At 46.8% G+C, this 144,179-nt stretch overlaps 1 pseudogene; it reads right to left on the minus strand.

Moving 5' to 3' along the window:
• Window positions 1-7,271: 7,271 nt before the first annotated feature.
• On the minus strand, window positions 7,272-99,308 carry LOC138276123 (zinc finger protein 84-like; annotated as a pseudogene).
• Between the last annotated feature and the right edge of the window lie 44,871 nt (window positions 99,309-144,179).

A 144,179-nucleotide genomic window follows, 5' to 3' on the forward strand; every position in this document is an offset into this window, starting at 1 on the left:
GGCCTATCTCCACCATAGGATAACATGGGGATTGCCTTACAAGTGTAATTTCACATTGAAAGCAGATAGAGATATGACGTTTGGAGTCTCTGAACTCACAATTTAAAAATACTTTTAATAAAGGTGTTTTTTGGATTGTAAGTTTGAAAATACCACTTTTAGAAAGTGGGCATTTTCCTGCTTCACCATTCTGTGCCTCCGCTTGGCTGCTGAATCCACATCTGGGTTAGAGTGACAGTTGGGTTGCTTATAAATCCACTCTATATAATCACACAAAGGGAGCCGAGGTGTTTCCTGCATATCCTGGTGAGTCTTCTGGGGCTAGAGTGATGGGAGGAGCTGACACCTGTGCTTGAATAGGGATGTACCTGTCCTCACACAAAGCAGTCTCCAACACCCTAGAGTGTGTCGGGGTTAGGACAGGGAGAGGCAGGGTCTTGTGGCCTGAGGACATTCTGCCGGGGAGAACAGCTGGATGCTGAAGAAGGACCTGCCACTCTGCCTCTTTGCTTTGCTATGCTATGCTGGCCTGCTGCTGCTGCTGCTGCTGCTGCTGCTTCTGCCCTGGGAGTCAAAGGCCTGGACTTTGCTTTCTGCATCCTGCTTTCCAAGGTTCTTCAAGGGTCTGAACTGAGCTTGCCTCCTGAAGACTCGGGTATATCAAAGACTTCATCTGCCAGTACCTGGTCTCTTTTGCTGAGAGTCCTGACTTGCCAAGTGGTGCCAAATCCAGACCCTGGGCACTTGGAAGTGGAAGCTGGTCACCTGAAGTAAAATGTACACACCGAGCCTGCTGTGGCAGAAGAATCGAGGCAGCGCCTGTTCTGCGGCTAAAAAAATTAAAGCAGCGCCTGTCTCGCAGCTGCAAAATCGATGCATCGCCCGCTTCAGCGCAGATTCATCGTTGTTGTGCTTCTAGATTTTCCACTCATCATCCCTGGGTGTCATTTTCTGCATCAACGCTGCACCGCCATAAGGAATTGACACATCGCCAGCCCAGCGGGAGAAGAATCCATGCATCGCCAGCCGGGTGGGAAAAGAACCAGCACATTGCCAACCAGGTGGGTAAAGAATCCACACGTTGCTTGCTTTTCCGACACATCACCTTCTTTGTGGCCGGCATCATCTTTGTTTTTGACGCATTCAAGGTACTGTGTGTTATAAGGATACAACCACTGATTCTTCAGGATTGAGACTCTTTTATATCTTTATAAAGTGCTATCTCTACTTTTAGATTTTTGTTGTTTTTGTCTTGTTTTACTCATATAAATATTGGCTATTTTTCTAAACTGGTGTTGAGAATTTTTGTGATGTTTTCACTGTGTTACTGTGTTGTGTACAAATACTTACACATGGCCTATGAGACAAGCCTGACTGCTTGAACCAAGCTACAAAGTGGGTGAGCAGGGTTTTTCTTAGGTATGTGACTCCCTTGTTTTGACTACAGTGAGGCTTCCTACTTGGACAGGTTGCAAACTAGTTGCCAACTACAGACCCCATTTCTAACATCGGTGATCAGCGGTGTGGATAGGACTTCTATTTGTACTTTGTATACAGTGATTGGTGTACACTACTGTCTTGTTGCAGACTATAATGCAACCACATACAGTTTTTTTCTCGCCATCAGAAGTTGCTGCAAATGTGGTGTTTGAGGTGGAGAAGTTGGAGACATACCCAGTGTCTCTGCTCAGGAAATGTGGTAAAGAGCTCCAGTGTCTATTAAAAGGCCTCACCAAAAAGGAGGAGCTGCAGAAGGCGCTGAGGGCCTGGTTGGCAGCAAGGGAGGCTGGTGGGCCCGCAGAGGAGGTTTTCTGTAGATAAATTGAGACAGTCCTACTGCATCAACCACATACTACAAGACTGCAAGAGTTGACGCTACAACTACTGCTCCAAGGATTCATTCAACCACTCTACCTGGGCATCGCCTGGCAAATGCCAACTAGTGAATAAAGGCACTGGCTGTACCAGCACAGTGCAGAAAGCCTTTGAAGAATCTCGAAGTACATTGGCCTCTTCTATCCTTTGTAACTGACAATGGTAATCCATGTCATCTTTGAACAAGGTCGTTCATTTTGCCACTAGAATCATATTCAGCCTTCCCAGTAACACACCATCAAGTCAGTGTCGCATGAAGCTGGGTGGCTGGGAGGACCTCTATAAATTGCTGACATTTGCTCACACAATCCGGACAGCCGTGTCAACACACTGACACACTACACACCCGCCAGGCATTACTAATCCATCTACTAGAACTTGCTGTTCTATTCCAGACTCCAATCTTTCAAACCATCTACCAGCATCCACAATCAAATCTTTCATCCTTCGATGTTCCCATCATTAGAACTCCTGGTCCTTGGGATTGGTGGATGCTCCACACTCAGTGAGCTCAGAGTTATCATGTAACGCCATCTCATGAGACAGGAAGACAAGAACAGTGACACACTGCACAAAACTATATATATATATTGCCAGGTTAACATAGTACGTATCGTTGCCTTACTGCTGTTATTTCAACTGATGTTTTCTTGTGTTTTCATCGTAAAAGCTTCTTCATTCAAAGTCTTACTGCGTTTTCCATCATAGCTACTTACTTTTCTGACCTTAATTAAGACACCTCTGGTAGAAATGTCATGCTGCCTGTCACTACATTTCAGAACCCCTTTCAGAGGGCCACAGAGTAAGCAGAGGTTTCTGGGACCAAATGTGGTGACTGAGAACTTTTGCTCCTGATGTCTCAGAGCTTGCCCTACTTCTGCTTGCTCTGGAAGAGCGCACCTGCTGCATGGTTGGTGCATCCCTTCCTTCTCTCAGGAGGCAGGTCTGGGACATCAGGACAGGGAGACAGCAATTCCTTCCAGGTCAGTATCCAGCTAATGTGCCCTCTGCTCTGGGAAACTGGCTGTTCAGTACCCACCAGCTGTGGTTGCACAATGGTCCTCTGATTACTTTGCAGAATACTCTCTTCCAGCGAGTGGATCAGTAGCTCCCATTCTCACACATTTAAAGCAAGCAAGGAATGTGGAATCTCTGTCTGCACTCTCAGGAACAGTTTGGGTTGGTTCTTCTCTCGTGTCCTTTCCAGGCTGTGTGCTGGACACCGCTTTGTGTACAGTGATTCTCCTCACAGCAGGACTCTCTCCTGTTTGGACTACCTACAAGAGGGGCACAAAGAGATGTGTTTTCTGCATCTAGCTAACAGTAGCCACACAGAACAGTGATCAGGAAACAAAGGATGGCCTTACCTGAAGGATCTGGAGCGGGGAATTCTATAAACTATATTTTGGACTATCTATAAGTTAATCCATTTGCAAATGTATGACTAGATTGTAGGAAAGTACCATCTTGCCTGGCATGTTACCCCCAATTTTACTGTTTGTATGTTTGTTTTTTGCCTATGTGTCACTGGGATCCTGCTAACCAGGACCCCAGTGCTCATAAAGTATGCCCTGTATGTGTTCCCTATGTGGTGCCTAACTGTATCACTGAGGCTCTGACTGCTCCAGGATGCCTGCATAACCGCAACAAAGTAGCAAGAAGCCTACCAGCAACATTGTAGCGCCTCATCCTGACGGCTTTCTCGACTGTTTCCTGGTGGTGCATGCTCTGAGGGCTGTCTGCCTTCACCCTGCACTGGAAGCCAAGAAGAAATCTCCCGTGGGTTGACTGAATATTTCCGCTGCTAACGCAGGCACCAAGCTTCTGCATCACTGGTCCTCTGGGTCCCCTCTCATCCTGACGAGCTGGGTCCAAGTGTCTTCAACAGTCCAGTGGCCCTTCTGTCCAAATTTGGTGGAGGTAAGTCCTTGCCTCCCCACGCCAGACAGTAATCCTGTGTACTGCGTGAACTGCAGCTGCTCGGGCTGCTGTGCACTTATGCAAGACTTCCTTTGTGCACAGCCTAGCCCAGGTCCCAAGCACTCCGTCCTACATTGCCCAATTCGCTGAGTTGGACTGCGACGTCGTGGGACACTCCTTTGTTGCTCTGAGTCGACCGTCATCCTCAGATCTTCTAAGTGCCTGTTCAGGTGCTTCTGCGGGTGCTGCCTGCTTCTGCCTGGGCTCTTCATGTTGCTGAGTGCCCCCTCTGTCTCCTCCTCCAAGGGGTGACCTCCTGGTCCTTCCTGGGCCCTGGCAGCATCCAAAATCCTCAACCGCGACTCTTGCAGTAAGCAAGGCTTGTTTGCGGTCTTTCTGTTTGGAAACAACTCTGCATCCTCCAGCACGCCGTGGGACATCTTCTGACCAAAGGAGAAGTTCCTGGCACCTTCCATTGTTGCAGAATCTTCGGCTTCTTCCACCCAGAGGCAGCCCTTTTGCACCTTCATCTGGGGTTTAGTGGGCTCCTGCCCCCCGGACACTTGCGTGACTCTTGGACTGGGTCCCCTTCCTTTACAGTCCTCAGGTCCCGGAATCCGTCTTCAGTGTTTTGCAGTCAGTTGTTGTCCTTGCAGAATCCCCTATCTCGACTTTACTGTCTTTCTGGGGTAGTAGGGTAACTTTACTCCTATTTTTCAGGGTCTTGGGGTGGGGAATCTTGGACACCCTTAGTGTTTTCTTACACTCCCAGCGACCCTCTACACACTACACTAGGCCTGGGGACCATTTGTGGTTCGCATTCCACTTTTGGAGTATATGGTTTGTGTTGCCCCTAGGCCTATTTCTCCCTATTGCATTCTATTGTGTCGTACAGTGTTTGCACTACTTTTCTAACTGTTACTTACCTGATTTTTGGTTTGTGTGTATATATTTTGTGTATATTACTTACCTTCTAAGGGAATATATCCTCTGAGATACATTTTGCTTATTGTCACCAAAATAAAGTACCTTTAGTTTTTAGTAACTCTGAGTATTGTGTTTCTTATGATATAGTGCTAAGTGATATAAGTGGTATATTAGGAGCTTTGCATGTCTCCTAGTTCAGTCTAAGCTGTTCTGCTATAGCTACCTCTATCAGCCTACTAATAAGGGATAACTGGACCTGGCACAAGGTGTAAGTACCACAAGGTACCCACTATAAGCCAGGCCAGCCTCCTACATAGATACGTATAAAGAAGCTGCAATTTGTGAACTAATGACTATCCTCGGTTATACAATGTATTCACGTTTAACCAAATATATTTTGTTAAGTTAGCCTCAGTAAAAGAAGGCCTCAAATGCTTTTCCATGATTAAGTGTTGTTTGTATTTGCTTACACGTTTTCCTTCTTGTTTCCGGAGTGATAACATGCTAGTAACAGGAGTGGGTCATTGTTTGCTTTTAGAGAACCTTGGAGGAGATTAGAGTTAATTGGCAGTTACTTGCGATTTGCAGCATGTGTGGGGATGAGAAGACCACTCCTGCACCATGCTGTCCGGACCAGTGATACACTCAACGTTGTGCAGCTGGTGCACCTCTGTTCAACAATGGGAAACAAGGGAGTCTGACTGCCCCAGAAAGATTTTGTATTTGGTTTGTCTCCATCTCTGGGGTGTTGGTGGGAAGACATTGTGGGTGAAATGAAATGTAATAACTGTGTGTTCTTAGAATATGCTGATCTGATCCCTCCCTGACTCTCCTGAAAGAAGACCCATCCCTGGGTCTGCTGTAGATCTCTCCTACCTGGGAGTTTATGTTTCTTGACCTTGAGTTAACTTTTGAATGAATATGCCTTCCCTGCTCTGAACCTTCATTGGGTTCAACTTTAGAATTACACAGACTGACGCCTATTACTTAGAATCTCCCCATTCCAGACACTTCTAGCTGAGTTTTAGGAAACTGGCTCAAATGCTGCATGCTTGCCGATGTTCATTTATACTCTGTTGAATTTATTTCTTTGTTGAACTCTGAAGACTGACTGAAAAACTGATTGAAAATATTAAGGGGCAGATTTAAGAGAAGTGCAGATGCAGCGCCACTTGCCTTGCACAGGTACGGTTGTTATAGATGCCACGCGCCCTGGTACCCAGCAGATAGAGCAGCACCATATGAACCTTACAAAACATAAAATCATTTTTGAATTTAAGCCTCTTGTGGCAGAATCATTTCATGTGTGAGTAGTAAAGAGTAGGATCAGCACTCGAATGTCGCCCTCGTTGGTACTTGTGACTCGCTCTCTGACATCCACAGCGGGTGGTATTTATAAGGATTATGAACAAGAGACGTGCCAGGACATGTGTGAGTTGTAAAGTGTAGGATAAAGAGTCGAATGTCGCCCTCGTTGGTACTTGTGACTCGCTCTCTGCCCCCTGCAGCAGGTGGTATTTATAAGGATTATGAACAAGGGGCGTGCCAGGACACAAATAGGCATTTCTGAGCTTTCCGACATAAATCAGGTTTTGATCGGATAAAAATGAATGAATGAATGAAATTCACTCATAGGAGTGAAACTCAGATCCAAGGATTACTTTTTGCAAGTTCTAGGGTATGTGATCTAAGCCCGGAACTTTACCTACTCACAGGCGTTAGTGCACAAAGTCACCGTGGTTTGCTAACTAACACCCACCTTGATTATTATACGTTTATTCAAAGTGGCTGTGCTGCTTCGTAGCACTTCTCCCTCCATCATCCTAGAAAGAGAGTGAATACCATCTGGAGCAAAAAACCTGTTTTCATTCCTAGAAACATCTAAAGAGGGGTCCTTCTCAGAGCAGTCAAGCTATGCACACTGCGCACCTCTAATGTAACCTATAACTGACTGCCTGCTGCTGGAATTCAAGCTATCGAGAATTAAACCCCCTCAACGCCTCCTGTTCTAGGCTTCTCCTGAGGGGGATTGAGCTACACAGACTCAACCCTTCTGCTTCACCACTTTCAAACACCAGAAACAAGTACCCACAACTAGCTCCAGCTAAGCGCTGTCACTCCATTGAGACTGGACAGTGCCTCTCCCTGGTGAGAACAGTAACATTATCGAGACTGCACCCCTTTCTAACGCCGCCTACGCCAGGCCGCAGCCCCGTCAAAATACTGACTTCAGGTGTACAGAAACAAACATTCATGACACTTCTGAACTCACCTGTTTCAGAATTACAGAGAACAGTCGTGCTATTGCGGCTGGAACCCTTCTAATGCCACCTGGACCACGCTCGCAAGTGAGAACGGTCACGCTGATGGCACTGGACCCTCTAATGCCATCAATTCCAGGGTTTCTGCAGAGAGCGGCCACATCATCAAGACTGGAGCCCTCCGGTGCCAGGATGCCAGATTCCTACTGACAGCACAAATTATCCTGATAGTTTAGGGGGGCAATTTCATTTAACATCACTTTCTATGTATACACCAGCCAAATACCATCAATTCAAATCCGTTTTTATTGTATTACATTTCTTATTAACATGTACATTCTAATAATTATTTTGTACATTTTCTATCATGATTGGTTCTAACTGTATCATATTTTAGAAATTATCAATCTCTTTTTCCTCATTTCTTATGTTGAACAAGCATTTCAAAATTGGACTGTGTGAGCCATCTGCCCTCTATAATCCAGGATTTGTAAAGTGCAGCTAATCACCTGTGAGGGTCTCACGGCGCTGAATTGTGGGCACGGGGAGATTAAGTGATATGCCCAGAGTCACAGGCTGTTGACCCGCTGAGGTTCGAACCTGGTACCCTCATCTCTGAAGTCAGCAGATTTAGTTTGCTTTGTGCTTGGCCTGGCTATCACTCAGTGTGTGGGTCAGTGACCTCTATTAATGATCCCTCACTCTTCTGGAGAGAAGCCTTGTCCTAGGCCTGGTTATCACACAGTGTGTTGGTCATAATGATCCCTCACTCTACTGAACAGTAGCCTTGTCCTAAGCCTGATTATCATAGTGTGGGTCACTGTCTTCCATTAATGATCCCTCACTCTTCTGGAGAGAAGCCTTGTCCTATCACTGATTATCACACAGTGTGTGGGTCAATGACTTCCATTAATGATCACTCACTCTTCTGAAGAGAAGCCTTGTCCCAGGGCTGGTTATCACACAGTGTGTGGGTTAGTGACTTCCATTACTGATCCCTCACTCACATTTGCGGTACCACCAATGGTCACGCAAATCACATGTCCACAGATATGAAATGTGCTGTTAAGAACTGGTTTGTGTTTGTTTAAAAGTCAAAGGAATTTAGGGCCAGATGTAGCAAAGGGTTTGCGCCTCGCAAACAGCGAAAATCGCCGTTTGCGAGGCGCAAAAGCCTCTTTGCTATTCAGAAATGCATATGCGAGTCGGTACCGACTCGCAATATGCATTTCAGAATCGCAAATAGGAAGGGGTGTTCCCTTCCTATTTGCGAGTCTGAGTGGTATGCAATACCATTTGCGACCGCGTACGCGGTCGCAAATGGTATCGCAGTTACCATCCACTTCAAGTGGATGGTAACCCACTCGCAAATTGGAAGGGGTCCCCAGGGGACCCCTTCCACTTTGTGAATGGACCCAAAATTATTTTTTCAGGGCAGGGAGTGGTCCCAGGGACCACTCCCTGCCCTGAAAAAATACCGAAACTAAAGGTTTCGTTTTTTTTTTTAAGTGCAGCTCGTATTCCTTTAAGGAAAACGGGCTACACTTAAAAAAAAAAAAACTGCTTTATTGAAAGCAGTCACGAACATGGAGGTCTGCTGACGACAGCAGGCCTCCATGTTTGCGAGTGCCTATACTCGCTATGGGGCCGTAATTTGCAACCCACCTCATGAATATTCATGAGGTGGGTCATTGCGACCCCATAGCGAGTTGCAGTCGGTGTCTGAGACACCGTACTGCATACCAATTTGCGAGGTGCAAATTGCGAGTCGCATGGATTTTAAAGTTGCTACATCTGGCCCTTAATTCTCCCAAAGTTTTGTGTGTTGTTTTATGTATAAGGATGTGTGTGTGGAAGACCAGTCTGTTTGCTGGTTCTCACCGGCTGGGTGGTGGTGGTTAATGGTAGGGAGAACTTGCAGGACTCAGCACTTGAATAAAATTAACCCATGGAATGGATTGCACTGTTTCGTACCAAAGTCACAAGGTGACACTTCCAGCGGGATGAATCTGGTCCTTTATCCGGCCCATGTTCCATCGTGGTCAGCCTGAACGTGTGACTTTGTTGTGATGTGCTGCAATAAGATACCCACAACTGATGCTTCGCACCTTTTGCTGCTATTTTAGACAAGAACTGTAAAAACATATAACATCAATTCTACTGATTTGATTTTTGTTGTTACGATACCAGTTTAGTTATTAAAATATCTTCTCTTTTTCTAAATTGGTTTAGGATTCTTATTTTTCTTGTGTTGTGTTTTCACCTTATTACTCTTAGATTGCTACATGAGTACTTTACACATTGCCCATAAATTAAGCCCGACTGCTTACCAGGGGGTTAAGCTCAGATTTATTTAGTGACTTTTGTGGTTCACCTTGACAAGGACTGTGATTATTATTAGACATGGTACTCACTCCGTACCAACGATAATCCAATTTTGTACAGGCACTTTTAAAATCCTACAAATATGTCTTATTTTCTTCATTACGAATAGACAGTTTTTCCATCATCTGGTATTTAACATCTGGTATTTGAATGTTCCACATATTTGTAATTTTATCATTTTCTGTAATTCCTTAATCTTAGAATAACTGCACATTTTAACTCCTGAGTATATCCACATATGGGTCAATATTATTGTTAATGTACTTAAATTCTTGCCAAGTTTGCTGCATCTCCATAAATTATTTCTATGTCTGTTCAGTGATATTGTGAGTTCGCTGATGTTTTTGTAGGATTGATAATTGACTAATGCTGTTCAGACATTAACTGCAATGGTAGGTTTATTACTCTGTGTTTTAGCTGATTCCTTAATGCTGAAGAGTCAACAAAACTCTCCCACACTCACTGCAATGGTAGGTTTATTACTCTGTGTGTTCACTGATTCCTTAATGCTGAAGAGTCAATAAAACTCTCCCACATTCACTGCAATTCTATGTTTTTTCCTCTGTGTGTTCGCTTATGTTTTCGGAGAGATGATACAAAACTGAAGCTTTTCACACATTCGCTACATTTGAATGGTTTTTCTCCTGTGTGTATTATTTGATGTGACCTCAATGTTGCGGAACAATTAAAACTACTCTTGCATTCACTGCAATGGTACGGTTTTCCCCCGTGTGTGTTCGCTGATGTTGTTTTAGGCTTGATAATAAACTAAAGCTCTTCTCACATTCGCTACATTTGAATGGCTTTTCCCCTGTGTGTGTTCGCTGATGATTCCTTAATGCTGAAGATTCACTAAAGCTACTTTCACATTCACTGCAATGGTGTGGTTTTTCCCCTGTGTGTTTTCGTTGATGGCTTTGTAAGTGTGATAACTGACTAAAGCTCTTCACACATTCACTGCACTTGAATGGCTTTTCCCCTGTGTGCGTTCGCTGATGAATCTTTAATGCTGAAATGTGATTAAAACTACTTTCACATTCACTGCATTTGAATGGCTTTTCCCCTGTGTGGGTTCGTTGATGGGTTTGTAAGTTTGATAACCGACTAAAGCTCTTCCCACACTCACTGCACTTGAACGGCTTTTCCCCTGTGTGCGTTCGCTGATGAATCTTTAATGCTGAAAGGTGACTAAAACTACTTTCACATTCACTGCACTTGAATGGCTTTTCCCCTGTGTGTGTTTGCTGATGGCTTCGTAGGCCTGGTAACTGACTAAAGCTCTTCAGACATTCACTGCACTTGAATGGCTTTAGCCCTCTGTGTGTTTGCTGATGCTTTTTTAGGAGTGATAATCGACTAAAGCTCTTCACGCATTCAGTGCAATAGTATGGTTTTTCCCCTGTGTGTGTTTGCTGATGTCTTTGGAGATCTAAGAACCTAATAAAGCTCTTCACACATTCACTGCACCTAAATGGTTTTTCCCCTGTGTGTATTTGCAGATGACTTTGTAGGTTTGACAAATGCCTAAAGCTCTTCACACATTCACTGCACTTGAATGGCTTTTCCGCTGTGTGTGTTCGATGATGCTGTTTCAGGTGTGTTGAGTAACTAAAGCTACTTCCACATTCACTGCACTTGAATGGCTTTTCCCCTGTGTGTGTTCGCTGATGGCCCTTTAGGTGTGTTGAGTGTCTAAAGCTACTTTCACATTCACTGCACTTGAATGGCCTTTCCCCTGTGTGTGTTCGCTGATGCTGTTTTAGGTATTTTGAGTGACTAAAGCTACTTCCACATTCTCTGCACTTGAATGGCTTTTCCCCTGTGTGTGTTCGCAGATGGTTTCGTAGGTTTTCTAATCGACTAAAGCTCTTCAAACATTCATTGCACCTGAATGGCTTTTCCCCTGTGTGTGTTCGCTGATGGCGTTTTAGCTGTGTTGAGTAACTAAAGCTACTTCCACATTCACTGCACTTGAATGGCTTTTCCCCTGTGTGGGTTTTTGATGTTTTTTTTGGAATGATAATTCCCTAAAGCTTTTCACACATTCACCGCAATGGTATGTTTTTTCCCCAGTGTGGGTTTGTTTATGATCTTTTAGGAGTGCTGAATGACTGACGCTATTAACACATTCAGTGTAGTTTAATTTTTTTTCACATGTGTGCGTTTGCTGAGGGTGCTTTAGTTCTGATGACAAACAAAAGCTCTCGCTGCATGTGAATGTTTTTTCTTTCTTGGTTAGTGTCTCAGGATCTGTTATATATTTATATACATTCCATGTCTGTGTTTCCTGATGGGCCGACATGGCTGATAAAGCCCTCGTGTAATTCTCACATTGTCTGTATGTGTGTAGTATTTTGGACATTTGATTTCCTATTTAAATAAAGTAGAATAATTATTAAATTCTTATCATACGCAAAATTTGTGTGAGGCTTCTTTGGGGGTGATTTTGACTTTAGTTTGGATAATGGTTTAGCACACTTGCGGGAAACATTCACCCCCCTTTTGGTCAGTGTAAATTGGGACAGCACTCTGTATTTTAGACAGCACAATTTTTCTTTCCTTTGCCCTTCAGTTGTCTGGCTCCATTGTGCCTTTCTCTGGTTGCTGTGGTTTTGACAGAAAGAGTTTACAATACACGTAGAGGACTGAATAGTGGTGTATTGTCATTTTAGGAAACAGGGCACTGCTGTGAACACATCATACTGATCTCAAGATCAAACCTAGTATTGCACACGTGTTTAGACATGAGGAAGTCTGTCAGAGTAGTTGCCTTAATTTTCTAGAGGTAATTTCCTAGTCTTGTGGCATGGAGGTGCACAGCTCAGACTCACATTCACTGAAAGGCTCTTGACTGCTTCTTCCAGGATCCCTCAGTATTGTTCAGGTTCCTCTCTCGCCGACAGCACTGATGTTTTCCTGACATTATTTATGACACTTTTTTCAGATTTACAATATTATCTTCATTATTCATTATCATTTTCTGCAATCAAGGCTTGTTTCCTGTTGATGTAAAGAGATTGAAAATCGCTAAATGGAAACGTAATGGAATGTGAATACACAGTGTTTATCTGGTTGTAAAAGTAATCTCTTCTTCATTATTTCTGAGACTTATCAAGGGACGTTTCACCGTACACAAATATTTAACTAAAAGTTCTGTTGGACACGTCACATCTTTAGTTAAAAAAAGTGGACATTCACCGGTGTTCACAGAGTAACGTAGTAAAGAAAGGGCACTCACGACCACCCACATGCTTTGGGAAAATCTTTAGGAATATCACGTGGACAAGATTTCATTTAAACAAGAACAGATTGTGGAAACAGAGATGGATCAGGACAGGATGCTGTTTAGTTTGAGGAAGCGTAGAAGAAAGGTAACTCTTGAGGTAGTATAAAATAAAGGAAACTCTTGAGGAAGTATTTAATAAGGGTATCTCTTCAGTGAGTATATAACAAAGGTAACTCTTCAGGATATATATAACAAAGGAAACTCTACAGAAATGATATAATAAAGATAATTCTTCTGAAAGTATATGACAAAGGGAACTCTTCAGGATGTATATAATGAAGGGCTCTCCAGGAAGTATATAACAAAGGAAACTCTTCAGGATGTATATAATAAAGGGCTCTTCAGGAAGTATATAACAAAGGTAACTCTTTAGGACATATATAATAAAGGGCTCTTCAGGACGTATATAACAAAGGTAACTCTTTCACACTCTTCTTTACAATCCTTTCCTGTTCACATTGGATCAGCTGAAGTGCCAACTCCTGTCTTTAAACTGTTGTTTGTTATCTTTGCTACTTTCCCAGTCACCCTAGGGTGGGTCATGCATTTCTGCTTTCTGCAAACCTGAAAGACTGGTGCATTTTTGTGAGTTAAGGTGGATTATCTATCGCAATAATATCCGTCCATCTGGCCCTGACACTAGGCAGCTTACACAGCCTAGCTCTGGCCCTGACACTTTACACAAACAAGAGATTCTTTAGTTCTTCCTAAAGCAGATAGAGTTTGGATCCTGTTGCACCTTAAGCTTTAGCACCTTTCAGAATGAGGGGTTCATTAAAATACCTACCTTTACATAATGCATGCAGACAAGGCACACACACAACAGCAATATCAGTCATTTAGCTCTTCATAGAGGGAATTAATCACAATCAATAATTGACCTGACATATCCCCGCAGCCAACAGTGGTGGTCATACTGAGGGCCTGATTTTGAGTTTGGAAGGCAGGTTACTCTGTCACAAATGCGACAGATATCCTGTCCGCCATAATACAATTCCCGTGGGGTATAGTGGGATATCTGTCATGTTTGTAACGGAGTAACCCCATCCACGAAACTCTTAGTCAGGCTCATAATGTTGTCAGTTTAGTGCTGAGGAGGCTGCTCTGTGGCTAGAAGGGCATTTGGTAGAGCAGGAGGAAGGGTCCATTGTCCAAAGGTGATTGCAGCATTTCTACCCTTAGGCATTTCTTATAGCCAGGTTTACCTAATTTCCTTTATATCCCCTCACTCTCCCCACACACACACACACACACTCTCCCATATCTGCATACTTACTCTACAGGGCTCACTGTTAGCCAAAGCAGAGGAACAACTCGATGCCTGCACAGAGCAAAAACCAGGTAATAGTCTGAAAGTCAAATGGCCATGGTTGGCAGTACGGTGATCACAAGCTTCTTTTTTAGAAGCTCGCCTGGAAGGTACGAATAGAAAAGGTGTACAGGTAGGTGCTTATGAGATATAAACATAGGAGTTGCAAAGGGCGGTGCTTATGGGGTACAAACAGAGGAGGTGCACAGGTAAGTGCTTATAAGATACAATCAGAGGTGCAAAGGTAGGTGCCTATGAGGTATCACCGGGAACAGTGCACAGGTAGGTGCATGTGAGGTACAAACAGACGGGGTGCACAGGTAGATGCGTATGAGGTACCAATAGAAGAAGTGCACAAGTAGTGTGCCATGACAGCACAACCGGTTTAGTCTTCTGTAGTGATAAATTCCAATGGGTTCTAGGACTTGCAATCTTTTATTACTATATTTAACTTGGGTGCTGTACAGACAAACCATGGAAAGTAACACATAATGCTCACTTGTGTCTTTAATCAAATTGAGAAATAGCAACACTGAAAACTTGAGAAAATCTGAATTCTGAGCATTCACGCAATGTGTGTCATGGGAAGTTCATCCTGGGTCGAGAACATAATCAGACTGCAGAAAAGAAAGTGAGAAGAGAAAAGGGGGGAAGGGAGTCAAAGGAGAAAAGAAGCCCATCAAATACAGAAGTTAGTCAAGAGGCGTTGTTTGAACTCTGATTTTAACACTTTCAGGAGAAACTGGGTCGGAAATGAACCGTTAGTGGGTCCCAAATACTCGGAGCAGTATCAGCGCGGGATCTTTTGATGTTGCGGGGACACTTAACATATTAAAAACAGGACTCCTCTTGGCAAGGCACAAGCAGGTTTACTGTTGCAGCAGGAAGAGTAGCTATCCCCACACAGGTAGACAGCTGATCTCAAACGGCTGCTCGCAGGCAGCCGCTTATATAGTTACATGAACAACGGCTGCTCGCAGGTAGCCGCTTATATAGCTACATGAACAACGGCTGCTCGAAGGCAGCCACTTATATAGTTACATGAACAACGGCTGCTCGCAGGCAGCCACTTATATAGTTACATGAACAATGCGTCCTACAGAAGGTTAATAATAGATTACTGAAGAGTCACATATTTGTTACAAAAACATCACATCACCTGTGTCCTCAAAGTCCTAGCCTTTTCTCTACACATTCTTCATTGTAATTCTAACAATGCTTAACAAACCATTTATTTGCTTCTTTCATGTGCACGCGTGTTTGTGTTTTATTGTTCTGCTACCAAGACTTCTTATCAGATTCAGTGTACTCTTGGCTTACTCTATCTCCTGCTCTTTTTCCTTCAGTCACGTTTCCAATTGACCAAAAACAAAGAATACATGCCTGTATGCTGTGACCATAAATTCCTCAAAGCTTGCAAACAGGTTTCCTTTAACTAAGACCTTGCTGATCATCCACTCTGTTTTCCAGTGAACTCTTCACCTGTCTTGCATCATTGTGGAACTTAGGCCTGCACTGTTCTTTCACCACGTATAGCTCTGTAACGCTCTCTACTAATGTCTGTGATGGCGCACCTTCTTCACACACATTTTGTTTCCTCTCTAACACTGGGTACATGTCTGTCAAATAAGGGAACGTGAAAAAGAGATTTACAACTTGAGTTCTAATCTTGTTGGACAGCTCAGGCCTTCATGAAGAGATGGCGGTGAGTTTATTTACAGAGACAGTGAGGGAGACAATATGCTGATCACCCACGTTGCACAAGGCATCCATGACCTGGGAGAGGACTGTGGTTGGAGAATGTTACCTGTTAGATTCAAAGCAACAAATTCAAAGAGAGCAGCCGAATGCCAAAAATTCAACCCCGGAAAGCATTTTCACGAGTCGGGCACAAAAGTGGGTATGTTTACATTTTGGCTCTATGCTTTTCCCAACTGATTCCAGGATACTGCATTTCCTATACATCTAGTTGTGCACGTTATGAAGTGCAACTACTAGGAGGGAGGTTATGTTAAGAGTAGAAAATATAAAACGAGCAAGTAGGGAAAGTGAGAAATCCCCAGAAATGAATAAAATACAGAAGTGAGTAGGACATAGGAAGTCAGAGCACGTGATCAAGAAACAGAAATCAAAAGGAAAAATATAAGAGAACAGGAAATTAATTTGGACGATATTCGTAAGACTCTTGGAACAGGAAGATTTTCCGTTCTTTTTTTAATGTTACTGGACAGAATGTGGTCACTGAGCTGATAAAAGGGAGTTTCAGAATCTTGTGTTGCCAAGAAATTCTGAGTCATTGACTGCTTTTTCGCTGTGATACATTTTCAACTACTGTGTATGATAAATGGGCGCAGCTTTGTGCAGTTTTGTGGATGTTCTAAGCTGTCACTAATTTGGCTCCAGCTTCATTAAATTCCTCTTTACAACCATACAGTCGTACCCCATGGCAAGGATAAGGATCAAGGAGATTTGTTTGCACCCGTTAAGATTTGACTGTATGGGGGGCGTGGCCAAGCAAAATGGCTAGCGGGATACGCTTCTAGGAAGCTCTGCGCCACCCCGGACTAATCCTGCGGAATCCAGCCATGTCTGCCTTGCAAAGGCCCAAACTGGGGTGGCATGGTGGGCAAAAAAAACGATGGATTAAACCTAGAACTTTGTGACTGGGGGTGAATGCTTGCATTGTTCAGCATTCCGTCCATCATCAGTTTTTTTATTTTTTTGCTTTTCTCACCCTAAGTGGGAAGGGTATACCCACACGTGGGTCCCATGCTCACTGCGCCACTGTATTCAAGCCAGCCTAGCTGATGAAGGGTCATACCCTGAAACTGGTCCCAGGATGCTTGTTTCTGGGCCAGGGAAGACCTGGCCTGGCAGTTCGGACTGGACTGTTCCCATGGGGAACAGGATCAAGACTAATTTGCATATAGCTGGATCCAAATTTGGTTGGCATGGTGGGCAAACAAATGATGGATTAAACACAGATCGTTGTGACTGGGGGTGAATGTTTGCATTGTTCAGCATTCCGTCCACCATCTGTTTTTTTTTTTTGCTTCTGCCTTGCGAGGGGTACTTCTTGCGTGTGCCCTCATACACGGCCTTTCCATCTGGGTCATTGTCGGCCCCTGAGTGGTGCCCTGCGGTCCAGCGACATAGCTGGGTCTGCAGCGGTCGCCAGGTGGTCCCCGACATGGAGGGTGGTCACCCCGGGCACTGTTGGGGGCAGTGCAGTGCCTACCAGATGGGTGGAGTCTAGACGAGGTGGCCTGTGAGCTCAGAGGCCCGATATTGTAGATTGTGCCCCTCCTCACCTATTAAGATGCCGGTGCTGCGTTGGGCCCGTCTTGGTGGGTAGGCGGGCCCTGCGGGAGGCGAGTGAGGGTGTTGCTGTGGCTGATGCATGCTACGAGCAGGAGCGAGTGGAGGTGCTGAGGGGCGGGTGTCGTGGCAGTGGTCCATCCACCTTGGAGTGGTGCTCTGCTGGGTTGGAGCTGCCAGAGGGGTGGCCTGGACTGCTTGTGCCCTGCTGGAGAGAGACTGTGGGCCTATGGAGGCACCCAGTGAGTGGTAGAACAGAGGACTGGGGGCCGCTTGGTTTGAACTGAGACATCTCAGAGGGGTCCACCCCCCCCCCCTTATGCATATGGGACGAAGCGAGGAGCATTGGCCCAACTTGGCAAGGCAGCAAATTAATGGACACTGGTGAGTGACTGATGGGTGCCTGTGCCCCAGGGGATGCTACTGAATAAATACTACAGTGATCTCAATAATTAGCTTTGTGGGTGACGTGTGGTTTGCGGTGAGGCCCAGGGACTGTGGGGCCACTCTGCAGGAACCACTGGAGGAGACTTACTTGTGGCTGAGTGGGGGGTGGCTCCTGGCCATCCTGCTCCCCCACCCAATTGGTACTGATGGGCCAAAACAAGCAGGTGGCCCCTTTACATGGGAACACCATGGAACATTATACCACCTCTGCCCCTCTATCAGAGCGGTAAACAGGAAATGCTGGGCAGAGGGAGGAAGATGATGCAGGGTGCCTGTGAAGGAGCCATCCCAGGCTGAACTCCTTGCCACCATACAGGGCTCCAGGGTGGCTCTGAAGGGGAAAATATCTGTGCCCTTGGAGGTGAATCACCTTCGGGAAGACCTTAGAAAGGTGGAGAAGGGCTCAAATTGTGGAGCTGCAGACAGAGGTGGCCATGTTGTGCAAGCAACTGGCGCAGGTTACATCGAGATCCGGAAAGCTGGAGGCCAGGGTTGAGGATGCTGAAGGCAGATTGAGACGGAATAATGTATGCCTTCTCGGGTTACCTTAGAGATAGGATGGTGGTTCTGCGCAGGCCTTTGTGGAGCGATGGATCAGGGATGTGCTGCGACCTGTGGGGTTATACTCTGTGTTCATCATAGAACATACCCACATGGCACTGGTTGTCCCTATAAAAGCCTGGGGTGCCTCCCCGGGCAGTCATTTTTCAGATCCTAAACTCCCGAGATTGAGACTGTGTCATAAGGGCAGCCTGTGAAACCAATAATGCTGTTTTTGAAAATCACAAGCTTTCTATCTGGACTACACTAATTAAGCACAAAACTCGAGGAAGAGCTTCTTGGGAGGTGAAAGCCAAGCTTATATCCACGGGCTTGAGGTATATGTTGCTGTACCCTGCATGCCTGTGGGTCTTTTCTGGGGGCAAGTCCCACTTTTTTGACCATCCAGAAGAGGTCTGGAGGTGGCTTGAACTGTGGGATAAGGCGCCACCTAGGGTTCCGGGTCGGGCCTCCTTGGGATCCGAGCGGGTGTACAACACCAACAAGATGGGAACTTCGCTGACCTCGGCCGGGGAGGACCATCTCAGGATTGAGGTACAAAAGGATGGAACAATGGCTGTGGTCTGTCTGAATCCTGCTCTGGAACTGGTGAGAGTGGTACGGGAGCCAGAATCGGGGACGCCCATGGGTGAAGATGCTGGATGAGGCCTGCATTGCGGACAATTTTTCTACTGTTATTGACGCTGGGCAGGGGTTGACGCAGACTGGGCACTTGTTGCCTAGCCCTATTACCTCAATGAGTGTACTCATTGTGTTCCTAGTTTCGGGAATTACTACAATGCAGACACTGTGTAATCCGCATCCGGGGTCGGGGATGCTACCTCCATGGTTGTGGTAGGTTTAGTTTATGGGGGTTGGGGATATAGGCTGTTAGTCCTGGCAGCATATCTACACATGGATCTACAGTATGTATTGTTCTTTTTGTTATACTGTCTATCCGGGATGAGCAGGGGTGTTGGGGTTGTTTATAACTGTGCATGCTTACTTTTATTGCAGTTCAAAGGACATTGGAAAACCTTGGTCATGGGAGAATTACTCCTACCACCTAAACAGGAGAGGCTTACAGGGGGGATACACAATGGTCCTATGCCTAGGCTGGTAAATATAGTGTTGTGGAATGTCAGGGGGTTAAATAATTATTTCAGGCACTACAGGGTGCACTCCTTTATTCAATGTCATAAGACACAGATAGCATGCTTACAGGAAACACATATACTGGATGACAAAGCTCAGAAACTAGCTAAGAAGTGGCAGGGACAGTTGTACACCACATCATATTCCTCCTATGCACGGGGAGTGGCAGTGTGGGTGGCACTGGGGGTCCCATTCCACACATCTTATAGTGAGGCTGATGTGGAGTGTAGGTATTTGTTACTTCAGAGGACACTGGATGTGGAGCCTATCACACAATTAAACACCTATGCTCCCAACAGTGATGATTGTTCGTTTTTTGACAATATTTTGGAGATGTTTGGAGCTAGTTTAAGCTCTCCTGTTATTTGAGTGGGTGATTTTAACTGCATCATAGATGGGGCGAAGGACCGACATCCTCCACACTGGGGCGCTAAGTCAATGATGGTACGTTCACTTACTTCTGTTTTGAACAATTTTGGCTTATGGGATGGCTGGAGGTGGTTGCATCCAGAGGGTAAGGAATATACATACCACCCAAAGACGCACAAAACATATGGACCAATGTTTACTGGGAGACCTGAACTATTCTCGGTTGGTGGGGGTGACACACTTGGGGAGATTTCTGTCTAATCACGCCCCGGTGCACTTGGGTTTGTGCTGGGGAGCAGGTGTCAGGGGGGGTGAGGATTTGGTGTATGCCTTCAGAGCTCCTGACTGATAGTGCTTCATGTGAGGAACTTGCCACTTTGATAACGAAGTACCTGGAAATTAATTGGGGCACCATGGACACCATGGCCATTGAATGGGAGGCAATGAAGGATGTGGCAAGGGGAACTTGTATAAGTACCCCCTGTGGAATTCGTAGACAACTGGAGCGGGACCTTAAGATCCTGGAGGGATGTCTGGCAGATGTGCAGCATGGAGACTCATTCACCCCTGAGATGTAAAGGGCGCATCTTCGCCTTAGACGAGAGGTGGGTAAAAGCTGGGGCACACTGGAAAAGCTAACACTAAGGACATATTGTCAGAGGTTGCATCGGGAACGGGATAAGTCAGGCAGGCTGTTAGCGTGGATACTGAAATGAGAGGTGGTGTTCCCCCCATACAACATATTAGGAACTCAGCTGAAGTCTAGGTTACAAGCCGCAGGGACATTATAGCAGTGCTGGCTGAGTACTTCAAAAAGGTCACTTATGTGGGCCCATAGGTGTCCGATGAGACAATGCAGGGATTCCGGTGACAGTTCAATCTTCCCTGGTTGGCACCAGACAGTTGGAGGGAGCTGGATGAAGATGTAATGTTGGAGGAGGTGCGGCTGGCTATAACCGCATTACAGACGTCCAGAGCCCCGCAGGGGTGGTTATCCCGTAGAGTCCTACCAGGTTTACTCAGCCCTGTTACGGAAAAAGCTGCTAGGAGTGTATAAAGAGGCACGCCAGAGGGGCATTTTGCTGGAATTGATGCTGAATAGTAACGTCAAAATCCTTTGTAAAATGTTAGACACTAGACTGCATGGAGTAATTTGGAATTCAAACAAGATCCTAAACTATGACACACAACTAACTAACGAGCTTTCTCCAACTGACCATCAAATCCTCAATAGAGGTCTCTCTTTTTGCCCTACTAACTATTGGAACATTACCCAAACTAAGATTGACTTCTTCAAATTTATACGCCATCTCAAACTGAAATCGTTCTTTTCCAATATTTCGCCCCGGTCTTCTTCCCATCCAACACCTCCTTCACAAAACACAAGTGATCTCTCAGTTCAAGACCTTGAAGATATCGGCCTGTTAAGAAATCTATCCAACACTGACAAACCTGACTTACCCCTCTCCTTGATAGCACAAGATCTAGATTTATACATTAACAAATACCATCCTTCTGACCTGCGACCTAAATCTACCTTTACCCCTATTCTTCTGGCAGGCAATTCTATTGACCTCTTTTCGACAGCTGTCTTGAGGGACCTGGACCGAGAGTATAAACACTGTAGTGACAAACGAAAATATTCCCGTCCCAATATTACCAAAAACCAAGCACAAGCCCTCAAATTACTGAGTAAAAATAATCAAATCATCATTAAAGAGGCTGACAAGAGCGGAAATATAGTAGTCCTCAACACCTATGACTACTTGCAGGAAGCCTATCGGCATCTTCAGGATAAGAAATGCTACAAACCTCTTTCACACAACCCAACAGCTGAAATCCAACATAGGCTATTTGATCTTTTGGATCACTGGCATTCTCTCCATATTCTTTCTAGTAGAGAAAAAAGTGCCTTATACTTACAATTTCCAACTATCCCTACCCTATATCTTCTACCAAAAATACACAAAAAAGGTCACCCACCCAAAGGTCGACCAATAATATCAGGCATCAACTCTATCTGTTCACAACTGGGCACCCTAATCCATAAGGAACTGCAGCCTTTTATGACAAATTTACCCTCCTTTGTTAGAGATTCCAAAGATATTTTACAAAAGCTACAAAACATCGATTGGCAATCTGACTACTTTCTGGTTACCATTGACGTTGTCAGCCTCTATACTTCTATAAAACATAGTGGCGGCCTAGAAGCTGTTAGAAGATGCCTTTCCACAAAATCAGTGAAGTATCTGGAACGTAATTTGATGATTACGGAAATGTTGCAATTTTGTTTAGAAAATAACTATTTTCTATTTGACGGCAAGTTCTACTTACAACTCCAAGGGACTGCGATGGGGCAAAATGTGCCCCACCATACGCCTGCATTCTGATGGTGCAGTAGAAAACCACTGGCTACGGGATGATCTAACTGAACATCTTTCTCAACATATCATCTTTTGGGGTTGTTACATTGACGACATCTTGTTCATTTGGCAAGGTCCAAAGGGTCTCCTTAATCAATTCTTACAGTCATTAGTGCCCAACAAATGGGGCATCGACATCACTTATCACATCTCTAACTCATCAGTAGAATACCTGGACCTTCTGATCTTTATAAAAGATGACAAGTTACAGACAAAATTCTTTCGGAAAACAACAGCAGCAAATTCAATTCTTCATGCTGTCACCCCTCAAGTACCATCCGGAATATTACTCAGGGTGAATATAAAAGAGCCAGATTGAATTGCACTACCAAAACAGATTACAACAACATCTCCACCCAAATGACTGAGAGACTAACTGCCAGGGGGTACAATCACCAATCACTTAACGCTACTAAGGATAAACTACGTGACATGGACCGCATCAAGCTACTAAACAAATCCCATACAGTCAATACAAAGCCTGCTATCCAGTTTATTACTGAATTTCACAATGGCCATCATTTGATTCGGAAACTCCTTCGCAAACATTGGTACCTTCTACAAAATAACCCCTCCATTAATCAACACATAACAAATTTTCCACAAATAGGCTTCGACGGGCTCCCAATCTAAGAGACACACTCTGCTCTTCATTTTTTCAAAATCAGTCTCCAACATCTTTGTTACCTCCAAAACCAAAGGGCTTTTACACATGCAGCAAATGTTCAATCTGTAAGTGGGGTCTCTCACAAACCACAACAATTACTATCAATGACCAATGTTTCCATATCAATGACTTCATAAATTGTGAAAGCTCGAATGTTGTCTATATAATATGGTGCCCATGCCACCAAGCCTATATAGGCAGTACCATCCGCCCTCTCAAAATAAGAATCCAAGAACACTACCGCAATATTCCAAAACTGGACATGAAAGCACCACTTTTTGAACATTTCACAGAATTTCATTCCCATGAACGCAATTTCACAATCTGTGGTCTTCGACGAATCAGATTAACCCCTCGAGGTGGCATTACTCCATTACGCCTGCGCAAGGAGGAAAGCAGACTTATAATCCGATACGATACAGTTAATCATGGACTTAACAAAGACTATGAGTGGCACTATTGGCTATTGTAAAACTGAGACACCCAGTAACATTGTCATCTGGAGTGCTTTGTAATAATGTACCAAGTTTGTTTTAAAATCTATGTAATGTTCTTTCTTTCTTTCTGTCGACGTACCATTGATTTCTCACATGGTTACTATATTTATTCTGTTCTTATCTCTCATGTCTCACCTTCCTTAGGTTGTTAGGGCAATACCATAATTCACAGTATCAACATTCATTTTCTTTTACTTGTATTCATTTTTCTTCTTTTTCTTCTTCTCTTTATTTCTTAATCTTTTTAGTCACCAAACCAGATCAATAATTATAAAATAGACCTTTGATTTATTAGGTCTTAGTAACTCATTCAACATTCCCTGTCCTTTTCTTTGGACGTAATACACATTTATTGTTTGTGCAAAGATGGCGCCGTCCTTGGTTACTACCAAGATGGCGCCACCGACGTCGCATGTGCCGGAAGAATTGAAGTCCCTTCTCTTTGTCCATACCCGATAGTCTATATCGAGGTAGGACAACCCAATACATCATACCGGTCGCGTATAAAGACGCGAGCTGAAATCGGCGCGCTGCCGTTTTTCGAGATATTTTTCAGGCGACGGACGTAAATATGTGGTATTGAATAGAAACATAAAAAATAAACGGGTGAGTCTTTACCGCAAGGGTCTTTCTTTATGAGAAAACGTTTGCCATTTTTTCACTTAACGATCCAATAGATGTTTACCTTTCCGACGTAAACAGCATTCTTTAGTTCTGAAATCTATTGCGGATATAAAATGGGAGGCTGTTCATTATTCTGGTCTCCTCCGGGCAAAACTATTGGTACTTATCTTTATCTATTTCTCTTTGACAACTTTTTAAACTCTGATTCTTTTGCCTTTTTCTTTCTTTTTTTTCTCCTTTTTTCCTTTTCTCTTGAGCCTAGATTGCAATCTTTATTGTGCTGTACTCCCTATTTAAACAGATATCATTACTTTTTATATATATCTTTAATATTAGACATAACTCAGCCAAAAAGGTTTTTTCTTTGATTGTTTACTTATGCTTAACCTAATTATATCAGTCACATGATGTTACATGCATATACTTATATTTCAGGCTAAACTGCTGCATTATTACTCATATTATCAACTGTTTTTTGGCTATCTGAACACTAGATTACTTAGAATGGTATGTTTTTTCTCCTTCTTTTTCTTTTCTTTTGTGTACAGTAACATTTTCTGTTCTCAATCACAATTCTTCCTTGGGTGCAAATTAGCCAATTCAGGTAATTTAAAAACTGACCCTTGATCATCTCTATTTTTCCTAAAGGATATTCGAATTGGTCGCCACTAATTTATACTCAATCTTTTGGTTACCCCTATTCTATCCCTAGTTCTTCTATCACCCGGCACAGGCCTCCTCTTTTTGGCCTTTTTTGACTTTGAGAAGCATGATTTTGGACAGCATGACCTCTTTTCACGGGTTCATCAGGGCCTTTATTCTTAAGAATCTTTCGGGATTTCTCTGGCACAGTCCTTTGGCTTCCTTTCACCGTTTTCAATATAACTACACTTGTTTTCACTACTGTCTTTAGTCTTATGACATTTTTTTCTTTCCCCCAGCCTTGAGAAAGCCCTGGCCTACGAACCTGTGGGGCAAAACACGTGTTGGCTGGCCTAATTCATATATTCTCTTGGACCTTTGAGTGTCTGCGTTTCTACCGCGAGTTGAATGTCTTCCTAAAATAAAATTGAAATTGGAGCAACATTGGTATTGACTATAGCCTTGTTGATGAATGCTACACGTCCCTAGACATTTTGATTCTGAGAAATAATAACTGTATCCACACAGTGGGACCTCACCACCTTTTTGAATTGTGCTTTCCCATGGAGGACTAGGGTCCAATGTCCTCTGGTGAAGTTCCTACGCTTTACAATACTAATCGGCATTTGTATACAGGGAGTTTTGTGGTTTTTTGGACCCCCCTTCCCTCTATTGGAATAAATGGAGTAATCTGGGGGCTGGTCCATGAAGACCAATGTGGTTTCATACCGGGCTGCAGTACGTCCTTTAACTTACAACGATTAACTCATGTTTTGCATGAAACCATGGACGAGGCGCAAGATCTGGCGTTAGTGTCATTAGACCTTGAAAAGGCTTTCGATATTGTGGAGTGGAAATTTCTGATGGCTGTATTACAAGGAATGGGGTTTGGCCCCAAGTTTTGCCCCTAGGTGCGTTTGCTTTACACCGAGCCCATTGTGCATGTTTGAGTGGGGATTGAACTTTTGGATTCCCGGGTGGTGGGTAGGGGCACCCAACAGAGGTGTCCCCGATTGCCCCTTCTTTTTGCCTTGGCAGTGGAGTCATCACCCTGCTGCTTTGTAGGGAGACGGATGCCTGGGGGATTTGGGTGAGCTGCTCTACCCAAATAATTTCGCTCTACACGGATGATGCACTGGTATACCTCAGGTCACTGGATAAATATGTGCCCTGTTACTGCAAATGTTGACACAGTTTGGGGTCACCTCGGGCCTTCGGGTGAATACACAGAAATCACTTTTGTTTCCCCCAGGTTAACTTAGCAGTAAATCACTGGACAGCCAGCCAGAGGTGGGACTTCGTTGTGAGGTTGAGAGCTTCTGGTATTTAGGAATCGGGGTCACTGACACTGAGGCGGCACATGTGATTCAGAACATAGAGAGGGTTGTGCCTGGTCTGGCTCGCTTGATGTCATTTTGGAGCAACTTGCTATTGTCGGTACTGTCGGCAGTTGCTAAGATGGAGTCTCTCCCACATTGTCTCTACTTGGTTCAGAATTTGTTGTTTCCTTTGGCCCCTCAACTGTTTGCTCGACTAGAGAATCTGTTATTTTCCCTAGTGTGGGCTGGGCGCCGCAATAGGGTGGCCTTGTCTACACTTTGCCGGGACCTAGAGGAGGGGGTAATGGCTATCCCAGATATCAGGCTGTATTATTATGCAGCAGAGTTTCAGCATGCTTTGAGGTGGCTGGTGGACTCGGACACATGGGAGAAATACCTTTTTGAGGGGATGCTTGGCACTGACCCACTAGCCAGGTTAAGAGGGTACTTTGTCGAGCCCCACTTGACAGGCAGTTGAAGCAATAGAAGATCATATGTCCATGGAACAATGGAGAGCGGGGGGTTGCTTGGTGGTAGGGGATTTATATCCCAATGAGTCTTTCTTTTAATTTCAGGAAGCGTGGGAGGCATTTGCACTGGGCCAGTGTCATGTTTTACATTATGCAACACTTGAGAGTGTTGTGAGGGAGGTGTGGCGGAATTACCCGGCAGCTCCACAGACATCCAGAGCATTAAGTGGGCTGGGGTGAGGGGGGGCATTCAATTACTTTATTCTATAGGGCTTTCCAGGAGGATGCAAGAAGGAAGCCCTGTGTTGCACGTCAAGCATGTGAGTGGGAACTTGGGAGGATGCTGACTGGACTACAGCATTGTCATTGATATGCACTGTATCCTGCAATAACAGAAACAACTCCCGCATTGTCACTTTGTGCATCGGACATATGTAACACCATATCGCCTGATTAAGATTGATTCCACCAGGGGAGCTAGCTGCACCCGCTGTGGTACACAGGATGCTTCCTTTCTTCATTTGGCATGGTTCTGTGAGGGGGTGCAGCGTTTCTGAAGAGGGGTGGTCCATAAGATTGTGGAGACTACGGGCATAGAGATTGCACTGACACCACTGGCTTGCATACTTGGAGTAGTGGGTACACCTAAAGGGTGGAAGATTCTGCATACATCGGCACAGCTGGCTCTTTTGTTAGTGAAACGTAGGGTGGCCATAGGCTGGATGAGCCCCAGGATACCTCTGGTCGATCAATGGTTATGGGATCTCCTGGAGTGGGGAGTAGCGGAGGAACAACATATGCGGTCAGCACATGCAGACAGTAGGGCCAAAATGGACTTGGAGGCCTGCTGTCAATTACTTGATCAATTTACGCAGGGTGAAGCTTTGAGTTCTACAGCCAACACTGACATAGAGGATTGATGGTGGTGGGTAGGCTGCTAACTGTTATGAATAAGACAACCAACTGTGTTTAGCATGAATTCTGTAGGAAGCTGGCGTAGTGTTAGTGTGTGGTGGATACCAGGTCCAGGTATCCCCTATTAGTGAAGTGTAGGCAGTGTCAAGAAAACAGGCTCTCTAGAGGTAGCTGTGGATGAGTAGCCAAGGATTATCCAGGAGACATGCAAAGCTCATGCAAAACCACTGTAGTCACACAGCACTTACACACAAGAAAGAAAACACTCAGTTGTAAAAAAATAAAGGTACTTTACTTTTGGAACACAATACTACACATTACTAGAATGGCAACCCTCCAATAGGAGTTAAGTAATACACTAAATATATGCACTAGTACTAACAATCAGAAATTGGCATAGAAAAGGTAAGAAAACTGTACAAATAGCAGTAACCAATAGTGACCCTAGGGAGAGCACAAACCATATACTAAAAAATGTAATGCGAACACAGGACTCTTACCTAGGTCAGTGGAATATGTAGAGGGGAGCAGGGAGTATTAGAAAACCACAGAGGTAAGTAACACAGTACCCCCCAGCAACCAGGAACGCACGAGTAAATCACTGGAACTCCAACAAACCACCCAAAAGAAGGAAAAGAAGACACCCAGACAAGACTGCAAGAAAACCAGCAGTGGATTCCTGAAGAGAGAAGACCTGTGGAGAGAGGGGACCAAGTCCAAGATTCACAGTGGAGTCCAGGAGGAGTAGGAGATACTACCCACCCAGCTGTACTTGCTGGAGTTAGTCGACGGTGATGAAGAACAGGTGAGCACTGCAGTCCTGTCCTGGAGCCGGAGAAGAGTTCCTGATGGATGCAGATGATGTCCCACACTGGAGTGAAGATTGCAGACGGGTGTCGGTGCAAGAATTCCACCAACAAGACTTAGGAAAGGCAAACTCACGGTTAATGGCAAAGCGGGGCTCCTGGGGACCAGCAAGGTCCAGAGGACTCAACCCAGGAGGGGGAGTCACATGGGACCCTCAGCGTTGCAGAGAGTTCACGGGAGCAGAGGCAGCACCCACAGGAGTCCCACAGGACGGGGACACAGGAGTCACAGAAGGAGCCCACGTAGCATTACAAAGGAGGACCCCACACAGCCAGAGAAGCACGCAGGAGTCTATGCTTTGCAGTAAGGGGTGCTGGGGGCTGGAGCTACACGTCGCCTGAAGATCCCCTGGAGGAGATGCAAACCAGCCTTGGCAGCTGCAAGAGATGCAGTGCACTGGGGTACTGTCCAGCGTGGGAAGGCAAAAGCTTACCTCCACCAAAGTGAGATAGCTGGCAGGGAGGACCAAGAGGACTGCTCCGGACCACCACCCGTGATGCAGGATCCACGCAGCTTAAGAGGAGGGGAGATCCACGCAGCCGGCCGTCGTTTGCTAGAGGTGCCTGCGGTTGCAGGGGAGTGATTCCTACACTCCAAGGGAGATTTCTTCTTCTTCTTTTGCAGGCTGAAGAGTTGCTGTCTTCTGAGGATGCATGGCCGGAAAAATGTTGCAAAGCTGGCAGGAGACGTGGAAACGAAATTGCAGAACAGTCGTCTTCGTTGTTTGCAGCGTTGTCAGTTCCCAGAGGGTTCAGTAGCAATTCCAGTGGCCAGAAGTCGGAGTGGAGGTTGTAGAGGAATCCTGCTGGAGTCTTGCAAGACGAATCTGAGGACCCACCCAAAGGAGAGACCCTAAATAGCCCTGAAAGGGGGATTGGTCACCTAACCAGGTAAACACCAGTCAGGAGGGAGCTCTGACGTCACCTGTCTGGACTGGCCACTCAGATGCTCCCAGAGTTCCCTGCCAACCTTGGAAACAAGATGGCAATGGCAAAACGCAGGGACCCTCTGTAGGAGCTCAGAGCACTAACTTTTCAGTTACTATTGTGACACTGGCACCTGTGTCCCTGTAGGCCTCAGCCTCAACACCATTTACCAGGGTGTGCTGCTTGTACCTACCCATATTAAGGGGACAATCAGCTAGGGTGGCAAGGCCAGTACCACCCTGGGAGACAGAAACTGTCTTAGGGGTCTCTACAGCTATCCCAGATTCCACTATGGTCCCAAATGTGAACCCAACTACACTTTTGGGCTGACTACTGCCAGTAGTCCCACCACTACTACTACTAGGGGCACTAGGAGTGGAAGTGGAGGTAGTAGTGGTGGAAGGCTCAGGGCTTTTACCAGGACAGGAGCTGTCACTGGCCTACGGCCTTCATTTCTGCACACATAACACCAGGGATTTTTAATATGTGCAGAGGGGGAAGAGGTTTTAGTCACACCCCCAGAGGAGGTTTGTGGGCCTGATAGGGAGTCCTTAATTTGTATCTTTGTCCCAACCCTTGTGCTGAGACTTACCTGCTTCCTTTTTCTTGTCTTTGTCACCCCCTGTGTGAGTTTTTCTGCTCCCCCTTGTTCTGACCCATTTGTCAGCCGGCTTTTCCAATTCTTGGGGAGAAGTCAGATCTGAGTCTACCAAGTACTGGTGCACCAAATCAGACACACAATTGTTAAGTAATGCTCTCTCAGTATGAGATTGTATAGGCCCTCATATTCAGTGACCTTGCTACCATGTAACCAGCCTTCCAAAGCCTCCACAGAGCAGTTCACAAAATCAACCCAATCTTGAGAGGACTCTTTTCTGCTCTACCTGAAATGTATTCTGTACTGTTCAGTGGTCAAATCAAACCCATCCAAGAGAGCAGACATTCAAACTGTGTAATTATCAGCATCTTCCTTCCTGACAGTAAGGAGTCAATCTTTCCCTCTGTCAGAGAAGGAGAGCTGAGGCCTCCCTATCTAGGGTTAGCTGTTGCTGTTGCACCCTCAGCTTGGCCTCCTCCAGCCTCAGTTTCCTGAGCTCCTTGTTTAAGGAGTCCTCTTCTGGAGTTGAGCAGCCGGTCCCCTCAGATACTGAGCTGACATGAGAGTGGGCAGAGGAGGATCTGTCCCTAGTCCTACTTACCCTCTGGTAAGTGCTCCCAGCTACGTTACACTAGCGGGTTTACTAGAGACCCTGTGATTCTCTGAGGGACTCTCCTGACCCTCCTCAGTGTCCAGATCCTCTCTTTCTAACACTGGGGGGCTAGAGTCTGCATCTCCCCCCCCTCTACTCCTGGCTATCAGCTTGGACCTGGTCATCCTGGAGGAGCGGGCCTAGGAGCAGACTCTTGTTAGGGTTCCTCCCTGTCTTCAGTTTCCTACCCTTCCTCTGTAGCCCACGAACACCCTGCAAACATGTCCAGCATGCCAGACATCCCTCAGAGACTGTAGCCAACACCAAACCCACCACCAGGAAGTGATCCTCTCCAGAACTGTCTCCCTTGTGTGCCACTGACACACCTTGTTGACTTTCTACTGTCATTGCTCCATTTTCCAATGGCCCCATGGACTCTGAACTTGTGCGACCAACAGCTGTGAACACCAAACTGACAATTTCGTCCACCGTCCATCATCTGTCCACTCCCTTGCATCTCCCCATCCCTTATGTTGATTCACTTAATAAATACTGTACAATCACACCCAATGTATTTGTGCTTTATTCACTATGCATGCATGTGATGAACAACTTTATCAATGTGATATTTTGAAACAGGAGGCTGGATTGGCTTGTAGTGAGTACCAAGGGGTACTTACACCTTGCACCAGGCCCAGGTATCCCTTATTAGTGTATAGGGTGTCTAGCAGCTTAGGCTGATAGATAATGGTAGTTTAGCAGAACAGCTTAGGCTGAACTAGGAGACGAGTGAAGCTCCTACCGTACCACTAGTGTCACTTGCACAATATCATAAGAAAACACAATACACAGATATACTAAAAATAAAGGTACTTTATTTTTATGACAATATGCCAAAGTATCTCAGTGAGTACCCTCAGTATGAGGATAGCAAATATACACAAGATATATGTACACAATACCAAAAATATGCAGTATAGTCTTAGAAAACAGTGCAAACAATGTATAGTTACAATAGGATGCAATGGGAGCACGTAGGGATAGGGGCAACACAAACCATATACTCCAAAAGTGGAATGCAAACCACGAATGGACCCCAAACCCATGCGACCTTGTAGAGGGTCGCTGGGACTGTAAGAAAACAGTGAGGGTTAGAAAAATAGCCCACCCCAAAACCCTGAAAAGTGAGTGCAAAGTGCACTAAAGTTCCTCAAAGAGCACAGAAGTCGTGATAGGGGAATTCTGCAGGAAAGACCAACACCAGCAATGCAACAACGATGGATTTCCAGACGAGAGGACCTGTGGAACAAGGGGACCAAGTCCAAAAGTCACGAGCAAGTCGAGAGTAGGCAGATGCCCAGGAAATGCCAGCTGTGGGTGCAAAGGAGCTGCTACTAGGCAGTAGAAGCTGAGGATTCTGCAAGAACGACAAGGGCTAGAAACTTCCCCTTTGGAGGATGGATGTCCCACGTCGTGAAGAGTCGTGCAGAAGTGTTTTCCTGAAGAAAGACCGCAAACAAGCCTTGCTAGCTGCAAATCGTGCGGTTAGGGTTTTTGGATGCTGCTGTGGCCCAGGAGGGACCAGGATGTCGCCAATTGCGTGAGGGGACAGAGGGAGCGTCCAGCAAGACAAGGAGTCCTCTCAGAAGCAAGCAGCACCCGGAGAAGTGCCGGAACAGGCACTATGAAGAGGAGTGAAACAGTGCTCACCCGAAGTTGCACAAGAGAGTCCCACGCCGCCGGAGGACAACTCAGGAGGTTGTGCAATGCAGGTTAGAGTGCAGTGGACCCAGGCTCGGCTGTGCACAAAGGAAATCCTGGAAAAGTGCACAGGACCCGGAGCACCTGCAAAAGACGCGGTTCCCAGCAATGCAGTCTGGCGTGGGGAGACAAGGACTTACCTCCACCAAACTTGGACTGAAGAGTCACTGGACTGCGGGAGTCACTTGGACAGAGTTGCTGGATTCAAGGGACCTCGCTCGTCGTGCTGAGAGGAGACCCAGGGTACCGGTGATGCAGTTCTTTGGTGCCTGCGGTTGCAGGGGGAAGATTCCGTCGACCCACAGGAGATTTCTTCGGAGCTTCTAGTGCAGAGAGGAGGCAGACTACCCCCACAGCATGCACCACCAGGAAAACAGTCGAGAAGGCGGCAGGATCAGCGTTACAGTGTTGCAGTAGTCGTCTTTGCTACTTTGTTGCAGTTTTGCAAGCTTCCAGTGCTGTCAGCAGTCGATTCCTTGGCAGAAGGTGAAGAGAGAGATGCAGAGGAACTCTGATGAGCTCTTGCATTCGTTATCTAAGGAATTCCCCAAAGCAGAGACCCTAAATAGCCAGAAAAGAGGGTTTGGCTACCTAGGAGAGAGGATAGGCTAGCAACACCTGAAGGAGCCTATCAGAAGGAGTCTCTGACGTCACCTGCTGGCCCTGGCCACTCAGAGCAGTCCAGTGTGCCAGCAGCACCTCTGTTTCCAAGATGGCAGAGGTCTGGAGCACACTGGAGGAGCTCTGGGCACCTCCCAGGGGAGGTGCAGGTCAGGGGAGTGGTCACTCCCCTTTCCTTTGTCCAGTTTCGCGCCAGAGCAGGGCTAAGGGGTCCCTGAACCGGTGTAGACTGGCTTATGCAGAAATGGGCACAAATGTGCCCATGAAAGCATTTCCAGAGGCTGGGAGAGGCTACTCCTCCCCTGCCTTCACACCATTTTCCAAAGGGAGAGGGTGTAACACCCTCTCTCAGAGGAAGTCCTTTGTTCTGCCATCCTGGGACAAGCCTGGCTTGACCCCAGGAGGGCAGAAACATGTCTGAGGGGTTGGCAGCAGCAGCAGCTGCAGTGAAACCCCAGAAAAGGCAGTTTGGCAGTACCCGGGTCTGAGCTACAGACCCGTGGGATCATGGGATTGTACCAACAATGCCAGGATGGCATAGAGGGGGCAATTCCATGATCTTAGACATGTTACATGGCCATATTCGGAGTTACCATTGTGAAGCTACACATAGGTAGTGACCTATGTGTAGTGCACGCGTGTAATGGTGTCCCCGCACTCACAAAGTCCGGGGAATTGGCCCTGGACCATGTGGGGGCACCTTGGCTAGTGCCAGGGTGCCCTCACACTAAGTAACTTAGCACCTAACCTTTACCAGGTAAAGGTTAGACATATAGGTGACTTATAAGTTACATAAGTGTAGTGAAAATGGCTGTGAAATAATGTGTGCATTATTTCACTCAGGCTGCAGTGGCAGGCCTGTGTAAGAATTGTCAGAGCTCCCTATGGGTGGCAAAAGAAATGCTGCAGCCCATAGGGATCTCCTGGAACCCCAATACCCTGGGTACCTCAGTACCATATACTAGGGAATTATAAGGGCGTTCCAGTAAGCCAATGTAAATTGGTAAAATTGGTCACTAGCCTGTTAGTGACAATTTGGAATGAAATGAGAGAGCATAACCACTGAGGTTCTGGATAGCAGAGCCTCAGTGAGACAGTTAATCACTACACAGGTAACACAGTCAGGCACACTTATGAGCACTGGGGCCCTGGCTGGCAGGGTCCCAGTGACACATACAACTAAAACAACATATATACAGTGAAAAAATGGGGGTAACATGCCAGGCAAGATGGTACTTTCCTACACAACCCCCCCCCCCAAACGAAGGACAATAAGACTAATCATTACCAGATGGGTCTTCATTGTCTAAGTGGAAATATCTGGAGAGTCCATCTGCATTGGAGTGGGTACTCCCAGGTCTATGTTCCACTGTATAGTCCATTCCCTGTAGGGATATGGACCACCTCAACAATTTAGGATTTTCACCTTTCATTTGTTTTAGCCAAAGTAGAGGTTTGTGGTCTGTCTGAACAATGAAGTGAGTGCCGAACAGGTATGGCCTCAACTTCTTCAGTGCCCAGACCACAGCAAAGGCCTCCCTCTCAATGACAGACCAACGCTTTTCTCTAGGGGTCAACCTCCTACTAATAAAAGCAACAGGTTGATCCTGGCCCTCAGAATTAAGTTGTGATAGGACTGCCCCTACTCCTAATTCAGATGCATCAGTTTGGACATAGAATTTTTTAGAGTAACAAGGGCTTTTCAGGACAGGTGCAGAGCACATGGCCTGCTTCAGCTCCTCAAAAGCTTTCTGACAGTTTGCTGTCCATAATACCTTTTTAGGCATTATCTTGGATGTGAGGTCATTAAGAGGGGTTGCAAAGGAGCCATAGTTCTTAATGAACCTCCTGTAATATCCAGTGAGGCCTAGGAAGGCTCTCATCTGAGTCTGAGTAGTAGGGGGAACCCAATCAATGATTGTTTGGATTTTCCCCTGCAGTGGTGCAATCTGTTCCCCACCAACAAGGTGTCCCAGATAAACCACCTTCCCCAGCCCTATCTGGCACTTTGAAGCCTTGATAGTGAGGCCTGCCTTTTGCAGGGCCTCCAAAACTTTCCATAGGTGGACCAGGTGATCATCCCAACTGGAGCTAAAGACAGCTATATCGTCCAAATATGCTGCACTAAAAGCTTCCAGCCCTTGCAGGACTGTGTTCACCAACCTTTGAAAAGTGGCAGGTGCATTTCTCAATCCAAAAGGCATTACTGTAAATTGGTAATGTCCTCCAATGGTTGAAAATGCAGTTTTAGCTTTAGCATCTTCTGATAATTTGATCTGCCAATACCCTGCAGTCAAATCAAAAGTGCTTAGATACTTGGCAGATGCCAGTGTATCTATGAGCTCATCTGCCCTGGGTATAGGGTGAGCGTCAGTTTTGGTTACCTGGTTGAGACCTCTGTAATCTACACAAAACCGCATTTCCTTCTTTCCATCTTTGGAATGAGGTTTTGGTACAAGTACCACAGGAGAAGCCCATGGACTTTCAGAGTGCTCAACCACTCCCAGTTCTAACATTTTCTGCACCTCTTGCTTTATACAGTCTCTGACATGGTCAGGCTGCCTATAGATCTTACTTTTGACAGGCAAGCTGTCTCCAGTATCTATAGTGTGCTCACACCAAGAAGTGGTACCTGGCACAGTAGAGAAGAGTTCAGAGAACTGACCTAGGAGATTTATGCAGTGGTCTTTCTGCTCAGCAGTAAGACAATCTGCAAGTACAACACCTTCCACTAGAGAATCTTGTTCTGTGGAAGAGAAGAGATCAGGTAGAGGATCACTGTCTTCTTCCTGTCCCTCATCAGTTGCCATGAGCAGGGTGAGATCAGCCCTGTCATAGTAGGGTTTGAGGCGATTGACATGGAGCACCCTAAGGGGACTCCTGGCAGTGCCTAAGTCAACTAAGTAGGTGACTTCACCATTTTTCTCAACAATTGTGTGGGGTCCACTCCATTTATCTTGGAGTGCTCTTGGGGCCACAGGCTCCAAGACCCACACTTTCTGTCCTGGTTGGTACTGAACCAAAACAGCCTTCTGGTCATGCCATTGCTTCTGGAGCTCTTGGCTGGCCTGAAGTATTTTACTGGCCTTTTTCATGTACTCAGCCATCCTTGATCTGAGGCCAAGTACATAATCCACAATATCTTGTTTTGGAGCTTTTAAAGGTTGTTCCCAACCCTCCTTGACAAGTGTGAGTGGACCCCTAACAGGGTGTCCAAAAAGAAGTTCAAAGGGGCTGAAGCCCACTCCTTTTTGGGGTACCTCCCTGTAGGCAAAAAGGAGGCATGGTAACAGGATATTCCATCTCCTGCGGAGTTTTTCAGGGAGACCCATAATCATGCCTTTGAGAGTTTTATTAAATCTCTCTACCAGTCCATTTGTTTGTGGATGATAGGGTGTAGTGAACTTGTACGTTACACCACACTCCTTCCACATGGCCTTCAAGTAAGCACACATGAAATTGCTTCCTCTGTCTGATACCACCTCTTTTGGGAAGCCCACCCTGGAAAAGATTCCCAGGAGGGCCTTTGCCACTGCAGGAGCTGTAGTGGTCCTAAGAGGAATTGCTTCAGGGTATCTTGTGGCATGGTCCACTACCACCAAGATAAACCTATTGCCTGAAGCAGTAGGAGGGTCAAGGGGGCCAACTATGTCAACCCCTACCCTTTCAAAGGGAACCCCAACCACAGGCAATGGAATAAGGGGTGACTTTGGAGTGCCACCTGTCTTGCCACTGGCTTGACAGGTTTCACAGGACTTACAAAAATCTTTTGTGTCCTCAGACATTCTAGGCCAATGAAACAAGGGAACAAGCCTGTCCCATGTTTTCATTTGTCCTAGATGCCCAGCTAGGGGAATGTCGTGAGCCAGTGTTAGGAGGAACTTTCTGTACTCCTGAGGAATCACTAATCTCCTGGCAGCTCCAGGTTTAGGATCCCTTGCCTCAGTGTACAAGAGGTTGTTCTCCCAGTAAACTCTGTGAGAGTCACTGACATCCCCATTAGCCTGTTTGACAGCTTGCTGTCTTAGACCCTCTAATGTGGGACAGGTCTGCTGTACCACACTCAGCTCCTCTCTGGCAGGCCCCCCTTCACCCAAAAGCTCAGCAGTGTCTGCTTCCAGCTCCTCTGGTGTAGGTTCTGCACAGGGAGGGAATTCTTCTTCCTCAGAAGTAGAATCCACTGCAGAGGGAGGGATAGTAGGAAGTGCTTTACTTCTACTAGCCCTAGCTTTAGGGAGCACTTGGTCCATTGTTCCAAGATCCAAGCTTCCCTGTCCTTTTTGCTTTTTGGCCTGAGCCCTGGTTAAAGCAAACATATGCCCTGGGATGCCCAGCATTGCTGCATGGGCCTCCAACTCCACATCTGACCAAGCTGATGTCTCCAAATCATTTCCTAGTAGACAGTCTACAGGTAAATCTGTGGCTACCACAACTTTCTTTGGACCAGTAACCCCCCCCCAGTTGAGATTTACAACAGCCATGGGGTGGCTAAGTGTGTTGTTGTGAGCATCGGTTACTTGGTACTGGTGACCAAGTAGGTGTTGTTCAGGGTGGACCAGTTTCTCAATTACCATAGTAATACTGGCACCAGTGTCCCCGTAGGCCTGAACCTCAACACCATTTATTAGGGGTAGTTGCTTGTACTTATCCATGTTAAGGGGACAAGCAACCAAGGTGGCTAAATCAATAGCACCCTCAGAGACTAACACAGCCTCTGTGGTCTCCCTAATCAGACCAACCCCAACTAAGTTACCAATAGTGAGCCCAGCTACTCCCTTGGATTGGCTATTAGTAGGTTTGCTCCCACCACCACTGCTATTAGTAGGGACACTAGGTGCAGCAGTAGGGGTTGTAGTGGTAGGAGGCTTGGTGCTTTTCTTTGGACAACTGGGATCTGTTGTCCAATGGCCTTTTATTTTACATAAATAGCACCATGGTTTCTTTTCTTTGTTTTGATTTGAAGAGGATTTGGGCCCACCACCCCCACCAGAGTGTTTTTGTGGGCCTGATGAAGACTCATTTTTAGATTTGTCCCCACCCTTGTCAGAAGACTTACCATCCTTCTTCTTATTGCCATCTTTGTCACCCCCTGTATGAACTTTTCTGTTCACCCTTGTTCTGACCCATTTGTCTGCCTTCTTTCCCAATTCTTGGGGAGAGGTCAGATCAGAGTCCACCAAGTACTGGTGCAACAAATCAGACACACAATTATTAAGAATATGCTCTCTCAGGATCAAGTTATACAGGCTGTCATAATCAGTAACTTTACTGCCATGTAACCACCCCTCCAAGGCCTTCACTGAATGGTCAACAAAATCAACCCAGTCTTGTGAAGACTCCTTTTTGGTCTCTCTGAACTTTATCCTGTATTGTTCAGTGGTTAAGCCATAACCATCCAGGAGTGCATTCTTAAGAACTGTAAAATTATTGGCATCACTTTCTTTCACAGTAAGGAGCCTATCCCTACCTTTTCCACTAAATGATAGCCATAGGATAGCAGCCCACTGCCTTTGAGGGACATCCTGTATAACACAGGCCCTCTCAAGTGCAGCAAACCACTTGTTAATGTCATCCCCCTCCTTATAAGGGGGAACTATCTTGTGCAGATTCCTGGAATCATGCTCTCTTGCAGGATGACTATGGGGAATACTGCTGCTGCCACCATGGGTTTCTAAACCCAATCTCTGTCTCTCCTTCTCTACTTCTAAGGTCTGTCTATCCAAATCCAGCTGTTGCTTCTTGAGCTTCAGTCTGGTTTGTTCCACTCTCAATCTATTGAGCTCCCTTTCTAACAATCTGTCATCAGGGTGGGTGGGAGGGACATTCCTAGACACAGAAGTATGGTGAGAATGGACAGAAGGAGACCTGTCCCTTACAGAAGGCACCCTAACAGCATGGCTAACAGTGTAATGTTAGAGCACACCATCTGTATGGTGTGACTCTACATCAGTACCAACTATGCTAGACTGTCTAGTAATGGGCAGGCTAGGAAGTTTCTTTCCTGAATCTTTTCCTGGGGGAGTCCCTGGATCAGATTGGGAACCATTTGCTACTTTTTCAACAGATGTGGCCCCTATGGCCTTATCTTGTTCTCTAAGCATGTTAAGCAACAATTCCAAAGAAGGATTCTTCCCTACACTCAAACCTCTTTCTACACAGATACTCCTTGCTCCTTTCCAGCTAAGGTGGTCATATGCAAGTTTGGACAGATCAACATTTTGGCCTGTGCCAGACATTTTAGAAAGAGTTTAAGTGACAGAAAAAGTGAAGAAAAAGTTTTTCAGAACTTTTAGAAAGAGAAAAAAAACTTTAAAAACTTTTTAAGAACTTTTTAGAAAGTTTAGAAGTACTTTTCAGCACTTAGAAAAGAGTGAAAAGAGGAAATGCAAAACTTTTTAGCAATGTTTACACACACTGAACTTGTTTTGTATATTTTTCTCTTATGAAAAGTACAATGACAAGAGTGGTAAGTAGTCTCAAAGCACTTATCCCACCGCTGCACAACCAATGTAGGAGGCTGGACTGGCTTGTAGTGAGTACCAAGGGGTACTTGCACCTTGCACCAGGCCCAGTTATCCCTTATTAGTGTATAGGGTGTCTAGCAGCATAGGCTGATAGATAATGGTAGCTTAGCAGAGCAGCTTAGGCTGAACTAGGAGACGAGTGAAGCTCCTACAGTACCACTAGTGTCACTTGCACAATATCATAAGAAAACACAATACACAGATATACTAAAAATAAAGGTACTTTATTTTTATGACAATATGCCAAAGTATCTCAGTGAGTACCCTCAGTATGAGGATAGCAATTATACACAAGTTATATGTACACAATACCAAAAATATGCAGTATAGTCTTAGAAAACAGTGCAAACAATGTATAGTTACAATAGGATGCAATGGGGACACATAGGGATAGGGGCAACACTAACCATATACTCCAAAAGTGGAATGCGAACCACGAATGGACCCCAAACCTATGTGACCTTGTAGAGGGTCGCTGGGACTATTAGAAAATAGTAAGGGTTAGAAAAATAGCCCTCCCCAAGACCCTGAAAAGTGAGTGCAAAGTGCACTAAAGTTCCCCAAAGGACAAAGAAGTTGTGATAGGGGAATTCTGCAGGAAAGACACAAACCAGCAATGCAACAACGATGGATTTCCAAACGAGGGTACCTGTGGAACAAGGGGACCAAGTCCAAAAGTCACAAGCAAGTCGGAGATGGGCAGATGCCCAAGAAATGCCAACGGTGGGTGCAAAGAAGCTGCTACTGGACAGTAGAAGCTTAGGATTCTGCAGGAACGACAAGGGCTAGAAACTTCCCCTTTGGAGGATGGATCCCCCACGCCGTGGAGAGTCGTGCAGAAGTGTTTTCCTGTGGAAATACAGCCAACAAGCCTTGCTAGCTGCAAATCGTGCGAAAAGGGTTTTTGGACGCTGCTGTGGCCCAGGAGGGACCAGGATGTCGCCAATTGCGTCTGGGGACAGAGGGGACGTCGTGCAAGACAAGGAGCCCTCTCAGCAGCAGGTAGCACCCGCAGAAGTGCCAGAAACAGGCACTACGAGGATGCGTGAAACAGTGCTCACCCAAAGTTGCACAAAGGAGTCCCACGTCGCCGGAGACCAACTTAGAAAGTCGTGCAATGCAGGTTAGAGTGCCGTGGACCCATGCTTGGCTGTGCACAAAGGATTTCCGCCGGAAGTGCACGGAAGCCGGAGTAGCTGCAAAAGTCGCGGTTCCCAGCAATGCAGTCTGGCGTGGGGAGGCAAGGACTTACCTCCACCAAACTTGGACTGAAGAGTCACTGGACTGTGGGAGTCACTTGGACAGAGTTGCTGGATTCAAGGGACCTCGCTCTTCGTGCTGAGAGGAGACCCAGGAGACCGGTAATGCAGTTCTTTGGTGCCTGCGGTTGCAGGGGGAAGATTCAGTCGACCCACTGGAGATTTCTTCGGAGCTTCTAGTGCAGAGAGGAGGTAGACTACCCCCACAGCATGCACCACCAGGAAAACAGTCGAGAAGGCGGCAGGATCAGCGTTACAGAGTTGCAGTAGTCGTCTTTGCTACTTTGTTGCAGTTTTGCAGGCTTCCAGCGCGGTCAGCAGTCGATTCCTTGGCAGAAGGTGAAGAGAGAGATGCAGATGAACTCTGATGAGCTCTTGCATTCGTTATCTAAGGAATCCCAAGAGACAGAGACCCTAAATAGCCAGAAAAGAGGGTTTGGCTACCTAGGAGACAGTATAGGCTAGCAACACCTGAAGGAGCCTATCAGAAGGAGTCTCTGACGTCACCTGGTGGCACTGGCCACTCAGAGCAGTCCAGTGTGCCAGCAGCACCTCTGTTTCCAAGATGGCAGAGGTCTGGAGCACACTGGAGGAGCTCTGGACACCTCCCAGGGGAGGTGCAGGTCAGGGGAGTGGTCACTCCCCTTTCCTTTGTCCAGTTTCGCGCCAGAGCAGGGCTAAGGGGTCCCTGAACCGGTGTAGACTGGCTTATGCAGAAATGGGCACAAGTGTGCCCATGAAAGCATTTCCAGAGGCTGGGGGAGGCTACTCCTCCCCTGCCTTCACACCATTTTCCAAAGGGAGAGGGTGTAACACCCTCTCTCAGAGGAAGTCCTTTGTTCTGCCATCCTGGGACAAGCCTGGCTTGACCCCAGGAGGGCAGAAACCTGTCTGAGGGGTTGGCAGCAGCAGCAGATGCAGTGAAACCCCAGAAAAGGCAGTTTGGCTGTACCCGGGTCTGAGCTACGGACCCGTGGGATCATGGGATTGTACCAACAATGCCAGGATGGCATAGAGGGGGCAATTCCATGATCTTAGACATGTTACATGGCCATATTCGGAGTTACCATTGTGAAGCTACACATAGGTAGTGACCTATGTGTAGTGCACGCGTGTAATGGTGTCCCCGCACTCACAAAGTCCGGGGAATTGGCCCTGGACCATGTGGGGGCACCTTGGCTAGTGCCAGGGTGCCCTCACACTAAGTAACTTTGCACCTAACCTTTACCAGGTAAAGGTTAGACATATAGGTGACTTATAAGTTACATAAGTGTAGTGAAAATGGCTGTGAAATAATGTGTGCATTATTTCACTCAGGCTGCAGTGGCAGGCCTGTGTAAGAATTGTCAGAGCTCCCTATGGGTGGCAAAAGAAATGCTGCAGCCCATAGGGATCTCCTGGAACCCCAATACCCTGGGTACCTCAGTACCATATACTAGGGAATTATAAGGGTGTTCCAGTAAGCCAATGTAAATTGGTAAAATTGGTCACTAGCCTGTTAGTGACAATTTGGAAAGAAATGAGAGAGCATAACCACTGAGGTTCTGGATAGCAGAGCCTCAGTGAGACAGTCACTACACAGGTAACACAGTCAGGCACACTTATGAGCACTGGGGCCCTGGCTGGCAGGGTCCCAGTGACACATACAACTAAAACAACATATATACAGTGAAAAAATGGGGGTAACATGCCAGGCAAGATGGTACTTTCCTACATCAACCACTCACAGTTCAAGCATTTTCTGCACCTCTTGCTTTATGCAGTCTCTGACATGGTCAGGCTGCCTATAGATCTTACTTTTGACAGGCAAGCTGTCTCCAGTATCTATAGTATGCTCACACCAAGAAGTGGTACCTGGCACAGTAGAGAAGAGTTCAGAGAACTGACCTAGGAGATTTATGCAGTGGTCTTTCTGCTCAGCAGTAAGACAATTTGCAAGTACAACACCTTCCACTAGAGCATCTTGTTCTGTGGAAGAGAAGAGATTAGGGAGAGGGTCACTCTCTTCTTCCTGTCCCTCATCAGTTGCCATGAGCAGGGTGAGATCAGCCCTGTCATAGTAGGGTTTCAGGCGATTGACATGGAGCACCCTAAGGGGACTCCTGGCAGTACCTAAGTCAACTAAGTAGGTGACTTCACCCTTCTTTTCAACAATTGTGTGGGGTCCACTCCATTTATCTTGGAGTGCTCTTGGGGCCACAGGCTCCAAGACCCACACTTTCTGCCCTTGTTGGTACTGAACCAAAACAGCCTTCTGGTCATGCCATTGCTTCTGGAGCTCTTGGCTGGCCTGAAGGTTTTTACTGGCCTTTTTCATGTACTCAGCCATCCTTGATCTGAGGCCAAGTACATAGTCCACTATGTCTTGCTTTGGAGCTTTTAAAGGTTGTTCCCAACCCTCCTTAACAAGTGTTAGAGGACCTCTCACAGGGTGTCCAAAGAGGAGTTCAAAGGGGCTGAAGCCCACTCCTTTCTGGGGTACCTCCCTGTAAGCAAAAAGAAAGCAAGGTAATAGGATATCCCATCTCCTGCGGAGTTTTTCAGGGAGTCCCATAATCATGCCTTTGAGAGTTTTGTTAAATCTCTCCACCAGTCCATTTGTTTGTGGATGATAGGGTGTGATGAACTTGTATGTCACACCACACTCCTTCCACATGGCCTTTAAGTAAGCAGACATGAAATTGCTTCCTCTGTCTGATACCACCTCTTTTGGGAAGCCCACCCTGGAAAAGATTCCCAGGAGGGCCTTTGCCACTGCAGGAGCTGTAGTGGTCCTAAGAGGAATTGCTTCAGGATATCTGGTGGCATGGTCCACTACCACCAAGATAAACCTATTGCCTGAAGCAGTAGGAGGGTAAAGGGGGCCAACTATGTCAACCCCTACCCTTTCAAAGGGTACCCCAACCACAGGCAGTGGAATAAGGGGTGCCTTTGGAGTGCCACCTGTCTTGCCACTGGCTTGACAGGTTTCACAGGACTTACAAAATTCCTTTGTGTCCTCTGACATTCAAGGCCAATGAAACAGGGGAACAAGACTGTCCCAATTTTTCATTTCCCCCAAATGTCCAGCTAAGGGAATGTCGTGGGCTAGATTTAGGAGGAACTTTCTGTACTCCTGAGGAATCACCAATCTCCTGGCAGCTCCAGGTTTTGGATCCCTTGCTTCAGTGTACAAGAGGTTGTCCTCCCAGTAAACTCTGTGAGAGTCACTGACATCCCCATTTGCTTGTTTGATAGCTTGCTGTCTTAGACCCTCTAGCGCGGGACAGGTCTGCTGTGCCACACTCAGCTCCTCCCTGGCAGGCCCGCCTTCACCCAAAAGCTCAGCAGTGTCTGCTTCCAGCTCCTCTGGTGTAGGTTCTGCACAGGGTGGGAATTCTTCTTCCTCAGAAGTAGAATCCACTGTAGAGGGAGGGATAGTAGGTACTGTTTTACCTCTGCTACCCCTAGTTTTAGGGAGCACTTGGTCCATTCTTCCAGGATCCAAGTCACCCTGTCCTTTTTGCTTTTTGGCCTGAGCCCTGGTCAAAGCAAAAATATGCCGTGGAATGCCCAGCATTGCTGCATGAGCCTCCAACTCCACTTCTGCCCAAGCTGATGTCTCTAAATCATTCCCTAATAGACAGTCTACAGGTAAATCTGAGGCAACCACAACTTTCTTTGGGCCAGTAACCCCCCCCAGTTGAGATTCACAACAGCCATGGGGTGGCTAAGGGTGTTGTTATGAGCATCGGTTACTTGGTACTGGTGACCAAGTAGGTGTTGTTCAGGGTGGACCAGTTTCTTTATTACCATTGTAACACTGGCCCCTGTGTCCCTGTAGGCCTGAACCTCAACACCATTTATTAGGGGTAGTTGCTTGTACTTATCCATGTTAAGGGGACAAGCAACCAAGGTGGCTAAATCAATAGCCCCCTCAGAGACTAACACAGCCTCTGTGGTCTACCTAATCAGACCAACCCCAACTAAGTTACCAATAGTGAGCCCAGCTACTCCCTTGGATTGGCTATTAGTAGGTTTGCTCCCACCACCACTGCTATTAGTAGGGACACTAGGTGTAGAAGTAGGGGTTGTAGTGGTAGGAGGCTTGGTGCTTTTCTTTGGACAACTGGGATCTGTTGTCCAATGGCCTTTTATTTTACATAAATAGCACCATGGTTTCTTTTCTTTGTTTTGATTTGAAGAGGATTTGGGCCCACCATCCCCACACGAGTGTTTTTGTGGGCCTGATGAAGACTCATTTTTAGATTTGTCCCCACCCTTGTCAGAAGACTTACCATCCTTCTTCTTGCCATCTTTGTCACCCCCTGTATGAACTTTTCTGTTCACCCTTGTTCTGACCCATTTGTCTGCCTTCTTTCCCAATTCTTGGGGAGAGGTCAGATCAGAGTCTACCAGGTACTGGCGCAACAAATCAGACACACAATTATTAAGAATATGCTCTCTCAGGATTAAGTTATACAGGCTTTCATAATCAGTAACTTTACTGCCATGTAACCACCCCTCCAAGGCCTTCACTGAATGGTCAACAAAGTCTACCCAGTCTTGTGAAGACTCCTTTTTGGTCTCTCTGAACTTCATCCTGTACTGTTCAGTGGTTAAGCCATAACCATCCAGGAGTGCATTCTTAAGAACTGTAAAATTATTGGCATCACTTTCTTTCACAGTAAGGAGCCTATCCCGTCGCTGCTTCCAATGTAGGAGGCTGGACTGGCTTGTAGTGAGTACCAAGGGGTACTTACACCTTGCACCAGGCCAAGGTATCCCTTATTAGTGTATAGGGTGTCTAGCAGCTTAGGCTGAAAGATAATGGTAGTTTAGCAGAGCAGCTTAGGCTGATCTAGGAGACGAGTGAAGCTCCTACAGTACCACTAGTGTCACTTGCACAATATCATAAGAAAACACAATACACAGATATACTAAAAATAAAGGTACTTTATTTTTATGACAATATGCCAAAGTATCTCAGTGAGTACCCTCAGTATGAGCATAGCAAATATACACAAGATATATGTACACAATACCAAAAATATGCAGTATAGTCTTAGAAAACAGTGCAAACAATGTATAGTTACAATAGGATGCAATGGGAGCACATAGGGATAGGGGCAACACAAACCATACACTCCAAAAGTGGAATGCGAACCACGAATGGACCCCAAACCTATGTGACCTTGTAGAGGGTCGCTGGGACTGTAAGAAAACAGTGAGGGTTAGAAAAATAGCCCACCCCAAGACCCTGAAAAGTGAGTGCAAAGTGCACTAAAGTTCCCCAAAGAGCACAGAAGTCGTGATAGGGGAATTCTGCAGGAAAGACCAACACCAGCAATGCAACAACAATGGATTTCCAGACGAGAGGACCTGTGGAACAAGGGGACCAAGTCCAAAAGTCACGAGCAAGTCGAGAGTGGGCAGATGTCCAGGAAATACCAGCTGTGGGTGCAAAGGAGCTGCTACTAGGCAGTAGAAGCTGAGGATTCTGCAAGAACGACAAGGGCCAGAAACTTCCTCTTTGGAGGATGGATGTCCCACGTCGTGAAGAGTCGTGCAGAAGTGTTTTCCTGAAGAAAGACCGCAAACAAGCCTTGCTAGCGGCAAATAGTGCGGTTAGGGTTTTTGGATGCTGCTGTGGCCCAGGAGGGACCAGGATGTCGCCAATTGCGTCTGGGGACAAAGGGGGCGTCGAGCAAGACAAGGAGCCCTCTCAGAAGCAAGCAGCACCCGGAGAAGTGCCGGAACAGGCACTACGAAGAGGAGTGAAATGGTGCTCACCCAAAGTTGCACAAGAGAGTCCCACGCCACCGGAGGACAACTCAGGAGGTCGTGCAATGCAGGTTAGAGTGCTGTGGACCCAGGCTCGGCTGTGCACAAAGGAAATCCTGGAAAAGTGCACAGGAGCCGGAGCAGCTGCAAAAGACGCGGTTCCCAGCAATGCAGTCTGGCGTGGGGAGGCAAGGACTTACCTCCACCAAACTTGGACTGAAGAGTCACTGGACTGTGGGAGTCACTTGGACAGAGTTGCTGGAATCAAGGGACCTCGCTCGTCGTGCTGAGAGGAGACCCAGGGTACCGGTGATGCAGTTCTTTGGTGCCTGCGGTTGCAGGGGGAAGATTCCGTCGACCCACAGGAGATTTCTTCGGAGCTTCTAGTGCAGAGAGGAGGCAGACTACACCTGTCGCGTGGGCTCTCATTATTCTAAATGAGACTACTGGATTTCTAGGTAGCAGGATCTATAACGGTGTGGGGGACTGAGTCTGACCCACGTGTAAAGAACTCTGTCACCCTAAATCCGGTTTTTGCTCCGGCTAACTAGCAGTGCCTCATTTCTCCCATGTGGAAGGAATGATTTGGCAGCCGAGCGCATGACATCTTTGGAACTTCTCAGGGAAGTCGTGGTTACTCAGATCCAAACCAACTCTCTTATTTCCAATATGATCTCATATACAAATGACAAAGACAGTATAAGTTTTATATAATGTTTTAATAAAACAACTGTATTTTAGATATTAAGGCGTGAGCCGCAATAACCAGAACGATACAACACAGTAGGATTGTAATAGTTACCAGGAGAGTAAAACATAAAAACAAAGCTATCATATTGTCAAACAGTTTCTACTCTCCCTCTGCTTGTTCTATCTAGAGCACAGCATGTTAAGCTTCTAGCTTGCCTATTAGAATCACTGTGGAGACATCAGCCCTCATACCTGAGCAAAGACCTGTGATCTTGGTTCAGCATCTGCAACGAGGCAGTCAGCGTCAAGTTGTAGTTCCCTGGTCGGAATCTCCCTCTTGCGTGTATTGGGACAAGGAAGTGATTTCATAACTAACATGTCATCGTGATCACAAAATGTCCCTACGCAGGAATGCCGAGTCTAAACTCTTACCACGTCTATCGGCAATGTACCAGACTGTATCCTTGACTGAAGCACAGAGTAAATATGTTATGGAGAACTCCAGTGCTGAAGTAGGCAAAACAGTGTGATATGAATAAAAAACAACACCGTACAACTGGCTATTTGAAAAATAACAGTACGAAGCCTAATAAAAAGCATGTAGAGCAAAGTACACAGAGGCTCTAAGCTGTCAGCAAATGAATAAAATATATTCAGGTCAATGTGCACAAGGGCCTAAAGCCTGAAGCTAAAGCGCAATGAATACGTAAAGCTAACCACACTACACCCTCCCCTTGTCGGTAGCAAGTGGTTCCAATAATATAAAAGGATGCCCTAAATATAAACAATACCTAAAAAAATTATTTCGACAAGGTGAGAAGACAACCAAGTCATAAATTTAGGTAACATGTGATCATAAAGCCAAATTCAATATAGTGTCAATTTCGTAAAAATCCAATCGTCAGATAGAAGCAATAGAACGCAGGAGTTCCTCCACTTCGATATATGTCAATATCGGAAGATCCACGCCACAAAGTACCATGGAGCAGGTGTGATCCAAAGCCCCAAAACCATTCAGGGCGGCACCCCGTGCAGGGCCTATGAAAGAGACAATACCATCTTCCTCCAGGAAGGGAATCTCATAAACTGCCTCACGAAGCAAACGCATCCGTAGTGCACAAGTCTGGGAATGAGCCCTAATCGGGAACATCAACAGATCAGTATCGACCATTGGAGGGCGCTGCAATGAGAGACAGAGAACCAGTGTATGTTCAAACGAGCACCAAAGGCATCGAAACACGGGTTGCACACAATCCAAAACCGGTCTGAATGACAGAGACCAGTCGCACTCCAAATGTCCCAGGAGTGTCGCTCCAAAATGCTGCATCATGCGTTCAAGACACAGCTGCGCTGATGGGAGCAGCAATACAGGATCTCGTCGTGACGGGACAGCCATTGCGAAAAAATAGCAACAACAGCAAGACTCCAGCCAATAAAGCCAAAGTAATCGGGAAACCCCCAAAAATGCTTCCGAAAATAGAATGTATAGCCGAAGGTATCAAACCGAATATGGAAGAGAAGGTATGAGCAAAACCAACACCAACGACTTTGAAAAAATGTGCAATACCAGCAGTGCTGGATGCATTAAATATATGTCCCACAAGTTCACCAAAGTGATTTGGAAAGTTAGTATTCAAAAGGGACTGTATCTCCGCCGATGACCTTGCCACCTGAAGTGCGTAGGTCTCGCTAGCAGATGTAAGGGCCACATGCTTTTGAAACAATAAAGCTTTTAGCCGACTCAACCTTGGAAGTAGCAATATGAGGCCAAATGTCCGCTACCTCCCTAAATTGAGTGGGGGGAAACAACACATTCCCGCAGCACGTAACGGCCTTGTTGACAACGACGATGTCAACTATTCCGGCACGCATGCCACAGCAGCGTTCGCTGTTAAGAACAATGTAACTGCTGTTAGAAAGCACCTGGAAAGTGTTTTTAATAACCGGGACTGGAACTCCCTTCAGATAACAAGCTAAGTTAGCAATTGAAGCGTTACACGCCCCGTGCAAGGACAGCTGTTTACAAACCATTGAATGGCTGACAGAAGCTTCGCATTCGCTGCCGCTAAGAAAAACCTCCTTCAAACCATTAACACATCTGTACTGAAAGGGAAGGTCCCACACCTCGTGTATGTAACTGTCTCCCAATAGTTCATATCTACCCACAGGAATGTGCTTCAAACACGAAGTAAATTGCAAAGTAGAGATAGGCAAATTAATAACCCCATGGATCAACCATTCAGCTGACGGAATCTCAGCTACCGTGAAAGGCAGTTTCTCTAATTTCTCAATATTTAACATAACATATGTCGCTTCCTTTTTTGCCATCAGTTGTTGACGAGTCAAATTAAAAGAGATAAAGATCTCTCTGGCACGAACGTGCTGCCATGGAACGCGACCCGCCTTCAAGGTCTGAAGAGTCCAACCCAGCTGCATGATGGACCGCGTCTGACTCTGCCCATGATATAAAGAAGACATTTCCGATTTAATAATGTCAATGGCAGAGGAAACAATGCTGTCAATCGTGTAAACACGTTCAGAAAGGGTATGCATGCCATTATCAACAACAGACAAAGGGGGTGATTCTAAGTCTGGCGGGCGGCGGAGGCCGCCCGCCAGACTTCCCCCCTCCAGAATACCGCACCGCGGTCGGAAGACCGCTGCGGCTATTCTGTGTTTTACACTGGGCTGGCGGGCGACCGGCAAAAGGCCGCCCGCCAGCCCAGTGTAAAACTACCTTCCCACGAGGACGCCGGCTCAGAATTGAGCCGGCGGAGTGGGAAGGTGCGACGGGTGCAGTTGCACCCGTCGCAAATTTCAGTGTCTGCAAAGCAGACACTGAAATTCTTTTTGGGGCCCTCTTACGGGGGCCCCTGCAGTGCCCATGCCATTGGCATGGGCACTGCAGGGGCCCCGCGACACCCCATACCGCCATCCTGTTCCTGGCGGGAGAACCGCCAGGAACAGGATGGCGGTATGGGGTGTCAGAATCCTCCATGGCGGCGCAGCTTGCTGCGCCGCCATGGAGGATTCTTTTGGGCAGCGGAAAACCGGCGGGAGACCGCCGGTTTTCCACTTCTGACCGCGGCCGAACCGCCGCGGTCAGAATGCCCAGCGGGGCACCGCCAGCCTGTTGGCGGTGCCCCCATCATTTTAGCCCTGGCGGTCTTGGACCGCCAGGGTTAGAATGACCCCCAAAGTCTGCATCAGATTTTCTTGATCAATCTTCCTCAACCGGGCTGCTGCCTCTTGTTGTGAAAGCTTCCAAATCTCATTATAAACCTCGTATAAGAACCTTTTCTTCCGTGGGACTTTGGGACCTGACAAAAAATCTTGTAAATCAGTATTATTAGACAGTAACATGAGATGTGACTTAACTGTATCCAGCGTGGATGACTTCAACCATTGCTGACAAAGCTTCCCCACACTGTATGTAGTTATAATATCAGCATGTTCTGGTGAAACGTAACGAGGGTCTGCCCTACTAGTCCTGAACCCCCCTGAAGAGGTGACAAAACGTTGATGACACATATTAGTGTCTACAGGCCATAATAACCACCCGCCTGGATGTAACGATGAAGTGTTAAGCGTACCATTCTGGACCCAATGTGTAAAGTCACTGAAAGTAGCATTCACATAGTGCTGCCAATTTTTTAATTTAGAAGGGACAGGTATACTAGGCAAAGTCAACTCCCTAATCGTCGCTAAGCCCAAACAGCTAGTCTGTTGTACTGTGTCATTGAGGAAAATCATCTGCACAGGGATAATACAAGTTCTAAATAACGTGTCCCTGCCTTGCATTTGCCAATTTTTCGTACCCCAAACACTTTTCAAGTCAACAGTTTTGAACCAGTATTCATATCCCTCGACCGACAGTTTAGATACAAACAAATTGGAATACAGTAATTTAGTATCGGTCAATAACATTTGCTTATTAGAATACGGTGTAACTTTAAAATAGTAGGACCTAGCATTACGTGGATCATGCCCAGCAAAATATGCAAATTTTTCATAATACGTTTTTGAACTCCCTTGTGGAGGAGTCGAGCAATGTTCCCATTGCACATAATTAAACATGGGCTTAGGGCTACTAGCTTTATGAATAAAGTGGTGTCCATAATAGTTGTAACAAAACATGTCACCATGATTATCTCTAAACTGGTAAGCATCTTCATCGTCATAGACAGTATAATATTGCAAATCCGTTAGCATAGAATCTACTGTCTTCACATCCCAATCATCAGAAACAATGCCAGGTATAACAATATCATTCATTGATAATTTGAGGACATACGGTATTTGAATCAATTCAGTGGGACCATATATATCAAACATTACTTTATCCCACACAATTCCATCCGGAACTGGTATAGCAGAAATGTTCACTGTGGACAAGTCTCTTCGAACCATATGAGACGAAAAATGCGGTTTTAACACAGTCTCCACGTGCTCAATGTCAGATCGATCAGGAAGAAAATGACCATGTATTATCAGAAAAAAAGTAACCACAAATCCCAACCATAATAAAATAGTCATCACGGCCAAAAACAGCCAAAAATAGTTCCAAGGAAAAACAAAATATGTTCGTTTAAGCCATCCCAGCAGCCGTCGTGGACCGTGGACAGAAGACATCGAGGACGAGGAGCCGGACCCATCATTATCAGCGTCGTTGAAGCAGCCAGAAGCAGTTCTAGCAAAAAGGTGCAACTGTGAACGAAGAAGCAGATGGAGGCTCTCGCCGTGGCACGCTATAAACCACATGTTCAGAAACGTCAGTAGAACGTACAGCAATTTGATCACAAGATTCCATATTAATCGCCGTCGGTGGAACATTCGCAAGATCATCATCCACCCTCCCCAAGCTCGGAGAGGAAACAGTGTCGGTGAAAATCACCTGCAGCGGGACCTCTTCCCCAGTAGTGAGAGGGATTCCAGAACTACTGGGTGTCCCTCTTGGTCTGCTGTGCAGAATCGGCCACATGTTGTAACTTGACATTATCAATGGAAACAAAGCGATTTCCTTTGGCCCCTCGCAGCGGCGGTAAAATCACAGTTCTCGTGCCGCTTACCCCTAACACAGGGACAGGTTCTCGATAAGAAGGACCAAATTCTTTTTTAACTGCAACCTTTTCACGCACTAGATCCCCAATCCTGGGTATCCAACCAGTAGGTGTTACTGGCTCATCCTTAATTCCTGAGGAGGCAGCACTGGCAGAAGAGTTATCTTCACGGAATTGTTCTAAATCCTGCAAAACAGTGACACGATCATTTATGTCAAAGGGCGTATCTGCCGCCTCCACACCAGGACCATCTAGATCAGTGTGAGAAAGTAGCCTCTATCTAGCCTTGTTACCCCCACTTTTGGCCTGTTTGTGAGTGTATGTCAGGGTGTTTTCACTGTCTCACTGGGATCCTGCTAGCCAGGGCCCAGTGCTCATAGTGAAAACCCTATGTTTTCAGTATGTTTGTTATGTGTCACTGGGACCCTGCTAGTCAGGACCCCAGTGCTCATAAGTTTGTGGCCTATATGTATGTGTTCCCTGTGTGGTGCCTAACTGTCTCACTGAGGCTCTGCTAACCAGAACCTCAGTGGTTATGCTCTCTCATTTATTTCAAATTGTCACTAACAGGCTAGTGACTAATTTTACCAATTTACATTGGCTTACTGGAACACCCTTATAATTCCCTAGTATATGGTACTGAGGTACCCAGGGTATTGGGGTTCCAGGAGATCCCTATGGGCTGCAGCATTTCTTTTGCCACCCATAGGGAGCTCTGACAATTCTTACACAGGCCTGCCACTGCAGCCTGAGTGAAATAACGTCCACGTTATTTCACAGCCATTTTACACTGCACTTAAGTAACTTATAAGTCACCTATATGTCTAACCTTTACCTGGTAAAGGTTAGGTGCAAAGTTACTTAGTGTGAGGGCTCCCTGGCACTAGCCAAGGTGCCCCCACATTGTTCAGAGCCAATTCCCTGAACTTTGTGAGTGCGGGGACACCATTACACGCGTGCACTACATATAGGTCACTACCTATATGTAGCTTCACAATGGTAACTCCGAATATGGCCATGTAACATGTCTATGATCATGGAATTGCCCCCTCTATGCCATCCTGGCATTGTTGGTACAATTCCATGATCCCAGTGGTCTGTAGCACAGACCCTGGTACTGCCAAACTGCCCTTCCTGGGGTTTCACTGCAGCTGCTGCTGCTGCCAACCCCTCAGACAGGCATCTGCCCTCCTGGGGTCCAGCCAGGCCTGGCCCAGGATGGCAGAACAAAGAACTTCCTCTGAGAGAGGGTGTGACACCCTCTCCCTTTGGAAAATGGTGTGAAGGCAGGGGAGGAGTAGCCTCCCCCAGCCTCTGGAAAGGCTTTGTTGGGCACAGATGTGCCCAATTCTGCATAAGCCAGTCTACACCGGTTCAGGGACCCCTTAGCCCCTGCTCTGGCGCGAAACTGGACAAAGGAAAGGGGAGTGACCACTCCCCTGACCTGCACCTCCCCTGGGAGGTGTCCAGAGCTCCTCCAGTGTGCTCCAGACCTCTGCCATCTTGGAAACAGAGGTGCTGCTGGCACACTGGACTGCTCTGAGTGGCCAGTGCCACCAGGTGACGTCAGAGACTCCTTGTGATAGGCTCCTTCAGGTGTTGCTAGCCTATCCTCTCTCCTAGGTAGCCAAACCCTCTTTTCTGGCTATTTAGGGTCTCTGTCTCTGTCTCTGGGGAAACTTCAGATAACGAATGCAAGAGCTCATCCGAGTTCCTCTGCATCTCCCTCTTCACCTTCTGATAAGGAATCGACTGCTGACCGCGCTGGAAGCCTGCAAACCTGCAACATAGTAGCAAAGACGACTACTGCAACTCTGTAACGCTGATCCTGCCGCCTTCTCGACTGTTTTCCTGCTTGTGCATGCTGTGGGGGTAGCCTGCCTCCTCTCTGCACCAGAAGCTCCGAAGAAATCTCCCGTGGGTCGACGGAATCTTCCCCCTGCAACCGCAGGCACCAAAAAGCTGCATTACCGGTCCCTTGGGTCTCCTCTCAGCACGACGAGCGAGGTCCCTCGAATCCAGCGTCTCTGTCCAAGTGACCCCCACAGTCCAGTGACTCTTCAGCCCAAGTTTGGTGGAGGTAAGTCCTTGCCTCACCTCGCTGGGTTGCATTGCTGGGAACCGCGACTTTGCAGCTACTCCGGCCCCTGTGCACTTCCGGCGGAAATCCTTTGTGCACAACCAAGCCTGGGTCCACGGCACTCTAACCTGCATTGCACGACTTTCTAAGTTGGTCTCCGGCGACGTGGGACTCCTTTGTGCAACTTCGGCGAGCACCGTTTCACGCATCCTCGTAGGGCCTGTTTCTGGCACTTCTCCGGGTGCTACCTGCTTCAGTGAGGGCTCTTTGTCTTGCTCGACGTCCCCTCACTCTTCAGGTCCAATTTGCGACCTCCTGGTCCCTCCTGGGCCCCAGCAGCGTCCAAAAACGCCAAACGCATGATTTGCGACTAGCAAGGCTTGTTGGCGTCCTTCCGGCGGGAAAACACTTCTGCACGACTCTCCAAGGCGAGAGGGATCCGTCCACCAAAGGGGAAGTCTCTAGCCCTTTTCGTTCCTGCAGAAACTTCAGCTTCTTCTGTCCAGTCGAAGCTTCTTTGCACCCGCAGCTGGCATTTCCTGGGCATCTGCCCATCTCCGACTTGCTTGTGACTTTTGGACTTGGTCCCCTTGTTCCACAGGTACCCTAGATTGGAAATCCACAGTTGTGCATTGCTGGTTTGTGTCTTTCCTGCATTATTCCTCTAACACGACTACTTTGTCCTTAGGGGAACTTTAGTGCACTTTGCACTCACTTTTCAGGGTCTTGGGGAGGGTTATTTTTCTAACTCTCACTATTTTCTAATAGTCCCAGCGACCCTCTACAAGGTCACATAGGTTTGGGGTCCATTCGTGGTTCGCATTCCACTTTTGGAGTATATGGTTTGTGTTGCCCCTATCCCTATGTTTCCCCATTGCATCCTATTGTAACTATACATTGTTTGCACTGTTTTCTAAGACTATACTGCATATTTTTGCTATTGTGTGTATATATCTTGTGTATATTTCCTATCCTCTCACTGAGGGTACACTCTAAGATACTTTGGCATATTGTCATAAATATAAAGTACCTTTATTTTTAGTATAACTGTGTATTGTGTTTTCTTATGATATTGTGCATATGACACTAAGTGGTACTGTAGTAGCTTCACACGTCTCCTAGTTCAGCCTAAGCTGCTCTGCTAAGCTACCATTATCTATCAGCCTAAGCTGCTAGACACCCTATACACTAATAAGGGATAACTGGGCCTGGTGCAAGGTGCAAGTACCCCTTGGTACTCACTACAAGCCAGTCCAGCCTCCTACATTGGTTGTGCAGCGGTGGAATAAGTGCTTTGAGACTACTTACCACTCTTGTCATTGTACTTTTCATAAGAGAAAAATATACAAAACAAGGTCAGTGTATATACACATAGCCAAAAAGTTTTGCATTTCCTCTTTTCACTCTTTTCTAAGTGCTGAAAAGTACTTCTAACTTTCTAAAAAGTTCTAAAAAGTTAAAAAAGTTTTTTTCTCTGTCTTTCTAAAAGCTCTGACAAACTTTTTATCTTTTACTATCACTTTAACTCTCTCTAAAAATGTCTGGCACAGGCCAAAATGTTGATTTGTCCAAACTTGCATATGATCACCTTAGCTGGAAAGGAGCAAGTAGTCTCTGCATAGAGAGAGGTTTGAGTGTAGGGAAGAATCCTTCCTTAGAACTGTTAATTAACATGCTTAGAGTACAGGATAAGGCCATAAGTGCCCAATCTGTTGAAAAAGTAGCTAATGGTTCTCAATCTGATCCAGGGACTCCCCCAGGAAAAGATTCAGGAAAGAAACTTCCTAGCCTGCCCATTACTAGACAGTCTAGCATAGTTGGTAATGATGATGAGCCACACCATATAAATAGTGTTGTCTCACATCATAGCAAAAGCATTTATTCTCACCATACTGGTAGTGATGTTTCTGTTAGCCAAGCTGTTAGGGTGCCCTCTGTAAGGGACAGGTCTCCTTCTGTTCATTCCCATCATACCTCTGTATCTAGAAATGTCCCTCCCACCCACCCTGATGACAGATTGTTAGAAAGGGAGCTCAATAGATTGAGAGTGGAACAAACCAGACTGAAGCTCAAGAAGCAACAGCTGGATTTGGATAGACAGTCTTTAGAGTTAGAGAAGGAAAGACAGAAGTTGGGTTTAGATACCCATGGTGGCAGCAGCAGTATTCCCCATAGTCATCCTGCAAAAGAGCATGATTCCAGGAATCTGCATAAGATAGTTCCCCCTTATAAGGAGGGGGATGACATTAACAAGTGGTTTGCTGCACTTGAGAGGGCCTGTGTTGTACAGGATGTCCCTCAAAGGCAGTGGGCTGCTATCCTATGGCTATCATTTAGTGGAAAAGGTAGGGATAGGCTCCTTACTGTGAAAGAAAGTGATGCCAATAATTTTACAGTTCTTAAGAATGCACTCCTGGATGGTTATGGCTTAACCACTGAACAATACAGGATAAAGTTCAGAGAGACCAAAAAGGAGTCTTCACAAGACTGGGTTGATTTCATTGACCATTCAGTGAAGGCCTTGGAGGGGTGGTTACATGGCAGTAAAGTTACTGATTATGACAGCCTGTATAACTTGATCCTGAGAGAGCATATTCTTAATAATTGTGTGTCTGATTTGTTGCACCAGTACCTGGTAGACTCTGATCTGACCTCTCCCCAAGAATTGGGAAAGAAGGCAGACAAATGGGTCAGAACAAGGGTGAACAGAAAAGTTCATACAGGGGTTGACAAAGATGGCAATAAGAAGAAAGATGGTGAAAAATCTCAAGATAAGCATGGGGATAAGGGTAAAACCAAAGATCCCACTTCAAATCTTAAACACTCTTCAGAGGGTGGGGATAAAACAAATTCTTCCTCTTCTTCCCAACCTGCACACATTAAAAAGCCTTGGTGCTTTGTGTGTAAAAACAGAGGCCATAGGCCAGGGGATAAGTCCTGTCCAGGTAAACCCCCTGAGCCTACCACCACTAATACATCAAGCTCTAGTGCCCCTAGCAGTAGTGGTACTAGTGGTGGGACTGCTGGCAACAGTCAAGTTAAGGGTGTAGTTGGGTTCACTTATGGGTCCATAATAGAAACTGGGGTAGTCAGTCCCAAGACAGTTTCTGTCACACCTAGTGGCATTGGCCTTGCCACACTGGCTGCTTGTCCCCTTACAATGGATAAGTACAAGCAGACAGTTTCAATAAACGGTGTTGAGGCCTTGGCCTACAGGGACATAGGTGCCAGTATCACTTTGGTGACTGAAAACCTAGTGCACCCTGATCAACACATCATTGGACAACAGTATAAGATTATTGATGTCCATAACTCCACTAAGTTTCTTCCCTTAGCTATAATTCAGTTTAGTTGGGGTGGAGTTACTGGCCCTAAGCAGGTGGTGGTATCACCTAGCTTACCTGTAGACTGTCTCTTAGGTAATGACCTAGAGGCCTCAGGTTGGGCTGATGTAGAGTTTTATGCCCATGCAGCCATGCTGGGCATCCCTGAGGAATTGTTCCCTCTCATTTGTACTGAAATGAAAAAGCAAAGGAGAGAAGGCCTGAAAACTCAGGATCCCTCTCCATCAACAGGTAAAAAGGGTATCACAGTATCCCCTAACCACCCTACCATTCAGGATACCATTTCTGTGGTGGGAGAAACCTCTCCTGGGGTGGCACCTGTTCCAAGGGAATCATCAGCTGGCAAAGCTGGACTCCCTGAGGTAGAAGTACCTCTCTGTGGGATAACTAACATTGGTGAGAAAAAGAGCACCATTTTAGTTAACATGGAGCATCCCTCCAACCCTCCCAGAGAACCTTTAGTGCAGAAACCCTGCACTGCCTCACAACACTTAGGACAGCATCCCTGCCCTAGTGTGGAGCTCATAGGACAGCATCCCTGCCCTGCTCCAACTCAAGAGAAACAGCATCCCTGTTCTCTCTTCCAGCCATATGGACAAAGTTTTTGCCCAGCTATGGCTTTTCTGAGACAGCATCCCTGTCTGGCATTTCCATCACTACAAATAGGTTCGGTGGACAATTCCCACTGCTCTAAACTAAAACTTACTGATAGAAACTCTGAAAATACATCTTCACATTGTTGCTTAGCTAAAAAACTTCAAACAGGGTGGTTTACATCCCCACAGGGAAGTAACCATAGAGTGGATGATAAAGGGAGTAACCACTCTATTGCAGAGCTACTCTCTACTTATCACCACTTAGACAATAAAGTCTCAACTGGCCAAGGTTAGCCTTATTGTCCTTCGTTTGGGGGGGGGGTTGTGTGAGAAAGTAGCCTCTTTCTAGCCTTGTTACCCCCACTTTTGGCCTGTTTGTGAGTGTATGTCAGGGTGTTTTCACTGTCTCACTGGGATCCTGCTAGCCAGGGCCCAGTGCTCATAGTGAAAACCCTATGTTTTCAGTATGTTTGTTATGTGTCACTGGGACCCTGCTAGTCAGGACCCCAGTGCTCATAAGTTTGTGGCCTATATGTATGTGTTCCCTGTGTGGTGCCTAACTGTCTCACTGAGGCTCTGCTAACCAGAACCTCAGTGGTTATGCTCTCTCATTTATTTCAAATTGTCACTAACAGGCTAGTGACTAATTTTACCAATTTACATTGGCTTACTGGAACACCCTTATAATTCCCTAGTATATGGTACTGAGGTACCCAGGGTATTGGGGTTCCAGGAGATCCCTATGGGCTGCAGCATTTCTTTTGCCACCCATAGGGAGCTCTGACAATTCTTACACAGGCCTGCCACTGCAGCCTGAGTGAAATAACGTCCACGTTATTTCACAGCCATTTTACACTGCACTTAAGTAACTTATAAGTCACCTATATGTCTAACCTTTACCTGGTAAAGGTTAGGTGCAAAGTTACTTAGTGTGAGGGCTCCCTGGCACTAGCCAAGGTGCCCCCACATTGTTCAGAGCCAATTCCCTGAACTTTGTGAGTGCGGGGACACCATTACACGCGTGCACTACATATAGGTCACTACCTATATGTAGCTTCACAATGGTAACTCCGAATATGGCCATGTAACATGTCTATGATCATGGAATTGCCCCCTCTATGCCATCCTGGCATTGTTGGTACAATTCCATGATCCCAGTGGTCTGTAGCACAGACCCTGGTACTGCCAAACTGCCCTTCCTGGGGTTTCACTGCAGCTGCTGCTGCTGCCAACCCCTCAGACAGGCATCTGCCCTCCTGGGGTCCAGCCAGGCCTGGCCCAGGATGGCAGAACAAAGAACTTCCTCTGAGAGAGGGTGTGACACCCTCTCCCTTTGGAAAATGGTGTGAAGGCAGGGGAGGAGTAGCCTCCCCCAGCCTCTGGAAATGCTTTGTTGGGCACAGATGTGCCCAATTCTGCATAAGCCAGTCTACACCGGTTCAGGGACCCCTTAGCCCCTGCTCTGGCGCGAAACTGGACAAAGGAAAGGGGAGTGACCACTCCCCTGACCTGCATCTCCCCTGGGAGGTGTCCAGAGCTCCTCCAGTGTGCTCCAGACCTCTGCCATCTTGGAAACAGAGGTGCTGCTGGCACACTGGACTGCTCTGAGTGGCCAGTGCCACCAGGTGACGTCAGAGACTCCTTCTGATAGGCTCCTTCAGGTGTTGCTAGCCTATCCTCTCTCCTAGGTAGCCAAACCCTCTTTTCTGGCTATTTAGGGTCTCTGTCTCTGGGGAAACTTCAGATAACGAATGCAAGAGCTCATACGAGTTCCTCTGCATCTCCCTCTTCACCTTCTGATAAGGAATCGACTGCTGACCGCGCTGGAAGCCTGCAAACCTGCAACATAGTAGCAAAGACGACTACTGCAACTCTGTAACGCTGATCCTGCCGCCTTCTCAACTGTTTTCCTGCTTGTGCATGCTGTGGGGGTAGCCTGCCTCCTCTCTGCACCAGAAGCTCCGAAGAAATCTCCCGTGGGTCGACGGAATCTTCCCCCTGCAACCGCAGGCACCAAAAAGCTGCATTACCGGTCCCTTGGGTCTCCTCTCAGCACGACGAGCGAGGTCCCTCGAATCCAGCGACTCTGTCCAAGTGACCCCCACAGTCCAGTGACTCTTCAGCCCAAGTTTGGTGGAGGTAAGTCCTTGCCTCACCTCGCTGGGCTGCATTGCTGGGAACCGCGACTTTGCAGCTACTCCGGCCCCTGTGCACTTCCGGCGGAAATCCTTTGTGCACAGCCAAGCCTGGGTCCACGGCACTCTAACCTGCATTGCACGACTTTCTAAGTTGGTCTCCGGCGACGTGGGACTCCTTTGTGCAACTTCGGCGAGCACCGTTTCACGCATCCTCGTAGTGCCTGTTCCTGGCACTTCTCCGGGTGCTACCTGCTTCAGTGAGGGCTCTTTGTCTTGCTCGACGTCCCCTCTCTCTTCAGGTCCAATTTGCGACCTCCTGGTCCCTCCTGGGCCCCAGCAGCGTCCAAAAACACCAAACGCACGATTTGCGACTAGCAAGGCTTGTTGGCGTCCTTCCGGCGGGAGAACACTTCTGCACGACTCTCCAAGGCGAGAGGGATCCGTCCACCAAAGGGGAAGTCTCTAGCCCTTTTCGTTCCTGCAGAAACCTCAGCTTCTTCTGTCCAGTCGAAGCTTCTTTGCACCCGCAGCTGGCATTTCCTGGGCATCTGCCCATCTCCGACTTGCTTGTGACTTTTGGACTTGGTCCCCTTGTTCCACAGGTACCCTAGATTGGAAATCCACAGTTGTGCATTGCTGGTTTGTGTCTTTCCTGCATTATTCCTCTAACACGACTACTTTGTCCTTAGGGGAACTTTAGTGCACTTTGCACTCACTTTTCAGGGTCTTGGGGAGGGTTATTTTTCTAACTCTCACTATTTTCTAATAGTCCCAGCGACCCTCTACAAGGTCACATAGGTTTGGGGTCCATTCGTGGTTCGCATTCCACTTTTGGAGTATATGGTTTGTGTTGCCCCTATCCCTATGTTTCCCCATTGCATCCTATTGTAACTATACATTGTTTGCACTGTTTTCTAAGACTATACTGCATATTTTTGCTATTGTGTGTATATATCTTGTGTATATTTCCTATCCTCTCACTGAGGGTACACTCTAAGATACTTTGGCATATTGTCATAAAAATAAAGTACCTTTATTTTTAGTATAACTGTGTATTGTGTTTTCTTATGATATTGTGCATATGACACTAAGTGGTACTGTAGTAGCTTCACACGTCTCCTAGTTCAGCCTAAGCTGCTCTGCTAAGCTACCATTATCTATCAGCCTAAGCTGCTAGACACCCTATACACTAATAAGGGATAACTGGGCCTGGTGCAAGGTGCAAGTACCCCTTGGTACTCACTACAAGCCAGTCCAGCCTCCTACAATCAGGAACATACATTCGTGTTCCAAACAGGCACTCATATGAAGTACGACCCCCCAGTGACCTTCTAGGCAAGTTATTAAGTGCTCTCTGAACTCCATATAGGTGGGCTAGCCAACCACGACCCGTACCTATAACTCTGGCCGTTAAGGACTGCTTTAAATCACGATTTAAACGCTCCACGACAGAATTTCCCTCGGGATGAAATGGAGACGAGAATTGGAGTTGGACCCCAACGAAGCCATGGTGTCCCTGAATGCCTTAGAGGCAAAAGCAGGGCCCTGGTCCGAATGAAAAGCTGCAACTGCAAATATATCGACAAAGATGCGCAAATCTTTAATAACAGTGCGAGCGTCAGCCGAGCGTTGTGGCCATACCCATACAAATCTGGAGCACGAATCTACAGCAACCAATATATATTTGTATGCACTATCTGGTGCCAGCGGACCATAATGATCCAATTACACACACTGTAATGGTTTATTTGAAATCAGAAGTGGCGTCTGCTGCGGGCGTCTAGCCGACGACGCTTTAATTTGTTGACATACGTCACAACAAAGGACATATTGCTTTGTCTCTTTATAGAGACCAGGCCACCAGTAACGAGCCTGTAAAAGTGAAATCGTGGCAGCCACCCCAGCATGTGCAGAAGCCACCCCCTCATGTGCTGCAGAAATCAATCGAGGTCTCTCAATCTTATTGGGAATTTCACGTACACCAATGCCTGGAATTGTAACAGTAGCATTTAGCGCACCATTCAAGCAGTAACTATATTTTGAAGGAAATCCTTTAGGAAAGGGCGTGCCAGCAGCCGTAGCCTTTATGGCAGCCGAAATTTCTGTGTCTGGTTTGAAACTCGAACGAGTCACTGCGGCCACAGTGGCGACAGCCACTGCCGATTTCGCGGCTTCATCAGCCAAAGTATTCCCAGCAACGTGTATTCCAACGCGCTGGTGTCCAAGTGTATGTACAACATGGACATTAGGAAGCGTTTCCTTCAGATCCGCAACCTTACCCCACAACATTTTATGTTTAATGGTGTTGCCTTTAGAATCTCTGAACCCATTCATCTTCCAATAGTGTAGATATTCGTTGAAAGACTGCACACAGTAGTAGGAGACACAGACCAGCAAGGTTAAAAGCGCCGGATCCGCGTGCTCCAACGCCAACAATAGAGCTTTGAGCTCAGCCAGCTGTGCCGTGCAATCTCCCAAGGTTTTAGTATAAGTATGTCGGGGGCAGAACACTTCCCCCTCCATAGTGCCGCTCACCACCGCACATGCAGCAGAATACTGTTGTTTAGTCCCAACCGCTGGTTGCGCAGAGCCATCAGTATACATGACCACTTCATATTGGTCAATAGGCAATGTACCAGCAGGAACAGGGTATTCTATTTCGTATTGAAGAAATTCTTGAGTCTGCAGTTTAGGGTCAAATACATAATCTACATCAGTGGCTGTCAAAGACGTAGCCCATTGTATCCATCGCGGGTGTAAAGCTTTCGAATTAGGAACACTCGCTTTTGTAACAGCCTCTAAGGCCGGAACCGGGGAAATGACAACAATGCGTTGACCCTGGGCCAGCGGTCTTTCTTTAATAACAGTCATCTGTACTGCAGTGAGAATTTTCTCAGTTTGTGCAAAACGTTGTTCTGCAGCAGAATACAAGTGAGACTTGTATGCAATCGGGACTGTCTCCCCTTCATTAAAGGTGACATAAGTAAACCCAACAGCCCCAGGTATCACCCTGATGACTAAATGTGTCTTATTGTCCCGTGTGTGTAAGTGTTTAACTGCTAAGAGATCACTCTGTAATTCTCGCAGTATGTGTGTATGTTCAATCGTCCAAAATCTACTCGAAAAATTCGGGCGAATCAACTCGTATAAGGGTTTTATACGCGTTGCATAATCAGGAATGTAAGTTCTGCCAAAATTCAGAAACCCCAACAATGACTGGAGCTTCCGAACCGTATTAGGAGGCTGCAATAAAGCACATTTCTCCCAAAAATGTGGCGCTAGGCTCTTGCCCTCACTCGACAACTCATATCCCAGGAAAATGACGCTGAGGAAGGCAATCTTTGATTTCTTAAAATTAAACTTATAGCCAATATCAGCAAACCCCACAACAATGCGCGATACACGCCTTAGATGTTGCAGAATCTCATCATTTGTCAGATATATGTCATCAACATATGATAATGCTTCAGGGTCGAACTCATGCAGCATTTCAGTTACACGAGCCGAAAACAGTCCTGGGCTATTCTTATACCCCTGAGGCAAACGACAAACAATTTTCTGAGAGCCAAACGTACTGAAACAGGTATAGTCCCGACTCTCGGGCGCTATATTCTGGCAGAAAAATCCATTCAAGATATCTAATGTTGTCTTGTATTTTTTACGCACTATATTATTCATAAGCGCTGCGCTGTGTGAATTCTGTATTGCATATGTGCGTGTATGACTATTCAAATGTCGGTAATCCACCACTATCCTATATGAATGGTCCGGTTTAGCAACCGGAAACAAGGGATTATTCATCGGCGAGACACAGGGCTCAATTACACCTTGATACTCCAATTGTGTAAGAATTTTTCTAACCAATGCCCTAGCTTCAAATTTGATAGGATATTGCGGTTGTGGCTGAGGCTCGCCCTTTATCGGAATTACATGATAAGGTGATTGTCTGTCCCACCCCACGTTATTTCTATACAAGGCGGGAGCCTGTGCTAGAGCCCATGATTTACTATAGGACTCCGCGAGTTCTCTTGGAACAAGTGGTGAGAAGGAAGGTTTAATAACCTCCTCCCCAACTGGACAGTCGCGAACAAAGTCAGGTGGCCAATCTTGTTCGGCCAACAGAACATCATATGATTTTACCACATGGTCCCAAAAAATGGCGTTTATAATACGGTCAATGTCCCCTTCCAATCGCAGAGTCACTTCATATACTCTATCAGGATCAGAGACTCGCATATCCGCCGTCTCGACTTGTATGAAGTCATCAGTTGCTTTCACCTCCAGATGCTCTAGAAGACTCCGGCGAACTATTGTGACCTCTGCCGCGCTGTCTAACAGTGCTAATGCCCATGTCTTGTTCGTCAAGAGAACTCTCTTCTTGAGCGGCATGTCTGACTGAGACAGCTGCCACTTTCTTCTTCTTAAACTGCTGTTTTTGTTGCAGCGGTTTCTCTTCTTGTTTAATAGAAACCTCCGCTGAGCGTTGTGAATCCTGTCTCGGTTTCACGTACTCCGTCCTCCGCTCTGACCGCCCACCTCTCTCACTTCTCTTTTCCGAGGAGTCCTGAAAGGAACGAGATTGGCGTGTATCAGTGTATTGATATCTATCAGGCGTCTTCAAAGTATCCCTATTCCTGAGATTATACTTATTCTGTGGGGTCTCCGGTTGCGGAGACTGCCCACCATCTTTCTTAGGTGTTTGCTGTTTCTTTTCCCAGCGCTTTTTCGAACCCTCAGGTTGTTGCTGTTTAGCATTTTCTTTATTATTTTTACCCTGTAACTGGGGTTTTTGCGGTCTAGCCCCTAGGCTATCACGACCAATACTAGAATATGTTTCCGCAATTATTCTCGGAAACTCCCGCTCCTGATTAAGCAGCGGAACATCCCGAAGACGCATTCGCACTGCTAGTGCTACTGCCTCTCCTTTGAGATTACTCAAAATAATAGAAGAAACTGTGGCAAAATTGCCCAGCAACTGCATGCCCAAATCCAAGGCAGGGGCAGCCCCATATTCATCCTGAATCTGTTTAAGTACGTCGGGTAAATTAGCTAATGTCGGTGTACCGTGTGCCGTAGTGTAGAGCGCGGCAAATACCGTGCCCCAGGTATTACAAAGGTCCACCGGAGGAACCATCCCGTACGGCAAACACATTGTCAAAATTCTATGTTTATCCTGAGGTCCCGTATGGGGAAATACTGCTTCCAGCGTATTAATTTTTTGCGCCAGCCAAAATGGAGTCTCCTCTCGTTTAGCCGGCACTTTACCCATTACCGAGTGCACAGTGGCCGGATTAATACCCGGAACCACAGCCTGTGGGTGCGCTGGAGCAGCACGCGCTGCATTCCTATTTAGTGTCTGCATGACAAACTGAACTAATTGTCTATATGTAGGCGTTAATTCTGTATATAAACGACGAACTTCAACCACTGCCAATTGAGCAACCGCAGGATGTGGTGTATATGTAGCCAATAAAGGCCAGGTAGGACCATCATTACTCAGTGGACCTAACCTAACTTGTGCTACTGTGTGTGGGAGGGCGCCATCAAGCCAATTATGGTGTTCTTGATAAGATAGAGGTATTTCTAAATAAGCGTAAGCCCTGTATTGTCCAGGGACATTCGCAACTGTGTATTTGTGAAAAGTATTTGTTCCCCCATCCACTGCTGGAAATCCGACCCAAGAATAAAAAAGTTCCGTTCTATAGGCTGCATGGGCGTCCACCATAAAAGTGACTGGACCCCCCTGGACTGTCAGTCCATGTGTCAACAGATGTCCCATGAGCGGATGACGCATATTAATTGCTATATTCACTACATTAGGATTCGCCATTTTATAAAAAATGGCTTCAGGTCAGAGAAGGCACACCAATATCGGGGTTTTTTCCTTTCAAAGTTCAAGCTTGAACAACCAACCACTAAGCAACAGGAAGCACCTATGCCGTGGCGGTGGAAACCCTCAGCCCCACGGACGTCTCCGTATACGGAGCCGAGGAGTCAAAATATATATGAGACCAAGAGAGTCAGTCGGACCTAATCATTAGAGCCAGACCAAACGTTGGCGGCGCCATGTCGCGTGGGCTCTCATTATTCTAAATGAGACTACTGGATTTCTAGGTAGCAGGATCTATAACGGTGTGGGGGACTGAGTCTGACCCACGTGTAAAGAACTCTGTCACCCTAAATCCGGTTTTTGCTCCGGCTAACTAGCAGTGCCTCATTTCTCCCATGTGGAAGGAATGATTTGGCAGCCGAGCGCATGACATCTTTGGAACTTCTCAGGGAAGTCGTGGTTACTCAGATCCAAACCAACTCTCTTATTTCCAATATGATCTCATATACAAATGACAAAGACAGTATAAGTTTTATATAATGTTTTAATAAAACAACTGTATTTTAGATATTAAGGCGTGAGCCGCAATAACCAGAACGATACAACACAGTAGGATTGTAATAGTTACCAGGAGAGTAAAACATAAAAACAAAGCTATCATATTGTCAAACAGTTTCTACTCTCCCTCTGCTTGTTCTATCTAGAGCACAGCATGTTAAGCTTCTAGCTTGCCTATTAGAATCACTGTGGAGACATCAGCCCTCATACCTGAGCAAAGACCTGTGATCTTGGTTCAGCATCTGCAACGAGGCAGTCAGCGTCAAGTTGTGGTTCCCTGGTCGGAATCTCCCTCTTGCGTGTATTGGGACAAGGAAGTGATTTTATAATTAACATGTCATCGTGATCACAAAATGTCCCTACGCAGGAATGCCGAGTCTAAACTCTTACCACGTCTATCGGCAATGTACCAGACTGTATCCTTGACTGAAGCACAGAGTAAATATGTTATGGAGAACTCCAGTGCTGAAGTAGGCAAAACAGTGTGATATGAATAAAAAACAACACCGTAGAACTGGCTATTTGAAAAATAACAGTACGAAGCCTAATAAAAAGCATGTAGAGCAAAGTACACAGAGGCTCTAAGCTGTCAGCAAATGAATAAAATATATTCAGGGCAAAGTGCACAAGGGCCTAAAGCCTGAAGCTAAAGCGCAATGAATACGTAAAACTAACCACACTACACCCCCACAGCATGCACCACCAGGAAAACAGTCGAGAAGACGGCAGGATCAGCGTTACAGTGTCGCAGTAGTCGTCTTTGCTACTTTGTTGCAGTTTTGCAAGCTTCCAGCGCGGTCAGCAGTCGATTCCTTGGCAGAAGGTGAAGAGAGAGATGCAGAGGAACTCTGATGAGCTCTTGCATTCGTTATCTAAGGAATTCCCCAAAGCAGAGACCCTAAATATCCAGAAAAGAGGGTTTGGCTACTTAGGAGAGAGGATAGGCTAGCAACACCTGAAGGAGCCTATCAGAAGGAGTCTCTGATGTCACCTGCTGGCCCTGGCCACTCAGAGAAGTCCAGTGTGCCAGCAGCACCTCTGTTTCCAAGATGGCAGAGGTCTGGAGCACACTGGAGGAGCTCTGGGCACCTCCCAGGGGAGGTGCAGGTCAGGGGAGTGGTCACTCCCCTTTCCTTTGTCCAGTTTCGCGCCAGAGCAGGGCTGAGGGGTCCCTGAACCGGTGTAGACTGGCTTATGCAGAAATTGGCACCATCTGTGCCCATGAAAGCATTTCCAGAGGCTGGGGGAGGCTACTCCTCCCCTGCCTTAACACCTTTTTCCAAAGGGAGAGGGTGTAACACCCTCTCTCTGAGAAAGTCCTTTGTTCTGCCTTCCTGGGCCAAGCCTGGCTGGACCCCAGGAGGGCAGAAACCTGTCTGAGGGGTTGGCAGCAGCAGCAGCTGCAGTGTAACCCCTGAAAAGGCAGTTTGGCAGTACCCGGGTCTGTGCTACAGACCCGTGGGATCATGGGATTGTGCCAACAATGCCAGGATGGCATAGAGGGGGCAATTCCATGATCTTAGACATGTTACATGGCCATATTCAGAGTTACCATTGTGAAGCTACACATAGGTAGTGACCTATGTGTAGTGCACGTGTGTAATGGTGTCCCCGCACTCACAAAGTCCGGGGAATGTGCCCTGAACAATGTGGGAGCACCTTGGCTAGTGCCAGGGTGCCCACACACTGAGTAACGTAGCACCCAACCTTTACTAAGTAAAGGTTAGACATATAGGTGACTTATAAGTTACTTAAGTGCAGTGAAAATGGCTGTGAAATAATATGTGCATTATTTCACTCAGGCTGCAGTGGCAGGCCTGTGTAAGAATTGTCAGGGCTCCCTATGGGTGGCAAAAGAAATGCTGCAGCCCATAGGGATCTCCTGGAACCCCAATACCCTGGGTACCTCAGTACCATATACTAGGGCATTATAAGGGTGTTCCAGTATGCCAATCTAAATTGGTGAAATTGGTCACTAGCCTGTTAGTGACAATTTGGAAAGAAATGAGAGAGCATAACCACTGAGGTTCTGGATAGCAGAGCCTCAGTGAGACAGTTAGTCATAACACAGGTAACACATTCAGGGCACACTCATGAGCACTGGGGCCCTGGCTGGCAGGGTCCCAGTGACATATACAACCAAAACAACATATATACAGTGAAATATGGGGGTAACATGCCAGGCAAGATGGTACTTTCCTACAGTACCTGGATTTGGCTAGCCTGATAGTTAGCAGGTATGTTTCATTCCAAATCTGTGAAATGGGTTCCTAACGCTTGCACCAGGAATGTTCAAATCCTCCATGTACAAGGCATGGCAAAGGGAATCCCACCATAGAAAGACCTGTGAGGAACAGATTTGTAGCACACATTTAGGTACAGTTTGTTCATGACATATGTATCTGCTTTGTGTCCAAAGTGTTACATCATTCACAGAGTACTGTCACTTCTTGACTGAGCAGTATTACCATATGTCAGCTGCACTACACACCCGTAAGTAACTCCAAAATGCAGCTTTGCAGATTAGTACAACTGTGGGGCCATCTACATCAGCTGAGGATACCTTCACCCACATTGTCAGGGACTCTAGGTTGGTGTGCAAGTACTGAGGAGATGCTGATTGACAAATACTGACAGCATAACTGGCCCACACCCTCAATCCACGCAGCAGGTCCAAAGAGTCCATACATGTGAAGGCAGGAAACACATTCCGGAAAACATAACTTCTGTGTATGAACTACCTTTGGGAGTCCTCAAACATATGAAGCAGTAAGGGCTACGTGACAGTACAGACATGGCACCACACACACTCTGCTGTGTCTCCAGCACTGGTTGTGCAATCTGTCAACTGAACACAAATCTACGTAGGCAATGTTGTGGGAAACAGTAGGTAAGATGTACCTTCAACTCATTGGAAGTACAGCTGAATGAGCTGAGTTCTGGTGTTTACATCATCCTAATCACCTTCATCATCGCCTTCCTCTGTCCCCTCAGCTTCCACCGGTGGATCAGGTCGTTTCTCGTCTCTCAGGTGAAGAACATGCCTTCTTAGTGCCAAATTGTGCAGCATACACCAGGCCACGATGATCTGGCAAACCTTGTTTGGGGAGTAGCACTGGGATCCGCCTGACATAGCAGGCACCGGAATCTTACCTTCAGTAGGTCGAAGGTCCTCTCAATGACTCTTCTTGTCCTGCCATGTGCCTCATTGTAGCAGTTGTCACCCCCTTTCCTGGGATACCTCAATGGTGTCAACAGCCACGACAGGTTAGGATAGCCAGAATCACCTGGGAAGAGTGGGTACACATAGCACAAATCACCATTGTGTAGAGGGCAAAAAAATAGGAAAGGAAGGTTGCTAGCTACTGCACTCTCACATCTCACTCACCCACAAGCCAGGCTCTCTCTCTCTGTAGTTGTGCCATCAGGTGTGGGACACTGGCATTCCTCAATATGCAAGAGTCGTATACAGATCCAGGGAATTTTGCAATCACTTGGGAGATGTACTGGTTTGCAAGACACACCACCTGTACATTCACAAAGTGATAATTGTTCCTATTCCTGTACACTTGTTCATTAACCCTGGGCGGAATGAAGGGAATATGGGTGCCATATATGGCCCCAATCACATGAGGAATGTGTGCAGTGGCATAGAAAGCAGATTTCACAGTGGGTAAGTCAGCAGTGTGAGGAAATTTGATGTAGCTGTGGAGGTGTTTCAGCAAGGCAGTCAGGACATCCCTTAAGATGTTACTGAACATTGGCTATGACACACCTGCTGCCAAGCCCACTGTCACCTGAAATGACCCAGTGGCCACAATATGTAGCACAGATAGTACCTGCACAGTAGGGGGAATAGAATAGGGATTATATAGAGCTGCCTGTAGATCTGGCTATAATTGGGCACACAGTTCATGTATAGTCATCTGGTTCACACGTAGACGAATGTGTCGTTCCTCCATGGGTGCCCCGTCAACTAGAGGCCGGTACACCGGTGCATTCCTCAGTCTCCACATGGGTCGGTATCTAGGGAGAGCCAACACACGTCACCATAACAACACATTACACATGATGTCTACGCACACACAACTGCACTAACATAGCCTTCCAATCATGGAAAGGTTGTATACAACTTACACTGTGACAATTGACAAATGATCACAGTGGTATTCAACCTACATTTGCATCCAACTGGTGCCACACATCACATATGGCGTGTATAGCTATGTATGACTGAAGTACCTAACATTTCCAATCTAATATGAGAGCGTGGACGGTGCATAAGGATTGAACTCTAACACATTTTGCACTTCAAATGGTACTCGCCTGTCCTACATGCAGAGGCAGATGGAAGTGACATGACTCCGCTGGCATTAGTCGTCATGCCGTTAGGCGGTCTGTACCGCCGTGCAATTCCTCATTGGTTAACATTGGTGTTTATGGGGAACAGGGGCCAATCATGATCGCCACCGGCGGTGTGAACCGCTGCGATCCTCACCGCCATTTTGATTTCCCTTCGCCACTTGACTTCTGCACTCAACACGACCACAACTCCACTGCGTGTGCTGCTGTATCCTGCATCTGGTTGCGACTATGGCACATGCAATGGGGAGAGGGTCCCAGCCTTCACCCAGGAGGAGCTGATCAAACTTGTGGACGGGGTCCTACCCCTGTATGCAAAGTTGTACGGGTGACCAGAGGAGTAGGTGAGTAGTTGACAGTGTCCTAGCACTGAGTGTGATTGCTGCGGGCGCATGTGTGTGTGTGTATGTAGGGTTACCAAGCGTATGGGTGTAGTGGTATAGGCCATCAATGTGAACCTGTAGGAACATGATGGATTGTTTGGTGGACTAATGTCAGTACGATTGTACCCTATGTCAGCATGCGTGTGGTAAGTATACATAAATGTGTTTCCTATGTGTCACCCATGCAGTCAGCGCCCATCAGAAAAAGAGGTTGTGGCAAGCCATCGCCAAGGACGTGCGGACCCTGGGGGTCTATAGCCGGTGGAGCACCGACTGCAGGAAATGGTGGGAGGACCTGAGACGCTGGGCCCGGAACACCATGGAGGACCAGCTGGGGACATCCTCCCAATGAGGGAGGGGTGTACGTCAGACCCCGACACCCCTAATGGCCTGCATACTGGCGGTGGCCAACCCAGAACTGGATGGGTGCTTAAAAGCACCACAGCAGCCACAAGGGGGTGAGTTCTCACACTGTCCTTCATGCCAACTGTATTGGGGGGATGGTAGGTAATGTGAAAAAAGGATGCTGTAACAGTGACTCATAGATGTCAGGGTATGCAGGTGTTCAGCTTTTTGACCGGGTTTCGTTACTTAGCTGTGTAGTTGGCATGTGTACCCAGGTAAGGTGGGAATTGGGTAGAACAGTCTGTCAGGTAGTGTTCCTGTTGTCTTACAAAGTGCTGTAGTGGTACTGAAAACATCTGACCATTGAATGGATTACTCAGTTGGACTTGCAAGACACGTACAGTGAATCTGTAGGGCACCACTGTCAGTGTAGTGTAATCCAAACAGGCAGATGTAATCCCTATTAGTGGCACATTCCTGTAGTGCAAAGGCTATGGTAAGGTGAGGTCTTGGACTGAAGTGCACTGCATGTGTGCCTTCCTGCATTATAGTTGAGTTACTCACAGTCCGCATACCTGTCTTGGTCTCCCCCCTCCCTCTCTGTTTTCTTGTGCCGTTTTGTGCATCAGCATAATCAGGTGAAGAAGCAGAGGCACCAGAGAGTGGGGATGCTGCAGCCCATAGGACCCAGGAGGCACAGTCCACCAAGGGAACCAGTGGGTTGGAGGGCGAGGGGAGCACCATGGGGGAGCCTACTACCACTTCAAAATCAGACTCGGATTCCTCCTCCAGTGGCTGCTCCTTGGTGGTGGCAGACCCCTCTTGGACCACCCCAACAACATCTTCGTCAGCCGCCACCCCACCAGCACCTCCCTCACAGTAGCTCCCCACCAAGTTGCCCGTGCCCACTCACCCAGGAGGGTTAGCGTCTCCTTTGCCACAGGTACCTCTGCCCCTGCCCTAGTCAGCCCTGCTGCCCTCAATGAGGAGGCTATTGACTTCCTGAGAGCCATCTCTGTGGGACAGACAACCATTATGAATGCTATCCAGGGGCTGGCATCACGAATGGAGCAAACCAATGCCTACCTGGAAGGCATTTTCTGTGCCTTGTCTGGCCTTCAGAGATCGTTTCAGGCTCTGGCCTCCTCTTTGATGGCAGCCTATGTCCCTTGTACCTCTGTCCCCTCTCCAACCACATGTGCCCCCATCCAGCACCCCTCTCCCCTCACCCATCCCAAGTACACAAGCCAAAAAGCATGCACACACAACAACACACAAGGCACACACAGGCACCACAAGTCACACCACAGCCATGCACACACTCAACAGACAGATGCAAACACAACAGCCACGTCCTCCACATTCTCCCCCACCCCATCCTCCCTTACAGTGTCCTCCCCACACACACCTGCAAGCACTGCATCCACGCTCCCAGATCTTGCCCCCATTGACGCAATCACCACAACAGCAGTCACACAGACATGCACCCCAGACACCACACCCGCACTCACCACAACAACCATAACAGAAACCTGCAGCACACACACCAAACCTGCAGACACTACTACAACATCCATTCACACAACCTGTTTGTCCTCTCCCACCCTTGTTTCCCGCCCCAAAACACATAAACGCACCCACTTAGGCACTGAACATTCATCCACCACACACAAGCAGACTATGCCCCCACCTGCATCCACATCCAGAACACCTACACGTCCTACGACCATCCCTCTACCTCCACGCCCACACCCATTTTCACAGTCCCTCCACATGCTCTTAAAAAACTTTTCCTTTCCCGCCTTGACCTGTTCGAACCTCCTGGCCCACCCAGTCTTGTCCCTGCACCTTCACGTGGCCTCCCCAAAACCACTCCCTCTACTTCACAATCCTCTGTAGACCTTCTGTCTGGTTCCCATGTCCCTTCCCCCTCCAACAAGAAACTTGTGAAAGAGGCCTGATCCCGCTCCCACCCATCGGTCTAAACCCACTCCCCCTCCATCCAAAGCTAAGGCCCAGACCCCCCTCCCAAGCCAAAGCCCAAGACCCCCTAACCTCTGTCCCCACCACCAACCCCTCCCCCTGTGCCCTGAGGTGCCTGCCCCATTGATGCACTGGATGTGTTCCAGCCTGTTCACCGCTGCGGTCGTAATACGGCAGTCTGCACCATCAGCCTGTTGGCGGTTGGATTGCCACCGCCGGCGTGGCGGTCCTGTCATTGCTGAACTGGTAATGAGGGCCTATGTCCTGAAACTAGGATAAAGTGTAGATCCCTAGCTAGTAAGGGCCTCACCGTTCAGCTCTGCATTCCACAGGCCAGTCAAGGTCCAGCAGCTGACAGCGCCCCACATCCGTTTACATCTGCTTGGGCCCACGGGGAGCACAGCGCCGTGCAGGCCGTGCCATCATTCTCCATCCTCACAGCGCATAGCTGGGTGGCCTATCACGTCTGCTGGACACAGCAATAACAGCTCCAGGTGCTAACTGCTTTAATACCGCACCCTTGATGCCAGGATAATTTAGGATTTAGTCCTCAGCCAGGGGAGCTCTCGGCCTAGACGGCCATTTTGTCACTCACCAAGCTCCGCCCCAAGGTTATTTTTAAATTTACATACGTATCTATTATCTGTATTAGATGACAACATGAATTTCATAAAATATTTTAAAACATATAGGGCCCAATTCACAACATGCATTCTAGATCAATATTACTTTCTTATGACAAAATGCCGTTCATAAACCTAAGAGTGTAAATCTTAACCTCCACCTCTCCTATCTTTTCTAAGGGGAGATCCTCACCTATGTTAGTACACAACATATTACTAAATGGAGAGGGACCAAGGGAAGCGCCTGGGAAAAGGGGAATACCTACTACTAAACGGAAGTGGTTTGGGGGTGGAATAATGAGGGATTTAAGGAATCCCAATGAGGTTTTGGGGAGGTCACACACAAAAGAGTAAGCCCATTGCTTTTAAGTGCACTTCTAAAGTTACTACAGCCTAAGAGGACCAATAACAGTAGCAAATGTATTCCATGTCATAACTGGAGTAAGTTCACCACCATACATGGCCAACCAGTGCTACTGCAACACAGGAGGCAGGCTCTTAAAATAGACCCCCATAGGACACAGATCTCTACAGTAAAGTGTACCGGAAATATTAAAAGTTTATTCAACTTATTAGAATAGTAAAAATATGTATGTTAAATGTTAATGTAAATCAATGTGATAAATGTATTGTAAATGTAGAACAAAATCAAAAATGCTACATCAGTATTTACTTAATTTTCAATTAAATATTTAGATGTGTTCGTGGGGAGCTGGCCCCTTGTGGGATTCAGGTGGGTCTTGCCACACACATATTTCTCTACAAGCTGATGACGGGCTGGTGTACCTTCGGTCACCGGGCGACTCGGTTCCTCTATTGTTGCGTTGCGGCTGTTGAGGGAGACTGGGCCGTCTCTGGATTACGAGTGAACGCTGTGCCCGCTGCGTGCGATTCGTGGAAGGCTGCTGGATGATTTGCAAGTAGTGGGCCTCCATTGGAAATTAGAGAGCGTTCGGTCTTTGGGCATTTGGGTTGCTCACACCGCAGCAGCCCATGAGATACTGAATGTGGAAAGAGTTGCGCTGGGCCTGGAGCACCCGGTTTCATTTTGAAATAGGTAGCCACTCTCTGAGATGGGTAGAGCAGCTATTGCTAAGATGCTGTTCCTCCTGCGCTGTCTATATCTGATACAAAGCTCATTGTTTCCGTTGGCTCCTCGGTTATTCACTCGACTGGACAGTTTGCTGATTTCTCTGTTTTGGGCTGGGCACCGCAGCAGGGTATCCCTTTCCACACTGCAGAGGGGTCTGGAAGACGGTGGGTTAGCTATCCCCAATATTCAGCTATATTACTACGCTGCGCAGTTACAGCATGCTGCAAAGTGGCTGGCTGAGTCGGACACATGGAAAAAGCAAGTTTTTGAGGGCATGCTGGGCACAGATACGTTAGCGCATCGTCTGATGAGAGGCGGCCATTTGGAGGCAGCAGTCCCTTACCTGGTTTATAATACTGTACAGATCTGCAAACAGGCTGTTAAGAAGGTGCTTCGTCATGCCCTGTTTGATAGGGAACTGAAGGTGTGGGACCTCGCTCCCTTCCGCGATATTGATAATCACATGTCTTTGGACAGCTGGAGGGTGGGGGATGTCTTGTTGTGGGGGATCTATTTCCTAATGAGGGGTTCTTATCCTTTCAGGAGGCACAGTACGGGCCAATTCCTGCAATATGCAAAGCTAGAAAGTGTTGCATATGAGGTTTGACAAGACTTCCCGATCACCGCACCATCCTCTAAAGGTACTGAATGGGCTGATAAATTGGGGGGATGGAGGACACTTAACCACCCTATTTTCTAGGGCTTTCCAGGAAGATTTGCCTTGTACGTCCTATGCAGCACGCCGGGCATGGGAGCGGGAGTTGGGGGAACCAGTGGCAGATGCCGATTGGGCCAGGGCGTTGTTGTTGGCGCGCACTGTTTCGTACAATAAGAGATTTGAGCTCGTACACTTGAATTTTATGCACCGTACCTATGTCACGCCTTCTCATCTTAACAAGACTGATCCAACTAGGGGAGCCGGGTGCGCTCTCTATGGTGAGGGGGATGCTTCCTTCCTACACCTAGCATGGTCATGTAGGGAGGTACAGCTGTTTTGGCGGGAGGTGACTGCTAAGGTTGTGGGGACTAAGGGCTTGGGCATCGCACTGGCACCATTGACATGTATACTTGGGGTAGAGCACCGTCCAGGGGGTCAAAAATCCCATAAAAATTGGCACAACTGGCTCTTGTATGGGCTAAACGCAGGGTGGCCACAGGTGGATGAGTTCTAGGAGCCCTTCGGTGGAATACAGGATATTCTGGAGTGGGAAGTGGCAGAAGAACAACATATGCGGCTGGTACGTATGGATGAGGGTGCACCTACTGATTTGATGGCATGGGGACAGTTGTTGGAGCGAATCACTGATGCTGGAGAGTCAAGCTCTGAGACAAGTACTGATGCTGAAGATTAACAGATAGAGTCAACTTACAGGTACTATTATGATGGCGACCAACTGTGGTTATATTGAAATTCTGGTATGTATGGACTGTTTATGATATGGTTACATTATGGTAGTACCATGTGTTGGAAACCACTGTAATGCTCCTCTTGATAAGCTAATGTCGATATATATTTCTGTCTGTGTAAGTAACTCTCCTGAGAGTTCGGTACCTGAGGGGTCTCATATGCTTTGCACTGTATTGTTTTTGTTTTTATTTGGTTCTATTTGCATAAACTCAATAAAAAGCATCTATAAAAATATATATATATTTAGATGTGTTAAATTAAAATTATTTTTTAAAGATTAAAAAAAAATCCCCCTAATCTAAGATGTTTATATTTTTCTATTATATGTATTAAAAGTGACAGAAAATTACGAATACAATTAATGTAAATTAATTTCAATATTTTACAAGATAACAGTTAAATATATATTTTAAATTAAAGGCAGGTTATTTAAATATTACAATGTGTTTTTATATTTTTTAACAATAAATGATATTTATACATATCTACTAAAAGGTCAAATAAATTAATTTATGTTAACATTCTTTCCTTTGTGGCTCTAGATGGTGTTGCAGTATCAGTGGTTGGCCATTGCCTGCTCCTGGATGCACAAGTGCCCCTTTGTGACTAGAGTAACTTGTACCTGTAGATTCTGTTCCACTCCTTGTTTCAGGAGCTAGAAACATGTAAGTCTACACTTCTCACTAACTTTACACTTGTAAATGGTCAACACCCAAAAGCAGTAAAGTTACTGAATCGCGTAAGAGTAACTGACACATATAACTTATTTAGAAGTTACCTTTGTATATAGTCAGTGTGGATTTCTTGAGTGTGTCCATCCATGGTGAAAGGAGCTTAAAACACCACTAATACAACAAGTAAACCTGTATTCTCATCGGACAGCTCAAAGCCCAAAACGCACCATGTTCATCGTTGGTTACAGTCCACAAGATCCCATCTCAGCTTCGTAAGTTGGCTCTAAGCCTGTGCTTTGCCCAGAAGGTCTACTGGTTCTACAAATGTGTCATATTTTGAAAAAGTGCAAAAAATATATTAGGTAATCAGATATCAAGCAGGAAAATGCTACTTACCCTGCAAGCATCTGTAGATTCAAATGCTGTGCGTTCTCCTCCCATCTAGTGTTGCTCTCGGACGTGTGAAGTAGTTTGCCTTTGAAGAAGTAATTTGGAGTCATGAGGTACTGTGACTCCACCTATTGCTGGTAATGAGGATGGGCATCGGCTCCATTGTTAGTTAGTTTTTTCCGCACACAGAGTGAGGATGTAAACGGAGCATAGAGATACCAAAAGATGCCCATGTGCAGGAAAAATTATAGATTAAAGTTGAAAAGAAAACACCTGCAACATTGAAAGGTGCCCAGGGAGGGGGGGGCGCATGTGAATCTACAGCATTACATGACACGAACAGATGCTTAAAGGGTAAGTAGCATTTTCCGTTCATGGCATGTGTAGCTGTAGATAAAAGTGATGTGCATAGGCTTTAAGGCAGTCCTCCCAGAAGAGGTGGCTAGTCTGAGGATGTTTCAGAAATTTGGAAACATGTGCAAAGGACAGCCTGACCGAAACTGGCTTATTTGCAGCTAATCCAACCACAAAGTAAGGTTTTGTGAACATGAGGCGGTAGACCAGGTAGATGCTTTTCAACTGTCAGGGATTGGAATATTACCAAAGAAAGCCATGGAAGGGCCTTTTTTTGCTGGTCGAGTACGGTTTGGGAGGTACCACCACAGGGCGTTTGGCTTTAGCATAACAGATCTGTATATATTTGACTAACCAGCACGCAATACTTGCTTTAGACTATGCACACCCACTGTGCAGCCTGGAGAAGGAGACAAAATGGTGCTGTGTTTTGCAGAACTGAAGTGTTTTGTTCTGTCAACGTAATACATGAGCGCTCTTTTGACATCAAATGTGTGGAGAGCTCGTCCTGCTACTAATTCTGGGTGTGGGAAGAACACTGGGAGCTCAACGGTTTGATTGAGGTGGAAGCTAGAGACTACCTGGATAAGAATTTAGGGTTTGCTCAGGGGTCACCCTGTCATGATGTACTTGGAAGAAGGGCTCTTTCAGGGTAAGTGCCTTTATTTCACTAACCTTGCGAAGGGAAGAGATGGCTACCAGAAAAGCTACTTTCCACAAAAGGAACTGCAGAGGACACAAGTGCTGCACAGCAAGGCTAAAAGTTAGGAAAAAGTGCAATGACATGGGCTGTTCTGGTTGTGTCATATTGCTTTTTTCTAGTGGGAGAGGCACGACAAACAACATAACACCAGAAGGGGTGAAAGTGCAAGCGACACAACACAGGGAGGTGGAGGTATGGGGCAAGCAACACAATGTGGGATGGTGGGGCAAACAACAACAACATGTGTGGGGACGGGAATGTGCCAGGAGGTGGGTGGGACAATCAACACAACCTGGGAGGAGGAACAGGGAAAACAACAACAAAGAGACAAGCAACAACGGGTCAAGCAAAAACAACAGGAAAGCATCAACAATGTGGCAAGCAACAATGACACAACAGCAGTACAACTGGTAGGGTGGGGCAGGCAACACCAAGGCAAGCAACACTCACGGGGCAAGCAACAATTATGTGGAAAGCAGATAAGAGAGGGGGGAGGACAGGGCAAGCAACACAAGGGCAAGCAACAACGATGGAACAAGTAACAACGACAGGGCAAGCAACAACGACAGGGCAAGCAACAACGACAGGGCAAGCAACAACGATGGGACAGGCAACAATGATGTGGCAAGCAACAATGATGGGGCAAGCAACAATGATGGGGCAAGCAACAATGATGGGGCAAGCAACAACAACAGAGCAAGCAGGGTAAGGGTAAGCAACACAACGCAGGAGGGTGCGGGTTAAGGGACAAGCAGCACAACCCAGGATGGGATTGGGAGGGACGGGGCAAACAACAACAATAGGGTCAGCAAGAAAAATGAGGCGAGCAACAATAGCAGGGCAGCCACCAACGACTCAGCAAGTAATAATGCAGACAGAGAAATGGGCAAGCAACATTACGTGGGATGTGAGGTGGGAGCATAGGACAAGCAACACAATGCAGGAGGGTCAGAGGGACAAGGCAAATGACTTAGCCCTATCTGCACTGTCACCCCAAACTTTTTGCCTTCATCACTACTATTTTTCTGAATTTGTTGTTGATGGCCTTAGGTCTCTGTGCAGTTTACTACTGCTAACCAGTGCCAAACCGAATGTGCTCACTCCCTAAAACATGTTAAAATAGGCTTCCACTGAATTAGCACATCAAATTTACTTATAAGTCCCTAATAAAGTGGTACTACATGTACCCAGGGTCTATAAATTAACTGCTACTTGTGGGCCTGCAGCCCTTGTTGTGCCACCCACTAACGTAGCCTTTTAAATCATCTCTCATGCCTGCTATTGCAGGCCTGAGGCATATTTTAAAGGGCTGCCAATTCAACTTGGCAAAATAACCCCTTTGTCAAGCCTCAAACATTTTGTTAATACGTCCTCACTTGGGCAGGCCTTCAACAGCCTAATGGCAGGTTCAATATATACAAAACGTTGGACATGTACTTTTAAATTTTACATGTCTGGCAGTGAAAATGTGTTTTTCACTACTGTGAGCCTGCCTCTCCCATAGTATATTTTGCTTGGGAACAGGTAGAAATATCATCTTTGATGCCATGCTTATAAGGTTAACATTTTCATGCCCTGACAATATGGTGCCTGCAGCTTGTTTCCTGGGCGACATGACTAGGCGTAAATGGTAGTTGGCCTTTGTGTATTCCTACCAGATAACCACGCATTGGCCACACAATAGAGGGACTTTGTGTTGGCAGGATGGGCCACCTCAAGTAGGAGGGGTGAAGATGAGCACAGTCCTACTTGCACTTCAAAGACTCTGCCTCGGTCCCACACAAAAACTTCATACTAGCCTTTTGTGAATTTAGATCCAGTACAGCCTGGGCAGTGAGGCAGGACATTCCAAACAATTCACTGAGGGGAAGACTCCAGAAGTTTCTCCCACTTCAAAGTTGGTTAAGCTCCGCCAGGAAGAAAAGAAGAAATCCTGAAGTTTTGGGTTCTTTGCAACTGCAAACGGACCTGTTTGCATCAAGATGTTAACACCTGCATGGACTGTCAAAGCGAAGCTCTGGTGAACCCAAGTCTTTGTACTATAATGACCACCAGTGACAACCAGCAACGCAAGATCTGCACTTCGTATTATAGCGTCAACAGCCCCCAGTCACTAACTAAGCTAACGTCCAGCAATGACTATAGGTGAAGACCAACAGGATCTTCACAATACAGCGACAACTATGGTCCACAGCGCCCAGCCTGCTCTTCATGCTACAGTGACACCATCCGAACCACTCTCTCTGCTGCTTGAGGCATTCTGCACATCGAACTGGATTCTTTGCGCCAGACTTTCAAAAAGTAACTTTTTATGCAGGACTAACCTGGGCTTTGTATCCAGCATGCACTCCATCACAGTCTGCCTGAACTTGTTACTTTCACCTGGTCTTGCACAACCAGATAACCATGAGTAGTGATGTGTACTTTTAGGCACTATGCCTACGCTAAATCTATTAAATTGCATATCCCCGGCTCTACTGATTGGATTTTTTTGTTGTTTTATTTTCAAAAATGTATTAAACATTACTCTATTTTTCTAAGTTGGTGTAGGATTTTTCTTTTGTTGTGTTGTCACTTTGTTGCTGTTAAAATGTTGCATACATAGTTTACACATTGTCTCTAAGTTAAGCCTGACTGCTTTTGTGTCAAGCTATCAGAGGGTTAAGCACAGTTTCATTTAGTGACTTTTGTGGTTCACCCTGAGAAGGACTGTGGCTGTTGTTTGAGAAGATCATAAAGAAGATATTCACCAAAGAAGAAATTACAAACTTCCAAATCTTTATTGACTGAACCAAGGAATGCTAAGGATTTGGAAATTTTGCAACAACGGAAGGAGAGGGCGGGTGGGGGCAAGCAACACAGACAATTATGGAGCGGACTGGAAGTGCACGATGGAGCCAGGTGAAAAAGATGCACTCCAATAGAGTTCTTACGCACAATCAAAAATTTAGTACCTACAAAAATGAGCAGTAGAAGAACCCAAGTGATATATCTATGCTCCAGGGGAGAGACAAAAATAGAAAGAGGAAGGAAGCCTATGGCAGCTGGCCAATAAGAAGCTAGCAAATGAGTGACTATGGGGCCAAACAATGGTAAGCAATGGGTGGTCTCCATAGTGCATGCCATTTCTAGGCGAGACCTAAGATGGTCAATAATCACTGGAGGCAACAAACACTTGTTCTTTGATATCTATAAACTTTAATATCAGGATATTCACAAGGATAAATCTTCAGCTCAAAGAAGGTGGGATCTGAGTTCGGTAGGACGGATACATATGAAGAGTGGAATTATATACTCTAGAGGGGACGCACCAGCCTGGAATTGTCGTCAGCAAAGAAACATCAGTTAAGATAAAACAATACTGGTACAATAACCCTGTGTTAAGTTGAAGATCCTGGGAATGTTCTGATAATTGTGGCAACCCAAGGACGCTGAAGCACCTGCTTTGGCATTGGTAAAAACGTACTCGCTACTGGGAAAAGGTGTTAACTGACATCCACAGAAGGTTCCACACACAAACCCCCACATTTCCAGCCTACATCATATTGGGCATCTCGAATAAGCAACCATAGCCCCAACGCTCACTAAGAGGGAGACAGATGTCACTGTCTCTCTTTGTCCTGCGGAGCAAGAAATTGTGTTACTTTGGAGAACAGATGAAATCACAGATACTGGATTCACCAAATATGGGGGATATTAGGGATGGAAAACATCACTTCATCTGCCGATCTGGGAATGGTGACTTTGAAACAATATGGGTTCCTTTCATTAAGCTCCTCACACCCAAGATCAGAGAACTTGGGCTAGCGACTCTGGTTGGGGAAGAGACTAACTCCGCATAAAATGGAAGAACACCAACATAGCTAAGCCGTGATATAGAACTGACAGAAAATGATCATGGCTATCAAAATATATATATATTTTAATTAGCTTATACAGCAAAAACAACTCAGTACTTAGAAAGTGTACACTTTAGAACAAAGTCAGATCATGGATGACGAATGACACACTGGGAGCTACAAGAGATCACAGATAGGCTTTCTGCAATGGGTACGGGTCGTATCTGGCAGCCAGGACAGCCATCGCCAGCAAGTCTCACTAATGTAGGCGAGTCTGCACCATGGTGTAACTGCTGGCGCCCTCCCATGATCTCTCGGCCTGGGCACCATACACTGCACAAAGGGGCCCATATTTCCTTTGGTCTGTTGAGTGCTGGCATTAAAGCCCAATAGTCTCCCTTACGCTCCAGGCAGAACGCAGCATCAGCTATCCAAGCACGGCCCCACACATCGCAATCCAGGGCTTAGCTAAGAGCACCAATAGCACGGCCCCACACATCACAATCCAGGGCTTAGCCAAGAGCACCAATAGCACGGCCCCACACATCACAATCCAGGGCTTAGCTAAGAGCACCAATAGCACGGCCCCACACATCGCAATCCAGGGCTTAGCTAAGAGCACCAATAGCACGGCCCCACACATCACAATCCAGGGCTTAGCTAAGAGCACCAATAGCACGGCCCCACACATCGCAATCCCGGGCTTAGCTAAGAGCACCAATAGCACGGCCCCACACATCGCAATCCCGGGCTTAGCTAAGAGCACCAATAGCGCAGTAAGTCTACGAACACTGGTAGGAATATCCTTCACGTACCACAATAGGGCCAATATTGGCCTTTGGGGTTTTGCATGTGTTGTAATGTCAGTAATAACCTCATGTACTCTATCCTGATATCCTACTATGTGAGGGCAGTTCTGTGCCAGATGAAGGAATGAGCCCCTTCCTCCCTGCAACGCGCACAGTGTGCATTGTCACAAAGACCCATGCAGTGCAGCTGAAGGAGTGTGAGGTACAAGCGATACTTGGGGCGGATGCAGTGGAGCCAGTAGTTGGAAATGACTATTTGCAAGTGCAAGCAACAAAAGCGCTACTGCTGGTCTGTCAGGGCCTCACCGTGCTCACCCTGCCACTGCTCCCGAGCCTTGGGCACAATCAAGGGGGGCATGGCCTGCATAGTAGTGTAAAGGCGCGTGATCAATCGGCCTCAGGAGGAAGGTGCGAGAGGCATATCAAGCTCCTGAAGACTACAAGGTGCCCGGGGGAAGGTTTGATGAATCTCTCTGCAGACACCACGAAGTCTATAATAAAGGAAGACGTCTAAGGGTCTTCACGTAGTGCGCGCTTGCATATCCACCCACAAAATGAAAGACCCGTCCAGGTAGAGGTCTCCCATCACTGGCAAAGCATCGTCATAATAGCTATTTACTACTCGAGCCTCGTTACGTGTAAGTTTCTACAATCAACTTCCCCAGGGGTGCGGAAGGACCAAGGTGATTTGTTGCAGTTTGTTGTCATGTTTAGTAACATCTGACAATTTCCACCAGCTGGTGGTGGTAAGTGGGTCTCTGTGTCAAGCTTCTGACAACAAACTAATAAACAGAGTTGAACTATTAATCTGGCAGAGAAAATGATAGGTGGGTGAACGAGATATATGTCGATTTACTTTGGATGTTCTGCTACTGCCCATCTCTTAATGACTGTAAATTAGGACCAAATTAAATGAACGCCTTACATTGACTTTTGACCATGACTCCTGCTGGATTTTTCTTGTACTAATTTATGGTTAATCGCCCTAGAGACCAACACCAATTCCACAGGATACATGGGTTATGGCTCTGCTGCTAGACCAACATGCCGGGGAAAGATGATACCTTCCTTCCGACCACCTGGATCCCACCTCTGTATACATATATTTATCTTGGAAGAGAGAACTGGAAAGAGGGTTAGAAGACGGACACCGGAGAACAGATCCTATACAGAGGAGCAGACTTCCTAGGAGGGCGATCAGCTGGGGGTTTCTCAGTTGTACCTACCACAAGGTGCGGCGACCCAGAGAAAACAGCAACTTGTAGGGCTACAATTATCACTGCAATGATTTACTTCATTATGACGAGGGAGTGTCCATATCAGAATGGTAATTAATTATCTTGGTCTTGTGGGATGATTATGACCCGCTGGTTGACAACCTTCTTACTTTTTATTCGTAATATGGATACAACCAACTAACAAAATACAGGTTATTGATAGATCATTCTATATATCACCCAATCTAAACATGTTCCATCCTCACACTTATCAAGGAATTAAAAGCATCGGTCTTTCGCCCACTGCACATAAACAATACAAAGGATCTCTATGAACGTGCTGCTGATGGAGGCCCATTAGGTACTGCACAGCCCACCCAACGTGGAGTGTGACCCGCTGTTAAAGCATGCCTCCTCATGCACATAAACAATACAAAGGATCTCTAGGAACGTGCTGCTGATGGAGGCCCATTAGGTACTGCACAGCCCACCCAACGTGGAGCGTGACCCGCTGTTAAAGCATGCCTCCTCATGCACATAAACAATACAAAGGATCTCTAGGAACGTGCTGCTGATGGAGGCCCATTAGGTCCTGCACAGCCCACCCAACGTGGAGCGTGACCCGCTGTTAAAGCATGCCTCCTCGGTGGGTGCGGGTCTGTGCATCTCATAAAGATCATTCCTGGGCCTAATGAGATAAACCATTATAGGAATAACCGTAGCTTTACAAATTAGTGTTCTCTCCGCACCTTGCTGTGTACAGTTGTGACTTAGGAGGAAGTGTGACAGACCAACATAATTCTCTCTTTCTCTTGATATTAAGAGTCATTCTCAGTGGCATACTGATTTGGCATTTGAACTTACCAGATGAAAGACCTGCTGAGTTTGGCAGCCAGGATCATTTATTAGTCGATCCTCGGTCATATGACTGCACGCATGGTGTTCAGAAAAAAGGCTGCGGTGTTCTGCAGCTGAAACAGAAACACAATCACTTTATTCAGGATTAGACAAGCACAAGCTTTGACGCACAGATCATACTTGATGCTTTATCATGGAATTAAAAGAAGGAAACACTTCAGCACAAGAAGAGGAACAGCGGGATTGCTGTCATTGGGCGCATGGAGTAATGTACGGACTTGTGTGGTAGATCAATAGCAACGGGGAGGAAATCTTGTGAGGAACTAGGGGACTTATTTAAAAGCCCCGAGCACCCCAACAGCGACACTTTTAGTGACGCTTCGGTGGCGCTGTGACATTTTCCATATATACAGAATTCGTAAACCTGAGGCAGCGCCAAAAACTAATGCCACCCCAGAGTGGCGGAAATACATTTTTTTTACCTCATTTTTGCTTTTCCTGTTTGCTGCATTCTGCAGCACACATAGGAAGAGCAAAACACTATTAAAGATTGTTTATCTGCAGGAGGGGACACCTATCTGCACATAAAGAAGCATTCGCCACAAGGCAAGCACCCTTCTCACTATGGTGCAAGGGTGGGCGTGTTGGTGCTAGGCAGCCAATTTCAGCGCCAGTACTAGGGGAACACAGACGTGTGCCGTATTTTCATAAATACAGCGCATCCCTGCATTTCCGAAGTGACGCAGCGCTGCCACTTTCATAAATACAGCGCATCCCTGCATTTCCGAAGTGAAGCAGCGCTACCACTTTCTTGATAATGAAGCCCTAGATATTTCTTAAGAGGCTCAACCTATAGCAAGACTTTATGGCAAACACCTTTTAGCAATAGCTATAAACCTCAAGCATGAATGCTTAGATCTGACTCTACAATACACAGTTTACGTCTCAGTTTAGCCTATATTACGTGACACTATGCTACGTCACAAAGGTAGCAAAAAGTTTATTATAAGTTATGATAGTGCACGCTATCTCTTTCTTCTACTGCATTGCAAAATTCATGTCTTTGTTGAGTGATGTTCTGTTGTGTTTTTTTAGTACACACACATCCAAATCCAAAGTGCTATCCTGCTGTCACAGTTTTCCCCCAATACTCACCGGCCCTCTTGCATTGCTTGCAAACTTCATACAAGCATGATTACCATCAGAAGTGCATTCTTTGAGACATAAGTAAAATAACACCTGACAGAGTCAGACCTAGCTTTTCACCCGCTCAGGGTAGACAATAAAAAAATAGTACTTGTAAAAATAAGAAGTAATAACAAAGGGGAAAAAGAAAAAATAGTACTTCAATCAAAGCAAGAGTCGCAGAAGGACCCTAATCGAAAAGAAGCACTCAGTACTTGTAAACACACATCCTAGAGTTCATGGTGCCTGTGCGAGAGGATGTGACATCGGCTAAAATAAGAAACAATCAGATGTACAAGAACCGCTGAAACTTTATAGGCAATAGGGTTAGATTCCCAATATGTTCCCTGTACAAGTGCATTATACTTATCAACCACCTTCAGATTACGAACTGTTAGTGATTCATGTTCGACTGAAGTCTCTTGTGTCTGTTGTATTTGCAGATGCATGAATGAGCTCTGTCTGTTCAACTGAAATGTGTGTCGTCTTTCTCAATGCCAAGATCAAACACCCCTGGGCCCCTTTCTGAGGGTCTTGGAAATGATATTGGAGGCCGTAATGTGTGTTCATGCTCAAATCAGAATTACACCGTGTGCTTAAATATTACGCACACTTAGCACTTTTTCTTTCACAATTTGTGTAGGAAGTTGGCTCTGTATGTACTATTTCAAAGTAGGAAATAGCATGCACAGAGTCCAAGGGTTCCCCTTAGAGGTAAGATAGTGGCAAAAAGAGATAATTCTAATGCTCTATTTTGTGGTAGTGTGGTCGAACAGTAGGCTTATCAGAGGGTAGTGTTAAGCATTTGTTGTACACACACAGGCAATAAATGAGGAACACACACTCAGAGACAATTCCAGGCCAATAGGTTTTTGTATAGAAAAACATATTTTCTTAGTTTATTTTAAGAACCACAGGTTCAAGATTTACAAGTAATACTTCAAATGAAGGGTATTTCATGTAGGAACATTAGGAACTTTGAATTAGCCAAATAGCATATACAGTTTTCACATAAATGACATATAGCTATTTTAAAACTAGACAGTGCAATTTTCAACAGTTCCTGGGGGAGGTAAGTGTTTGTTAGTTTTTGCAGGTAAGTAAACCACCTACGGGGTTCAAGTTTGGGTCCAAGGTAGCCCACAGTTGGGGGTTCAGAGCAACCCCAAAGTTACCACACCAACAGCTCAGGGCCGGTCAGGTGCAGAGGTCAAAGTGGTGCCCAAAACGCATAGGCTTCAATGGAGAAAGGGGTGCCCCGGTTCCAGTCTGCCAGCAGGTAAGTACCCGCGTCTTCGGAAGGCAGACCAGGAGGGTTTTGTAGGGCACCGGGGGGGACACAAGTCCACACAAAAAAGTACACCCTCATCAGCACGGGGGCGGCCGGGTGTAGTGTGTAAACAGGTGTCGGGTTCGCAATAGATTTCAATGGGAGACCAAGGGGTCTCTTCAGTGATGCAGGCAGAAGAGGGGGGGCTCCTCGGGGTAGCCACCACCTGGGCAAGGGAGAGGGCCACCTGGGGGTCGCTCCTGCACTGGAGGTCGGATCCGTCAGGTCCTGGGGGCTGCGGGTGGAGAGTCTTTAACAGGCGTCGATCTTTGAAGCAGGCAGTCAGGGTCAGGGGGAGCCTCGGGATTCCCTCTGCAGGCGTCGCTGTGGGGGCTCAGGGGGGTCAACTCTGGCTACTCACGGTCTCGTAGTCGCCGAGGAGTCCTCCCGCTGGTGTTTTTTTCTCCACAAGTCGAGCCTGGGGCGTCGGGTGCAGAGTGCAAAGTCTCACGCTTCCGGCAGGAAACGTGTGTTGTTTCAAAGTTGCTTCTTTGTTGCAAAGTTGCAGTCTTTGGGGAACAGAGCCGCTGTCCTCGGGAGTTCTTGGTCCTTCTAGATGCTGGGTAGTCCTCTGAGGCTTCAGAGGTTGCTGGACCCTGGGAACGCGTCGCTGGAGCAGTGTCTTTAGAAGGGGGAGACAGGCCGGTAGAGCTGGGGCCAAAGCAGTTGGTGTCTCCGTCTTCTCTGCAGGTTTTTCAGTTAAGCAGTCCTCTTCTTCTTAGGTTGCAGGAATCTGAGTTCCAAGGTTCTGGGGAGCCCCTAAATACTGAATTTAGGGGTGTGTTTAGGTCTGGGGGTTAGTAGCCAATGGCTACTAGCCCTGAGGGTGGCTACACCCTCTTTGTGCCTCCTCCCTGAGGGGAGGGGGGCACATCCCTAATCCTATTGGAGGAATCCTCCATCTGCAAGATGGAGGATTTCTAAAAGTTAGAGTCACCTCAGCTCATGACACCTTAGGGGCTGTCCTGACTGGCCAGTGACTCCTCCTTGTTTTTCTCATTATCTCCTCCGGCCTTGCCTCCAAAAGTGGGGCCGTGGCCGGAGGGGGCGGGCAACTCCACTATCTGGAGTGCCCTGGGGTGCTGTAACAAAGGGGGTGAGCCTTTGAGGCTCACCGCCAGGTGTTACAGTTCCTGCAGGGGGAGGTGAGAAGCACCTCCACCCAGTACAGGCTTTGTTACTAGCCACAGAGTGACAAAGGCACTCTCCCCATGTGGCCAGCAACATGTCTTGTGTGTGGCAGGCTGCTAAAACCAGTCAGCCTACACGGGTAGTCGGTTAAGGTTTCAGGGGGCACCTCTAAGGTGCCCTCTGGGGTGTATGTTACAATAAAATGTACACTGGCATCAGTGTGCATTTATTGTGCTGAGAAGTTTGATACCAAACTTCCCAGTTTTCAATGTAGCCATTATGGTGCTGTGGAGTTCGTGCATGACAGACTCCCAGACCATATTCTCTTATGGCTACCCTGCACTTACAATGTCTAAGGTTTTGCTTTGACACTGTAGGGGCATAGTGCTCGCGCACTTATGCCCTCACCTATGGTATAGTGCACCCTGCCTTAGGGCTGTAAGGCCTGCTAGAGAGGTGACTTATCTATACCTATAGGCAGTGTGAGGTTGGCATGGCACCCTGAGGGGAGTGCCATGTCAACTTAGTCATTTTGTCCTCACTAGCACACACAAGCTGGCAAGCCGTGTGTCTGTGCTGAGTGAGGGGTCCCCAGGGTGGCATAAGACATGCTGCAGCCCTTAGAGACCTTCCCTGGCATCAGGGCCCTTGGTACCAGGGGTACCAGTTACAAGGGACTTACCTGGATGCCAGGGTGTGCCAATTGTGAAAACAAAAGTATAGGTTAGGGAAAGAACACTGGTGCTGGGGTCTGATTAGCAGGCGTCAGCACACTTTCAAATCAAAACTTAGCATCAGCAAAGGCAAAAAGTCAGGGGGTAACCATGCCAAGGAGGCATTTCCTTACAATTTGTCACAGGGAAAACTGGTAAAGTTCTCAATTTTTCACCCATTTATTCATCTGCTCACTCAGGGATGCTGCCACACTATCCCCCATTTCACCCTGTGGAGCTAAGAATGGCGAGGTAAAAAAAAAAAACTTGTGGTATCAGAATTTCCTCGGGGGATCTTTCCTTCAAGAATTATCACACTCTTCAGAGTGATGCTTTAAGAAAGATAAGAAAACGATAAAGTCAAAAAGCCAAATGTGCTTTTTAATTAACAAAAGTGCTTATTCATTAATTGGCAATCTTCTGGGGGGGGTGTTTGGATGGGTGTAGGAAAATGGCTCCTTGTTGCAGTTACCCCCCACCCCCAACTTTTTGCCTGATACTGATGCTGACTTGACTGAGAAGTATGTTGGGACCCTGCTAACCAGGCCCCAGCACCAGTGTTCTTTCACCTAAAATGTACCATTGATTCCACAATTGTCACACCCCTGGCACACAGATAAGTCCCTTGTAAAAGGTACCAGTGGTACCAAGGGCCCTGGGGCCAGGGATGGTTCCTAAGGGCTGCAGCATGTATTGTGCCACCCTAAGGGACTCCTCAACTAACACATGCACACTGCCATTGCAAATTGTGTGTGTTGGTGGGGAGAAAAAGGCAAAGTCGACATGGCAACCCCCTCATGATGCCATGCACACAAAAAACTGCATGTTGCTTAAGTTAGTCACCCCTCTAGCAGGCCTTAAAGCCCTAAGGCAGGGTGCACTATACCACGGGTGAGGGCATAGCTGCATGAGCAATATGCCCCTACAGTGTCTAAGTCTGTTCTTAGACATTGTAAGTACACTGTGGCCATATTATGTATATGGTCTGGGAGTTTGTCAAAACAAACTCCACAGTTCCATAATTGCTATACTAAATAGTGGGAAGTTTGGTATCAAACTTCTCAGAATAATACACCCACACTGATGCCAGTGTTGGATTTATTAAAAGATGCACACAGAGGGCATCTTAGAGATGCCCCCTGTATTTTACCCAATCCTTCAGTGCAGGACTGACTGGTCTGTGCCAGCCTGACACTGAGAGACGAGTTTCCGACCCCCTGGGGTGAGAGCCTCTGTGCTCTCTGGGACCAGAAACAAAGCCTGCACTGGGTGGAGGTGCTTTATACTTCCCCTCTGCAGGAACTGTAACACCTAGCAGTGAGCCTCAAAGGCTCAGGCTTCCTGTTACAATGCCCCAGGGCACTCCAGCTAGTGGAGATGTCCACCCCCAGGACAAGTCCCCACTTTTGGCAGCAAGTCCAGGGGAGATAATGAGAAAAACAAGGAGTCACCCCTCAGCCATGACCACCCCTAAGGTGTCCAGAGCTGAAGTGACCCCCTCCTTGAGAAATCCTCCATCTTGCTTTGGAGGATTAGACCCAATAGGAACAGGGATGTGCCCCCCCCCTCTCCAAAGGGAGGAGGCACAAGGAGGGTGTAGCCACCCTCAGGGACAGTAGCCATTGGCTACTGCCCTCTAGCCCTAACACACCCCTAAATTCAGTATTTAGGGGAGAGCCTGAACCCAGGACTTCAGATTCGTGACGACCTGAAACAAGAAGAAGGACTGCTGACCTGAAAGCCCCGCAGAGGCGATGGAGACGACAACTGACTTGGCCCCGGCCCTACCGGCCTGTCTCCAGACTCAAAGAACCTGCAACAGTGACGCATCCAGCGGGACCAGCGACCTCTGAGGACTAAGAGGACTGACCTGCAACCAAAGGACCAAGAAATTCCAGTGGACAGTAGCTCTGTCCAAAACAGCAACAAAGAAACCATCTTTAAAGGGACTCCAGTCTCAGTCCTGAAGCGTGAGTCCCCAACAGTCTGCACCCGATGCCCCCGGCCCGTGTCCAGAGGAAACAACACTGCAGCGAGGACCCCCAGGTAACTCCGACGACATACCACCCTGAGACGACCTCCCTGCACCCCCACAGCGACGCCTACATAGAGAATCCGGAGGATCCCCCTGACCACGACTGCCCGGTTACAAAGAAGCCGACGCCTGGAAGAAGCACTGCACCCGCAGTCCCCAGGCCCGTGGGAAGACGACTACCGGTGCAGGAGGGACCAGCAGGCAAACCTCCTTCTTGCCCAGTTGGTGGCTTGCCTGAGAAGCCCCCCGGTGCCCTGCCTGCCAGCAGACTGGAACCAGAGCACCCCCCTGTCTCCATAGGTGCATATGTTGTTTGGGCCCTACTTTGACCTCTGCACCTGACTGGCCCTGTGTTGCTGGTGCTGGGTGTTTGGGGTATCCTTGAATCCCCAACGGTGGGCTGCCTATGCCCTGGAGACTGAACTTGTAAGTGCTTTACTTACCTGAAAAACTAACCTGTACTTACCTCCCCCAGGAACTCTTGACTTTTGCAGTGTCCAGTTTTATAATAGCTTATTGCCATTTTTGTTACAAAACTATGTACATTACAGTTTTACTTCAAAGTTCTATACTTACCTATGTCAAGTACCTTACAATTTATGCATTTACTTGAATTCTGAATCTTGTGGTTCTAAAATAAATTAAGAAAATAATATTTTTCTATATAAAAACCAAGTGGCCTGGAGTTAAGTCTTTGAGTATGTGTTCTCATTTATTTCCTGTGTGTGTACAACAAATGCTTAACACTGCCCTCTGATAAGCCAAACTGCTTGACCACACTACCACAAAAAGAGCATTAGTATTATCTATTATTGCCACTATCAACCTCTAAGAGGAAGCCTTGGACTCTGTGCACACTATCTCTCACTTGGAGATAGTATATATAGAGCCAACTTCCTACAATGAGTGAATGGGTAAATGCATGAATAAGTCAATAGGTGACTAAATAGCTGGATCTGATTGCAGAATTGAAAGAATGAACACTTAAGTGATAATACTGACAAATGTAGGAGTGAATATATTTGTGAATGAATGAGTGAGTGGATGGATGAAAGGTTGACAACATGGAAAGATTAATGGGTGAATAAATGGATGGATGATTCATTTGTGAATTACTGAGTTAATGGATCAATGACTCTGAATGGACGAGAGAGCAGATGAATGAATGAGTGAGCAGGTGCATGTGTCCAAAGATACTGCATAGTGCATCAAACACCAGTGCATAGATTGTCTCTGGAAAAAACATGCATAGTATAGTTAAAAGCAGTGCAGTCTGAATAGATTACTCATAGTGCATTAAAATGCAGTGAGGTGTAAACAGATATGTCATAGTGTAGTAAGATGCAGTGTGAGCATATTCCTCACAGTAAAGTAAACAGCAGCTCAGTGTGACAGATTCCTCACAGTGCAGTAAGGTGTAGTGCAGTGTGTGCAGATTCATCATAGTGTAGTATTATGCAGGTAGATTTATCATAGCACAGTAAGATGCGCAGTGCTCAGATTTGTCACTGTGCATTAAGATACAGTGCAGTGTGCACAGCTTCCTCAATGCCGTAAGACGCAGTGTTGTGGGACAGATTACTCAGTGCAGTAAGATGCAGTGCAGTTTAAAGATTCCTCATAGTGCAGTAAGATGCAGTGCACTGATTCCTCACATTGCAGAAAGATGTAGTGCAGTGCACAGATTCCAGAAAGTGCAGTAAGGTGCAGTGCTGTGCACAGATTCCTCATATTGCAATATGATGCAGTGCACAGATGCCTCATAGCACAGTAAGATGCAGTGCAGTGTGCACAGACCACTCCTAGTGCAGTATGATGAAGTGGAGTGTGAACAGACTCCTCACAGTGCAGCAAAATGCAATCCAGTGTGTATAGATTCCTTGCAGTGCAGTAAGATGCAATGCAGTGCACAGATTCAACAGTGTAGTTAGATGCAGTGCACAGATCCCTCATAGTGCAGTAAGATGCAGTACAGTGTCACAGATTCTTCATAGTGCAGTAAGATGCAGTAAAGTGCACAGATTCCTCACTGCAGCAAGATACAGTGCAGTAAGGTGCTGTACAGTGTTTACAGAGTCCTCATAGTGCACCAAGATGCAGTGCAGTGGCATAGATTCCTCACAGTGCAGTAAAATGTTGTAGAGTGTATACAGATTCCTCACAGTGCAGCAAGATGCAGTGCAGTGTACAGAATCCCCATGGTTCAGTAAGATGCAGTGCAGCATGGACAGATTCTTCACAGTGCAGTAAGGTGCAGTGCACAGATTCCTCACAGTGCAGTAAGATGTAGTGAACAGACTCCTCACAGTGCAGTAAGATGCAGTGCACAGATTCCTCACAGTGCAGTAGGATGCAGTGCAGTGTGCACAGATTCCTAACAGTGCAGTAAGATGCAGTGCAGTGCACAGACTCCACACTGTGCAGTAAGATGCAGTGCACAGATTCCTTACAGTGCCGTAAGGTGCAGTGTGCACAGATTCCTTACAGTGCAGTAAGATGCAGTGCAGTGCACAGATTCCTCATAGTGCAGTAGGATGCTGTTCAGTGTGCACAGATTCCTCGCAGTGCAGTAAGATGCAGTGCAGTGCACAGATTCCTCATAGAGCAGGAAGATACAGTGCAGTGGACAGATTCCTCATAAACCAGTAATATGCAGTGCACAGACTCCTCACCGTGAAGTAAGATGCTGTGCACAGATTCCTCAGTGCAGTGGGGTGCAGTGGTACAGATTCCTTACAGTGCAGTAAGATGTAGTACACAGATTCCTCACAGTGCAGTAAGATGCAGTGTACACAGATTCCTCACAGTGCAGTAAGATGCAGTGTAGTTGCACAGTTTCCTCACAGTGCAGAAAGATGCAGTGCAGTGCGCAGATTCCTCACAGTTCAGTGATATGTAGTGCAGTGCACAGATTCCTCATTGTTCAGTAAGATGCAGTACACAGACTCCTCACAGTGCAGTAAGATGCTGTACACAGATTCCTCAGTGCAGTTGGGTGCAGTAGTACAGATTCCTCACGGTGGAGTAAGATGTAGTACACAGATTCCTCACAGTGCAGTAAGATGCAGTGCAGTGCACATATTCTTCAGTGCAGTAAGATGCAGTGTAGTGCAGATTCCACACAGTGCATTAATATGCAGTGCACAGATTCTTCACAGTGCAGTAAGATGCAGTGCACTGTACACAGATCCCTCATAGTGCAGTAAGATGCAGTGCAGTGCACAGATTCCTCTTAATGCAGTAAGATGCAGTGCAGTGCACAGACCCTCAGTGCAGTAAGATGCTGTGCACAGATTTCTTACAGTGCAGTAAGATGCAGTGTGCATAGATTCCTCACAGTGCAGTAAGATGCAGTGCACAGATTCCTCAATGCAGTAAGATGCAGTGTAGTGCAGATTCCTCACAGTGCATTAGGATGCATTGCAGTGCACAGATTCCTCACAGTGCAGTAAGATGCAGAGCACTGTACACAGATCCCTCACAGTGCAGTAAGATGCAGTGCACAGATTCATCACAGTGCAGTAAGATGCAGAGCAGATTCCTCATAGAGCAGTAAGATACAGTGCAGTGCACAGATTCCTCACAGTGCAGTAAGATGCAGTGCAGTGCAGATTCTTCATAGTGCAGTAAGATGTATTGCAGTGCACAGACCCTCAGTGCAGTGAGATGCAGTGCACAGATTTCTCAGTGCAGTAAGATGCAGTGCAGTACACAGATTCCTCACAGTGCAGTAAGATGAAGTGCAGTGCAGATTCCTCACAGTGCAGTAAGGTATAGTGCAGTGCACAGATTTCTCACAGTGCAGTAAGATGCAGTACAGTGCACAGATTCCTCACAGTGCAGTAGGATGCAGCACACAGACCCTCAGTGCAGTAAGATGCAGTGCACAGATCACCTCTTTACCACAAATGATGACCACAAACACCCCCAGGGCCGGAAGGAAAGCCCCCCAGAGGTCCCCGGATAGAAGAGCCCAGCTCAGCCCGGCTCCTGGCAGAGATTTCCTCCAGGATTATTCAGTCTATTTCTACAAACACAGCAGAAGGTGCTGACAATCTCCTACCTGAGCAGGAACCTGTGCAGACATTTCCAGGCTCTCTCCTCCTCCTGGGGGGGGGGGGGGGGGGGGCAGGTGCAGATTTGGGGTCTGGGGGGTCTGTGAGGGTCTGAAGATGAAGATAACTGCACAGACAGACAGGGGGTCCTTCCTCCTCTGCAGCAGGCTGGACACAGAGGGGAAACCCGGAAGTGACGTCACATCCGCTGCTGGTGCTGCCTCTGCCACCGCTGACCCGGAAGAGGAAACCCTTCTCCCTTTCATACAATGTGCTCAGTGGCTTTCATCAGCAGGCGAGGAGCGCCCTCCGGTGGCCGCTGACGGAACCGCCGCCTACAGGCTCCACCAGTGAATACATTTCACACAAAGAAGCATTTTGTGGCAGAAAGTCCTGGGTGTTCACATGTCACAGACATGGATGTTGTTGAGACATGGATGGTCCGACAGTCCCAGGAGACTGTGGTTGTTTTATAGCCAGAAATGCTGATATCTTTAAAGAACCCCCTCCTCTAATACAGGTTAGAGGAAAACCACACAATGCAGTCATCCTCCCTCTTCTCAGCCAGAGCCTCTCTGCTGTGCTGTTTACTGCTGATTGTGATTCTTAAAAATACAGAATGCTGCCTGAAGCTGTCCTATATGTCGGAGCGCTACATCTTCATGTCTGCCCCTTCACAGTAAACATCATTCTCCAGCACTGATTCAGCATGGGGATTGCCCAGGATCACCCAATTCAGACCCGTGAAAAAGCTGGGGTTCAATGGCAGGTTTCCTGCTGCTGAATCACTGGACCATCTCTCATAATTGCTTTATTCCTATCACATGTTCTCATCTCGTGAAGGTAAAAGGGCGAACAATGTCATACAATCTGTATTTGTAAGTGATATCTATTTAATTTTATCTGGTATCCATCTGGCAACTGGAATCAGAGATTATTTACTATTGTACTGGTGCCTATACAAAGAAACTTCATTATTTACTAGGCCATTGTGCAACTAGCAAATAAATGTTACTTTTTACCCAGCTGCACGGTAAATATAAAAGTTTAAGTATGGTTTCGCAAGAAGCAGTGGAAACAGCAAAGAACTTCACAGTTTACTTGGCTGCTGGCTATTAGAAGAGATTACGCTGTGATGGACCTGCGACACTACAAATAGCAAAGAAACATTGCTATTTACCAAGCTGCTCGCTAATTACAGACATTATATCCTATCTGGATGGCAGACGTGCAGACAGCAAAGAACCATTACTATTTACCCAGCTACTGGTTACATACAGGGCATTTGCATGATATGGCCAGTGGTCAAGCAAATATCAAGAATACTACACTATTTACACAGCTGCTGGTGAAATAGCAGATATTATGGGCTCGATTCACAAAGATAAACACACACTTTTGTGTAAGTTTACTCTTTTTTGGTATTCACACAAGTTAATAGTATTGGTGCATAATCGTGTACAAACAACTGCAAAATGTCTGTGACGTGCAGTACAAAATAGCGTGAGGCACAATTACCTGAAGTACCCTGTACAATATGAATAATCATGTATGCTCTGAATGGCACCTTAATACAATATACAATACCGTCTCATTGCGCTCATTCTGGTGACGTTCTGGCCCGGGAGAAAGGTGTATGCTGTAAACGGGAAGTGAGCACAGATACCATAGGTTGTTTATATTGGTAAAGTGGGTTCAGCCAGGAGTTGTCTGTAGCATCTGCTATTTGTTGAGTGTTGGTAAGGCGATGAGGCTGAGAAGTCAGTGGCAGCAATGGTATCCCCTTAGATAATGTAGTGAAGCCATTGATTCACAGTGTTGCAGTGATATGTGAGAGATATGAGTAGGCTATCAGATATGGTCTTGGGTATGATGAGAAAGCATGTATGAGGGTATATGAGTGAGGAGTGAAGCCATTGATTCATAGTGTTGCAGTGATATGTGAGAGATATGAGTAGACTATCAGATATGGTCTCGGTTATGATGAGAAAGCATGTATGAGGGTATATGAGCGAGGAGTGAAGCCATTGATTCACAGTGTTGCAGTGATACGTGAGAGATATAAGTAGGCTATCAGATATGGTCTCGGTTATGATGAGAAAGCATGTATGAGGGTATATGAGCGAGGAGTGAAGCCATTGATTCACAGTGTTGCAGTGATACGTGAGAGATATGAGTAGGCTATCAGATATGGTCTCGGTTATGATGAGAAAGCATGTATGAGGGTATATGAGCGAGGAGTGATGCTTGGTATGAGTGGTGAGTGTTACCCAACAATGATAGAGACATGTGAGAGATTAGGGGGCAATCTGGAGTAGACTCAATTCCTCCTCCATCGAAAATTCAGACCTATCCTCTAAAACCTTTTCTAGGTTTGAAGGTTCTGTGACGGGTTTGAACTTTTGAAAAAACAATCTTGAGCTTGAAAGGGTCAATAGAGGAGTGCTGAACTGCTTTGTCCCTGAGTTTTTTCCTGAGGGTCAAGAAAACCTTTTCTACTGGTGGCTGACCATGTCCTGCCAAAATCCTGCGAGAGAGAGATTGTCAGTTGACCCATTCAACTTTCCTCATATAAGCTAGTATGATTTGAGAGTATTAATGTTTTAGGGGTTTCAAAATTAGAGATCTCAGTGAGACTGAGTTCTTGGGTTTGAATTGTGGCGCATGGTGAGTATGTTCCAGTTCAAAGTCTTTAGTGAAGTTGATGTTCAAAGTTGATGGCATCCAGAATTCTATTGAAATGGATCGTCGTGTGAGCTTCATCTTCAGGCCCATCTGGTAGTCCAAATGTTCAAAGGTTGCTCCTTCTCTTACGATCTGCTAGTTCCATAATGTCACATTTGAGGCTAGCCAGCAAGAAGTTGGGGATTTTTTAATGTGTTTGGTGCGGAGGTTATTACGGTCTTTGATTGCACTGGTCCTTCCCTCAGTGTTGGTAAATCCAATACTAACATCTTTGGAGTCTTTCCTGGACAGGGCCACTTCCATCTGCAGCAAGTACGTTTTTATTTTTGGTGTTCTGGGCAATGTTGTGGTAGTGTGAGGTTGTAGTTGTACTGTGTTTTTTAAGATAGCTTTCCCCGAGCGGGGAACATGGCAGGAGGCTAGCGGCTGGTCAGGGCTTCCGCCAGAGGGAAAGCCACACCATGGCACAGTGAGTGCCGCTCATGTCACCTTGTAAGCTGTACTGCAGCTCAGGACCCCCACCTCCCCTTACCATTGATTCGAGGCAGTGCAGATTGCGGATGGTGGCCTCGGGCATTCTTTGGTGGGCTGTGGCGGCTGGCACACTCTGGGAGCAATGCGCTGCGCGATGGAGGCTGCCAAGTATGAGGTCTCATCAGGGGAGACAGCGGCAGAGTCTGCACAAGGCAGACTTGTCGGTTCGAAAGAGAGATAAGTACTGGGACAGAGGAGAGGAGTCAAAGCAGAGGGTTGTGGCAGACAAAGTGACCAGGCAGCTTTTCTTGTTAATAGAGAATGATGATCAACATCTAGATGGTGAGCTGGGCCCAGGTGTAGGGGCTGACTTTAGGATCCAATATGCTAGAAATGTACCTCACATGAAGCAGGGTTGTTCCAAGGGATATTCTTTAAGGTCTTTTAGATCTCGTAACATACAGGAGGGTGGAGGAAAAGACAGTGCCGGCCTGGAACAAATGAAAGTAAAGGTCCCTGTTAGAGCAACTACACCCCGATCGAAGAATTCTCTAGTTAAGGCTCCTCACTCCCAAAACCCTTCAGCGAAAACAGTATTGTGGGCTCTCCCAACTGACAAAAAGTATTTTTCAGTTACAATTCCCCAGAGGATTACTCCCTCTTTAAAAATGTACTTTAAAATACGACCTGATACGAGTGGCTGCCTTAGAGAGGATAAGGCGAAGCAGAAGTAAGCAAAAGAGCACTGGTACGAAGCGAGAGACATGGAAGTTGGGAGAACTAACTCCGCTGAGGCATCTACCACTGCAGACCTCCCAGCGATAACAACGCTAACAACGAATAACACATTTGCAGGTTTGGCGGTGGATACTGCTGATCCAGCTGAAATGGGGATTTTCACTGGAGAGAGCAGTACGCAGCCTGAGCCCCTGGAGATGGAAGATGTAGGTACACGGAATTGTGGGCCTAACGGGTGGGCTTGGGTTCATCAGATCCTTGATCAATTATCCCAAGAGGTTAAGGAGCACTTTGCAATTTTGGAGGTAAACTAGAAGGGGACTCAGGCCACCTGCTCCAGCCTAGAAGCTAAAATAGAGAACTTAACTCAGCATACTCAGGACTTAGAAGAGGGGTTTCAGGACCTTCAAACTGTGGTGCAAGAAAACGCCTGGGAGGTGACTCACATAAAGATAAGACTGGAAAGAATAGAAAATAATGCTAGAAGAAAAAATGTCAGAATTCTGGGGGTACAAACATTTGTAGTCAACTTGTTGAGGAATTCTTTCCCGCAAGACAGTTGGATGGACAACCTTGAAGCAGAAATTTACTAAGTGCAAAGAGACCCTTTTTAACAACATCCTGGGCAGAAACATAGATTCTGGTAAAAAAAAAACATTTTCTGTGAAAGAAAAAATATTGGGGCTAGCCCTGAAATCAGGCTCCCTTAAAGCACTAGGGGTAACTTTCAGGATTAGATCTGACATCTCTGAAGAGACGGCCGGCAGACAGCGGGAGCTGGGGAAAAGACTGAAGGATCTAAAGAAGTTGGGTTCCATGGCACAACTGAGGTTCCCAGCTATCATGAAGGTTATGTGGCAAACAAAGATGCACAACTTTTCTGAACGAGCGGATTTGGATGATTTTATTGCTCAGATAAAGAAGGGGGGCACCCAGGTGGAAATTAAAAAGTGTGAAGGTGTGGTGAGGGTTTTCCTTAGGGCTGGGGAAACAGGCATTAGGAAATGCCTAACAACATAGTAGGGAGAGTTCCCAAGAGGGGGCGCATGTGGAGGGGAGCAGTGGGAGAAAATAAAAATTGATGTCCTCAGTTTTAGTCATGCGATTAGAAGTCTGATTGAAGCACCAAATAGATATGTAGGCTCTGGGTATAGCAGGAACTGGAAGGAATGGGTTTGGGTGAGAGAAATATGATGAAAACCTGGGCAATCCTCTGCTGGAATATAAACGGGTTTTGGGTGGCTAAAAGGTGGCAAATAGTTTTACAATAGCCCAGATATTTATGCTTCAAGAGACACATCTCTTGAGACAGGAGTGTAAGGATCTTTTCTTGAAGCAAAGATGGGTGGAGGCCATAGTAGCAATAGACCAAGTTCATTGTACCAAAGGAATTTCCCTGGTTTTAAAAGTAAATTCAGGGGAGAGTCTAGTTCGGTATGAGGCGGATGGAGGGTGATGGATAATTGCAGAGATAAAGGTCTATGATGCCGTGTACACCTTAGTAAGCTATTGTGGCGGAAATGTGGATGATACCACCTAGTTATCTCAGCTCTGTGCAAACCTTCTCCACTTCAAAGCACCTATTATTCTAGGAGGGATCTCCAATGTCTTACTGGATAATACCCTAGACAGGTCCTCAGACAGGATACAAATTAGTTCCCCAAAGATGAGAGCTTATTGTAGGAGGCTGGACTGGCTTGTAGTGAGTACCAAGGGGTACTTGCACCTTGCACCAGGCCCAGTTATCCCTTATTAGTGTATAGGGTGTCTAGCAGCTTAGGCTGATAGATAATGGTAGCTTAGCAGAGCAGCTTAGGCTGATAGATAATGGCAGCTTAGCAGAGCAGCTTAGGCTGAACTAGGAGACGTGTGAAGCTACTACAGTACCACTTAGTGTCATATGCACAATATCATAAGAAAACACAATACACAGTTATACTAAAAATAAAGGTACTTTATTTTTATGACAATATGCCAAAGTATCTTAGAGTGTACCCTCAGTGAGAGGATAGGAAATATACACGAGATATATATACACAATAGCAAAAATATGCAGTATAGTCTTAGAAAACAGTGCGGTAGTTACAATAGGATGCAATGGGGAAACATAGGGATAGGGGCAACACAAACCATTTACTCCAAAAGTGGAATGCGAACCACGAATGGACCCCAAACCTATGTGACCTTGTAGAGGGTCGCTGGGACTATTAGAAAATAGTGAGAGTTAGAAAAATAACCCTCCCCAAGACCCTGAAAAGTGAGTGCAAAGTGCACTAAAGTTCCCCTAAGGACAAAGAAGTTGTGTTAGAGGAATAATGCAGGAAAGACACAAACCAACAATGCAACAACTGTGGATTTCCAATCTAGGGTACCTGTGGAACAAGGGGACCAAGTCCAAAAGTCACAAGCAAGTCGGAGATGGGCAAATGCCCAGGAAATGCCAGCTGCGGGTGCAAAGAAGCTTCTGCTGGACAGAAGAAGCTGAGGTTTCTGCAGGAACGAAAAGGGCTAGAGACTTCCCCTTTGGTGGACGGATCCCTCTCGCCGTGGAGAGTCGTGCAGAAGTGTTTTCCCGCCGATAGAACACCAACAAGCCTTGCTAGCTGCAAATCGTGCGGTTAGCGTTTTTGGACGCTGCTGTGGCCCTGGAGGGACCAGGAGGTCGCAAATTGGACCAGGAGAGAGAGGGGACGTCGAGCAAGACAAGGAGCCCTCTCAGCAGCAGGTAGCACCCGGAGAAGTGCCAGAAACAGGCACTACGAGGATGTGTGAAACGGTGCTCACCCGAAGTCGCACAAAGGAGTCCCACGTCGCCAGAGACCAACTTAGAAAGTTGTGCAATGCAGGTTAGAGTGCCGTGGACCCAGGCTTGGCTGTGCACAAAGGATTTCCGCCGGAAGTGCACAGGGGCCGGAGTAGCTGCAAAAGTCGCAGTTCCCAGCAATGCAGCCCAGCGAGGTGAGGCAAGGACTTACCTCCACCAAACTTGGACTGAAGAGTCACTGGACGGTGGGGGTCACTTGGACAGAGTCGCTGGATTCGAGGGACCTCGCTCGTCGTGCTGAGAGGAGACCCAAGGGACCGGTAATGCAGCTTTTTGGTGCCTGCGGTTGCTGCGGGGGAAGATTCCGTCGACCCACGGGAGATTTCTTCGGAGCTTATGGTGCAGAGAGGAGGCAGACTACCCCCACAGCATGCACAAGCAGGAAAACAGTCGAGAAGGCGGCAGGATCAGCGTTACAGAGTTGCAGTAGTCGTCTTTGCTACTATGTTGCAGGTTTGCAGGCTTCCAGCGCGGTCAGCAGTCGATTCCTTGGCAGAAGGTGAAGAGAGAGATGCAGAGGAACTCGGATGAGCTCTTGCATTCGTTATCTAAAGTTTCCCCAGAGACAGAGACCCTAAATAGCCAGAAAAGAGGGTTTGGCTACCTAGGAGAGAGGATAGGCTACTAACACCTGAAGGAGCCTATCAGCAGGAGTCTCTGACGTCACCTGGTGGCACTGGCCACTCAGAGCAGTCCAGTGTGCCAGCAGCACCTCTGTTTCCAAGATGGCAGAGGTCTGGAGCACACTGGAGGAGCTCTGGACACCTCCCAGGGGAGGTGCAGGTCAGGGGAGTGGTCACTCCCCTTTCCTTTGTCCAGTTTCGCGCCAGAGCAGGGGCTAAGGGGTCCCTGAACCGGTGTAGACTGGCTTATGCAGAATTGGGCACATCTGTGCCCAACAAAGCATTTCCAGAGGCTGGGGGAGGCTACTCCTCCCCTGCCTTCACACCATTTTCCAAAGGGAGAGGGTGTCACACCCTCTCTCAGAGGAAGTTCTTTGTTCTGCCATCCTGGGCCAGGCCTGGCTGGACCCCAGGAGGGCAGATGCCTGTCTGAGGGGTTGGCAGCAGCAGCAGCTGCAGTGAAACCCCAGGAAGGGCAGTTTGGCAGTACCAGGGTCTGTGCTACAGACCACTGGGATCATGGGATTGTGCCAACTATGCCAGGATGGCATAGAGGGGGCAATTCCATGATCATAGACATGTTACATGGCCATATTCGGAGTTACCATTGTGAAGCTACATATAGGTAGTGACCTATATGTAGTGCACGCGTGTAATGGTGTCCCCGCACTCACAAAGTTCAGGGAATTGGCTCTGAACAATGTGGGGGCACCTTGGCTAGTGCCAGGGTGCCCTCACACTAAGTAACTTTGCACCTAACCTTTACCAGGTAAAGGTTAGACATATAGGTGACTTATAAGTTACTTAAGTGCAGTGTAAAATGGCTGTGAAATAACGTGGACGTTATTTCACTCAGGCTGCAGTGGCAGGCCTGTGTAAGAATTGTCAGAGCTCCCTATGGGTGGCAAAAGAAATGCTGCAGCCCATAGGGATCTCCTGGAACCCCAATACCCTGGGTACCTCAGTACCATATACTAGGGAATTATAAGGGTGTTCCAGTAAGCCAATGTAAATTGGTAAAAATGGTAACTAGCCTGTTAGTGACAATTTGGAAAGAAATGAGAGAGCATAACCACTGAGGTTCTGATTAGCAGAGCCTCAGTGAGACAGTTAGTCACTACACAGGTAACACATTCAGGCACACTTATGAGCACTGGGGCCCTGGGTTACCAGGGTCCCAGTGACACATACAACTAAAACAACATATATACAGTGAAAAATGGGGGTAACATGCCAGGCAAGATGGTACTTTCCTACACAACCCCACCCCAAACGAAAGACAATAAGACTAGCCATGACCTGATGAGTCTTCATTGTCTAAGTGGAAATATCTGGAGAGTCCATCTGCATTGGAGTGGCTACTCCCAGGTCTATGTTCCACTATATAGTCCATTCCCTGTAGGGATATGGACCACCTCAACAATTTAGGATTTTCACCTTTCATTTGTTTTAGCCAAAGTAGAGGTTTGTGGTCTGTCTGAACAATGAAGTGAGTGCCAAACAGGTATGGCCTCAACTTCTTCAGGGCCCAGACCACAGCAAAGGCCTCCCTCTCAATGGCAGACCGACGCTTTTCTCTGGGGGTCAACCTCCTACTAATAAAAGCAACAGGTTGATCCTGGCACTCAGAATTAAGTTGTGATAGGACTGCCCCTACTCCTAATTCAGATGCATCAGTTTGGACATAGAATTTTTTAGTGTAACAAGGGCTTTTCAGGACAGGTGCAGAGCACATGGCCTGCTTCAGCTCCTCAAAAGCTTTTTGACAGTTTGCTGTCCATAATACCTTTTTAGGCATTTTCTTGGATGTGAGATCATTAAGAGGGGCTGCAATGGAGCCATAGTTCTTAATGAACCTCCTGTAATACCCAGTGAGGCCTAGGAAGGCTCTCACCTGAGTCTGAGTGGTAGGGGGAACCCAATCAATAATTGTTTGGATTTTCCCCTGAAGTGGTGCAATCTGTTCCCCACCAACAAGGTGTCCCAGATAAACCACCTTACCCTGCCCTATCTGGCACTTTGAAGCCTTGATAGTGAGGCCTGCCTTTTGCAGGGCCTCCAAAACTTTCCATAGGTGGACCAGGTGATCATCCCAGCTGGAGCTAAAGACAGCTATATCGTCCAAATATGCTGCACTGAAAGCTTCCAGCCCTTGCAGGACTGTGTTCACCAACCTCTGAAAAGTGGCAGGTGCATTTTTCAAACCAAAAGGCATTACAGTAAACTGGTAATGTCCTCCAATGGTCGAAAATGCAGTCTTAGGTTTAGCATCTTCTGACAATTTGATCTGCCAATACCCTGCAGTCAAATCAAAAGTGCTTAGATACTTGGCAGATGCCAGTGTATCTATGAGCTCATCTGCCCTGGGTATAGGGTGAGCATCAGTTTTGGTTACCAAGTTGAGACCTCTATAGTCTACACAAAACCGCATTTCCTTCTTTCCATCTTTGGAATGAGGTTTTGGTACCAGTACCACAGGAGAAGCCCATGGACTGTCAGAGTGCTCAACCACTCCTAGTTCTAACATTTTCTGGACCTCTTGCTTTATGCAGTCCCTGACATGGTCAGGCTGCCTATAGATCTTACTTTTGACAGGTAAACTGTCTCCAGTATCTATAGTGTGCTCACACCAAGAAGTGGTACCTGGCACAGTAGAGAAGAGTTCAGAGAATTGATCTAGGAGATTTATGCAATTATCTTTCTGCTCAGCAGTAAGACAATCAGCCAAAACTACACCTTCCACAAGAGCATCTTGTTCTGTGGAAGAGAAGAGATCAGGTAGAGGATCACTGTCTTCTTCCTGTCCCTCATCAGTTGCCATGAGCAGGGTGAGATCAGCCCTGTCATAGTAGGGTTTCAGGCGGTTGACATGGAGCACCCTAAGGAGACTCCTGGCAGTGCCTAAGTCAACTAAATAGGTGACTTCTCCCTTCTTTTCAACAATTGTGTGGGGACCACTCCATTTATCTTGGAGTGCTCTTGGGGCCACAGGCTCCAAGACCCACACTTTCTGCCCTGGTTGGTACTGAACCAAAACAGCCTTCTGATCATGCCATTGCTTCTGGAGCTCTTGGCTGGCCTGAATGTTTTTACTGGCCTTTTTCATGTACTCAGCCATCCTTGATCTGAGGCCAAGTACATAATCCACAATATCCTGCTTAGGAGCTTTTAAAGGTTGTTCCCAACCCTCCTTTACAAGTGTGAGTGGACCCCTAACAGGGTGTCCAAAAAGAAGTTCAAAGGGGCTGAAGCACACTCCTTTCTGGGGTACCTCCCTGTAGGCAAAAAGGAGGCATGGTAGAAGGATATCCCATCTCCTGCGGAGTTTTTCAGGGAGACCCATAATCATGCCTTTGAGAGTTTTATTAAATCTCTCCACCAGTCCATTTGTTTGTGGATGATAGGGTGGTGTGAACTTGTACGTTACACCACACTCCTTCCACATGGCCTTTAAGTATGCAGACATGAAATTGCTTCCCCTGTCTGATACCACTTCCTTTGGGAAGCCCACCCTGGAAAATATTCCCAGGAGGGCCTTTGCCACTGCAGGTGCTGTAGTGGTCCTTAAAGGAATAGCTTCAGGATATCTTGTGGCATGGTCAACTACCACCAAGATAAATCTATTGCCTGAAGCAGTAGGAGGGTCAAGGGGGCCAACTATGTCAACCCCTACCCTTTCAAAGGGAACCCCAACCACAGGCAGTGGAATAAGGGGTGCCTTTGGGGTGCCACCTGTCTTGCCACTGGCTTGACAGGTTTCACAGGACTTACAAAATTCCTTTGTGTCCTCAGACATCCTAGGCCAATGAAACAATGGAACCAGTCTGTCCCAAGTTTTCATTTGACCCAGGTGCCCAGCTAGGGGAATGTCATGTGCCAGGGTTAGGAGGAACTTTCTGTACTCCTGAGGAATCACTAATCTCCTGGCAGCTCCAGGTTTAGGATCCCTATGCTCAGTGTACAAGTGTTGTCCTCCCAGTAAACTCTGTGAGAGTCACTGACATCCCCATTAGCCTGTTTGACAGCTTGCTGTCTGAGACCCTCTAATGTGGGACAGGTTTGCTGTGCCACACTCAGCTCCTCTCTGGCAGGCCCCCCTTCACCCAAAAGCTCAGCAGTGTCTGCTTCCAGCTCCTCTGGTGTAGGTTCTGCACAGGGAGGGAATTCTTCTTCCTCTGAAGATGAATCCACTGTAGAGGGAGGGATAGTAGGAAGTGGTTTGCTTCTACTAGCCCTAGCTTTAGGGAGCACTTGGTCCATTGTTCCAGGATCCAAGCTTCCCTGTCCTTTTTGCTTTTTGGCCTGAGCCCTTGTCAAAGCAAAAATATGCCCTGGGATGCCCAGCATTGCTGCATGGGCCTCCAACTCTACATCTGACCAAGCTGATGTCTCCAAATCATTCCCTAATAGACAGTCTACAGGTAAATCTGAAGCTACCACAACTTTCTTTGGACCAGTAACCCCCCCCCCAGTTGAGATTAACAACAGCCATGGGGTGGCTAAGTGTGTTGTTGTGAGCATCGGTTACTTGGTACTGGTGACCAAGTAGGTGTTGTTCAGGGTGGACCAGTTTCTCTATGACCATAGTCACACTGGCACCAGTGTCCCTGTAGGCCTGAACCTCAACACCATTTATTAGGGGTAGCTGCTTGTACTTATCCATATTAAGGGGACAAGCAACTAAGGTGGCTAAATCAATAGCCCCCTCAGAGACTAACACAGCCTCTGTGGCCTCCCTAACAAGGCCAACCCCAACTAAGTTACCAATAGTGAGCCCAGCTACTCCCTTGGATTGGCTATTAGTAGGTTTGCTCCCACCACCACTGCTATTAGTAGGGACACTAGGTGTAGCAGTAGGGGTTGTAGTGGTAGGAGGCTTGGTGCCTTTCTTTGGACAACTGGGATCTGTTGTCCAATGGCCTTTTATTTTACATAAATAGCACCATGGTTTCTTTTCCTTGTTCTGATTAAAAGAGGATTTGGGCCCACCCCCCCCACCAGAGTGTTTTTGTGGGCCTGATGAAGACTCATTTTTAGATTTGTCCCCACCCTTGTCAGAAGACTTACCATCCTTCTTTTTGTTGCCATCTTTGTCACCCCCTGTATGAACTTTTCTGTTCACCCTTGTTCTGACCCATTTGTCTGCCTTCTTTCCCAATTCTTGGGGAGAGGTCAGATCAGAGTCCACCAAGTACTGGTGCAACAAATCAGACACACAATTATTAAGAATATGCTCTCTCAGGATCAAGTTATACAGGCTGTCATAATCAGTAACTTTACTGCCATGTAACCACCCCTCCAAGGCCTTCACTGAATGGTCAATGAAATCAACCCAGTCTTGTGAAGACTCCTTTTTGGTCTCTCTGAACTTTATCCTGTATTGTTCAGTGGTTAAGCCATAACCATCCAGGAGTGCATTCTTAAGAACTTGGAAATTATTCGCACCATTTTCTTTCACAGTAAGGAGCCTATCCCTACCTTTTCCACTAAATAATAGCCATAGGATAGCAGCCCACTGCCTTTGAGGGACATCTTTTACAACACAGGCCCTCTCAAGTGCAGCAAACCACTTGTTAATGTCATCCCCCTCCTTATAAGGGGGAACTATCTTGTGCAGATTCCTGGAATCATGCTCTTTTGCAGGATGACTATGGGGAATACTGCTGCTGCCACCATGGGTTTCTAAACCCAGTTTCTGTCTCTCCTTCTCTACTTCTAAAGTCTGTCTATCCAAATCCAGCTGTTGCTTCTTGAGCTTCAGTCTGGTTTGTTCCACTCTCAATCTATTGAGCTCCCTTTCTAACAATCTGTCATCAGGGTGGGTGGGAGGGACATGCCTTGAAAGAGAAGTATGGTGAGAATGGACAGAAGGAGACCTGTCCCTTACAGAAGCCACCCTAACAGCTTGGCTAACAGAAACATCACTACCAGTATGGTGAGAATAAATGCTTTTGCTATGATGTGAGACAACACTATTTATATGGTGTGGCTCATCATCATTACCAACTATGCTAGACTGTCTAGTAATGGGCAGGCTAGGAAGTTTCTTTCCTGAATCTTTTCCTGGGGGAGTCCCTGGATCAGATTGAGAACCATTAGCTACTTTTTCAACAGATGGGGCACTTATGGCCTTATCCTGTACTCTAAGCATGTTAATTAACAGTTCTAAGGAAGGATTCTTCCCTACACTCAAACCTCTCTCTATGCAGAGACTCCTTGCTCCTTTCCAGCTAAGGTGATCATATGCAAGTTTGGACAGATCAACATTTTGGCCTGTGCCAGACATTTTTAGAGAGAGTTAAAGTGATAGTAAAGATAAAAAGTTTGTCAGAGCTTTTAGAAAGACAGAGAAAAAAACTTTTAAAACTTTTTAGAACTTTTTAGAAAGTTAGAAGTACTTTTCAGCACTTAGAAAAGAGTGAAAAGAGGAAATGCAAAACTTTTTGGCTATGTGTATATACACTGACCTTGTTTTGTATATTTTTCTCTTATGAAAGGTACAATGACAAGAGTGGTAAGTAGTCTCAAAGCACTTATCCCACCGCTGCACAACCAATGTAGGAGGCTGGACTGGCTTGTAGTGAGTACCAAGGGGTACTTGCACCTTGCACCAGGCCCAGTTATCCCTTATTAGTGTATAGGGTGTCTAGCAGCTTAGGCTGATAGATAATCGTAGCTTAGCAGAGCAGCTTAGGCTGATAGATAATGGTAGCTTAGCAGAGCAGCTTAGGCTGAACTAGGAGACGTGTGAAGCTACTACAGTACCACTTAGTGTCATATGCACAATATCATAAGAAAACACAATACACAGTTATACTAAAAATAAAGGTACTTTATTTTTATGACAATATGCCAAAGTATCTTAGAGTGTACCCTCAGTGAGAGGATAGGAAATATACACAAGATATATATACACAATAGCAAAAATATGCAGTATAGTCTTAGAAAACAGTGCAAACAATGTATAGTTACAATAGGATGCAATGGGGAAACATAGGGATAGGGGCAACACAAACCATATACTCCAAAAGTGGAATGCGAACCACGAATGGACCCCAAACCTATGTGACCTTGTAGAGGGTCGCTGGGACTATTAGAAAATAGTGAGAGTTAGAAAAATAACCCTCCCCAAGACCCTGAAAAGTGAGTGCAAAGTGCACTAAAGTTCCCCTAAGGACAAAGAAGTCGTGTTAGAGGAATAATTCAGGAAAGACACAAACCATCAATGCAACAACTGTGGATTTCCAATCTAGGGTACCTGTGGAACAAGGAGACCAAGTCCAAAAGTCACAAGCAAGTCGGAGATGGGCAAATGCTCAGGAAATGCCAGCTGCGGGTGCAAAGAAGCTTCTGCTGGACAGAAGAAGCTGAGGTTTCTGCAGGAATGAAAAGGGCTAGAGACTTCCCCTTTGGTGGACGGATCCCTCTCGCAGTGGAGAGTCGTGCAGAAGTGTTTTCCCGCCGATAGAACGCCAACAAGCCTTGCTAGCTGCAAATCGTGCGGTTAGCGTTTTTGGACGCTGCTGTGGCCCTGGAGGGATCAGGAGGTCGCAAATTGGACCAGGAGAGAGAGGGGACGTCGAGCAAGACAAGAAGCCCTCTCAGCAGCAGGTAGCACCCAGAGAAGTGCCAGAAACAGGCACTACGAGGATGTGTGAAACGGTGCTCACCCGAAGTCGCACAAAGGAGTCCCACGTCGCCGGAGACCAACTTAGAAAGTCGTGCAATGCAGGTTAGAGTGCCGTGGACCCAGGCTTGGCTGTGCACAAAGGATTTCCACCGGAAGTGCACAGGGGCCGGAGCAGCTGCAAAAGTCGTGGTTCCCAGCAATGCAGCCCAGCGAGGTGAGGCAAGGACTTACCTCCACCAAACTTGGACTGAAGAGTCACTGGACGGTGGGGGTCACTTGGACAGAGTCGCTGGATTCGAGGGACCTCGCTCGTCGTGCTGAGAGGAGACCCAAGGGACCGGTAATGCAGCTTTTTGGTGCCTGCGGTTGCAGGGGGAAGATTCCGTCGACCCACGGGAGATTTCTTCTGAGCTTCTGGTGCAGAGAGGAGGCAGACTACCCCCACAGCATGCACAAGCAGGAAAACAGTCGAGAAGGCGGCAGGATCAGCGTTACAGAGTTGCAGTAGTCGTCTTTGCTACTATGTTGCAGGTTTGCAGGCTTCCAGCGCGGTCAGCAGTCGATTCCTTGGCAGAAGGTGAAGAGAGAGATGCAGAGGAACTCGGATGAGCTCTTGCATTCGTTATCTAAAGTTTCCCCAGAGACAGAGACCCTAAATAGCCAGAAAAGAGGGTTTGGCTACCTAGGAGAGAGGATAGGCTACTAACACCTGAAGGAGCCTATCAGCAGGAGTCTCTGACGTCACCTGGTGGCACTGGCCACTCAGAGCAGTCCAGTGTGCCAGCAGCACCTCTGTTTCCAAGATGGCAGAGGTCTGGAGCACACTGGAGGAGCTCTGGACACCTCCCAGGGGAGGTGCAGGTCAGGGGAGTGGTCACTCCCCTTTCCTTTGTCCAGTTTCGTGCCAGAGCAGGGGCTAAGGGGTCCCTGAACCGGTGTAGACTGGCTTATGCAGAATTGGGCACATCTGTGCCCAACAAAGCATTTCCAGAGGCTGGGGGAGGCTACTCCTCCCCTGCCTTCACACCATTTTCCAAAGGGAGAGGGTGTCACACCCTCTCTCAGAGGAAGTTCTTTGTTCTGCCATCCTGGGCCAGGCCTGGCTGGACCCCAGGAGGGCAGATGCCTGTCTGAGGGGTTGGCAGCAGCAGCAGCTGCAGTGAAACCCCAGGAAGGGCAGTTTGGCAGTACCAGGGTCTGTGCTACAGACCACTGGGATCATGGGATTGTGCCAACTATGCCAGGGTGGCATAGAGGGGGCAATTCCATGATCATAGACATGTTACATGGCCATATTCGGAGTTACCATTGTGAAGCTACATATAGGTAGTGACCTATATGTAGTGCACGCGTGTAATGGTGTCCCCGCACTCACAAAGTTCAGGGAATTGGCTCTGAACAATGTGGGGGCACCTTGGCTAGTGCCAGGGTGCCCTCACACTAAGTAACTTTGCACCTAACCTTTACCAGGTAAAGGTTAGACATATAGGTGACTTATAAGTTACTTAAGTGCAGTGTAAAATGGCTGTGAAATAACGTGGACGTTATTTCACTCAGGCTGCAGTGGCAGGCCTGTGTAAGAATTGTCAGAGCTCCCTATGGGTGGCAAAAGAAATGCTGCAGCCCATAGGGATCTCCTGGAACCCCAATACCCTGGGTACCTCAGTACCATATACTAGGGAATTTTAAGGGTGTTCCAGTAAGCCAATGTAAATTGGTAAAAATGGTCACTAGCCTGTTAGTGACAATTTGGAAAGAAATGAGAGAGCATAACCACTGAGGTTCTGATTAGCAGAGCCTCAGTGAGACAGTTAGTCACTACACAGCTAACACATTAAGGCACACTTATGAGCACTGGGGCCCTGGGTTACCAGGGTCCCAGTGACACATACAACTAAAACAACATATATACAGTGAAAAATGGGGGTAACATGCCAGGCAAGATGGTACTTTCCTACACATATCTGTTGGACATGATGGAAAATTTAGATTTATGTGATGTTCTGGGGAGATTGAAAGGGAATTGCAGGGAATATACTTTACAGAGTAAAAAGAACGGATATTACTCAAGGCTAGATTATTTCTTCATGGAAAGAAAGGAGATGGAGAGAGTGATCGGGTTAGACCACCTGCCTATCCATCTATCACATCATTCGGCCTTGCTGTTAAAAACTGAGCAGAAGAATGTATGGGAAGAAAGGAGATGGACAATCGATAGAAGGATGTTGGCACAGTCAGAGCTATTGGATAAGATATTACAGGAGTTTTTTTCTATGAATCAGGCGACTGCTCCAAAACACGTGATATGGGGCACGTATAAGGCTTGGTTAAGGGGGGCAATAAATAGTTTAGCTGCCCAGTAGGTAAGGTGGGAGAAATTACAACAGGCCCAAGTGGAGGGGAAGATCGCAAGAATGAAAGAGGTGCTAAAAACCAACACATTAAACGAGGTTGGGAAGGGTGAAAATTTTGGAAGATCTACACGATTTGCAGTTAAAGTTCAGGGTTATGATGGAGGGAAAGGTGTCACAGCAGTGGGAAGTTAGTACAGCACGAGATATAATACATGGGGTAAGCTGCGGGAAGTTGCTGGCTGGGAAATCTAGATTGGGTACGCACCAGAATAACATCCAGAAGATTATGGGTGGTGATGCAGGGTTGGTTGTTGAAGATAACTCTAAGATAAAAGATGCTTTAAAAACCTTGTTTCAGGAGTTATATAGAGAAAATTTAGAGTCAGATATAGAGGCAGTAGAAGCATGGCTCTGGCAGAAACATCTTTCGAAACTGTCTAGTGAGCAGGATCAATTATTGTGTCAGGTGATCTCTGGTAGTGAGATTTTAGCAAGGCAAAGAAAGGGAAAGCGACTGGGCCTGACGGGAACCCCAGTGAACTTTATTCGGCAATTGAGGAGGTTATTGTTCCAGTCTGGGTACAGATGTTTAATGCCATATTGCTGAAGGGTGATCCTATTCCGAGCTCTTGGAATGACGCGGTAATCTCATTCATATTGAAGCTAGGCAAGAATTGCCTACAGTGTCAATCTTACCGCCCAATATCGCTACTCAATTGCGATTATAAAGTCTTAACTGGTATTTTAGCAGGGCGTTTAAACAAAGTTGTGAGCCATCTGGCACACCAAGATCAGCGAGGTTCTTGCTTGGCAGGAATATGAGAGATCTTGGTCGCACTTAAATTGGCTCCATTGATCTGGCCACAATCCTGGATTTATGTGACGGTGGATGTCGCCAAGACGTTTGACCATGTGAACTGGCAATATTTTACAACGGTATTAGCCCACTTTGGAATAGGCAAACCTTTCATCTTTAAGTAATGTGTTGGCGAGGATTTATAGTGCACTAACTGCAAAAAGTTTGGTAAACGGTAGCCTGTCTTCTGAAGTGAAGATTTAAAAAGGGACTAGACAAGGCTGCCCCCTCTGACCGGTCCTTTTTGATCTTTACATTGAGCCTTTTCAAGAGAGTCTGAGGGTAAATGAGCAGATAAAGCCTTTCATGGTAGGTGAATTTTCTAGGAAAATCGCCTTATACGCAGACGATTTGATCATATACACCTATGATGTTACTTCCACCTTCCCAAACCTTATGAGAGAAGCCATGGTCTTCCCAAAGCTTGCTGGCTACGAGGTAAATGAAGAAAAAACTGGAATCAAAATAGTGAGGATCCTAGAAGGGTTTCTGAGATGAGGTATTTAGGCATAAAAATAACACAGGATTTGGGAAAATTAGTAGATATAAATTTGGAGAAGGTGGCCAGTGAGGTTGGGGTTTTGCTAAAAAAAAATGTGGTAATCTGCCACTTACTATATATAGGCGAATTAATTTAGTGAAGATGTCTATCTTGCAAAAAACATTCTTCAAGAAAGTTAGGTTGAAGTACTTAGGGGCAGCAGCCACCACTTGGTATGAGATTAGATCTCTCCTAGGTATTGGCTATTATAGCAAGTTATCTCCCATGTTGGATTCACCAGAGACCTAATCTGAGTGTTTACTGGACAGCTTAGCTTTGCCTCTAAAACAAAGCAGAGCTACTAGATGGGGACAGTTAGTCAACGATAGACAAAGGTTGACATGGGTGTTTTGGAGCAATAGGACGGAGAGGACTAAGGCCCTCATTATGACCCTGGCGGTCTTTTGACCGCCAGGGCCAAAGTGGTGGTTTCACCGCCGACAGGCTGGCATTGAAGACCGCCACATTATGAGTGTGGAAGGTTGGCCTCTGCCAACCCTCCACATTTCCGTCTGTACCGCCAGGGCAACTGGACCCGCAGGAAATGAGCATCTCTGACCTGGTGGTCCAATGAAGACTGCCGGCGGTATTAAGACCTGGCTTTCCACCAGGGTTTCAGTGGCGGTAGCACCTCTACGAAAACCATGGCGGAAAGGCTACTGGTGAAAGGAAATTTCTTCCCTGTTACAGGTAGATGACTCCCCCACCCTCCCCCCAGCAAGCACAATACTCCTCACACCTCACTTCATATCAGAACCCCCCCCACCCTTCCATTCTGGTACAGCACCCTCCCCTTCTGGTATAGCACCCGCCTCCCCCCACCCCTCCTTCTGGTACAGAGCCCCCTTCCCCACATACACACACACGGATACCTTCATGCACCCCGCATAAACTCATTCACCAACACTGGCATACACGCATTCACTCACATGCATCCATACACGCATCCACTTCAACATCCATACACGCATTCACTTCAACATCCAACCACACATGCACACACTCATTCCCACACCCATACACACACGCAGACATACACGCATACAAAAACCCATACACACACTCAGACACACACCCACTCACATACGCACATGCAACACCCCCACCCTCCCACCCCACTCCCCTGTCGGACGCCTGACTTACCTTGCCCAGCGAATAGGTCATCTGGCAGGGAACGGGCGCTTCCACCGCCAGCGGGGCCCTGCCATCAGGACACTGCAAGGCCATATTACTGCTCGTCATATGGCTGGTGGATTCCTTTTGGCGTGGGCAGTGGTGGAACCGCCCACGCACCTCCGCCCGCCAGCACGACTACTGCAGGATTTCCACCCAAAATGTGGTGGAAATCCTGCAGTACTCATAATATGGTGGGGGGCGGAAGACCGCCAGCACTGGCGGTCTTCTGGCACCCGCAGCTTTGGCGGTCTTTGAAAAAGACCTCCAAAGTCATAACAAGGGCCTATATCCAGATTCAAGATTTATCAGTTGAATGGGTGGCTTAAAAAGGGGGGTGTGAGCCCTGAACTACCCCAAACGGAACTCGTTCTTCAGACATCCAGGGCCACAAAGAAGGGAGTCACACAATGGTACCAGCATCTTTTATCAGCAGTGGAGGACTCGATCCAACCATTGTGTGCTGGGTGGAGTTGATACTTGCCGGATGAGGAGCTGGAGAAGTTATGGCAAGTATCCTTTGCTACTTTATATTCAGTGGTTATTTATGCTGCCTTAAGAAGAAATCATTTTTTCACCCTTCATAGAGAGTATTGGATGCCCCTGAAATTGGCAAAGAAACGAGGCAGGGCAACTTCCGAATGTAAGCGGTGTGGTAGTAGTGAGGCGGATGACGTCCATATGCTCGCCTCCTGTCTAAAACTGGTGGAATTTTGGGCAGCGTGGGTAAGACAATCTCTGACTCCTTGGGCACTGTTATTGAGGTAAGCCCTCATTTGATTATGTTTGGGATAGCGCCTCAGGAAGTAGGCTGCCTCCCTTCCAATCTACACCTTAGAGACCTGGTATTTTACTTTATATTACTTGCAAGGAGAGATATTTGCAGGAGTTGAGGTCAAACCTCCAAACCCAGATGGAATGCATGGAAAAATCCACCCTTTTTTTTAGAGAAGTAGAAAAAAGAGAAGTAAAGGGGAATGGGAAAGGGTTTTGGGACCTGCTGAAGTTTTGATGTGCTTAATATGTTTCCTTGTCCGATGATTAATCACCTCTGACTTGGCTAGGCTGGGAACTTATCCCATCATATGACCTAGAGGGATGTGTCTTCCATGAGCTTATGTGGTTGGCGGTATTCTGCAAGAGCTCAATGGTGACGTTATGAGAACTAAAAAAAAATAAAGATAGCTTTCAGCATAGACGTGTAATCTGCCCCATCTTTAACGGGTGAGTCGGGAGCCGGTGGTTCCTGGTTTGTCCTTTTCCAGATTCTCTTTCAAGTCCTTTTCCATATGATCTTTGACGTCTAACATCTTGGATATCCTACATGGGCTTCAGGCAGGGCACTCTTTAGTCAAAGATCAGTCAGTGTCACCCTGAATTATGGGTAAAATATGTGCAGGCGTTGCAACTAGAGCGGATCCCGACATGGATGAAGCATTAAAACTGTAAAGCCCAAAAGATGGTGAAAGAGGCTCCATAATCCCGTAGATGGACCAGGCTTCTGGTCAAGTGTAGGCCAAGAAACCGTAGCAAATAGCAGCAATTATGGTTCAGTCTCAAACTGCTTTTTAGCATAGTGCTTTACGTCTTTGACTACAGAGGATCTGGGAGCAAGGAGTGTTGATGTGAAAGTAATGGTACCCAGAGCAGCGATAGTAACAAGCAGCACTGCGCCGCCAGCTGGTGTTTTGTTTGATTGTTGGATTGTAGGGTGTGCTACTTTGGTAACTTGCGAGGGTTCCAGCCTTAAACATCTATAGCTTGCAGTGTGTTATGTCTCCAATGGTACCCTCCATCTATAAAGCTCTAATGAGTGAGGAACCAAATAATGATGGATCCAGGCAGTCAGTTTGTCACAGCATTTGGAAGAGTGATTCCATTTAAGCAGTGGTGAAGGGACCTGTGGGCTCAGTAGAAGTGTCTCAAGGCTTTGGCTGGTAAGAACTCTCCGCTTTATGGTGGAGTAGCAATTTATTTGCCTATAATGATGGTGGCCATGTGAGTTCCTGCAGTGTTCATCGTAGAAGCTGCGAGGCTTGGCTCAAGGCAGGCGGGTGCATCACATGGGTTCTAGGGTGCTGCACCTTGATTTTCAGTTAGCGTTCTTGCACACATATGTCTGCGGTGCTTGGAATCATTAACCACTGGCCAGGTTTACAGTTGGTAAGATTAGTTGTGCCTCAAGTTGCTGAGGTCTTCTTGGCATTACCGCTTGCAGACAAGGGCCCCACAAATAGACAGGATGCTTAGTTTGTCACCACCATTTTGCAAGTAACACAAGAAGGCTCATTAGATTTATATTGAGCGTATCTTTCTGTGTGAAGCTTCAAAAACACCAAAAAGTGGTGCTCATGTAATGATAGTGTTTATCCAGCAGTATTGACTGGGATATTGATGCAATGTTTGGCAAGGATTCATGCAGGCATACAGGGGGAATCAGAAAAATGCTGCCATTTTGCTCATATTCTAAGCCACGCGCCCAAGCCATAGCAGTTTTTGACAAAACTATGGGCCTGACACGTACAGCAGGAGATTTGAATGCAGTAGTAAATGAAAATCCAGATAGACACAGTGTGCGTATGTACAGATAGGATGGGTTTGACGCATCTTGCGTCTTTCCTGGGAGTGCATAGCCTGAGTGTTGTCTGATATACACACCATCCTGAAGGGTGATGTTTCATATATTTCTCTGCAACATACAGTTCACTGCAAGTGTAGAAGTATTTCAAAGCTGTACTGAAAGGCTCAACATTACAGTCAGCTTCACTGTTCCCCCAAACAGTGTTTTGTGCTCTGCTGATGTTACCGAACTTAAAGTAGAGGATGAGAAATTGTATAATAATAGACATACCTGTACTCTCATCAGTTATGAATGTGTGATATTGAGTGTGGTGAAGTTCTGCCTGCTGTGGTCCCGGTGCCTGCACCTGCATTGTGTGTTAGACCTTCTGTGGTGCAGCCTTTCTCCATCAGTCGCACAGCACGAGGTGTAGAGCTGGGTGACCAGGGAGATTCATAGCAGGGACTGAGCCAGATATGATCCACTAGAAGACCCACTAATGCAGCATCACATTGTTGTGTTTTTCCTGCACTGTGACTATGATAACACAACACAAAGTTGGCATAAGAATCTGACCTCAAGATATTAAAACTACTCCTGTGAGGTGGAAGCTAGGTGCCGCCCCTTTGCGGAATCAGTGCATTAGCAGAGTCAATAAGTATCTTCCCAGAAGAAAGCCATAAACCATCATTTACGATGTCACCCCACCAGTGAAGGAAGCACATCAAAGAATACACACAGAGTCTGACTTACAAGCAACATTTCATGGTGCACCTGCAGTCTAACAAAAGGACTGTTTGAGCCCATCATGAAGGCCACTGGGAACACAAATGGGACAACGTCTGCGCACACAATGCCGTGGCGTTGATGGACAGTCCGTTCAGGTAATGGCAAACCACAGAAAATTTACAAAAATCACTCAAAGCTCACTCTCGCTGTCCCTCGTCTGATAGGTACTTTTTATCAGGCCAGGCATGACACAGATATGATCTGCTGAGGCAGTAATTCATCCAACAGGACCAGAAGATAAGAAGATAAGAGCTTTATTGCTGTCACAAGCTACAAACCTACCTCACATGTGTGAATAGGGGCCACAATATAATGAAAGATCACAGAAACTGTCTAACCAACAACTGTTATTCAACTGGATAGAGGTCTTGTTACTCAGACGGATGGTGTATTAACTCAATAAAATGAGGATTCAAAGCTGCCATGCACACCTCCCTGGTGAGTGATGGATCTACTGAGCTGTCAAGATACACCACAACAAGTATCATCCATGCGCACCTCCCTGGTGAGTGATGGATCTACTGAGCTGTCAAGATACACCACAACAAGTATCATCCATGCGCACCTCCCTGGTGAGTGATGGATCTACTGAGCTGTCAAGATACACCACAACAAGTATCATCCATGCGCACCTCCCTGGTGAGTGATGGATCTACTGAGCTGTCAAGATACACCACAACAAGTATCATTCATGCACACCTCCCTGGTGAGTGATGGATCTACTGAGCTGTCAAGATACACCACAACAAGTATCATCCATGCACACCTCCCTGGTGAGTGATGGATCTACTGAGCTGTCAAGATACACCACAACAAGTATCATCCATGCACACCTCCCTGGTGAGTGATGGATCTACTGAGCTCTCAAGATACACCACAACAAGTATCATCCATGCACACCTCCCTGGTGAGTGATGGATCTACTGGGCTGTCAAGATACACCACAACAAGTATCATCAGTCTACTTTCCCAAACATGCTTATGTGGAGAGAGTGTTTGATCCGATCTCCCTGATCCCAGGTGTGTGTGTGGATGAGTTGAGAGCACGTGCACTTCCTTGGATCTTGGTCCCTCAGGGAGACTCCAGACACCATGTGGGTATCATTCCCTGCACTGACACATAGGATTTCTAACCCCTGGCATAAGGACCCAGTCAATTTACCAATACAAATTAGAAATCAAATTGGACTGCAACCCATAGACAACCTACTGAGCAATACTGCACAGGAAAAGTTTACTGGTAACAATCAGTCCCACAAGATTAGTTGAGAGACACACTGGATCTCAAAGCCCTCGTTCATTTAATGAATAACACACTGAATATAGCACTAAGAAACAGGAGAGGTAGTAAAAATGTGTATTTTAAAATCCTAGTCTAGGATAAAATAATGCATGAAATACAAAGGGAAACCTCACAGAATGCAAAAAGGAATGCAGTAATTCTTGCCATGATCAATGGAAATATTGGGAACATGTCTAACATGGTTATCGATCTCCTAACCTCCTAGCACTGTAAAGCTATGCCTAGGCGCTATACTAAAGTTTAGGAATAGCAGTAAATAGCAAGCCTACGGTTTTAGTTTCTTAAAGTAGATTGCACAGCATACCTGTTTTGTTTAGAAGAATTGCAATTCAGCTCTTTTCTATCACAGTTTTGTCCCAGAATGGAATTGATGGAGTGAAGACCACTTCAATCAGTCAATCAGTGATTTGTACAGCGCTGCTTATCACCCATGGGGTCTCAGGTGCTGTCGTAAGGGTGACACTCAGTCAAAGAGCTAGGTCTTGAGGTCCTTCTTGAACTGATTCAGCGAGGGGGCTGCCTGAGGTGGGTTGGTAACGTGTTCCACGTCTGCGCTGCAAGGAAGGAGAAGGATCTGCCTCGCACTGTGCTCTTCCTGATTCTAGGGGTGGCGGCGAGGGCGAGTTGAGAAGATCGGAGTTGTCTGGAGGGTGTGTAGAAAGATAACCAGTGGTTGAGGTAGGCCAGTCTGATGCTGTGCAGGGCCTTGTAAGCGTGTGTCAGGAACTTGAAGGTTGATGCGCTTGTTGATGAGAGCCAGTGTAGTTCTCTAAGGTGGGTGGAAATGTGGCTGCGGCAGGGAATGTCTAAAATTAGTCTGGCTGCTGCGTCCTGAATTCTCTGGGGTCTTGCTTGGGGCTTCTTAGTGATTCCAGGGTGGAGAGCGTTGCCTTAGTTGAGTCTGCTTCTGAAAAGTGTGTGGGTGACCGTCCTTCTTGCTTCGGTGGGGATCCACTTAATGATCTTCCAGAGGAGGCAGAGAGTGTGGAAGCATGACGATGAGACAGTGTTGACTTGGCCGGTCACGGACAGCGTGGAGTCCAGGATGATGCTCAGGTTGCATGCGTGGTCAGTGGGTTGGGGGGGCACTTCCAAGGGCAGCTGGCCACCATGAGTCGTCCCAGACAGAGGCAGTGGGGCACTCAATGGGGATCTCTGTCTTCTCCAAACTGAGCTTGAAGTAGCTGTTTTTCATTCAGTCGGCAACTGCTCTCATTCGATTGTGGAAGCTGCTCTTGGCTGCTGATGGTTCATCGGTGAGGGAGAGAATTAGCTGTGTGTTGTCGGCATAAGAGATTATGTTGAGGTTGTGCTGTCTGGCGATTTTGGTGAGCACAGCCATGTAGATATTGAAGAGGATTGAGCTCAGGGAGGAGACCTGGGGTACTCCACATCAAGTTTCTGTTGGTTTTAAGAATAACAGTGGAAGTCTGACTCTCTGGGTCCTTCTGGTGAAGAAGGAGTGGATCCACTCCAGGGCCTTGCCACGGATGCCGGCGTTGTGAAGTCTGGTGCATACAGTATGGTGGTGTGGGATACCGTGTCAAAAGCGGAAGAGAAGTCGAGGAGGATGAGGGCAGCTGTGTCTCCGTGGTCCAGTATGGTGCGGATGTCATCTGTGGCTCCGTGGCTGTGGTTGCTCCTGAAACTGGATTGGGAGGGAACCAGGATGTGGTTTGACTCGAGTAATTCCATGAGCTGTGTTGATGACTTTTTTGGTATCTTGGCTGGGAAGGGTAGATGAGTCTGTAGTTTTTCATATCTCTAGGATCAGCGGAGGTTTTTTTAGTAACGGTTTGATCTCTGCGTGCTTCCAGTCATTCGGGAAGGTGAAGGTTTTGATGGAGCGATTGATTATCTGGCATGGTTCGGGGGTGATAATGGTGATGGCTTGATTGAAAATGTGGTGTATGCACGGATCCAAGGGTGCCCCTGAGTGGATTGATTTCATGAGCTTTCGGGTGTCTTCCGTGGGGATTGGGGTCCATTGGCTCAGCATCAGCTGGGGTCCCTGGTGGTGCTGGGGAGCGGTGAAGGTGGGATTTGGCTCTCAAACTCTTCATACATATCCTGTAGTGTTCCTGGGATGGCGTGTGGGGGTTTGGGTGGGATGGGGGGTAAAAAGTACTGCAAACCGCCATAACATCTTAATACTGCTATAAAAACAATAAAAGCATGTCTACTTACACAGTCAGCATCTCTGATACAATAGCAGCATCCAAAACTAGAAACTCTAAAATATGTCAGCCCAAGAAGTAAGCAGACATGATGCCAACATGTCTGCACATGTATAAAATTTAGGGCAGATTTAAGGAAAGTTGTGCTGAATCCAGTGCAGCGCCACTCTCCCTGCGCCCCTTAGCGCCCCCCTACTGCCACCCTGTGTGCGCCATATCTAAGATACGGCGCACCATGGCGCAGGGCAGGGGGCAACAGCGTCATTTATATTGACGTTATTGATGTACTCTGCAGGAGTAGCACCAAAATATTGGTACCACTCATGTACACAGGGGCCCATTATAAAAGCTCCTTTTTAACACCTGCTCTGAGCAGGCATTAAAAGTGCTGTAAAAAAAGACGCAAGGAAACCTGTTAAATTTCCATGCACCATTTTTGAGGCCCCCCCTAACAGAAGAACACCCCCTTTGCATATATTATGCCTGGCGCAGGCATAATGTAGCGCAAAGGGTCACAAAGTGGTGTAATGCATGTATGGTGTCATTTTGTAAATATGGTGCAGGGATTTGGCCATCTAATGAAACATTAGCATATAAAATGACGCTAATGTGTCAGTAGATGGCGCTAGGGATTCTTAAATATGCCCTTAATGCTTTCTAAAAACAGATAAGAGACTCTGAAGGAAAGCACAGAATAAAAATCAGCCAAATCGACACCTAAGACGGAGTTTTGAAAAGTATGCTAAGTTCAGATTTCCTGAGGTACTGTTTTCTAGGTGTTTACCAACATTTAGAAAAGTTTGCAAAGTTTGGAGGGCTCTGTGGTTGACAAGGGTGAGTGCCCAACACTGGGGTCCTTGTTTTGGTAACTGGTTTTAACAGAGGGGACAGCCTCCTGACACTTGAGGATAAAGTGGCTGAGTCTTATCCCCATATGAAAGATGCACTGATTAAGCTTTTTGGTCTCACCCTTGAAGAATACATGCAAAGGTTTAGGAACACTCACAAGGGAGCACACGGGCATGAATGGAGTTTGTTGATGCTTCTGTAAAGTCAATGGAGAGCTGGATTAAGGGTAATAGAGTGAATACTCACGAAGGGCTCTATAGTTTAATGGTCAAAGAGCACATACTCATGAATTGTGGCTGATGAACTGGTACACACTTTTGTACCCAAAAAGTACCAAGGGTGATCATAAGAAAGGGGGGCAGACCGCCATCATGAGAAAAGAGAGAGCAAGGGAAAAAAAAAAGAATCTCCCAAAGAGTCCCCTAAAGATGCCCAAGTGGAGAGCCCAGTGCCAAGTTCCAAAGGGAAAGGGTTCCTGGGAAAGGACTATGACCCTTCAGAGGCTGGCTTTCTGCTTTAAGGGAAATGATGTGAGCACCAAAAAGTCAGCCAGTGGTGACCATCCCAAACCCACCACTAGTGTACAGTTGGGGGTGGAAGTGGTCCCTTGGTATTGAAAAGGGTTCACAGAGGCCACCTTAGTTTCCTTGGGTGGGGAGGAAGTTGAACGCTTGAACCACTGCCCTTCAAGGCCCAGATTTAAGAAGGCCTAGAGCCTCCTTGCGCTACATTAGCATAATTTTTTTACGATACTAACGTGGCTCAACGAGGCCAAATTTGCGACACCAGATTTACAAAGAGACGCAATGCATGCATTGCGCCACTTTATAACCCCTTGCACCACACTGTAGGAATGTACCATCTTGCCTGGCATGTTACCCCCATTTTTACTTGTGTGTCAGTTTGTTTTTGCCTGTGTCACTGGGATCCTGCTAGCCAGGACCCCAGTGCTCATAGTTTGTGGCCTAAATGTGTTCCCTGTGCGGTGCCTAACTGTATCACTGAGGCTCTGCTAACCAGAACCTCAGTGTTTATGCTCTCTCTGCTTTTTAAATTGGCACTGCAGGCTAGTGACCGTTCACACCAATTCCATTTGGCACACTGGAACACCCTTATAATTCCCTAGTATATGGTACGAAGGTACCCAGGGTATTGGGGTTCCAGAAGATACCTATGGGCTGCAGCATTTATTTTGCCACCCATAGGGAGCTCAGACAAATCTTTCACAGGACTGTCACTGTAGCCTGAGTGAAATAACGTCCATTTTATTTCACAGCCATTTTACACTGTACTTAAGTAACTTATAAGTCACCTATATGTCTAACCCTCACTTAGTGAAGGTTAGGTGCAAAGTTACTAAGTGTGAGGGCACCCTGGCACTAGCCAAAGTGCCCCCACATTGTTCAGGGCAATTTTCCCAGACTTTGTTAGTGGGGGAACACCATTACACACCTGAACTACATGTAGGGCAATACCTATATGTAGCTTCACAATGGTAACTCCGAACATGGCCATGTAACATGTCTAACATCATGGAATTGTCCCCCCAAGCCAAATCTGGTATTGGGGTGCCAATCCCATGCATCCCCGGGGCTCCAGCATGGACCCTGGGTACTGCCAAACTAGTTCTCTGGGGTTTTCGCTGCAGCTACCGCTGCTGCCAACCCTCAGACAGGTTTCTGCCCTCCTGGGGTCTGGGCAGCCCAGTCCCAGGAAGGCAGAGCAAAGGATTTCCTCTGAGACAGGGCGTTACGCCCTCTCCCTTTGGAAATAGGTGTTAAGGGCTGGGGAGGAGTAGCCTGCCCCAACCTCTGGAAATGCTTTGAAGGGCACATATGGTGCACTCTTTGCATAAGCCAGTCTACACCGGTTCAGGGATCGCCCAGCCCCTGCTCTGGTGCGAACCTGGACAAAGGAAAGGGGAGTGACCACTCCCCTGTCCATCACCACCCCAGGGGTGGTGCTTAGAGCTCCTCCAGTGTGTCCCAAACCTCTGCCATCTTGAATGAAGAGATATGAGGGCACAATGGAGACCTCTGGGTGGCCAGTGCCAGCAGGTGACGTCAGAGACCCCTCCTGATAGGCTCTTACCTGGTTAGGTAGCCAATCCTCCTCTCAGGGCTATTTAGGGTCTCTCCTGTGGGTTTCTCTTCAGATAACGAATGCAAGAGCTCACCAGAGTTCCTCTGCATCTCCCTCTTTGACTTCTGCCAAGGATCAACCGCTGACTGCTCCAGGACACCTGCAAAACCGCAACAAAATAGCAAGAAGACTACCATTAACATTGTAGCACCTAATCCTGCCGGCTTTCTCGACTGTTTCCTGGTGGTGCATGCTCTGAGGGCTGTCTGCCTTCACCCTGCACTGGAAGCCAAGAAGAAATCTCCAGTGGGTCGACGGAATCTTCCCCCTGCTAACGCAGGCACCAAACGTCTGCATCACCGGTCCTCTGGGTCCCCTCTCATCTTGACGTGCGTGGTCCCTGGAACACAGGAGCTGGATCCAAGTGACCCCGACAGTCCAGTGGTCCTTCTGTCCAAATTTGGTGGAGGTAAGTCCTTGCTTCCCCACGCCAGACAGTAATCCTGTGTACTGCGTGATCTGCAGCTGCTAGGGCTTCTGTGCACTTTTGCAAGGATTCGTTTGTGCACAGCACAGCCCAGGTCCCCAGCACTCCGTCCTGCATTGCTCAACTCGCTGAGTTGACCACCGGCTTCGTGGGACCCTCTTTTGTTGTGTTGAGACGACCGCCGAGCTCAGAGTTCTTGAATGCCTGTTCAAGTGCTTCTGTGGGTGCTGCCTGCTTCTGTGTGGCCTCTCTCTATTGCTGAGCGCCTCCTCTGTCTCCTCCTCCAAGGGGCGACCTCCTGGTTCTTCCTGGGCCCGGGCAGCACCCATTATATTCAACCATGACTCTTGCAGCTAGCAAGGCTTGTTTGAAGTCTTTCTGCATGGAAACAACTCTGCATCCTCCTGCACGCCGTGTGACATCTTCTGGTCAAAGGAGAAGTTCCTGGCACCTTCCGTTGTAGCAGAATCTTCTACGTCTACCACCCTAAGGCAGCCCTTTTGCATCTTCATCCGGGGTTTAGTGGGCTCCTGCCCACCCTGGACACTTGCGTGACTCTTGGACTGTGTCCCCTTCCTTTGCAGGTCCTCAGGTCCAGGAATCCGTCTTCAGTGCTTTGCAGTCAGTTGTTGCCTTTGCAGAATCCCCTATCTTGACTTTACTGTCTTTCTGGGGTTGTAGGTTAACTTTACTCCTACTTTTCAGGGTCTTGGGGTGGGGTATCTTGGACACCCTTAGTGTTTTCTTACACTCCCAGCGACTCTCTACACACTACACTAGGCCTGGGATCCATTTGTGGTTCGCATTCTGTAGGAGGCTGGCCTGGCTTGTAGTGGGTACCAAGGGGTACTTACACTCTGTACCAGGTCCAGTTATCCCTTATTAGTGTAGAAGAGGTGTTTCTAGCAGCTTAGGCTGATAGATGGTAGCTATAGCAGAGCAGCTTAGGCTGAACTAGGAGACATGCAAAGCTCCTACTATACCACTGGTGTCATATGCACAATATCATAAGAAAACACAATACACAGATATACTAAAAATAAAGGTACTTTATTTTTATGACAATATGCCAAAAGTATCTCAGTGAGTACCCTCAGTATGAGGATGCCAAATATACACAAGATATATGTACAAAATACAAAAAATAGGCAGTAATAGCAAAAGGAAGTAATGCAAGCAATGAAAAGTTACAGTAGATTGCAATAGGAGCACATAGGTATAGGGGCAACACAAACCATATAGTCCAAAAGTGGAATGCGAACCACGAATGGACCCCAAACCTATGTGAGCTTGTAGAGGGTCGCTGGGACTGTAAGAAAACAGTGAGGGTTAGAGAAATAGCCCACCCCAAGACCCTGAAAAGTAGGTGTAAAGTGCACCTATATTCCCCAGAGAGCACAGAAGTCGTGATAGGGGAATTCTGCAAGGAAGACCAACACCAGCAATGCAACCAAAGTGGATTTCCGGACCTGAGTACCTGTGAAACAAGGGGACCAAGTCCAAGAGTTGCGAAAATGTCGAGAGAGGGCAGATGCCCAGGAAATGCCAGCTGAGGGTGCAAAGAAGCTGCCACCGGATGGTAGAAGCTGTGGATATTGCAAGAACTAAGAGGACTAGGAACTTCCCCTTTGGAGGATGGATGTCCCACGTCATGAAGAAGCTTGCAGAGGTGTTCCCACGCAGAAAGACGCAAACAAGCCTTGCTAGCTGCAAGGGTTGTGGTTAGGGTTTTTGGATGCTGCTGTGGCCCAGGAGGGACCAGGATGTCGCCACTTGGGAGAGGAGACAGAGGGGGTGCTCAGCAAGTCAGGGAGCCCTCACAGAAGCAGGTAGCACCCTCAGAAGTGCCGAAACAGGCACTATGAAGAGGAGTGAACCGGAGCTCACCCGAAGACACAAAAGGGAGTCCCACGACGCCGGAGGACAACTCAGGAGGTTGTGCACTGCAGGTTAGAGTGTCGGGGACCCAGGCTTGGCTGTGCACGAAGGAAATCCTGGAAGAGTGCACAGGAGCCGGAGCAGCTTCAAATCACGCGGTACCCAGCAATGCAGTCTAGTGTGGGGAGGCAAGGACTTACCTCCACCAAACTTGGACTGAAGAGTCACTGGACTGTGGGAGTCACTTGGACAGAGTTGCTGAGTTCCAGGGACCACGCTCGTCGCGCTGAGAGGGGACCCAGACGACCGGTGATGCAGTCTTTTGTTGCCTGCGGTTGCAGGGGGAAGATTCCGTCGACCCACGGGAGATTTCTTCAGAGCTCCTAGTGCAGAGAGGAGGCAGGCTACCCCCAGAGCATGCACCACCAGGAAAACAGTCGAGAAGGCGGCAGGATCAGCGATACAAGGTTGCAGTAGTCGTCTTTGCTACTTTGTTGCGGTTTTGCAGGTATCCTGAGCAGTCAGCGGTCGATCCTTTTGCTGAAGGTAAAGAGAGAGATGCAGAGGAACTCTGATGAGCTCTTGCATTCGTTATCTAAAGAATTCCCCAAAGCAGAGACCCTAAATAGCCAGAAAAGGAGGTTTGGCTACCTAGGAAGGAGGATAGGCTAGCAACACAGGTAAGAGCCTATCAGAAGGAGTCTCTGACGTCATATGCTGGCACTGGCCACTCAGAGCAGTCCAGCTGCCACAAACACCTCTGTTTCCAAGATGGCAGAGGTCTGGGACACACTGGAGGAGCTCTGGGCACCTCCCCTGGGAGGTGCAGGTCAGGGGAGTGGTCACTCCACTTTCCTTTGTCCAGTTTCGTGCCAGAGCAGGGCTGGGGGATCCCTGAACCGGTGTAGTCTGGCTTATGCAGAGATGGGGACCATCTGTGCCCATCAAAGCATTTCCAAAGGCTGGGGGAGGCTACTCCTCCCCAGCCCTGACACCTTTTTCCAAAGGGAGCGGGTGTAACACCCTCTCTCATAGGAAGTCCTTTGTTCTGCCTTCCTGGGCCAAGCCTGGCTGGACCCCAGGAGGGCAGAAACCTGTCTGAGGGGTTGGCAGCAGCAGCAGCTGCAGTGAAACCCCGGGAAAGGTAGTTTGGCAGTACCCGGGTCTGTGCTAGAGACTCAGGGGATCATGGAATTGTCTCCCCAATGCCAGAATGGCATTGGGGTGACAAGTCCATGATCTTAGACATGTTACATGGCCATGTTCGGAGTTACCATTGTGACGCTATACATAGGTAGTGACCTATGTATAGTGCACGCGTGTAATGGTGTCCCCGCACTCACAAAGTCCGGGGAATTTGCCCTGAACGATGTGGGGGCACCTTGGCTAGTGCCAGGTTGCCCACACACTAAGTAACTTAGCACCCAACCTTTACCAGGTAAAGGTTAGACATATAGGTGACTTATAAGTTACTTAAGTGCAGTGGTAAATGGCTGTGAAATAACGTGGATGTTATTTCACTCAGGCTGCAGTGGTAGGCCTGTGTAAGAATTGTCAGAGCTCCCTATGGGTGGCAAAAGAAATGCTGCAGCCCATAGGGATCTCCTGGAACCCCAATACCCTGGGTACCTCAGTACCATATACTAGGGAATTATAAGGGTGTTCCAGTATGCCAATGTGAATTGGTGAAATTGGTCACTAGCCTGTTAGTGACAATTTAGAAAGCAGAGAGAGCATAACCACTGAGGTTCTGGTTAGCAGAGCCTCAGTGAGACAGTTAGTCATCACACAGGGAACACATACAGGGCACACCTATGAGCACTGGGGCCCTGGCTGGCAGGGTCCCAGTGACATATACACTAAAAGAACATATATACAGTGAAATATGGGGGTAACATGCCAGGCAAGATGGTACTTTCCTACACATTCCACTTTTGGAGTATATGGTTTGTGTTGCCCCTAGGTCTATTGTGTCCTATTGCATTCTATTGTGTTCTACAGTGTTTGCACTACTTTTCTAACTGTTTACTTACCTGATTTTGGATTGTGTGTATATTTTGTGTATTTTACTCACCTCCTCAGGGAGTATATCCTCTGAGATACTTTTGGCATAATGTCACTAAAATAAAGTACCTTTATTTTTAGTAACTCTGAGTATTGTGTTTCTTATGATATAGTGCTATATGATATAAGTGGTATAGTAGGAGCTTTGCATGTTTCCTAGTTCAGCCTAAGCTGCTCTGCTATAGCTACCTTATCAGCCTAAGCTGCTAGAACACTGCACTACTAAGGGATAACTGGATCAGGCACAAGGTGTAAGTACCACAAGGTACCCATTATAAGCCAGGCCAGCCTCCTACAATGGTGGTGCATCAGTGGGATCAGTACTTGTAACTACTTTACCACTTTGTCATTGGTGCTTTTCGTAAGAAAAACATATACCAAATAATTCAGAATGTACACAGTTAACCTAAACAGTTTAACTTTCCTTCTTTAAACGTTCTAAAAGGTTTTAGAAAAGTTTTGAAATGTTTTAAAACGTTTTTCTCTTTTCTTTAAAAGTTTCTAAACTTTTTTCTTTCTCTCTGTCCTAACCCCTTTCTATCATGTCTACAGTAGAAAGTACTCCCACAGTTGTCCAGGCAACATATGGGAATCTAAACTTTAAAAGTTAGAGGGGTCTCTGCATTGAAAGAGGTTTAGCCATTGGTAAGAATCCTACAAAAGATCTTCTCCTTAGGCTTCTCCTAGAAAGTGACCAGAACCAGTCTGGCCCATCCCAAGATCAGGAGGTAGAGGAGTGGGGTACCCAGCAAGACTCAGAGGAATCCCCTGAGGATGTTGAGGAGGGTTCTTCCAAGGATCTGCCAGCTAACAGGCCATCTAGTGACACTGGTAGTGGGAGGGGGTCACACACTAGTAGGGCACCTTTCACTCCTAAAGGCCAGGTTACTAGAGTCCAGCCAGTTAGGGACAGGTCTCTCTCTGCCAATTCCCACAGTTCTTCTGTGTCTCACAATTCCCAAGCCTCCCACCCTGAGGATAACTTAATGGAAAGGGAACTCAGAAAGCTGAGGTTGGAAGAGGCCAGGCTGAAGCTTAAACAGCAGCAGATGGCCTTAGACAGGGAATCTCTGGATGTGGAAAGGGAAAGGCAGAGGTTGGGGTTAGTTCCCCATGGTGGCAGCAGCAGTGTTTTTGATAGCAATCCTGGTATAGATAGTCCGCCCTTACAAGGAGGGGGATGACATTAACAAGTGGTTTGCTGCACTTGAGAGGGCCTTTATAGTACAGTTGATCCCTCAAAGGCAGTGGACTGCTATCTTGTGGCTATCTTTCACTGGTAAGGGTAGGGATAGGCTCCTTACTGTTAGAGAAAGTGAAGCTAACAACTACACAGTAGTGAAAGATGCACTCTTGGATGGATTTGGCTTAACCACTGAACAATACAGGATAAAGTTCAGAGACACCAGAAAAGAGTCTTCTCAAGACTGGGCAGATTTTGTGGACGGTTCAGTGAAGACCTTGGAGGGGTGGTTACATGGCAGTAAGGTATCTGACTATGAAAGCCTGTACAATCTTATTCTGGGAGAGCATATTCTGAACAACTGTGTGTCTGACTTGTTGCACCAATACCTAGTGGACTCGGATCTGACCTCTCCCCAAGAATTGGGAAAGAAGGCAGACAAGTGAGTCAGAACAAGGGTGAACAGAAAAGTTCATATAGGGGGTGACAAGGATGGCAAGAAGAAGGATGGTAAGTCTTCTGACAAGGGTGGGGACAAAAGTAAACATTCTGAGTCTTCATCAGGCCCACAAAAATCCTCTGGGGGTGGTGGGTCCAAATCCTCTTCCAATATTCAACCTAAAAGGCCTTGGTGTTATTTGTGTAAAGTCAAAGGCCATTGGGCAACTGATTCCAGTTGTCCAAAGAAAAACAAGAAACCTCCCACCACCACAACCCCTGCTGCAAATTCTAGTGCCCCTAGTAATAGCAGTGGTGGTGGGAAATCTACTACCAATAGCCAATCCAAGGGTGTAGCTGGGCTCACTATTGGCAATGTAGTTGGGGTTGGTCTTGTTAGGGAGACCACAGAGGCTTTTTTAGTCTCTGATTCTGGCATAGATTTTGCCACCTTAGTTGCTTGTCCCCTTAAAATGGATAAGTACAAGCAACTTCCCCTAATAAATGGTGTTGAGGTTCAGGTCTACAGTGACACAGGAGCCAGTGTAACTATGGTTATAGAGAAACTGGTGTTGGTAGGCTCTCATTATCATAATGAGACTACTGGATTTTTGGGCGGCTAGATCGTCTGCAGTGTGGGGGGCTAAGTCTGACCCACGGTGAAGGACCCTTGTCGCCCTAAATCCGGGTTTTGCTCCGGCTAACTGGCAGTGCCTCATCTCTCCCAAAGGGAAGAGACAATTGGGCAGCCGAGCGCATGACATCTTAGTACTTCCCAGGGAAGTCGTGGTCACTCAGGTTACAACCGGTTCTCTCATACACAGTGCGGTTTGATATAGAAATGACGAAGGCAGTTTAAGTTTTAAAGATTGGTTTAATAAAACAACTGCATTTTATATAGCAAAGCGTGAGCTGCAATAACCAGAACTACACAACACAGTAGGATTAAAATATTAATGATGAGAGTGAAGCACAAGAATAAGGCTATCATAGTGCAACTATATTAGGTTCCCTCTAAGTTATATTCTGAGCACAGCATGTGAAGCTCTAAGCCTGCCTTTCAGGTTCCCCCGGGAGGACATCAACCCTCATACCTGAGCAAAGGCCTGTAATCTGCATCAGCATCTGCAACAGGGCAGTCAGCATCTAGTTGTAGGTTCCTGGTCGGAATCTCCCTCTAACATGTACTAGGACTAGAAAGTGTTTTTATAACTAACACGCAGATGTTCTAAGAAAATGTCCCTACGTAAGGATGTGTATTTTCTACGAACACTAGAGACTAAACTTCTACCACGTGTACCGGCAATGTACCAGACTGTAGCCTTGACTGGAGCACAGAGTGAGCAGGAATGCATTGTTTGAGAAAACAGTGCTGAAATAAGCTAAACAGTGTGATAGAATGAAATAAAAACAAGACCGTAAAACTGGTTATTGTAAAATAACTGTGCGAGATTGAATAAATAGGTGTGAAGGCTGGGGAGGAATAGCCTCCCCCAGCCTCTGGAAATGCTTTGATGGGCACAGATGGTGCCCATCTCTGCATAAGCCAGTCTAACCGGTTCAGGGATCCCCCAGCCCTGCTCTGGCGCAAAACTGGACAAAGGAAAGGGGAGTGACCACTCCCCTGACCTGCACCTCCCAGGGGAGGTGCCCATAGCTCCTCCAGTGTGTCCCAGACCTCTGCCATCTTGGAAACAGAGGTGTTTGTGGCAGCTGGACTGCTCTGAGTGACCAGTGCCAGCAGGTGACGTCAGAGGCTCCTTCTGATAGGCTCTTACCTCTCTTGGTAGCCAATCCTCCTTCTTAGGTAGCCAAACCTCCTTTTCTGGCTATTTAGGGTCTCTGCTTTGGGGATCTCACCAGATAACGAATGCAAGAGCTCACCAGAGTTCCTCTGCATCTCCCTCTTCACCTCCTACCGAAGGATCGACCGCTGACTGCTCAGGACGCCTGCAAAACCGCAACAAAGTAGCAAGACGACTACTAGCAACCTTGTATCGCCTCATCCTGCCGGCTTTCTCTACTGTTTCCAGGTGGTGCATGCTCTGGGGGTAGCCTGCCTCCTCTCTGCACCAGGAGCTCTGAAGAAATCTCCTGTGGGTCGACGGAATCTTCCCCCTCAACCGCAGGCACCAAAAGACTGCATCACTGGTCCTCTAGGTCCCCTCTCAGCACGACGAGCTTGGTCCCTGGAACTCAGCAACTCTGTCCAAGTGACTCCCACAGTCCAGTGACTCTTCAGTCCAAGTTTGGTGGAGGTAAGTCCTTGCCTCCCCACGCTAGACTGCATTGCTGGGTACAGCGTGATTTGCAGCTGCTCCGGCTCCTGTGCACTCTTCCAGGATTTCCTTTGTGCACAGCCAAGTCTGGGTCCCCGACACTCCTTCCTGCAGTGCACAACCTTCTGAGTTGTCCTCCGGCGTCGTGGGACTCCCTTTTGTGACTTCAGGTGGACTCCGGTTCACTTTCCTTCCAAGTGCCTGTCCCAGTACTTCTGCGGGTGCTGCTTGCTTCTGTGAGGGCTCCCTGTCTTGCTGGACGCCCCCTCTGTTTCCTCCTCCATGTGGCGACATCCTGGTCCCTCCTGGGCCACAGCAGCACCCAAAAACCTCTACCGCGACCCTTGAAGCTAGCAAGGCTTATTTGCGGTCTTTCTGCGTGGGAACACCTCTTCAAGCTTCATCGCGACGTGGGACATCCATCCTCCAAAGGGGAAGTTCCTAGTCCTCTTCTTTCTTGCAGAACTCCAAGCTTCTTCCAACAGGTGGCAGCTTCCTTGCACCCTCAGCTGGCATTTCCTAGGCTCCTGCCCACTCTCGACACTGTCACGACTATTGGACTTGGTCCCCTTGTCTTACAAGTACTCAGGTCTGGAAATCCACTGTTGTTGCATTGCTGGTGTTTGTTCTTCCTGCAGAATCCCCCTATCACGACTTCTGTGCTCTCTGGGGGTAGTAGGTGCACTTTACACCTACTTTTCAGGGTCTTGGGGTGGACTATTTTTCTAACCCTCACTGTTTTCTTACAGTCCCAGCGACCCTCTACAAGCTCACATAGGTTTGGGGTCCATTTGTGGTTCGCATTCCACTTTTGGAGTATATGGTTTGTGTTGCCCCTATACCTATGTGCTCCTATTGCAATCTACTGTAACTTTACACTGCTCGCACTACTTTTCTTGCTATTACCTGCATAATTTTGGTATTGTGTACATATATCTTGTGTATATATCTTATCCTCATACTGAGGGTACTCACTGAGATACTTTTGGCATATTGTCATAAAAATAAATTACCTTTATTCTTAGTAATTCTGTGTATTGTGTTTTCTTATGATATTGTGCATATGACACCAGTGGTATAGTAGGAGCTTTACATGTCTCCTAGTTCAGCCTAAGCTGCTTTGCCATAGCTACCTTCTATCAGCCTAAGCTGCTAGAAACACCTCTTCTACACTAATGTGGGATAACTGGACCTGGCACAAGGTGTAAGTACCTCTGGTACCTACTACAAGACAGGCCAGCCTCCTACAAACACCCACTACATTACCAATGGTGAGCCCAGCTACACCCTTTGTCTGGCTATGTGTAGTGTTCTTCTCACCACCACTGCTATTACGAGGGGCACTAGTGGACGCAGTTGGGGTTTTGGTGGTGGGAGCCTTAGTGTTTTTCTTTGGACAAGTGGGATCACTTGCCCAATGGCCTTTACTTTTACATAAATCACACCATGGCTTCTTTTGATTGTGAGAAGAGGATTTGGACCCACCTCCGCCAGAGGATTTTGGTGGGCCTGATGAACACTCAGAATTATTTTTGTCATTGTCCCCACTCTTGTCATGAGACTTACCATCTTTCTTCTTGCCATCCTTGTCACCCCCTGTATGAGGTTTTCTGCTCACTCTTGTTCTGACCCATTTGTCTGCCTTCTCTCCCAATTCTTGGGGAGAGGTCAGATATGAGTCTACCAAGTACTGATGCAACAATTCTGACACACAATTATTGAAGATATGCTCTCTCAAAATTAGATTATACAGGCTTTCATAGTCAGTCACCTTACTGCCATGTAACCATCCCTCCAAGGCCTTCACTGAACAGCCTATAACGTCTGTCTAGTCTTGAGAAGACTCTTTTCTGGTATCTCTGAACTTTATCCTGTATTGTTCAGTGGTTAAGCCAAATCCACCTAAGAGGGCATTCTTCAAAACGTTCTAATTGTTGGCATCACTCTCCCTGCCAGTAAGGAGTCTGTCCCTACCTTTGCCAGTGAAAGATAGCCACATTATAGCAGCCCACTGCCTTTGAGGGACCAACTGTACCATACAGGTCCTCTCAAGTACAGAAAACCACCTGTTAATGTCATCCCCCTCCTTGTAAGGGGGGACAATCTTATGCAGGTTTCTTCAATCTGTTTCTCTAACAGGATGACTATCAAGATTGCTGCTGTTGCTGCCACCATGGGGAACTAACCCCAACTTCTGTTTTTCTCCCTCTACATGTAGGGATTCCCTGTCTAAGGCCAACTGTTGCTGCCTTAGCCTCAGTCTGGCCTCTTCCAACCTCAGCTTTCTGAGTTCCCTGCTAGGGTGTTATCCTCAGGGTGGGAGGCTTGGGAAATCTCTGATACAGAGGTAATGTGAGAATGTGCAGAAGTGGACCTTTCACTAACTACCTGAACCCTAGTGACCTGGCCTTTAGGAGTGAAAGGTGTCCTACTACTATGTGACCCCATCCCGCTACCAGCTTCACTAGATGGCCTGTTAAGTGAAAGTTCTTTGGAAGTACCCTCCCCAGAGTTCACAGGACCCTCCCCTGAATCTATCTAGGTACCCCCCTCCTCTACCTCCTGATCCTGGGTTTGACAAGTCTGACTCTGGTCACTTTCAAGGAGAAGGTTAAGAAGGAGATCTTTGGTAAGGTTCTTACCAATCCCCAAACTTCTTTCTATACAGAGACCCCTCAAACTTTTAAAGTTTAGATTGTCATAAGTTGTATTCACTTTTTAGAAAGGTTTTAGAGTGAAAGTAAGACTGCTAGGTTTACTTGTGTATATTTGTAAGTATTTAGAATATGGTTTTCTTATGAAAAGCACCAATGACAAAGTGGTAAAGCAGTTACAAGTACTTATCCCACCGCTGCCACCAATGTAGGAGGCTGGCTTGGCTTGTAGTCGGTACCAATGGTACTTACACCCTATGCCAGGTCCAGTTATCCCTTATTAGTAGAGTGTAGCAGTGTTCTAGCAGCTTAGGCTGATAGAGGTAGCTATAGCAGAGCAGCCAAGGCTGAACTAGGAGACATGCAAAGCTCATGCAATACAACTTACATCATATAGGTACTATATCATAAGAAAGACAATACTCAGAGTTACTAAAAATAAAGGTTCTTTATTTTAGTGACAATGTGCCAAAAATATCTCAGAGGATATACTCCCTTAGGAGGTAAGTCACATATACAAAATATACAAAACTAACCAAATCAGGTAAGTAAAACAGTCAGACCATGGAAAGTAGGAGTAAAGTACTACTATTTCCCCAGAAACACACTAAAGTTGTGCTAAAGGATTTTGCAAGGACCCCAACAGTCTGCAAAGCACTGAAGATGGATTCCTGGACCTGAAGAACTGCAAAGGAAGGGGACCAAGTCCAAGAGTCGCTAAACTGTCCGGGGGGGCAGGAGCCCACTAAACCCCGGATGAAGGTGCTAAATGTCTGCCTCCGGTTGGAAGAAGCTGCAGGATTTGCAACAACAGAAGGAGGTAGGAAGTTTTTCTTTGTGCAGAAGATGTCTGAGGGCGTGCTAGAGGATGCAGAGTTGTTTCATTGGCAAAATACCACAAACAAGCTGTGCTAGCTACAAGAGTTGCGGATGGACGAAAAGGGTGCTGCCCGAGCCCAGGAAGGACCAAGATGTCACCACTTGGGAGAGGAGACAGAGGGGGCCCTCAGCAACATAGAAAGCCCTCGGACAGGAAGGAAGCAGACGTCCTTGAACACGGGTGCAAGAAGTCTGAACATGACTGTCGTCTCAACACTGCAAAAGAGAGGTCCCACAACACTGGAGATCAACTCAGGGCGCTGAGCATCGCAGGACGGAGTGCTGGGGACCTAGGCTCGGCTGTGCATGCAGGATTTCTTGGAAAAATGCACAGAAGCCCTTGTATGTTTAGAGCATGTGGTGCACAGGATTACTGTCTGGGAAGGGGAGGCAAGGACTTACCTCCTCAAATTCACGGCACTTAAGTAACTTATAAGTCACATATATATATAACCTTCACTTGCTGAAGGTTAGGTGCAAAGTTACTAAGTGTGAGGGCATCCTTACACTAGCAAAGGTGCCCCCACATAGTTCAGGGCCAGTTCCCGGGACTTTGTGAGTGTGGGGACGCCATTACACGCGTGCACTACATATAGGTCAATACCTACATACTGTATAGCTTCACAATGGTAACTCCATGTAACATGTCTAAGATCATAGAATTGTCCCCCATTCCAATTCTGATATTGGGGAGCCAATTCCATGCTTCCTGGGGGCTCCACTATGGACTCCCAGTACTGTCAAACCAGCTCTCTAAGGCTTGCACTGCAGCTACAGCTGCTGCCACCTCACAGACAAGGTTCTGCCCTCCTGGGCACTGAGCAGCTCAGTCTCAGGAAGGCAGAACAAAGCATTTTACAGTTACAGGCTGGAGGGGGTAGCCTCCCACAGCCTCTGGAAATGCTTTGAAGGGCAAAGATGGTGCCCTCCTTGCATAAGCCAGTCTACACCGGTTCAGGGACCCCTTGTCCCCTGCTCTGGTGCGAAACTGGACAAAGGAAGGGGAGTGACCACTCCCCTGTCCATCACCACCCTACGGGTGGTGCCCAGAGCTCCTCCAGTGTGTCCCAGACCTCTGCCATCTTGCTTTGCAAGGTTTGGGGGCACTCTGGAGGCTCTGAGTGGCCAGCAGGTGACGTCAGAGACCTCTTCTGATAGGTCCTTACCTAATAAGGTAGCCAATCCCCCTCTCAGGGCTATTTAGGGTCTCTCCTGTGGGTTCTCTTCAGATTCGGCTTGCAAGTTTCCTTCAGGAATCCTCTGCAACTACTACTTCATCCTCTGACCTCGAATCAACCACAGCCTGCTCCAGGAACTGCTGTAACAGCAACAAAGTATCCACAAGGGATACTTTTCCTCTGCAACTTCAGCTCCAACCAGCAACTGCAACAGCTTCCACGTGTGCACGCTCTGAGGACTCCCTGTCTTCGTCCTGCACAAGAAGGACCAAAGAAATCTCCCGTGGGGTGACGGAGTCACTCCCCTGCTCACATAGGTACCTTCCAAGATGACGACCGGTAAGTACCCAAGATACCCACTACAAATCAGGCCAGCCTACTACAGATATTATATGCTCAGCCAGCCAGTGCCAAGTTGTGGTATTTCCATCATTTACTCCAAATCTTCCCATGATTCTGTGGGAGGCCTCAAGCTGCATAAATGGGTCTTTCTTTTTGAGCATACCAGTCCACCCCGCTCACCAATCTGTCACCGTTGGGGGGGGGGGTTGCAGTACTCAATTTCCACGCAATGCTCGAGTCTTGAGCCCCCAGATTTTCCAGCAATCCCAGCAGGGTGACCCTGGGGGAAAGTTCCACTGGCCTATCTAGGACCAAGACCAGCTATTGTTCTATTTTACACTAATATTGCACCATCGTCGGACATGACCATACCACATGAAAAATATCTGCCTCCAGTGACGCAAACCAGAAGCAGTTTGCTTGAGGAATCCTACCAGCTCAGTGGGGCCACAGGGGGGTCATATAGGTTAAGTGTAAGTAGTTAAGCTGAATTAGCCTGAGCCTTGTGGAGATAGATAATTCCCAGGGGGCCATCCTGGCACCTCTCCCATCAGTGTCATCCAGATCACCAACCCATGTCTCCCATTTTTGCTTCAATCTAGGGAACTGGTCCAGTGTATTAATGACCAGGTATATATAGACCTGCAAGATTGCACCTTTAGTTAGCTTCCCAGTCAGCAGCTTATCTCAGGGAGGGCCTGAGGGATTGTGTCTCCATAAAGAATGGACATTACACTGTCAAGTCCCAAGTGTCAACTCTACTCAATGGGTCGGATCGGCCATGCCCCATGAAGGCACCGTGAGGCTATATAATAGTATTGCAAGCCTGCCATTCCCAGTCCTCATGATAGAGGGATTGCCGGTAATTAGCAAAGGTGATCCCGAGGCAGCCTCCCACCCATAGGAAGGTATGAATGCTGGAGTTGAGGTTCTGATACCATCTTCTAGAGATTGTGAATGGGAAGATTTGAAATATATAAAGGATCTGGGGTAATACCACCATCTTGAAGATGGCTACCTGCCAAAACGCATGGAGAGGGAGGAACACCCACCTATGGAGATTCTTTTTATACTAATCACCAGGGGACGCAAATTGAGAGTAGTGGAATGTGGATACCCAAGTTTCAGAAACTCAGACGACATTGTGGGATTGTAGACTTCCAGGTACATACACCGGAGTTGCCTCCTTTCAGGACCAACAAGAACTTGGCTCTCTTCACTTGGAGACCCGAGGCTGCCTCATAAATATCAACAATTTCCATATAAAATTGACCAGAGTTTTACGGGCCCATTAGGAAGAGCAAGACATCATTAGCATACAGATCTATGTGTACTTCAGGGCCATTGTTTCAATCCCAACACTACACTTGGGTGTCACAGCGTACAAGTCTGTCCAGGGGTTCAGTAGCCAGGGTGATTAGAAGAGGGGAAAGAGAACAGTCCTTTTGGATGCCCCTGTGGATCGGTAAGGGATGGAGAGGGACCCGTTATATTGCATCTGTGCTACTGGATTAAACTACAAAAGCCCAACAAGCTTGTGGAAGTACGGTCCGTTTCCTGCTCATTCCAAAACTATGGTGAGGAAAGACCAGCCCATTGTGTCAAAAGTCTTTTTCAAAGTCTAACATGATCAGAGGGTCCTCGAAGACAGTGAGCTTGGGAGACAGCTAGTTGGACTCTACAATTGCAGTGTAGAGTTCCTCGGACCGGCATGAAGCCACATTGATCAAGATGGATCAGGTAGGGCAGGGTCCGCCACAGACAGTTGGTCAGGACCTTGGCAAACAGCTTTATCTCACCATTGATTACTGAGATCGGCTGAGACCAGGAGACTGTGGAACTTCAGAAAAATACTCAACAGGAAATCCGTCGGGCTTGGGGGCTTTGCCAGGGGGTAGGTCTGTATGTACCCCATCAATTTCATCAGGTGTAATCGGCTGGTCCAGGCCACTAATAAGTGACTGGGGGGGTCTTCATTTGCTAGTATGCTGCCTCTTGCAGAAGCCGTGGTCTGTGCTCATACAAGGCTCTATAACAGTATGCAAACACCAGTACAATATCTGAGATACGGGTCTTTACCCACCTCTCAAAACTTGCAATCTCTTAGGTAGCCAACCAATATAAGAGCTTCAAAGTCTTGTCTCAGTGCTCATAGGCCCGCATTGTGGACACTCTCTAACACTGTCACACCTCCTCAAGCGAGATGTGTTTCACCTTTGTCCTAGACACCATGAGACGATGGTCCATCTCCTCAAAGGGTCCTATCAGCGCTTGCTGCTCAAGGGCTAGGGTTTGGGTCTCCAAAGTCGTAATTTGACCTATTTTTTTTTTTATCACCACAACAGATATAACTTTCTACAATGCCTCTAAATGTGGGTTTGGTAGCTGCCCAAAGGGTCCAACCAAGTTCACTGTACCCCAGTTAGTTTCAAAGTAAGTTTGGAGACCAGATTCCCCACAGTTGGAGCAGCCCTGATCCCTCACATAGATGGAGCAGTCCTGATGTCTCAAATTATATGTATTAAAACACCACATAAGGTGTTGGGCAGGGCTGACAACTCCAAGAGCATCAGAAGCAGTGCATGATCATAGATACCCCATAGCAGGATAGGTCAAAGCACGACACAGTCTTGTGGGCGGCTGATGTGTGGGTGTATGCAGAGTCTTGAGGGTGCCATATCCTTCATGCATTACAGAGCCCTTCTGAATTAAAGCTCCCACTATCAATAGTACAAAAGTCATAGATGAGCCATATGGCCTTGTGCTAGACCTGATACTCTAAGCTAGTGTTTCCCCAGACCTTTTTGCTTTTTCCTCTAGATTTAGCTGATTCTCCTTTAGTGGCCTTATGGCCCGGGGCACTTTCCCACTGTAAGGACAGAGTGAATGTTTGTGTGCCTCTCCTACATTGTAGTGGATCCTATTTAGTTTTATTGGGAATTCAGGAGATAGCTAAGCCTTCCGGCTTGCAGGCCTGTGCCCCCATCACCTAGTGACTTTTACCCTACTTAGCTTGCTCTGTTTTAGCGCATTTCTTTAACTATTTCTTCTAAGATGGCTGCCATGTTTTATAGTTAGGAAGATGTTTTGATTTCATGTTATCTGTGCCATTCTGTAAAGGCGTCACTATCAGCGTCAAAGACAAACCGATGTACGCAGGTTTTCACATTATTTACATTCCCACTTACGTGTGACCAGGGCATAATGTACCTTTTCAGGGAATTGTTTATATAATTGCCGCCCCAAACATGCTTTCTTATCTATTGTTTGGGAACATACCTGTGTGAGGGGTACTACAAGATCTGTATAAATACATCTCACGCAGCCAGGGTTATCAGAGGGATTCCTACCAGAAGCCATAAATGCTATCCATGCCGCACGCCACCTTGATGCTGACCCAGCCTTTGTGTCACCACGGAGCTTGATCTAGAGGCCTCATTCCAAGGCAACAAGGAATGGGGGGCTCTTTTCATGGACATGGTCCTGGCAGATTAGGTTTATCACACCTAGCGCTCTTTAGGTTAGAGATTAGGCTCAGCACGCTAGGGAGTTAGGGTTTATTTCACACCTATTTTACACCTTATGTTTTTGCAAGATGGTGGGGGTCTTTGTACTCATGACTTTCGTATTTACAATTCTGTTTCTTGCATTATTCATTATCCAAATCAATGCAGCCCATGCATTTTACAGTAGATTGGAGTCATGTTAATAAAACCTATTGAAAACGTTACTGCATCTCCTTCATTGCATGTGTGTGAGACTTGTTGCTCATGTGAGAAAAAGGTAAGCTCTGTTTAACCACAACTCCCCTGAGATGTCGCACTCTTGAATATATGCGTAAAGGCTACCACAAATCACCTTTTACTGTTTGGGTTTTTGGTGAGTTACTGCTTGTGAGCTGGGAGGGTTGGGCCAACAGTTGTGACTTGTTGTAAGATTGGCATAGTCACCTACAAACAAAAGTGCTGTCATCCCCAAACCAGCAGTCTTGCCTAGAGCAAGAGTCCAACTACGTCATGGTACCACCAACGATGGTGTTTAAGAACTCATTTACGTATGCTCTGAGTATCTCTTTCTCACACATAACAGGTATCCTACGTATCCTAAGTACCATTATACCTAGACGTCCGTGGTCTTGGGGAAGATCCTCTTCAGCTGAACAGGGAGTAACTAACTAGGCTGTGGGTTGTTCGAGCTCAAACTCTTAAAAGGACTTTCTCTCCATCTGGTGTTCCACCTCTTTACCCATTCTTAATATGGCTAATGCCATTGACATTCCTGAGAATGTCAGACATGCATTAACACTACATCTCATAGCACATGGCTTAACAGATGAGGCTGGGATGTTACATTTATTGTAGAAGCTAGTGAATCTTACCAAACAGAAACATTCTATTCCTTGGTCATCTTTCCTGAGGAAGACCCCACTATATTCACATTCCACACATGCAGAATTGCAGACGTACCACAACGGTACCAAGCATACCTGTATCTTGAAATACCGATTACTTATCAAGAACATGAGAACTGGTTTAATGACACTCTACATACGTAATACAAAATGTAAGATTAGGTCCCCTAGGTAATGACGGACCAACGTGGCCTATGTTTACCACATACACATCTCACCCTGATATACAAAATATGCAGCTGATCTGTGGAATCTTTACAAAGAGCTTATAACACTATATAGATGACTTGTTCAGTTCGTAATGCGAACTCTGAACACCACACCAGCGCGTCAAGCACCACCAGCACCAGCTGGATACCAATTGCCTACTGCTGGGATTAATACCCAAACAGTACATTCTATCATCGGCAAAGTGCCCACGGAATGACAGAAGATCCAGTGCTGGATAGCCCAAAAAACTAATCAGATGAAAGCTGTGTTTCGTCATATGGGACCACAGAAAAAACATAGAATTCTCACAATGTGCTTGCCATTCGGGATGGTTCCCTCAGTGGATGACTGCGCCACATGGGGTACAGTCTTCGCTGCAATATATAGTACCACACATGGTACCCCGACATTTGCCAATTTACCAGAGGTGTTAAAACAAATTCAGAATGAGCACGCTGCACCAGCCCTAGAT

This window comes from Pleurodeles waltl, unplaced genomic scaffold, assembly GCF_031143425.1.
Source record: "Pleurodeles waltl isolate 20211129_DDA unplaced genomic scaffold, aPleWal1.hap1.20221129 scaffold_37, whole genome shotgun sequence".
NCBI lineage: Eukaryota > Metazoa > Chordata > Amphibia > Caudata > Salamandridae > Pleurodeles > Pleurodeles waltl.